This window comes from Pithys albifrons, chromosome 10 (genome assembly GCF_047495875.1).
Source record: "Pithys albifrons albifrons isolate INPA30051 chromosome 10, PitAlb_v1, whole genome shotgun sequence".
NCBI lineage: Eukaryota > Metazoa > Chordata > Aves > Passeriformes > Thamnophilidae > Pithys > Pithys albifrons.
In genome coordinates, this window is record NC_092467.1 from 11,572,296 (window position 1) to 11,716,474 (window position 144,179).

Consider the following 144,179-nt stretch of genomic DNA (forward strand, 5'->3'; position numbering starts at 1 on the left):
CACACTTGGCTAAAACACTAATTTAATTAGGCTGTTGCTCTATCAAATATTTCATTCTCAATATGAGCTCAGGGAAGTGCTTCCTGGCAGTCTTGCTCAAATAAGTGGCAGCAGGCATGGAGGAGTGGGGTTCCCCTTGGCTGCCAGTCCCCTCTCTCTTCAGCTGCAGTTGTGTTAGGTGATACGCTAACAAAGCTGAGGGGGTCACCTGTGGAGGAAAAACTCTAGGGACTAAATGGGAAGATAATCTGTAACACACTGTAGGCCCAAAATCTGTTGCCTAGTTTTAGAAGAACATGTCAAAATCGCAAATTTAGCATTACTTGAAGATCAAAAGGATAAAGAGCCTTGAAAGCAGATTGGATCACTGGCATTCACTTCATGACAGACAACAATCAGTTTGTTTTCCTTCTTTCAAGATCTGGCCACTGTAAAGCCAGTTCTGGTTCAGGTAGTAAAACATAGAGGCAAGTGCTGCTACGCATTGTAAGTGTGGGGAGACAGAGACTAATCATGCTTTTAGGAAGCCCTAAAAATGTTTTCCAAATCAAAAATTACACCAAAATTTTAATTTTGTGGTACATCTGAGGGACTCATACACTTCAATTCCTTGAAAAATGGTTCATGTGGTTTTTAAGCCCAGCACCGGGGCTGTAAAGTTTTAGGGGGTTTTGTTTAGCTTAAATTATTTTCTAGAATAATTTCAATGCTCTTTTGATGACATATTAAAAAAAAGAATGCCAGATTAATTCTTGACTTGTGAATGTATTTAGAAAGAAAAGTCCTGAACTATGCTAAATTTTGCTTCATACTTGTTTTCACTAGTACTCCAATCAGAGACATAGAGCTTTACACTGAAACTGCCTGAACGTGCCTAAATGTGAATAATTTTTGCAGTAAAGTTCCCTCCAGTAACAAGAAGACAAACTGAGCTCTTTGCTTTTATTTTTTTTTCAAATTAAAGAATACTTTGTACAATTAAATCTCATGACAATCTAATGACAATTGAGAGAACCTGCCTTAACATAGCTTAGAATCTCTCAATGTTTCTAGGAGCTCTGTGTGTATATGTGTGTGTGTGTGTGTGTGTGTGTGTGTGTGGGATGGTTTTTTGCCTTCTCTATTGCCTTCGGATTCCAAAAATCCACAAGGTGGTGACAAAGAGCTTGTAGTAGGTGGTCCTTCTGCTGGATGCTCCATAGTCACTTGTTTTATTCACTTGCAGGCTTAATTTCAGATTTCCCAGGAACACAGTGAAGCGTTTTACAGGTGAGACACGAAGCCCCCAGCTAATAAGCTTTGCTAGGACTCTCTCAGGGCAAAACCACATTTTATTGTAGCACATTGGAGACCCGGCATAAGCGTGAAAGTTGAGAAACAAACACTCAATGTAAGATCAAAAATATTTATTTCCTCAAGTAGAGCTAAGCTACACAAAGGCTGCTACCACTGTCTCGACCTCGCTGCTGTTGGAGAGTGGTTTATAATCTCAAGTCCAGGATAAAAATAACTAAGAAACAGATCAGCTGGGAGAAGACTCTGAGCAACAAATGAAGGTAATCAAGTGTTTATGTGACCAAAGGGACTGGATTTCTCCCACAATTTTCTGGGTAGAAGCTGACATAAAAGTGGTTATAGAAAAGTGACTGCTGTGTTAGATGAGTTCAGGGTGGGAAGATGTGGGAGACTACACAAGATTCTGCTCGGTCAGGTAACTGCAGTGGGGAATGGACTCTGTGTTGTTTGCTTTTGCTTAGTCTATTCCTGTTTGTTGTGCTTTATAATGAAAAGGAGATTAAGGATTAAAATCTCCCTTAAAGACTATACATTAATGCAACATAAAAAGCAGGGCCAGCACACAGAGCCGGCTGGTCGGGGATGCCGTTCCGGGAGGTGGCCCAAGCCCTGCCGCTCTCCCACCCCGCTGTTCCCCTGCTGCCTTTGGGCTCCCCGGGGGTATTCTCTGCCCGCTGGTTTGCCCAGCCGTGCGTGCAGCCGGTTTGTCCATGAGCTCACTCTCTCCGCTCGCTGCCGGAGCACGCAGCTCCCGCCCGGGGGCAAGGCACGGCATCCTATCCCTTACTTCGAACTCATCGCCTGGGGCGGAGCTGGTGGCAACACGGAGGAGCCCGAGGGGCTGGACCAGGCCTGGAGGGTCCCACCTCCCACTGTTACCGTGAGGGAGGCGGGCAGATTTGGTGAAGGGGAGCAGGCGCTGAGTTCCGAGCTCTGCTGCAACCCAGGAAACCTGGGTTAAATCTTGGACGAGAGGCACAAGCCGAGCTGGATAGCAAGTCTGAGCCACGTGCAGTGGGAAAGGGAAGCAAAATGCTGTCATCAGGAGCTGTTTGTTTGGGCGAGATAGCTAAGAACGTAGAGAGAGTAATGGCACCAGCCAGGTGTTTCATGACGCTGGAAGTTGTGTCCTTAACATTCCTCAGAAAAACTCTCCAGTAGCAATGCTTATCGCCTTGACAAGGCGTCTTGCTTTTGCAAAGGCCTAGGGGTTTTTTTGACATTGTACATTCTGCAGATTGCCTTTAAAAGAATATCAGAAATTCCCTGAGGGCTCTGCACAGATGTACCACAGCTATTTTTCCATACGTAAAGCAACTGCTTGCCAAGAACCAACGTGCTGTGTTTTAGACTAGGGAAAACTGAAACAGAAGAAAAAAATTTCAGTTACAGAATACAGCACATAGCTATATACATCAGCTCTACTTCAGAAAAAACTTCAGTCTTCTGAAGAATAGAATTCAAATAATTTGAAAGGTACAGCAACAGAGAAAAGTTTTATACAAAAGCTTTCTAAGTAAATCTGTATTTTCAATGCAAAAGAAAGAAAGGTGATGACTACAAAAGTACTAAGCAAGTGAATGCTCAAAGATGTTTCTAGGGATAAAAGAATTATTTAGGAGGGATATTTTGTACACATCATCATAAAATATTAGTCTCCATTGTTTTAATATTAAATAATTATGTCCTCATACTCAGGATTGCCAGCATCAGCAATGTATAATGTCACTGATTTTTAAAAATTAAGATAATAAGGAGGAATAGGCAGATAACTATTTCCAGCTGGGCAGTCTCTTGAATCCCACATGGCTGGCAATGCTAATGCAGTCGTAACTGTGACTGCCTGACAGAGGAAAAAATAAAAGGAAGTTTATTTTGGATCACTTTCAGCACTCAGAATCAAATTTTTGAGTTTGGAGATAAACTCTCATGGTAGCCTAACCTTGCCTGGCAGCCGAGAGCCTGAGCTCGCAGGTATCAATACTTGGGGTGGACCTTTTGTATTTCCAGAGCTTCCCGGCAGGCTGCGCTGAAACGCTTCAAATGCGTTTTGCTCTCTCCTGAGCCTCCTGCAGTGCATCCCTCCAGCTTGCTCCATTTCAGTAACATGGAGCCATTTGAGGTAATGAAAATGGCATTTGTTTATGCAGCACTGCAGGGATTGTGCCTGTGTGTGTGTACGTGCCTCTGTGGCTGTGCGTGCACCCTTCGTAGCCTTACGTGGGAGATCACATTCCGAGCCAGACATCGATGAGCTGTTGAGTTGGCAGCTGCTTGGTTTAATAAAAGAAAAATAGGAGAAACAGGGTTGACGTGGTGGGCCTGTACTAACTTTTTTTGTGGGGCAGTGTAGCTGATGGGCTTTTATAATAATGGTTTTCAGAAATGAATTTGCAAAAAATAAGCAATGGTGAGGTATAGGAAACTGCATGCCTACAGAACACTCATGTTGTCATAGACTAAATTGATGCTGGCATCAGTGGCTACTAAATAAGTATTTGTCAAATCTCCTGATGTTGCAGTAGAAGTCAATGTGCATGTTCTTCAACTGCAGAGAAAAATGGTAAAAAAAATTGATGATAGAAAGTTACCACTGAAAGGTGGTTTTCTTGGCAAGAAGTGTCAATTTTGATTTTTTTTTTCCCTGGAAGAACAGAATAATGAATCATTTGAATCCTATTTTACTAATGTTAATATGTAATTTTGAGAATAACAATATCTTGTTCAAAGTTTAGCACTGTACTTCCTTTTACTCCTGCTATTATCTGAAATACTTAATACTTATTATTTTTAATATATCATTGTGTCACTGAAACCACTTCAAGACTAAAACAGTTCAGTATCATTGTCTCCTTTTTCTATACTGCTTTCTTAATATAATTTCTATTCAGCAATAAAATGAAATTCTGACTTCATATATTGATTTAGCATAAATAAAATTATCACAGAACAGGAATTCAATTTCTTAAATGGCATTAATAAATTATTCCATAAAGAGTTATGTCTCCTTCCAGAGAGAGCAGGCATTTCCACTGTCAAGTAAGGCCTTGCCCTGCTCCAGTCACAATGGAAAGACTCTTCCTGTGGCAGTGGAGAGCAGACAATGCTCACAGCTGGCCCCCTTGCAGACAGACTTCTCCTCAGTCCAATGACTTGAAGTTCTCTGTCTCTGAAGTCTCTATCCTTCTTCAGCTACTAACTCTTGCTTTAGCTACTGAATTGTGACCTCTTATTTAATAATTTTATCAGCTTTCTGGGTTATTTCATATTTGGAAGCCATAGCATTTAATTGACTTGAAGAGTTATCGTTTTCCACAACAGTCTTCTTCTTCTGGCCCAGCCTTATGCCCATCCTCTCTGCCCCTGTCTCACCATCCTGGGTGCCAGGAAGCAACAAGAGCCAGCTGCCCTGCCAGATGAACAGAGTCCAGCTCAAGAGCAAAGCAGGGGAGTGACAGCACCCACATGGGCACAGTCCCACGGTGATCAAAGAGGGTGAGCACAGCAGGGCTGTGGCAGTAACCAGCCTCACACAGCAGTCCACTGCTGCCAGGCAAGTGCAAAATGATGATGCAGCTCTGAGGTCAAGGAGTCGTGGTGGTGAGTCAGGCTCAGCCAAGAGTATGGCCAGGTGCAGGTAGACCTACCGCTCAGCAAGTCTAGGCAGGGCTCCTTGCCTTACGGCCTCTCCCTTCCTGGCCTGGGACAAGATACAACTCCTGTTTTATCTTCTTTTCTCCTGGTCTTGGACTCCACTTTGGACTTGCTGGCTGTGTGAATTGGTCATACCACCTGACCAGACATGGTAGAGGTTGATTGCTTGTCATTGCATGGGATTTGTTGGAGCCTGTGGCATACTGACTCATGACAACCTCATACCAGGTTGGTAAGCTAAGAGATGTCAGCACAGCAACTCAGCAGTGGTGTTGTTGTACCATGGTGCACGATTCCATGGGCCCTGCTCTTTTACTGCTGAAGAGTGCTGATATTTTAGGTCTTGTATATTTAGCTGAGGAGAAGACTATTGATTCTTGTAAAATCAATGCCATGGGTGCCAACTGAATATTAGGACTAAAAGTCAAAACTTCATTGTGAAAAGGTATTAGTTTGTGATTACTTGTTCAGAATTTAGAGTTACGAGTTAAATGTATAGAGGTGAGAAAAGCAAGTTAGCTGAGTTCATTGGCTTACCTGTAGGATGCTCATCTTTATTTTCTTTCAAGGCCTATTTTCATTCTGAGCTACATCTGCATCTTAATTGAATCCTCCCATCATCTGGTCAGCTGAGGGTTTATTTTGAAAGTTCTTCTTAGGCAAGATAGGAAAGAAATAGTGACAAGCCAGATATCTTGTTCTCTGTATTTCCATCTTGCAAGAACAGCTTTATGCTGGTGTTTTGTGAGAGTCACAGCTTCAAGCTGGCTAATTTTAAGTTCCTAATTCAGTATTCCTAAAGTCATGAACTGTGCATTGCTGCACAGAAATGTATTAACAAGCACCTCATCACATTTTCTGGTCTCCTTTTGAAACACAGAGTTGTATAATGTGCTGTATAACTGCTGATGTTTTCTGAAGCTGTTTCCCTCCTCTTTGTTTTTAACAAATGCAAGAGTTAGGATACCAGTTACTCCTTTTTTCCTCACTTGTGTCCAAACAAGGAGGATAAGGTTCCTTGTCCCAACCGATGAGATTTATGTGTCCAGGCAGCATCACAGCTTATGACAGGCTAGAGTAGAAACAGGTGGTTAAGTTTTAGCTACAGTAATTTTTTGGTCTTAAGCTGTTTTGAATTTTAAAGGCCTTGAAGCCTAGGCTGCTGTTCTAGTCCAGTGTGTAGGTGAGAGACACAGCTACGAACTGAGGACATTTGTGAAAGGGTGGGCTCAGTCCTGTTCACACAGGAAGAGTCTGTTCTGCTACTGGGGCAAGTGCTCTGCAAAACAAACTGCTTCCCATACATGCAAATGGGCACAATGAATGTTGCTTGGTTTCAAGGATATCAGGGCCCATTTACTAGGTTTTGTGTACTTGTAAATGTCATCTTTGGCACACACACTCCGTAGCCTTCCAGTACGTGCCTCTTTATTGTGAGGAGCTTCCTCAAGCCTAAACAGTGGTGCCAGCTGCATGGCAGGAGGCAGTGTTGGAGAAGGAGTAAGGCACCTTGAACTGGGATGGCCCCACACACAAAAAAAATGCTCAGGAGTCACCAGACAAATGCTATTAGCAGCCATTTCAATCTCCTCTCCTTTTCTCCTCCAGAATGTTTGGATGGAGCAGGTGGGTGTGGATTTTCTTTTATTTATATATTTTTTTTTGCTTTGGTTCTTTTCTGCATTGTATTTTTTTTAAAATTGCATCTAGCACTTTATTATTTTAAGCTTTTGCTAGTAGCTAAAAATATAAATAAATCAAGAGTTTGTTTAGTTTAATTCCTGGTGCTGTAAGATTTTGCATCCAACTGTCATTATGAATTAGTAATTTCTTTCCTCAAAACCATCAAGTACAACACAATCCAAGGTAAATACTTCAGTAATTCAAGTTTGATAAATTAAATAGTTATAACTTCAAAAATCTAAGATAAATAGAAGGAGAGAATATTTTTATAAGCTTTATTCAGGTTTCCTTGGCAAGAGCTTGATCTACAGTAGACATCCCAGCCAGTACTTTCCCCTGCAACCTGACACTCTTGGCTGAGAGACATCACAAACACAACCAAGTGACCATGTGACGGTAACTACTCTGAACAGCTACAACTGTGTGCTGATGACTCCCTCTGAGGTGGTTCCCAGGCAGAGATCACATGTAAAGGGCTGTTAGAAGGCAGCAAGGGTAACAGCCCAGGAGCTAGAACGGGATATGCTTCCATGGCAGGGAAGTGGGCTCTATGCAAGAAATAAATGCAGGAGTCCAGCTGTTCTGCTGGACTTTTAAAGTGGAAAAAAACACACCAGCTTTAGAGAGGAAGACTTTTTTAGCCAATTATATAAATTTATAGCAGGATTTAAGGGAAAAATTGCAGCATGCACTAATAATTTCTGTGATAAATTAATAAAATCATGTGATAGGAACATATTCACAACCTTTCTCCCTTGTACTGGTTTCCTACTTGCTGTCCTATAAAACTGAAACATGCATACTCTGTAAGGCTGCCCCTGGTCCTCAAATGATCAAAGCAGCCTCCTCACAGAGGACTGAACTATGCAGGGCCAGCAGTACATGCTATAATAAATATCTGAGCATCCATTGTTTATCAAGGATGTAGGAGAGCAGGAGGTTATATTAAAGAAGAAAAGAGCAAATTTTCCTGCTGTGATTACTTTGAGGTAAAGGACAAGCCCGGTATGTCAGAGTTCAGCACTGGAAAGGAGAACTCTGGAAACAGAGTATGTCTTTTTCTGTCCAAAGAAGGGATGCTATGAGTAAGTGTGTCATCTTAGTCCTCTGTTAAAGAGCATTTTTGATGACGTTAACCAGACTTTGGAGGGCAGCTGTTATGAAGTGCAGCTCAAGAAACTGTGCTGCCTTAAGGCCTTGGAGCAGCCTTTTTACTTTTATGTCTTGGCTAATGAATAGACTGCCCTTTGGCAACTGTTATATAAGTGAGAGCTTTTTAAGCTCAATGCATTTCACATTCTCTAGAAAAACAAAATTTTTGACCCAACAGGATAATGCGTAAACAATTCCCTGTGTTACAGCCTTCTCTGTGTTTTCCCAGTGTGGGTTTTTGCTCCACAAAGCACATTGTGAGCATGAGGAAATCAGTTCTATGGATAAACTGCTTTTGCAATATTGTTTAAAAGTGCCCAATGATGTCAATATGATCACACCCTTCTTCTGAGCCAGGACTCTGTCCTACATCAACTGAAATGAGTGGGATTATTTCCAGTGATTTTACTGTGCAGTAAGTTGGGACTGAAATAAGAGAAGCAAGTGTGAATAGATTACATTGAGTATGTTTTTGCCTCTCAGTACAGAGATAGACGCTCACAAATACTGCCTTTATGCAGAAAATTTCCTTCCTATTATAAGCTCTTCCATTTCTCCAAAACCAAGGGGATAACAGAGGTCATCTACATAAAAATGAGCATTTGGAACACTACTGTGCCTTGAAACAGTTCAGTTCTTGGATTCTGCTGCCCTGTAAGTGGACAACAGAACAGGGCACATGTGTGGTAAACTCTGTTAAAATTTGTGTTATGCTTCTTTAAGAAAAAAACAAGGTAAAAATAATCTGTTTTAAGTTTTACCTGGAGCCCAGTGTTAAACTGGTCCTCAGGCAATGACAATCTAAGAATCTGCTTTCCTGCTAATTTGGTTCAGTGGTAAGATCCCTGCCAACAGTACACAGAGGGGAAACTGTATGTGGTTAGCTGTGATTCCTTGGCATATAGGCATGCAATTTAAACAGCCAGTGGGAAATTCCTATTGACCTGGTTATATTGTTTCTCAGTCATACACCTGTTTCTTTTTCAGTGCTCTCTTCCTCTGCATCAGTTGATTCTTGGGATTTTTTTTGTGCATGTAAAAGATCAAAGCAAGAGGCAACTCAAATTTCCTCTTAGAAGTTGCTCCTGTTATATCAAATCCAGTAGACTAAACATTGGCTTGTAATAAAAAAATCCCAAACCCCACCATCACAGATGCAATTTCTGGTACCTCATGGTTTATTTCTGGATAATTACATGAGCATAGTTGGAGGATACACAGGTACCTGTTATTGTGTCAGAGTTAACAGACAAGTAGAATTAATTGCGCTGTTCTGGTGCGCTTGAAACCTATTTGCAATCAAGTGAACCATTGAGTTTTTCAGCAGATTTGGCACTCTCCCATCAGGAGAGGTCCAGTACTGGGACAGCAGCCATGTTTCACTGCCGCTCCTGACTGAGGTACATCGACAGAGACATGTGTGGGAGCTTACACAGGGTCTGCTTGCACCAAACCTTGCTCTGGTCAGGATTAATCTCCCATTTTTATGAACACTAAACTTCACTAACATTGAACCCAAATTAACAAAAAAATCAAGAAAGTATTACTAAAGAAAATAGACTTTGCTTTTTTGCATAAATAAAGTGGAGTCTTATTTAATCTTTGTTGCTGCGGATGAGGAGAATGTAGAGTTTGTGCCAAGCCTTTCATGGCCTCTTGGATGTACCTGATATTAACTCTTTGAGAGGAAAAGGGAAGCTACAAGTCACCCACTGGTTTCTTTTTATCTTCCATATAACTGGGGCAAAACTGCCAAAAGCTTGAATTTTATTAGGAGTCTGAGTACAATGTATGTTCAGTGAAATGCTCTTTGTACAGCTTCATACAGGCACAGGATCTCCCCAGCTAATGCTGAACCAGGGAGCTTGGAGCCCACAAATCAGATGCAGCTTAGCCATGTTCTTCCAGTAGTCTCATCAGAATTAATTAGCCTGGCTGAGAGGCAGGACAGATTTTGCCTGGGCAGACTGTGCAGGCAGAGCAGGTATAGAGCCTGGTACCTGAGCTGATTTATTTGGAGCAACATGGAAGTGCTCTCAGTGCTGAGAAAGTTGTACTGACTTAAATGGTGCCAGATCACACTGTTTATTAGATCAGTTGCCTCAAAAACATATGCAGAAGGTTGGACTAAAACAGTTTTGCTCCTATGCTGTTCCTTTTTGGAACAGGAAGCAATAGTCTGAGCATGCCTGCTGAAAAGACATTCTCTATGAATTCAGGAAAAAAGGTTAAGTTGTAGCAAAGCAGTTCCCTTTCCTGTATAATATGAATGTATGAATATTAAGAATGGAAATAGAAGTAGGAACACATGGATATGTATTAGAGTATCAACGTAGATATCTCTAAGATTGATTTGTACACTCAGTAGTCTATAATAATTCAATCAATAATAATTCAGTCCTTTAAACAAATGGTCAGCAAATAATATGTCTGTATTTTATTTCTGAAGCCTACATAGCTAAGTAATAGATAAGTATATAAATGCATATGTGTTAGCTTCCAGCAGAAAGGAATTTGGGAACATAATCTGATGTTAAGGCCTTTCCAGATAATGTGAGCATTTCATCAGATGGGGTTCTTGTGCATCAGAGCTGTTGTTGCCAGGCATGGGGCATGCAGAGAGATGTCTACCCATCAGGGAACCCTGGTGGAGATTTAGCTCCTTCCTCTGCCCTAGTCTTCCTGTGTGATTCTGGGCAAGTCACTCTGGGAAAGGAGATAAAAAGGCTGTTTGGAAAGTGAGGAATATAATTCTTTGAAATAGGGTGAAGTGTTAAGATAAAAAAAAAAATTGAAAAACTGTGAAATTGTCTTCAGTAACTGGGGGAACAAACAAGCATTTTAAAAAACCCCACACTGTTATATGTCTTTTTTTTTTTTTTGAGAATCAAAGAGGAAGTGGGATAAAAATGTGAGAGAAAGCGTTTTATATTTTATATACACATACATACCTATAACTGATGGGATCAGTAAAGAGACACTGCCCTGGTAGGCTAATCCCTGCCCTTATCCTTCACATTGTTACAGTAATTGCTTGATACTGCAACAGTTTGTGTTTCATAGGTGAGACTTCTGTATAGCTATATATGCCACACAGCTGCTGCTGCATTATAAAGTGCTCAGGGCCAGACGCTACTTTAGTTTCCAGAGTGAGTGCAGAATAGGAATTAGGACTTTCAGAATTATCCACTAAATGTGCATGTCTGTTTCAATTCAGTTAATGGAATAAAAGTCCAAGAATGAAGATCTCAGTCAGGAATCCCTGGAGAAATACAAAGTAAGATTTAGGTAGCTCAGAAGGTAGCAGACACTGTCTGCAGTTTTCTGTGCAAAAATGTGCTGTACAAAGTCTGTAACCAAAAACAAACAAAAACCCAAAAACAAAAAACAAACAAACAAACAAACAAAAAGAACAACCCCCAAAAAGAACAACCGCCCAAAAGAACAACCCAAACACTTTTACGGGAAACAGCGCTAATGGGGAGGGAGACATGTTAACAGGAGTGCTGATTCATATCATTAATGTGGGCAGGCAGGAACTGTGGAAAGAGCTGTTGGAACATGCTTTTCTTGAGAACATACCTAAATTAAGAGGCTGTCAGAGACATGTGTTTCATAGTGTTGGCAACCCAGGTGTAACAAATTTCCAGGATGACTATTAGTGAGTACTAACAGCTAAAAAAGCATTTCTCATTTCTTGTTGAATATGAAGACTTAAGTGGAAGAGGGAACTGTAAGCAGAAATGAAGGTCAGCCTGGACACACGTGCAAAGTAATGGCCATTAGCAAGGAAAACATAAATGACTTCCAGACACTATGGCATTCAAATCAAGTGATTTGATTTAAGAAAAAGAACCAGAACTGGAGAGGGTGGAAAGATCATCTCATACTTCTAGTACTTTATGAAGCTATTTATAATAGTTGAATGTCAGGAGTTTGGGATTAAAAAAAAAAAACAAACAACAAACAAAAAACCACACACACACTAACACTCCCCTCCCCAACCCCAAAGTAATTCTAAAAGTAGCCTTACTTTTCTTCAGTCTTGTGGTTTTGAGTCAGATGGATAACATGGAGTGGTAATATTACTATTTCAAATTGGCATGTTCTATTGAAAAAGAGTCAGGAGCTACCCTGTAATATCTTCTGAATCCAGCAGAGCTAATGCAGATTTACACTAACATTACTGAGAGGAGAAATTGGCCATTTTTGGACATCACCATTTTCTAAGCAAAGAAAGTATGTTGTATCTCCAGTAAGTCTTCATAACCCCTCATTAATGAGATTTATGAAACTTGAAGAGAAAACAGACTGCTGAGCAACAGCTTTATTCTTTGCAATCTGTGCAACCTAGTGGTACATAACATTTTTATTTAATAACAAAATACCTGCCTGAAGCACCTTTTATGCTTGCTTGTATGGACATTGTCTCAGAGTATTCTATTGCTATTTTTATCAGATAACTACACTGTCTGTAATATATGTTATACATGAAGAGTTTCTACAATTCTTAGTAAGGCTCTGAGTCTGTAAAATTGGATTTTGAATTTCTCATAGGGCATTCTCTGCAAAAACTTTCCATCCTCCTGTCCAACATTCTTTGTCTCTTTTGAAAATCATGGCTGATTAAAAGTCTAATGCAACAGCTGTTTGTGATCATATGATTGATATGTTTTCTAGACAGATGCCTAGTATTAGATGCAGAAACATTCTGAATTCCTTACAGTGCTCTAAAAATTTGGAATTGATATTTTTTAAAGTCACAGTAAGACAGAGCTGCTAGGCAATGCAGGTTCTTTATGTAATTAAGAATTGGTGTAACTCAAAAGATTGATCACATCACACACAAACCCCAGCCCCCCTAGTCATGGCATCAGGAGGTAAAATTCTTGGCCTGCATGAATCAGAAAGTACTATGAAAACTTTTAACAACTCACTATATACCGACTACTATTGTACTACTAATGTATTTTGGTTTTTGCTGTTTAATATCAGAAATGAAGTCTCTTGTGAAAAGGTTTACTCATTAGCTCACATTAGCTGATATGGGGTGAGACCAGCAGGAGCACAGGTGGGAATATGGCAGTTAAACAGTTTGCAATATAGGAGACATTAGGCTTTATAACTGTCTTTAAAATATAATAATAAAAAAATTATGGTCAGTCCAGGGCTGCTGTCCCGACTGCTCCAGGCTGAAGAGGAATCTCAGAGAATGGATCCTCATCTACACCCATGCAGAGATCAAAGCCTCAGAGAGTGCCCATCAGCCGCCATCAGGCACACCTGCTGCAGCTCAGGTAGTAACTTTGCCAGCCCTTCTGCCTGTCTAAGGAAGCTGGAGAAGTAGTTTTAGCAGAGCTAAAGGCAGCATGGCCCTGAGGGGGAGGCTGCCAGGGCTGAGCTGCTCTGCACCTGGGTTGGGGGGAGAGGCTACACCTGGGCTAAGTGGCTGCAACTGGGGAGGGGGGGGGGGGGGGTGGGTGGGTACACCTGGGTTAAGTGGCTGCACCTGGGCTGAGGGGCCCAGCCCACCCCCAGGCACTTGCAGAAGATATATAGGAGTAGTCTCCAGCCACTCTTAAACCTTGTGTGGAGTGTGTCCTGGTAGTGCCTTGGAAAGAGCTGGTGTGTTCAGGTGCGTTGTTCCTGTTACCACCCCTCCCAGCCCTGCCCTGCTGCTGCTGGAGCTGTGCAGGTGGTGGGAGCAGGGGAGGGGAAGGGAGGGTTTCCTCTCGTCTGGAGGTGTCTCAGAGTCTGAGGCTTTAAAGGCTCTGGCTTCACATGCAGAGTAAGGCAGTGTGTGTGTTTGGGAGACCCTCCCTGGGTGAGCCCGGTCCCTGTTCTCTTGGTGCTGCCTCTTTGCTTCACTAAGCTGCCCTTGCAGTCTGGAGACACTGTGGCCATACACGTGTGCAACAGAGAGTGGTGTGGATATGGGAACGTGGGAAAGGTTGTGGTGGAACTGTGCTCTAATTGTGGTGTGAGGTGATTCCTAACAGGTGATCATGAGGGAAGTTTGAATGGTGCCCTTGGTATCACTGGTTGTCTCACAAGGTTTTGTTTTTCTGGTGCTGTCACAGATCATGAGCTTGGGTAAGGTATTCTTGTACCAAATTTTCCTCAGAAATCAGTTGAAGGTGTTTAATTCTGTTTAAGAGGGAGAAATCTTCAGTAGTGTGTCTTTTCTTCTGGAAAGTGTCTACTATTGAAAGTCCAATTGTATATACTGTTTTTCTTTCTTGGTATTGAGAACCTTTTCATTTCTTCTTCTTTTCCTTACCAGTTGGATTCCAAAATTGTTATCACTTGCCTCTATAGTATGCACAAAAAAATAAAACATGAACGTGCATTTACTTTACTGAGAGCCTCACCTGAAAGCAGTTATTGGCCGTTGCTTGGATTAAGGGGGTGGGGAGGGGTCACAAATTTATTCCAATTTGTGGGGTTAAGTTCTAGCTATAGAATTTTTATATACCATGACTAAGGTCAAAATCAAATGCAGTTTGAGAAGCTAAACTTGAAATAATTCAAAGCTTAAATAAGGTGGGGTTTATCGACATCTAGTTATTTTTTTAGGAAGATCACTTTTTACTGATGTAAGAATTCAGTCATAAAATGATTGTTATATAAATTAGAGAAGTAAAAGTAGCATAGTCATTAGCTGGGATAATCAGGTAGCTTTGATTCTAAGAATACTGCAATAAGTTATGTTCTTGGCTATCCAACATTGTTGTGTATGTTATGGGAACAGTGAAAAAACTAAACCAAACAAACAGCCACACCAAAAACAAAACCAAAAAACCAACATATGAAATAGACATTAAAAACCCCCTTATTCTCTGTAATATGCAAGACACATAACCTGTGTGTGTTAAACCTGTGGCTCTTTAATAGTGAGCTGGGAAGAAAATTTCTCCTTCTTTTACTTAGTGTTGAGTCCAATTGGGCAGTTATGATTTTAGAGACTTTTAAAGACATAAATGCAAAAAAAAATATTGTTTTTTCTGCGTAGGAGAAATTGAAGGGATAGAACAGGATTTGGTACCTAAGGAGGGACAGAAAAGGGGTTTGAAAATATAGGGGCAAGAGTAAAAGAAATCAAATATGCAACCTGAGTATTTCTGTATTTGTGAAAGCATACTTTTGGGACAGAAAGAGCTATGTTTCTTCCATAGCTATTGCAAGTTTCCCTTCAACTAGAAACTAATTATAAACACAGACATACAAAACCTCTGTAGATGAAATGGTACCCATTTAGTTTGTGTGAGCATTCTGGCCCTTTATAGTAAATGGGGGTCAAAAAACTTTAACCAGAAAGTCGAACCCATGTATCAACACACACAAAAATATCTTAAACCAAATACCACCTAAATATCACATATTGTTGTTTTCTATGAAGGTGATAGATTTAATCAGTTCAGATGGTCTCAAATACAAGGTAGCAAATGTGTATGAACTGCAAGTACCCATAAATCAACTGGCTCTTGATATATTTGTTTTTGAGTTGCCTACTTCACCGTACAGGGTTGCAAACACTTGTACAGATTCCTAAGGTACAAAATATTCTCAAACTTCAGACTAAGTGACGCTTTAATTGAAATACTTAGTAGTAAACCTAAGCATATGCATCTAAGATTTGCTTAGCTGATTGGTCTTGTTTTAATTTTCTTTAGGTATTTCTGCTCACATTAGTAATGTGCCACAGTTCTCTCTCCATTATATCACACACTTATTTTGCCTTTAATACCAGGAACAAAGAAAATGGGCAGCTATGTAACCTGAATGATGTCACTGAGTTTGGGCTGTGTGACTAGAATAGCATAATGGCAGTCTCTGTAAAGCCAACAGAGCAGTGCCTGTCGTTAACTTGAGAATCCCCTTTGGAAAAAAAAGGAGGCCAAGCTGTACAGTAACTTATGGAAGGCATGGCTTCCTTGAAGAAATTTTGACAGCTTTACTTCAGTCTGGACATTTTCATGCTCTGTCAGGATAATTTCTTTTAAGCATGGATGCAACTGTAATTTTTACAACTTTATGGGACTACTGTGGGTAGATGGAATACAGTAAGTTTAGGGTTGTTTTCTATGTGGAATATCCACTAATTGTGAAATTCTCATAACACAATCAGGGTTGATTAGCTGGTTGATTAGTTGTCTGCTAAAGGAGCATGTAAACATCTGGACAAACAGGTGGTGCCTCTCCTAGATGCATCTGCCAATGGAAAGCTGCAATGAATATCTGCCCTGCTTGAATCCAGGCTCTTAGTCTTTGACTGCCCATTAGTCTTTTCCTGTAGCTGATCTCAGCTTCTGCCTCAAGCGGGATGGTGTCTGTATCTGGTATTGTAACTACTTAATATGCCGCCCATGTTCCTGGTGCCAGGGTAAGAGCTCCAATAAGGCTTGAGAGGCCTCTTCCTAAGAGCTTTCTTAACCTCTGTTGGGTTAAATACAAAGTGATTTAAAGCAGGTATCAGATTTAGAATGTGGATGGACAAAGCTCTAGAGAAATAAGAGATCCTCAACTAGTTCTCTATAGGGGAGATGGCTAAATAGGTAGGAAAACATTATATCACAAGGTTTGTGAATATGCATTTAAAGTAGTCTCCAATTTATACATGTATATTCTGGTTTTAAGCATGTAATTGTACTCTGCAACACAGTTTTCTTTATTAAGCAAATGTGGTTTTTTAGGGAGATCTGACGCTGTGTTCATAAGGACAGCTTTGTTATAAAGCTGACTCTTGGAATTTAGGGTATATGTTTGTCTATTAATAGTGTACTTTGTGTTATGTATATAAAGAAAGTTCATCAAAAAGTCCATTTCTGATTTGTAGCTTGAAATGCAGATATCTACTAAAGTTTGTTTATGTTCCAAATATCTGCTCATAAAGATCTATGGGTTTGTGTGCAGCTTAGATATTCTGAGATTAAACTCTGAGGCAAGCTTGGTTGCTTTGTTTATTAATGGGCTAAAGCACTCTCTGAAAATTTTACAATAGAAGAGTGGTTGTAGACAGACAGCAAGGCACCACTGGGGGAGCTGATTGCTCGTTATGTTTATAGATAAGCATAGAAGCAATGTGTGAAAGATTGCTTTAAGGGGTGAAGTTTTCTGGTGTATGATATGAAGTACCAGTTCCTGTTTTTGAGAGCTGTCGAGAATATAGATTTAGAAATGGGATCCTGTCTTTAACAGCTGCTTAAAGATACCAAGTGAGAATTCTTTCCTTTTAAAGACTCTTTTTTTTTGAAATTGTAACAGTTCTTGTTGTGTCAGTGACTACTTTCTTAATTAGCACCTAACTCAGCATGCCTGATGAGAGATGAGGAACCAGCAAGCCCTGAAATAAAGGTCTATTGGAATGTTGCCTAATCTAATATCTGGGGTTGACAATAATTAGCAGTACTTTGACAACATTTTTTTTTACTCTAAATCATGTCCATTTGAAGCCTGGTGGGCAATTTGATAAAGAGCTGACATCCCACTTGACCAGTTCAATGCACCACGTATTTAGATAATTCTTGAAAGCTGTGTTTTAACAGGGTCATTTTCTATGCTTGGGAAATTCTTAGACTTATCAAAGAGTGTTATTTATTTTTTAAGAAGAAGTCTTAGGTAGCATTAATATTATTTGAAGCTTCAGACTTTAATTTCCATACCCTGTTGAACCTAATATGATTAATTCAACTTAAAAATTGAAGTTCTTTTTCCTGAGTCTTCCAAAGCATTAAAATTGGTGTTAGCTGACACTTAAAAAGAACTTTACTGTATTTTCTCTTTTCAGCTTTGTTTACTGAATGCATTTTTCATTTACCTCTGTAGGAAAAGACTGCTGGGGACTATTTTTCTCCTTCAATAACATTAAAATAAAATACAGATTTAAGAATAATGTATGGCCCAATTACTCTATTTCCAGAATTAACATTCAGAATTTGAAATTTGCTCTTTTTTTCAGTAGGTCTGTTACTTGTTTGGAGTTGATAATAATATCTACATTACACAATTGTGTGGTTTGTCCTTAAAAAGCTTTGGAGATTCTCTGATCCAGAGTGCAAGCTGCCAGCTTCATCCCCCACTGTGGTTTGAGAGCTGACTGGAGTGTCAGCAAAGCCAAGTGTGGTGAAGCACTAGTGGTAGCACTGTTGGACTGGAACAGAGGCCTTCCAGCAGTGGGTCTGCACAACCCTTTCCTGTTTGGTGTGGGAGTGTGACAGATATAGCAAAAGGATGCCAGTTAGCAACATTCTGTGTCAGGTTCTTTCAGTCTCTGCTTTCATGAGGTCACTGTTTGCTGTGGTTCCACAGGGATGACTTTTTTTTCTTTTGCAAGTTAAATAGTGTGGCTTACACTCCAAACTTATGTCCTTAACTCCCCTGGACATCCAGGGTGCTTGGGTGCCAGCCTGGTCTGTGAGGGTGAACTCAAATCCTGTAGCTGACTATGAAACCAGTACCTCATACCTAGGGCCAATCTTAAGTCTCAGCAATGAAGAAAATCAGTGTTTTAAGATTAAAGATCTTACCCCATTTAAGTTTTGAGAACTTTACAGGTGATTTAATGACAATATGCAATAATTATGCATGATAAATTCTTTGTTGCAACTCAGGTTCATGTCTGACTTCTGTCAGTTTTTGCATATCTTATTTTCAGAATATCTTAAGGAACTAAGAAATTGCAAAAGACTTGTTCTACTAAGTAAATGTTTTTTTCTTAATTCATTATTTTATTGAGGGGGGATGGAACAGGGCAGAGAAGTCCAGTAGAACTAAATGCTTGCACTTTATTGCATGTTTAGCTACTGTTATATGATATGTTTCTCAGGATAGAGGATCTGAGAGAAGAATGATTTCTAAACTTCAGTTGCATTAAATGTCAGGTCTGTCCATATGATACAATACAAAAAATGAACCTGTTTTACAGCCTTATTTTAATTTTCTCCAATATCTCATTGGTGGGAATTGAATTTTTTGGCTCAATATTCTTGTAAAAAATTTATTGAGATACCAAATTACTGTCTTTCCTACACTGTGTGCAGTAACACTAGATTTGGAACCATTAATTTTTTATTTCAAGTAGAATTTTTTTATGAGAAAAGAGATGTTAAATCTCTCAGATCAGCAGAAATACCCACTGTAATTCTAATTGTGGAGTCTCAGTTATATGATAAAGGCAATATTCACACATACTAGTTGGTAGAGCTATTTTGATCCTAGTCATAAAAAAACCTCCATAGACTGATGCTATCTAAGACTCTAGTTATCCAGAGGATGATGTGCATGGACAGTTGAAAAAGTTAGTGTTGTGGTTATATACTGAATTTTGTATAGAGTCTTCGAATATGGGTGTAAAAAAGCTACACAGGTTGTTTCAAATAGCGATGAATACTCTGGGTTTGGCTCAACACGTTTATGCCTTTTTAGATGAAAGTAGAACATAAGTTTGCTAGAAGCCAGAAGATTTTTTATGAACTCTTAACAGACTGGAGAAAAAAGAAAATTGGCTTAAAGAAAAGAGAAATGAGATGAAAAAAATTAACTCATGGAAAACAGTTTTTGCTACATATAAGAACATCACTAATGACTTTATTGTTGATGTATTTCTATGTTTTTTGCTAGGTTTTGAGGCAGAAAGCAGAAGTAGTCTGACTACTAATGTCTTAGGACAAAGCGATTTGAAGAGGATGAAAGAATTGAGTCAGGCACTGCTGTGCTTTGTTGTCTAAAACCAACAGGGTTTCACAGGGAATGCTTCCTTGGGTAAGCCCCATTTTCTTGTGCATCCAAAAACATCCCAAAGTAAAGAGCTGTTATAGGGGAATTCTAACTTGTGAAAATCTCTTAAAAGAAAAAAAAGGAGAAAATCTTGATTAATCAAATCAAGGAACAAAAATGTGATTGTTTTGCTGTGGCAGCGCAGGCAACTGGGGATCAGTTATGCAATGGGCATAACTGTCTGAGCATCCTGACAGGAATGGGATGTTCCCCCTCAAAAAATCCACTCGGAAAGAAAACATTTCAATAAATAAATAGAGCACTGAAAAGTCTAAGAATTTGATCTTGGATCTGGCTACAAAAGGACAAATACTGATTTGCCAGAATTCACAATGCATTTTTTCAGTTGTTATTTTATTTCCAAATGGCTGACTTCTTCAATTTGGAAAATGCCCACAAGTAGGGGAAGAAAACTGGGTAGTTGTACAAGCAAACTGAATTTGCATTTTTAATCCTTCTAACTCTGAGTTCCTATTGCAATACTAGAAATAGGAAAGCTTATTTTGAAAGTGAGCAAGCAAAGATTCTCCTAATGTGGTACCTCACTAATATCTTCTCTGGGGAGCAGGGGGAGTAGGACAGACCACTTTAGTTGTGTGTAAGGCAAAAAAGCCAATGATGTGCTACATATTGCCAGTCTCTGACCCTGTATAAACTTACCTTTTGGAGTGGACTGCAATCCAGTGCCTGACTTAGAGTCACAGCAAGACAACTGTGCCTGACTGCTTAGAAAATGGGGTGGTCTGCACAAAGGTGGATACCTGGGTTTGTAGAGCTCTGACTGTAGAGGTAAGCCCAGCTGTATGTTCCTATGTCATCTGTTTCTAAACTGCCCAAGGGATTAATGATTGCAAAGGGCTGTTATCAAATATGGAAGTGAGCAAGAGGGCTACAACAGCTGCATGCCATTTACTGAATGTCCCTTTGTGCTCCTTTTCCTGAGACATTTGTTGACTTGCTTTCTGCATTCCTGCAAAATGTCTCACCTCCTTTTGTACGATTATATTTTTTAGTCTCTTCAGAGGCACCATCTGATGCTTCTGTATTTTTTCTCCTATGACTTTTTTCAAGTTTTCATTTCACGTGACTTTCCTAACCTTTATTTACTGGAGTCTGAAGAACTTTTTTCTTACCTATCAGTACTATGCTTCCTTCATCCTGACTGTGCCTTCTCCTCCTCTTCACATTCTTACCTGACCTAATCTGCACGACCAGCCACCTGCGTGATCAGTGCCCACAGTGCCCAAGTCACTCAGGCATCCCCTTGCTGTCCTAAAGCAAGTCTAGGCCCAGCAAAGATGCCTACAGAATTGCACCATGCTAAATGTCACTTGTTCCGTTTCACTATTGCTATGTAGTGCGAAAGTGGGTCATGTATTTTTGTCTACAAGTCTTTCTTCAGTTCTGCTATACTTCTGCTCAAGTAATTTTTCTTTTTTACTGCCAAGTGCCCTGTGCCTACAGTGTCAATCATCTGTAAAGCTCTCTAGTTTCTCTCCCAATATTTTTTATGAAAAAATGCCTGAAAGATGTGCTTCCAAGGAAAGATTGAAAATCTTAGTGGAGGACCAATGATGCCTAGAAAGAAAAATTATCTTTTGCATCTTTGAGAATTGGCAACATGGTAAGAGGAGTCACAGAATTGTCTGTCTGCTGGCTGCATTTAAATTCCTTGAATTAATACTGGAAAAAATGGTCTAACTTTTAAAAGTCTCGAAGAGTGTGGAGAATGACTCATCATGGTTTTGCAAGGAGAAAACTGTGAAATTTTCATTAAAATGGGACAATAGGTCTTGTAGAAAACACAGAAGTAATAACAGAGTCTTGTACTAGTGAGGTTCAAGGTAGTTGTTACTTGTTTGCTCTCAAAATGAAAAGCTATTCAGTGGTGGTGTGCAAGGTTCTGTCCCTAGCCCAGGACTCTTTGGCAGCTTCTCTGAAAACCTGATGCTGAATCTGAACATCTTGGCCAGCTTTAGACTTAAGAATTAAATTGGGAAAAGGGAGCTGCAACTATGTTGGTGGAAATCGAGGAATTAGTTGGAGAGTGTATCTACTGTAGTCAGCAGTAGTTAAGCATTATCTACATTACTTAATAAAATCTTGAATGTTCCACTTCCATAAATGTTGAGATCCTAAAAAGATCATTGAAAATTTTCACATATCTACACTGGAAGTATCTGAGCACCTTGCACAAGATGGAAAAACTGAGGTGAATGTCTTAAGATAGAAAAAACAACTTCTATATAAGAAGAAGAAGAATTACTCTTAGAAGGATATTAGGATCTTAATCATAGTGTGAAAATGAGATGAACTTGATGAGTCTTCTCAAATTCCTTTATGGTTTCAAAATGCCATATGCTGTTAAAAGTGTTGGGTAAAGAAGAGTTGTAGGTGAAAATATACATTCAATATGTACTGAATGAAGGGGGGAATTGTTACTACAGTTATTGTAGCTGGTATAATTGTTGTACTGGACAATAGCTCATCAACACTATTGAACCCCTGCTGAATGAGGAGTGTAGGTGGGCATACCTGCAGCAGTTGGTGATCTGCAGCTGAGAGATCTACTGCCTTAGATTTAGGCAGCGGAATTAATGTTTTAAGCACACGCACAGTTTGATCTTCTCAGGTAGCATCTCTGTGGATCTGAAAGGAGAGTTCAACTGTTTAGTCACAGCCTCTCTTCTCCTCACTGAAAGAAGATATGCATCCATATTCTAAACAAGGCAAATTAGTCCAAATCTATAGCCTGACTACCTCTAAAGTTTGAAGTGGAAAACCAAACCCATATGGTTTAGGTTTTTTCCCCCCAAATGTTTCATGGAGTAATATTAAAGCCTTTATAATTTTGAATACATAATTAAAGTTCTAATTTTATCTTGGGACAGTCCTATGCAATTAAGGATCAGAAACTTAGTACTGCTGAGATATATTGTAAAATTATTTCATTTTTCATTAAACTGGATACATCTCGAAATGTTTGTCTTCAAATGGGACACATAAAGAACTAGTAAATTTAATTATCCCAAACCAATATTATCTTAAGGTGCTTTTTTTTCCCCCCTTCAAATAAAAAGCCTAAAAAGTGTTTAGATGGTCGTTAAAGAGATAGCATAAGAAGAAATGATACTAGTGATTGTCCCAATAGGAGAACATTTCACATCAGTTATTTATGATGTGAAGTGCCCCTGGGGACAGATAAAGTAACTATGTACATAGTAATACCTTTAATTAGACTAACAGAATAAATACTGCACACAGGCTTTAGGGATCTCATAAAAGCTTTACCCATGATAAAGAGGAAATTGGTGCAACTGGAGAGTGATAACTCCAACAGAAACTGTAAACTGGGAAGATCGGTGTCTTCCAACTTGTTGTGCATTGATTCTTCCAGGTTCCTCTATGACCTTTCAGACAAAACCTTCTTGTGAACTTGGAAAGCTTAAGCATAAAATTTACTTGTCAGTCAAATTGGTGCGCCTATATCAAATTTTACTTTTTAAAAAAAATAAAATCTGTCTTATAACTACCACAGAGCAGAGGTTTTTGGAGCAGAAAAATATCTTTACCTGAGACCATGGTGTATCTCTTCTGAGCTGCACTGTCTGAGGTACAGAGCTGAAGCCTGGGGTATGAAGGCTTTGAAGTCAAAGCATAACAGCCTCTTTGTTTTCTCTGTTTTCCTTGCCATAAAGAGCACACAACTGGAGTGACAGAGTTCAGTGAATAGGCGCTTTACAGGGCTGCCCATTGCAACACCTGCCAGCAGCTGAGTGTGACACTGCTGCAAACCTCTCCCCATGGCACAGCGAGGGACACAGAAACCCCTTGTTCAGGCTCATGTTTTATAATAGTCAGAAGTATGCATGTAGTGGGCTGCATTTTCCTCCTTGAAGCCACTTTTTCCATGTGTTTCAGCCAAAGCAATACCTGCAAACATTAAGACTAATTTTCCAGCTCAGTACTTTTGAAGTAACTGTGGCAATGCTACAGCTGGATTGTGCCCTCTTTAGTTTATCGGGCTGGCTTCAGTGTTCTTAGTGATCTGCAGGCAGTGTTAGATGGACAGGGTATTTTAATAGTCTGTGGTGGTCGACTGTGCCTTGTAGTTTGTGTCTATCTTGAAATAAAAGGCCAATGGGTCAGTCTCCAGAAGACAAACAGGTATTTTAAAATTGGGCCTTTTTCACAGTTGTCACAAATGAGGACTTTGTATGAATGCTTATTGTGGGCAAGGAGGTAAGGGAACTGAGCTAACAAAAACTGAATTGAATCTTGTGGATGGGCTGATAAGTGTACACCCAAAACAGTGGAATCCCAATAGCCTCTGCTATTGTGGAGGAGTGAGACCACTTGCATGAATTGCCGAAATTTGCCTTGAACTTGTGTTCTTTCTGTGCTCTTATCATTTGCATGCGTTGGTCCGTTAATATGACTCCTTGAACACACAAAAAAAAGAAAGCCAAATTATCTTTTTATGGTTTGTCTCTAAATTGCTGTGTGTCTGGTTTGATTTGGTGTAGCTTTTGTTTAATTTTTAAATGTATCTTTGTCCCTCGAAGACTTATGAGAACCATTCTTACAAAGAACATATTTTATAGCACCTATCAGATCTTTTTCTAAATTTCCCAATTCAAGGCTTGAAAAAGTAGCACTAGATAACTCCGAGACATGTTTGATATGAAATAGTTTTTAAAATTCTAATTTTACATCTTTATCCAAAAAAATTCCATATAAAGTTAAAATTAGTGTCTCTATTTTGCTGTTTAAAGTTTTATCTGAAACAGCACTAGTGGCTATTTGCCTGAGATGCAGGCTAAAACCTTATTGAAAGCTGAGCACCTACTGCAGTATTTCATTCTTTATTTAGTTTTATTAATAGTTGAGAGCTTTCTTGGTGGGAGATATTATTTTATTAACCATAACGTAAGAAAAAATTCTATACATGAATAAATAAAACTTCATGACGAAAAGTAGGTCAGTCCTCCAGTATGGCTTTTAGCTACATCTTAAAGATTTTTCTCTGCAGTGATTTGCTGATCCAGTTATTCTTAATATCATAATCCTTAAATTTATAATCCTCAGTGATAGTTAATGATTGCTAACATGCATAATTTTCCTCATCCAGTGTCAACACTGCCTGTGATACATTTAGTCATGTGTTTGGAAGTGGCTGTCTGTTTCAGAATCTGGTTATTTAAAGTGTATCTAATTTAATTACCGAACAGCAAATACACTGCCTGCAAAAGTCACTGACCTAGAATGTTGCCTCTAAGCTTTTGAGCATGGCTGATAGTGGAATGATGTAAAATGACATGAAAGCTGAAGACATAATTGCTCATTGTGAATCTTTTTTCCAGTAGCTAACATTATTCTAAAGATGAAAAGTGACAGTTATATATTTTTGGCAATGTTTCCCTGTAGGAAAGGAGCAGGCAACCTACTTATTTTTGCTACTGTTAGGGCTGACTCAAAATTATATTCATAAGAAGTTTATTTACTGACATTATAGGCTGAATTTTTGAGCAGTCTGTACCCAAGTACTAATTTAGGGCTCTTATAGTCTAGGTATGCAGTCATGAAAAATGAGCTGTTGGAGGTTTAGCCACAAAATATCATAAGATTTTTTCTAGGACCAAATGCTGTGTTTTGGAAGCAAAAGAAAAAAAAGCATTCAAAATTCAGAGGCTGCTTCTGAATATCTGGCTGTATAAAACTTAAAAATGCCATCTGGTGACAGCTTTACCTTCTCCACGGATTCCATCAGACTCTGTGTGTTTGTTCCCATTGCTTGCAAATTTACATTTGTAGCTGATGAAAATGGTACATATGTGAAAACTTGGAAAGCAGTTAGTGAGCAGCCTTCTTTTAAAAAGATCTGATAAAACATAGCAGCCAACAATCTTGAAGTGAGCATGGAGCCTTAGCACATATTGCATTGTTCTGTGCAGGTCTGTGTCCACTTGAACAGTGAATGTTATAGTTTCTGATGATGATAAAGGTACATAAACTGTAGTCAGCTCAGGAACCTACTGGGCTTGTCTGGGTGCAATGCAGAGATACCAACTGGATTTCTCAACAAGTTTGAAGGTCCTACCTGTTCAACTCTGGCCCTTCTTGTTTGAGGAGGACACTGGCACCAGCACCCTGTGAGCTCGAGCACAGCAAGCTGTTAATGCCACCTTATTGATTTCAGTATTCAAGTCAAAATTTCTTTGTAGACTTAGCCTGTAACAATTGATTTGTGGTAGAAAGGTGGTGGCAAAACAATCTAGTCTAATTGGTTTTAATCTGACTACAAAAAGTCCTTAAAACATGATCTATTGTTTTTAGGCATCTTGATTAAATCACCTGCAAATTTCAGTTCAGCAGAGGCTGCTGTGCCCGCCTGATGGATCATTCCATTATGAGTGTCCTGAGCTGATCTGTTGGTGTCCTCATGGAAATGAATAAGCCAGGAAGACTTCTGTTCCAGAAAAACGTATCTCTGGTACCTCATCTAAGCAGAGAGGAGCCTCTAGTGCTAGACATTAAAACTGGAAAGGTATGCATTGAAAGCCCTGGGTGCAGGTATGTGTGTCTCAGACTTGGATTGCTTCTGAGCAGTGCGCCTGACTAACTAGCAATAGATGCAGTCATGCCCTCAGAATCTCAGTGCAATGTTCCATGCAGAAGTTATGTTCCCAAACAGGTAACAGTCTCTATAAGGAGGAAGGAAACAATGTTTTTGGTGCTTTGTTTTTTCTGTTTGATTTTGTTTTTTCTCCTGTTAGTATGAAGTGTCTTAGGTGCCTCTCTGCACCCACAAAAGCATTGATGGATGAGTGATGTAGCAATTGAGAGATAAAAGGAAGGGCTTTTCTGGAAGTTTTTTGTTTCTTTTTTTTGTTTGTTTTGGTTTGGAGTTTTTTTGTTACTGTTTATTTTTAGAATTCATTCTTAACAGTCAGTTTGTGGTATTCATTTTGAACAGACCTGTGGTTTGGTTATCTTGCTCTTGATGCATATCAACTGGTTCCAGAAGGCACTTCCAGTTGGCAGTTATAAGCATTTGTACATGTACCTGCAATACCTAAAATTTTGCAGAATGTAAATCATCTCTTGTCAAGGTTGATACAAATTTGAAGTCACTATGTAGCTTTAGGCTAGTGAGGGACACCAATAGGCACCTAAAATTAAGAAGATCCTGGATATTGTGACAGAAGATATTTTAAGAGATGTGATAATGTTTTGCTTGGATTTTTTTTTTCTCAAATGCAACCAATGGATGGCTTAGTTTCCCTAGCTCCGTATGAAAATAATGGGAACTGATGGAAAGTGCACAGTGTGAAGGGAGAGAGGGGAAACGATGCCATTGCTTCAAGTACATACACTTGTGCTGTGGGAGCCATCGTCAGACAAAAATAAGCTTTGAGCTCTTTCCCACCCACATACCTCAAGCTTCATGAAGCAAATGAGACTGTCATATGGTAGCAAAGGCCAGATTATCATAATGTGGGTGTGATGTTTCTGCCCAAAAATACCCTCCTGCCTGTTGTGTTCCAAAGCTCCTTATTTGTACCTGCAAAGCAGCAATCTGCACAAATAGAGTAGTTCAGTGTCCAAGTGCTGTGTGTCCAGGGCCACCCACAGTTTGTCTGTGGGCAGAAATGCTCTCGCTGTAGGTGGAAACATGTTTTTCAAGTACATTTCTTTTGTTTCTCTCTTCCCCCTCCCCCAAGAGTGACATCTACCTCTGCATTTTCCCCTTAGTGTAGGATGTGTGGGACCATACTTCTTTTACAGTTCTCTTGTGTGTTGACTTACCAAATCCTCAGCTTGTACAAACTGGTATAATTCCACTGATACCAATAAAAGTATGTTGATTCCAAAACCAGCAGAGAATCTGAATTCATTAGTTAGCAGACCAAGATCCATGTGAACTTCTGGAACAATGTGCTCCAATGTGGGGAGGTACAGAGATCTTCCTGGAGAGTCTACAAAGACTTTGTTTAAGGTATTCTGAAGGCCACATCTAGCTGCCCTCTTTAAAGTGGTGTCTTTTTTTTCTTTTCCTCTAGTGTCTTCTACAATTACATCCTGACTGTCCCTTCAAGTTCCTCTAGCAGTTTACGGCTTTCCTAGAGTGCACACTGTCCCTGTCTGAGGGAGAGCATACACACGAATTTCCTCATGTCTGTCAGTCTGGAAACCTGCAGCATATTGATACTGAGTGAATGGATGGCGTTAAAATGGAAATCCTTTGTCATGAACTCAAGGCTTATCATGGCTCATTATTTTGAGGCAAACACAGTAATCAGCTAAGGGTATACTTTGTGATAATTAGGAATGTTTTACACATCAGTTGACTTTTTGAGGGCAACCACCTGGACTCAACTCTCCCTGGCTAAAACAAATATTTTAGTATTTTGTTATATTTCAGACTTTCAAAATGCTTATGATAAAGTACTTTGTTTACCACTGAACAATAGATCCATGCAATCAATTAGCTTAAGAGTACGATTATTGGTATAATTTGCTGGTACCCATAGGTGATATTGTGCGTCAGATACATAGTTTATGTATGTGGGTAGTTTATCTTGACTGCAAGGTGAAAATTCCACTGTCTTGATGGACCGATCTCTGTTACTTTCCAGCTATTTCTCCTTTTTACCTGACCTGGTATCTGAACCTTTTGAACTCTGGAATTATAGATTTGTGGTATCTGGTCCATTTTAGATTTATTTTTCATCATAAAGGTTTAATGTGACATTTCTAATGGTGAAAAAGATTACTTAAAAGAAAAAAACACCCAGAAAAACCCCCAAACAAAACATAACCCAGCAACTTACATCACCAGGTCTCATGATAATTTATTTGTGAGCTTGTTAGAATAAAGTGGATTTGTTAAAACATGGCAACTTTTAGGGCTGGCTGGGAAGCAGCTGTATCTCATGAACTAAAATCAGGAAAGATCAGAATATCTATCACAGGCATATATGCTGTCTGCAGAGCTAGGGAGCTCAGTTGCTCTAAGTGCTATATTTGGAAGCTATGTAATTTGAACACTTGCCCTGTTTCATCCTCAGATCAATAATTCCTAAGCTCAGTCATAAACCTTCTCTAACATGTATTTGTCAGACATATTTGTGTTCACTTTGTGATTACTGGTTGTTATGAAGTGAAGGCTCTAACATGGCAATGTAAAATACTCAGCTGGGTGCAGACAGCAGGGAGGTAAGTTAAGTATTATGCTTCTGTTGCCTCTTGCAGTTTGCAATATTGAAATTAAAATAATATGGGGGAAATGAAGTCCAATGGCAAGTTTAAATATTTTTTAAATTAAATCATGATAGGCTTCTGCTTGTATTCAAAGTTCATTCCTACTACTGTATGCTACAGTGTAATTTCTGCCACAAAGTTTCAAAACCTTAATGATGTTTTTGAGGGAAGGAGGAGTTATATTTTGAAAAAGCCCTCCAAGTTCAAAAAATTGCAAGCCTTGCATTTCAAGGGGATGAAATAATCTATTTTAAACTAAGAAGGAACTTGTCGACACTGGTCTGTCTATCTATGGAATAATGTTAAATAAATTTAAGTGTGTTAACTGTGTGGTGCCGTCACAAATGCTATTTTTTGGCTCAAAAGGATCAGTGATTGCTTGTAAAATAGAAAGACATCAGATTATTTCAGCTAGCCTTGGCTGAACTGTTTGGAATGTGGTCTGCATTTCTGGCCCTCATGTTTAAGGGGAATGCACATGAAGAAAAAAAAAGAAGGAAAATTAAAACAAAATTACACAATGAAAGGGCAAGATGTAAAAATGATTCTGCAGTGGGTGTTAGAAGGCAAGTGCTTAAAAAGTAATTGGTTTCCATTGTAACTTTGGCAAGTAACAGATATATACATCAAGAGAAAAAAAAGTAGTCAGCAAGAAAAGGATGGTGTTTACATGAGGTAAAAGTCAGGATTGCAGGATCATTCTTTTTTTTTTTTCCCCAAAAAATACAGGATTGGAGTCCAAGATTCCCTAAATACTATAAACTACTTCTATATTTAACTCTTTAGCTTAGTGTAACTTTGCCATCTGTAAAGCAAGAGATGTTAGTGTGGTGGTGTCAGCTGTGCCAAAAATCAAGTCTATCATGTTCATCCTGTCATGGTTGTGAATATCATAGGCTATTTCTATCACAGGAATTCTCTAACTTGTGCTTTTAGAGGTAAAACCAGGTGTGTCTCAGTACTTGCTAAATAGAAGTTAGAGACTTAATGGAGAAGCTGCTGAATTAGATGTTTTGATCCATTTTATGCCAGAAGCAAGGGGAAAAAATGTACTTAGAGGTAATTTAAATTACCCAACAACTCCAAACCTAACAAGCCCTTAGTAGCTCCTCTGCTGTCTTCAAGAACAGTAATGTATATACTGGGGAAGAGCAACTGATCTGTCATGTATGGGAAGTAATTCTCTCTCCTCTTCCTCCCCTGCTGTAAAACTAGTGCTCCTATTATGTCAAGGTCCATCGCATTTACTGCAACTTTGATATGCTTGACCTAAAAATATTGCTGTGAGTGAATTATTTACAATGACACTGCGGAGCAATTTTCTAGAATGTTTCTATGGCCTGTGGGCATTGTACTGAGTACATATGTATCATATTAACAAAACACATGAAAATTACCATGAAACCTTCTCACAGTATTTCATAGCTATCATTACCAAATTGGGATTGTTCTCTGGCTTTACAGCATAAAGAAAGATGAGTGCAAGCCAGAATTTCTTGTGGGGTGTGGAATAAGGATATTGTTTCCCAATGAATATTATTAAATAACTAGCGTGTAGATGTTGACTTTCATTTGTGTGAAATACTATATATCTCTACACTAAAAAGACATTTTTCTATTTCTATATGAAAACATGATGTAACTAAATCACCGATAAATTTCATGCTAGGCACCATTAACAAAGACCATTGCTGCAGAGTCTCCTCTTGAGAAACCAGTAAAAATTTGCACTCAAGGTGGAAATATTTGGTTTTATGTGTAATGGGTATGGACTGATTATTTGTGCCCATGTCAGTGCTGGCTGAGGTTTCTGCACCCAGTTCTAATAGGGTATGAACTATTGGTCTTCACTTAGTAATGTATGGAACAAAATTGATAGAAATCAGGGGAAATGTGCTTTGAGGAAAAATACTGCCTTGGAAAAGGATATAATGTTGTCTTGCACTGGAGTCTGTCCCTCGTCAATGCTAATAATTCAGACGTTATCAGCAGAGAAAACACATACAGCACTCGTGTTCCAGGACACTGGTTCTTTCCAGTGTTGAGAAACTCCAGAATCTTCTTTTAAAAATACATAATGTGGCTATAACTGGCATTAATAAATGTATTGCAAAACAAAGACCTGGTTTTTTAGGTTCCAGCAAGGAACTTCGATTCATACTGTAGCAAAAACAAAGCAGCTACATTTAATTTGAACATTTCTTCTTCTAGACAGAATATATACATTTGAGTCTTGCTTTTAATATGATCTTTATCTACTGCAATATGTAAGTCTGCAGTAATTCAAATTCCTATTTTTGTAGAAATGGGTAAACCTGAAGATACAGACTTATCTCTGAGCAACGTTGCTGAGAAATCATTCATCCATAGCAACCCTTCCTTTTAATACTTTACTCTTTTGTCTCTGACCATGATAGTATTCAGTGAGCAACAGACCCTGTGGGTTCTTCTCTAGTAAATATTGGAATAAGGAAAGATAATCTTCCCAAACATCAATTTTAAATAATGTTCAAATAATTTCAGGTTTTATTTTGCTAGTGTGGTTATGCCCTTAAGGACTTGATTTTTTTTCTATAAATATTAGTTTTGCATATGATAAAGGTCTGTTCTCTTTCAGGATTGACATGTGTTTTTACTATTTAATTAGACTGATAACACAAAGTTTAAGTAGCAACTCTAGGTGTACTCTCCCATGACAGCTTTGATACTTGTATGCTGTTCAGTTGCTCCAGGGTGAAACACGCATAAAACAAGCACGTACAGTACACAAGATAACTGTGTTGTGTAACTGATTTGCTGAGGAAAGTTTGTAAATAACCAAAGTATTATTTATAAACACCTCCCAAATAAGGAAGAACGATGTGACTGCTGTGAGATTACCTAACCTTTGTAATCAATTTCTACAGCAGAATATTTGAGCTGCACTGTGTCTACAGACTGAACTTACCTTGGATGACTGTGTGATGTGAGAAATGTAGACTGGTCCTTCTGTGTGTCTGACCAGGTTAATAAGGGGTTGTAAGGAAATAAGGACAAAAATGTGAGCTTATTTACACTTTTATTTTCTTATTTGCATCTGCAGTACTGAGAGTGTTACATAGATACTCAGTTTACAGTAATTTTACAGTTTAACTACTTTTCCATTATTATTTTTGGATATATATTTCTGTCATCTTCTAGATCCCTAAAAAAGGCAAGTGCAATTGTATGTGTTGCCTAATGGCATTTGTGCTCAGAAACAATTTCCTTGATCCATAACTTTGAAATCCCATTTGTATTTGTCATGACAAGTACAGAAAAAAATTCCACAATGTCTAGTTAAAAAGACATTTTAAATATTCTTTCCTCCTATGTCGGTGTCCTTAGGAGTGGATAAACAAAGTTTCCTGTACCTTTATTATTTCTGCAAACATACTAAATAAGAGTTTTATGGTTTCAATGATGCTGAACACTGTAAGGACAATATTCCAGAAAAAGGCAGTGTTGAGTTGGTTTTTTTTTCCTAGTTGGCTAAGTTAAACACACTTAAAAACAAGCAAGCAAAAATTGCATACTCCCAACCATTTTTCTGACCAGAAAAATGTAGCTTGTAAGAAGTGTTTGTTTGTCACTACTGCTTTCAGAGCTGCTGTTCCTCTCAGCGGCATCTGTACAATGTGGGGCCACAGTTGCATTCATTGTTCAGTGAGCTTGTCCACAAAGTTAAACCCACCGACAGCAATGAATGTTGATTGTGACCTTTTTTGTAAAGCTTGGCAGGGTGAGGGAGAAACATCCTATGATGGTTAGGTTGCTATCTTCGGTGTTAAGGCCTGAAAGCATGAAGTAAGGAGGAGGATGGTTAGCTGGAGGGTACAATCAACGGTCGATGGTTTTCACTTTAATTCCAAACTCACCGACAGCGTTGAATGTTCACTGAAGCAACCACTACAACAGAACTCCATTGACTTGACTGCATCCTCAAATGTCTGAAAGGAGGGGGGAAAAATCAAAATTCACACAATGATTTTAATCATACAGATGATGCAACTTCAGTCATTTTTCTCTTACCAACACCCTTCTCTGCCCATCATATTTCAGTCTCTGTACAAGGAGCTGGCAATTTTCCAAACTTCTTTCTATGAAAAGAAAAGATATTTCACTTATTCAGGCTTTAACAATAAAAGCTGGGGATCCAGGCACAAGTGGATTTTAATGGTGTCTGTTATTGCCTGAGACTAAATGTCATAGCAAAACAAAACAAGATCCCATATATGAACAGAACTGTGTAAGAGTTTTTTACAAATCAGTGTTGCCTGTTAGAGATTACCCAACTTAGCAAAATTCCTTTTGCTGACATGGTTGAATTGGATTTAAACTTTCTTAGTATTGATGAAAAATAATTTTTCTTTAAAGAAGGCTTAATTTTTTCATAAACTTCCTAGACAGGAAGGAAGCCTTTCTTCCTTGCAAATTGTCACACATGCAGAACCTGTTGTAGTTTTCAAGAGGGGGCGGGAGGGAGATGAGGTATATCAAGGCTTGCTGTAATATATTTTCATGTATGTTTTAAGATGCCAGCATGTTGTGCATATTCAGTACTGCTCATTACAGCGTGATGTCCATGTTCTTAAAATTTTCATAGTAACATAACACTTTGTCCCCGTCTTCTGAGCTCTTCAACTCAATTGTCTTAAAACAAAACCAAACCAAAGCAAACAAAAAACAAAACAGGGTGTAGTTTTTATCAGCGTGTAGTTTTTATGTTGTAAAAGAGTTTCAGAGGTTGGATCAGAAGGCAAAACAAGGTAATCTAGAAATTTTTACCTTCTTTGCATTTGGGAGTGGAGTTCTTCTGCAGAAGGTGTTCTCGATACTCAGCTGGTCAGAGTTCTTTATTGGTAGGTCCATTCTTGCTGTGCTGAAATTGTGACTGGTTCATTGACTTCTCTGAATTGTTCTTTGTTTACTTTATCCTTTGATAAAAGATGTTTTATATTCTCTTTCATCTATCTCTGAGTATTTATACATCTTTATGAATGTTGGGGAGTTGTTTGTACTTGTGTAAAAGGAACCTGCCCCAAAAGGCTGGAGCTCATAGGTGTGCCTTTGTCCCAGCTGTTTCTTTCAATTAATTGTTCTGCATGTCGAGGTACTTATTACATCATTTAACTGTATTTTTTAATCTAATATAACTAAAGGACAAAGTCATTAATATAGTCTGTTGAAGAACTAGACAAGAATGGAATCAACTAATTTTCTCCTTTTTTGGTAAATTAGATGTATGTCATTTAGGAAGGCCGCTGTGATTAGGAATATATCTGAACTCAAATGTGGCAGTCCACCTTTCTTTTCCTATATAACTATACAGGATATTTGCTGCCAATGATTTAGCTTTGAAGTTTGATTATTTTTTTTCTCCATTTCTTTGTAGTGGCTTTTCAAAGGTTTAATTCCATGGATATTACAAGAAGAATTTTTACACTGGCACAAGTGATGAGAGAATAAGGTTCTCCAACTCAATCTTTTGTGCATCTGCATCTGTTCAATGTTGTTCTATCCAAATGAATTGACTTTATGGTTTAGGGTCCCTTGCATTTAAGATCTGCCCTGTTATAAGTTTGCTTTTTGTATGCCATGTCTTTCAGGACTGACTCATTCCTTTGCTCTTATTCCCTGCTTCCATCTGTAACTCCACACTTCGACTGCGATCTTGCCTGGCTGGTGTATGGCAAACGGGATAGAGGGTAGGGGGAAAAGGGTAGTGCTGTAGAGCTTGTGGCTGGGTGGATTGCATCTTAGAATGAATTACTTTCACAGGTTATTAATGCTTCTCCACCCTCTCTAATGGAAAAAAAAATCAAGAATTCGTTGGTTATCTAGTCTCTGAAATGGACATAAACTTGTTAGTACAAAAGGTATTCCAGGGTTCCAGCCCTGATTCCTGATGTGTGCAGGTTATGCAGGGTAAATATGCTTTCATCTTCTCTCATCTGGTTTTCATTTCTCTTAAATCCCTTACTGGGCTTACCTAGGTGTTACAAATGCCAGCTTTATTTTAAATTTTATTTCAGATCTGCAGGCTTATGTGAACATTCAGATTGGATGTGTTTTTTTTTTTATTTAAGGTTAGTAGGTCATAAATAAACCAAAGCACTTTCCTTGCTATGAGCAATAGGGTCATGATGTACATGAAATATCGCTTTAAAAAAATTGGAACCTAACGTGAATTGACAGAAGTACATGAGGAAGTAGTTCATTGTGTTGCTGCAAAGGCCATAGGGATTTGGACTGCTAGAGCTGCCTGTCTTAGGAGTAGATTAGATATCTTGTCTGATGACCTGTGCTTAATTTAAGTGACTGCCTTTGCAAGTCCTTCCAGAGGGCAACTGTGTGAAGTAGAGCATCTCATCTTCAATGTTCAACCCTCTTCTTCCTCTTCATGGCCTGACCTAAATTGAAGATATGGGTGTTGTGCTGCACAAACAGACAATTACTTCAATTCTATATGATCTGCATCTTGGGTGCCAATTAGTTACCTTTTCCATGTTGACATTGCTATCTTGCATTAAAAGACCTATGCTCTGTCACTGGTTAAGACTGGATGCTGTAGTACAGTGCACTGATGTTTAACAACTGCCTTACAGAAAACAGAAGAAGCAGCTCACTCTCTCTACTTAGAAATGGTGGAGCTATCACATATTACTCTCCCCTGCTTATTGCTCCACCTTTCCTTTCTTCTAGCTCTCTCCCCCACATTTCAATGCTAGATGAAATATGAATGATTAATGTCAGCCAGATAGAAGTCTGGCTTGCAGGATATTTCAAACAGCTGTCTTAGAACTCACTGCTTGTACAGCAGGGAGTTTTCCTGGGAACAAATACCCTGCTGAACACACAAATCTCAGGCTTGGGGCTCTTACACTTTTAGATACTTTTTCTAATGATACATTAAAACAGTCTATCCAAATTGTATACTAGTTAAAATAGTATGTTAACATACGTAGGGTAGATACTTTGCATGGTTTACAGAATAATTTTTGTTTTGCTAACATTTGAATACTTACAGGAAGGTGGAGTTTCAGACTTTTTGAAGCCAAATTGCATTTTTTAAAAGGCAACAGAACCATGCTAACACTGATATTGCAGAGTTATCTCATGGATACAGTTGGTGGCTACTTCCATCTCCCTCTCACCCTCTTCCACAGTCTGTCAACAGATTTCCAATTATATACTTGGGGACAGGAAGAAATGCAATAAGTGGATGCATTTTTTAGAATTGTCTTGCAAAAGTGAATTCCAGTGGCAGAATCTAAAAATGGCAATTGGGATCAGATTCTCAGCTTCTGTAAACTGACACAACTCCATTGACGTCAGTGGCATCTGCATTTGCTACAGCTGACACCTGGATGCTCATCTGGAAAAATCTGAGGTAGAATGATCAGTTACCCATTCTTATCATCTCTGTATTTTGTGTCATGTTCATCTTTTTTTATTAAACCTTTCAAAAATGACAAATTTTCATGTTGTATTGACATTTTACTTGCAATAAATTACCAGTAATAGTAAATCTCAGTAAGTATTGACACTGCTGTGCTTCCACCAAAAGGAATTAAATCTAGCTGACTGCAGTTATTAGAAATTCAATTTATTGTTAGGTGACTTTGACTTATATGCTGAAAGTAAAAAAAAAAATCTGTGCAGCTATCAAGAGAAGTCCTTTTTCTGACAAAATGAAAAGTGTATGTTTCTTTTATGGTCTTAAAACTTGCAAGAACAGAATGGAATAACTATCATTGTAATCTAAAACTCTCACTGTACTCTACAGATATTAAGTGCAGTTGTTTCTGCAGTGTGTTGGAGTATGGCATCAGCTCCTAATTACTGATGCAATAAATCTAAGGCTAATGTTTTTCAAGAAGTCTAACTAGATAATCACCATGTTTTCATGTTGCCTTAAACCTATGGAAACATCTTTGTTAACGACTACAGGGGGGAGGGGAGAAGCTGTTTTAGGGAGTATTTCACCATTTACTGGAGTACAGCCATCTCTGGGGAAAAGTAGCAGCTGCATAACATCTTGAAGCACCAGTGCATGCCAGCCCAAGAGAGGAGGAAAAATTGCGATTGCCTTGTTTAAAGTCTGTATTCTACAGGGCTGCTTTTTTGTATGTTATGATATGAAGAAATCTAAAGATCTATCGAACCGTCCTGGTTCTTGCTCATAGTATAAGAGGGCAGAAAGTAACTTGGCCCACCAGAAGACACTTTGATGTGAAATAATATGCACAGGATGTTCTTTAAACTAAATCAAAACTTGTTTGACATGCATTCTCATCACAGAGCAATCGGAAGTTCAGAGTCCTATCAGAGTTCTGCTGGACCAAAACCCATGACACTTCTAAAGGTGCTGCTTCATGTGTTTGTCGCCTTTGACTAAGTTTTTAAGTATTGCTTTCCAAAAATTGACTGTGCTCTTGAAATGAAACCCATCAGCTAATATTACATGTCCACAACACTGGCTATGAGGTGGGATACTGATTAGCCAAGCTAATTTAGGAACAGAACAAATGTGAGGAGCAGCAATGTTATTAGTTCAATCAAATATTTGATTGCACTTCCAGAAATAATTTAATTGCAGAGCTGAAAACTGTAGTTTGCCCATTAGACTTTTACCTGATTATTATTTTGTTAAATCTTGATATTAAAGACTCTTTCAACGTCAAATTTAATGTAAAAATTCTGAAGGCAGTATTGGTTTTTTGCTTACTACTTTAGATTTATTGTGCCTCAGTCAATATAAATTGTTACTCTTATTTAACAAATCATAGTTACACTTGTGTTCTAAACAGACATATATCTGACCTATTGATCCTGACTGCAATTTATTACTTCATGTTGTTAGTCCTCTTTGAAATTGTAAGAGCTTTTTCAACATACAGGATTGAGGCCCTGGCTCTATAAGCTTCTCTTTTTATTTGAAGCCAAGAAATTGGTAAATAAATTGTAATACTGGCTGCATTTTTTCAGCCTTTTGGATCACAATTCTCTACTTTTTGTTACTGGAACACATTACTGTTTATGGAAGATATGCACATATTTCACTGTCCATAAATCATATGCAAACATCTGTTCTTTAGATCAGTAGATGCAGTATAGTAACTGTTTCTTACATTAATATCCATGAAGTAATGTGCATCTACTGATGTTATACTTAAATTTTAATATTTTAGAAAATATTTTGGTTATTTAACTTTCAAGGCAATGTAAGTCAAGAGTAGAAACTGCAAGCAGTCTGGCAGAGAGTTCTGTGTGGCCTGTACCTGAAAAATGTCAAGGGACAGAGTAGGTAAACATCAATAGCAACATGAACAACCTGGCTAAAATACAAGAGGTTCTGTGAGGAATTCTCTGTGCTCATTACTGCCTTTGAAGGGAGTTTCTTTTCCTCCCTCTTCCTATGATAGCTTCAAATGGAATCCTTTTCTTATTTGATGAATCTGGATTGTGTGTACTGGTCTACATTTTTGTCTAGTGGGATCTATTTCCCATGTGATTCTGCAGGCAAGATTCTAAGGCCAGTCATTGTGAAGCTGGACCCTGAAAACACCTGGCATGTTTGGAATACAAGACCCGAGGCAAGGTAAAATCTAACAGGTGGGAAAGACAATATTGTAAGATATGCTGGGCACTGGATGGAAAAGAAGAGGGTAAGAGTTTTCTTATTCCTTCTTCAATCTCAGTGTTAGGATTTTTATATAAAATGTTTTCAGCTGTAAAGAGAAGATTCTTCAGGATGTATCCTGTTTAGCATTTATGTTAAACCTTTATTTGGTTGTCATATATACTGTGGATTCATTGGTTGATTTTTCAACATCTCCTTTATATTTTTTTTATGAGAACAGAGAGCTGATTCTTTGAGGTTAGAGTTATAAATGTCAGCATAGATACTGAATTTTCATAGGAAGGATGTATAAAGAGTAAAAATATATTTCTAAAAGTTAGAGTCCTTCTGTAGTCAAGTGTAAAAAAATAGATTGTATTTCTTTACCTGCAGAAGATGGACTGGTTTCTTTTAAGTTGCCTACTAATCCTCTTGTTTTAAAACCCCCCAAGCTTCTTCAGAATTAATTTGGAAGAATATTTTAGGATTTCCAGAGTATATCAGTGCTGTTTGCATGTTGTCTTTCAAGTTCTTCACAGTGCATATATGAAATAGATACATTCAGAAAAATATGCTTGGGAGCCTTTAAAATCCTTTGTTTAGTTTTGCTCTTTACTTTTATTTTTTCTTAATCAAAAGGTGCTGAGTGCAGGTTTGCTTAAGAGATCCTCCATGTGTCTATATCTCATTGCCAGAGCAGAGTGCAATAGCAAATGGCTTCGATATCCCTTCCCTCTCTTCATTCTGTGTTGCCATAGGAATGGGCTGTGAGAATTACCAAATTCAAATAATTATGGTCCTGCAGCACAAAGTTTCTTTTGATCAAGAGCAAGCAATTTGAACCCTGATGTTTAGTGGGTAATACTTAGACTCATAAAAGTGTGGTGATGGCTGATATCTCATAGTGCTTTGAACATGTGAAGTGCTATATAAACAATATAGGGCTATTGCACACAACTCAAGCTATTAGCATGTGAGGCACAGTGCCCCAGGCCCTTGGAGGGGAAGTCTTGTCTTCACTGCAAAAGAGGCACCTCTCTGAGTTGTCTGCTTCCAGATTAGGTATCAGGAGCTCTCTAGGTAGCATATAGATATGAAAAAGCACTTTTTTTTTCAAATACTGTTTCTCTTACACTGCACTGGGTACTAAATAATGGCAGGCAACATTCAGTTAGAACTGTGATTCTGAAAATGTGAGGATGGGAAATCTTTGCCTGTTTGCATTATTTCCTTTGCTCTAATTATTTTGTAGCATTCCTCCATTTTTTCCTTTATGAAGTTTCTGTACACAAATCTATTTGTTGCTAACATATTTGGTCTTTTTCATGTGTAATTTGAAACAGATGAGAGATTATGCTTCATCTTTGTTCCTGAAAGTATCACCCTACTTCACAGAATTTAGAACACAAATGCCATTCCAGGAGTATGTCAAACACTCCATGAGTGTCTGTGTGTAAATATTGGTGAAATCTTAAGAAAACAGTAAAGGGGCACTTGCTAAACAGCTGATGTAACATCTGTCTATTAGAACTGAAGGTACTGCTCAGATGAGAATAAAGCTTTCACAGGACTAATGGAATTGCCCGATTTGCTTTGTTTTGACTCTTTCACATATTTTACATGCTCTGATAAGTAAGGGCTACTGCTCAGGGCCCAGTGTGAAGTCTAGGGTATCAGAAAGGCTCATGGCTATCTTAAGGGAGAAGAGGAAATTCCCTGAAATCTTTTTATGCCAGTCATTGCTCCAGTTTAAAAACAAAACAATTCTTGGTCCAGAGTTAGCAAAACAGTCTTTTTACTTTTTGGTGGTGTAACTTCTTTTGAACAGCAGAGACTATTCTAAATAATTGTATTTTTCTGCTTGCTTGTTGTGTGGGGTTTTTTAATGTCTCCAGCTAAGCTTTTAGGCATGTTAAATGATGTAAACAAGTTTTGGATTTTTGTTACTGTTATCTAGGAACAGCCATTCAAAACAAATATGCTATTGACTCAGCTCTGAAAAGCTCTGAACACAGAATAAGCTCAGACTTTGAAGGACTGGGCACACAGTTTAAATATTTAGCATAGCAAAACCCATTGCAGTACAATTACTTGTACAGTACCCAGTGCTTTACAACACAAATGTGAAGCATAATCCCATGTTTTCAGGGAGCAAATGCCTAGTTTGTTTGTTTTCTGGTGGCTTTTTTATTTTTTTTAATCAAGACCAACACACACAAACTACTTATTTTCTGCTCTGGCAAAGGTATTTTTAAGTAATACTTGTAGTCCTAAAGAAAAACAACCCATAATAAATAGATGCAAGGTTACCAGACCTGTTCTAAAGGCCTTATCTTTATTACTGAAAAATGGTGGAGCCTTTAACAGTTTGTAATCTGCCTGTGTTTTTGTGGCTTCCTCAACATCCTCCTCCTTGTCCTTGTTGAACTCAGCTGCTCTTTGAAAAGCTTTTTGTGCTTCAGTGACCACTTTAAACTTTCTATTGAAAAAATAAAGCTGGGCTCCTCATTTATTCTTCCAACAGAAGGTGTGAGTTGAAAGTGGTCATGGGCCCAAAAACCTATGGTGTCAGCAATGGTGATTTTACTGGGAAGAGGGAGTGATGTCTGGTCTTTTCTCTGTCCTTCAATCTCCTTCTCCTGCTCATTTCTTGTAATGCTCTTGCTTCCTCCTACCTCCCAGAGTCCCAAGTGAACTGCAACACCTACATCTCTTCCTGAAGTTTCCTTTTTCCAACCCCTCAGCAGCAAGATTTGCTTTTTGCAACCATTTGCTGCAGTAATGAGGGGTAGGCCAGGAAATCATATTTGGGACCTCAAACGAAACTGATTTGTGAATCCAAATTCTTTCTGTTATAACCATGAGAAGACTGACTGGACAATTGGCAATGAAGCAGATGAGTGAATGGGATGATAGAAGGCATGTGTAGCCAAATAGCGAGTTTATGTAGTTTAAAAATACAGGGTCTTGCTTTTCTTTAGTACTTAATACATTTTAATACAGAGTCTGTAATGAATTTGTAGTTTTTAGAGTAAGTGGAAAGCATTTTATGCAGTCAGCACCTTCTCTAAAAATCTCCAGGTCCCCTAGTACCATCTCAGTAACCTCTCCTAATTAACAAATCATAATCTGAGCATACATAGGTGATGTTTTTTATTCCAGGAAGTTTCGTTTTGGCTTCAATACCTCCTTGGATTTATAAAACCTTTCTTGTACCTATCTCTTCTCTTGTTAAAGTTCATAAAACACCTTGGGGCTCACAGATGAAATTTTCTATGCTGCTCAAAGATGTTATATTTGTATTTTGATTTAAAAGAAGCTGGAAGAAATTGCATTTGATGGGGAGGCTCCATTTCTTAAATCCTGTAGTAATGCTATACTCCAAACACCTAGCACAGAGACATTATGCTGGCTCTCGGCAAATAGGGTGAATTTCCTTCTCACTGAATATGACCCAGGTGCTAAAAAGCTATAGCTGAAAGTGCTAGGTTAAAAGCACAAGTCAGCTAGGTACATAAATATTACATAGCTATATCTTTAATGGGTTCCTGTCGCAGACTTGCTTTGTTTAAAGATTTCCATAACCCTGCTGATTTATTGCATCTTTTCTAGAAGTGTGCTGTTAGCAGGAAACTCAGTTGAAGCACTTTCAATCATGTTGGAGGATCATTATACTTTCACTTGAATAACTAATTAGTTGCAAGAAATTAACCACTGCTGTTTAGCACAAAAACACTTCCAACAAGGGCTTTCATTTTTGTTGTGGAAAATGACCTTAGGCACTTGAGTAGGTGGGGCAGAAAGGAGAAATAATGATCCTGCTGTCTTGTAATATAACTTTTGTTTTCAATTCAACCCAATAACTAGCAGCCAGCATAGCTGTCTGAATAGGGCACTTGGACTTTGGATAAATGTGTTCTGATCTTTCTGGTCCCATGGATCTGATGGCTGTCCTCATCCCATTGATTGAGACTGGCTTAAGATTCCAAATACTGTCACTGAAGGCTGTGGGGGATGGAACACAAGACTGAGTAAAAAATACATTAGTGAATAGGATAGAAGGCTGTAATATGGCCAAAGAAAGGATATAACCAGTCTCTTATGTCTCTGAAACTTAATTTTGTTGTGAAATGTGAATCTTATTTAATTGGCACGTGAGGATCTTGTCTTGAGGTTCTTGCATAAAAGCTCAGTAGTTTGGTTTTTTTATATGGTGTTCAGAGCACTGCTAATATAATATAAAACACTGGCTAAGAAGAACAAACACCTAAAATACTTAGTGATTTGCCCCACTTCTAGGGCAAAAACTGAAAGGAATTTGAAGAAAAATAGTTTTTGAGCTCTAGATTCTTCCCTAATATAAAATCCATTTAACAAGTCAATAAAAGTGACAAATCCTAGATACTTTTTCTCTGGAACTGCAATTTTGCACCCATTATTAGAGAAATATACATATATATAATAGATTTTTAAATTATAAAATGAAAACATAATGATGGACATTACAAATCAGTTATCTCGGTCTTCTCCTTTTATTGCAGAGTAGGAGAATTCCTCAGGTATTTGGGAAAAAAAAAGAGATGTACTGGCCAGTAATGTGAGGGCAGAGGGGAGGGGAAGCTTTTTGGTGTATTTTACTCTTCCTTCTCTTTAACCACACTTGCAAGATTAGAAAGTTGTCTTCAATATGTGTATTTCAGATGTGATATAGAAATGCTGGCAATTATTCAGCATAAAGAGGGAGTGGTTTACTCATTACAAACTCCTCCTGAATATCAAATAGAAAGGGTCCTATAATGTTTTTTGCACTTCTCTCTCCTCTCTTCTTGCCTTCTTTGCAATACTTATTCTTAAGCACCTACTCTGGGTACCTGAATTTTTAGATCGGAATCTCATTCAGCTCTTTGATTATACTTGATTACCTGCATAGTACATGTCTTATGAAAATATTCACATAAACACAGTACATTTTTTGGCTAAGTTTGCCACTTATTGGTACATGAGAATGCAGGAAGGTCATATCTGGCTGGTTTTGACAGGGAGATAGCATATGTGCATGCCAGGAAATGTAACTTTGTGTGGAAGACAACAGTAAAGCTGCTTTGTAGAAAGAGGCCATGCACAATGCCACAACACTTCCAATTAAACCATGAGAGCGTTTTCCCTGAGAAGTTATGGGGCAGATGATTTCAGATTGGTCATGCTGCCACTAAAGCATGTTGGCACGAAGACAGCCAAGAGTTTGTGTATGTACAAGTCACTCTGCTTTGGGATAGCTGGCTGTAACAGCCCTTTAGGCAAAAGGAAGTGGAGAGAAGAGCTTTGTGCAAGTTCTTTACTACTTTCTAGAAATTTATGTACCAGACTTTAAACAGCATGTTACCTGAAACTGCATGCAGAGAATTTCAAAAGGATTTTAAAAAATTCTCTTCTCTTGACAGTTAGAGGAATTTCTGGTAAAAATCCCAATGGTTTCCTTTGAGCACCAGTTAAGATTAAAATCTGGGTGCAAGAATATCACAGGAATACGTTAAATTCATTGCAATGTTTGTTTCAGGTGAACACTGTGTAATAAGCTAAGATTCTTTAGTTCTAGAACTGGTGGCTCATCCAAGCTATGTAAACACCCAAACTTTCTAGTAAATACGACTGAATAGCATGTAACAATATAAAAGCAATAACACATCCAAGTTCTATGTTGTTGTTGTTCACAGGTGTCTCAATTTTCCTTTTCCCTTTATGGACATGTTCTCTACTTTGCTTCCATACCTAATTTTGCTTCGCTTGCCCTTTCATTTTGATCTGTAACTGTTCAATGAGCATAATGTGTCTTCAAATAACATGTGCTGACTTTGAGAGTAGTTTCAAACTTCAGTTTGGACTTCAGCGAGTGGTTCAGATTGGGTTCATTTGAGTTCTTCCTGAGATTTAAATCTTGAAACTTCTTCCCACTTGCATATTCTTGTTCATGCCACACCAAATACTGGGTTGCTAATGTTCAGGCATCACCTGTCCCTACATCATGGAAAATATATGGTCCTTCATGGTCTTATATAATCAAAAGTAGTGGAAAATCTGCAGTCTAAAACACCTGTATATTTAGGGAGAAGATAATATAAGACTCCTCTTTATAGGAAAACTTTTGAAATACATTAAAATAAATAGGCATCACTGCCTCCCTTGCATTTACACTTCAGTTATTAGATGATATCACAAAACGCAAAGCTGATCATGAATGAATCAACAGCAGAATAACCCTAGACCTCTTTACTGAGAAACTGCCTGTACAGACTGAATAAGTCAAGACCCTGAGGAAGAGAAACGTTGCCTTAAGTGGATTATAGGAAAAAGCATGTAACTGTGTTCCATTCTTTCCATTAGAAACCCCCTATGTATTACTTGTGTGTAAATGTAGCTAATTTTCTATTTTGATAGGTGTGAATGTGTGTAGTTGAAAAGACAAAGTAAGTGAGAAAGTGGGTTGGGTTGGTGATGCATTTGAGAATCCTTGCTTTTATTGGTCCTATGCCAAGTAAACCATATGTGAAGGGATTAGCTCCTAAAGCACATTACAGGTGATTTGAAGCAAATGGAAAGAAAGTTTCACTGTGGGAACTGGAAAAAGGTTCTGCATTTTAGAGACTATGATTGCTTGTCTGGTAAAGTCCAGAAAGATTTTTGGGGTTTTTTCCCTCTCCTCTTTCTCTGCCATTTCCTCCTCTACCGAGGATATAAACCCACTTTGTCTTCTTTTCTGGTTTACCAAATTGAAAGTCTGTAAACGTGTTTAGGCTGACAAGTAAATATGTTTCTGCAGAATTTTACAGTGCACAAACATTCAAAGGTTGTACATCTCATCAATTAATGTATTTTGACATTCAACAACAAATCATAGCTGCTTTTCCCAAATGGTCAGCAGTTTTCCCTAAGGAGCTGACAGTGAGCTTCAAGAATTCAAAACTCCTTACAAGTGTAGTGAATGAGCATAAATAGTTACAAAGACTTATTGGAATTTTATAGTTCTTGAGTGGAATTGGGAATAGTTTTATCAGTCAAAGCAAATCTGTACTTTTTAGATTATACCATGTCTCATGAAAGTAAACAACTAATAGTCCTTCTTGCCTTATGGCTTCTTTGTGCTTAATGCTTTCATGTATTTTATAGATGTTTGGCAGAGATGCAGAGTCAGAAGCTGAATAATGAACAGAGTGTGAATTATCTAGGCTTTGGTATTCTGCCCAGGATTTTCTCCTCACTATCTTTATTAGGAAAAAAAAAATAAAGTAGTCTTGGGGCTTAGGACCTACTCTTTTTATTCTTTGTTGTGCTGTCTTGAGCCTTTGTATAGCACTAGTATCAACTATTTAATCAGTGTCTTTGAAAAGCAGCTACCAGGCTGCCAGATTCCTGTTGCAGAGGAAGCTAGATGGTGCCAGAAACCAGTCACTCTGTGCTAAATATTGCTGCTGGCTCCATTCCCTGTCTCTCAGAGTCTGTAGAAATTGAATCTTCTGTTCTTCAGTGAAAAGATGGCAGGATTTAAAAATGCCATCCGAAGTTGCTGTTATGTAACAAATGTCTTGACATCCTGAATGGTTAAGGAGTTGAACTGGTCTCTGGTTTCAAATGGAGGCAAGGTATCTTATATTACATGAAGTGCTTTTATGTTCAGCTGCTGTGGTATTTGTCATTTAGTTCTCTGTTTGCCAAAACTTAAGTTTTGTGAAGTTAGAAATTCCTCTTTCAAACAAAGTGGTTTGCTTCCAGTCGTGTCTAAGTGTCGGTATCGTGCTGCCTTACACATGCACAGAACGCCAACCAGCAGAGTCCTTATAAAGCAGTTCAGCTGCCCCCAGCTTTCACCACCCAGATGATGTTTGTGCAGTGTTGGCATACTGAGAATTAAAATGGTGTAATATTAAAACTGAACTCAGAAGGAGTAATATTGAAACTAAATGTGCAAACAAATCCGTTCATACCTGTAAATGTATCTTCCTGGCATTTCCTGTTTTTATAGAATCCAGGGACCTTTCTAAAAATACTGATAACAATTTGATTGTATAAGAAAGAATAGAAATAATTTTTCAATCACACTAACAATATGCAGATATTTTTTAGTAGGCATTTAAAACAACCATTACAAAATTAGCCCACTATAATACTGATCAAGCTGCATTATGTTTGTTAAATGTGTTCCACAGCTGGCTTAGGTGCTTAATTAGTGCACAGTACTGAGATTCAAAATCTAAATTCTCAAAACACCCCATTCAGTGCTTGTCTCACCATGGAGGAGCCCAAAGCCACTGGTCACCAAAATATCTACTAGATGCCTTACTTCCCTGTTGCCTGGGCTGGTGCTGAGCCCTCACTTTCTGAGTGCCCCTGGTCTCGCTTCAGGAAGTCTTTCCCTGCAGGCTGAAGGAGGGTACAATTCCCTTCCCCTCTGCTTTCTGCTGCTATGAGCAGTCAGCAAAGCAAACCCTAAAGACCAGGGAACATGATGTCTCAATCACAAAGCTGTAGCCAGGCATGTCCTCTATCGCCCACCAACTATGTAGTTGCTCCTTGCAATTTGCAAAAGCTAATTAAGGAATCCTTTGAGAGCATCTCTCAGTTACAGTATCTGGTTGTAGCTGGGGATGGATTTATGTTTGAAATCCCTGGTCTTCTGTGTCCTGAGTGGGCAAGCTGCCTCTTGAGAGGGAAGCAGTAGAAGTGCCTGCTCCTTTGTCAGTTGGGAGATAAGTGCCAAATTCCAGGAGACAATTCCTGGCCAAATTGCTGTTAGGCCAGCAGCATTAAATCCAGATTTTCAAGGATGCAGTTTTAGGCCTGTGACTCATTATTCCTCCATATAATTTAGGAGGACTATCTTTAACCTGCAGACTTCTAAGGGCCTTTTTATGTGTGTAGTTCTTTAGACAGCTATCTCTATTGCTTAGATATAAATCTCTATGGATATTTTGGGTATAGATGGTTTGAAGATAGCTGCAACTTTTATTATTTCTCTAAGTTCAGTCCTTTGATTGCTCTAACCTATTTTCAGGACTCTTCCCCTCAAATTAGGAAATAGATCTAAGGATTGTGGGTTATGGTTGACTCTTCTTGTCCTTAACTGAGAGGCTAATGTATTCTTTGCTGGATGTGCTGCTTTCTTCATAGGCCTAAGCTGATACCGCTCCTTCTGCTGAAGTGACAGCTCCTGGGTGATGTGTGACACTGCGCAGCCAAGAAATCTGTATGCAGGATGTGTTTTCTCCAGCTCAATAGTTTTCTGGGAAGAGATTTAGCAGGTAAACCAGAGCCCCAAAGTCTGTGTCTGTTATCAAAAGGCTTAACTTCAGCTACTAATTCTAGAAATATAATGTATGAACCCAGTATTTATGAATATGATTTTGATAGCTGAAAATGTTAGCATATGAATTTGAGAGTCTGAAAAGGATTTTTAGAATGCAAATTAGCTTTTAGCTAAGTCACACAGAAAGTAAACCTGAGAATATAAAAGAAAATAATACTCATATGTAGCAAACTGCAGAGTTTATTTATTACTCTGTCAGCAAGCAGTTGGATGGCCCAGATGAAAACAGAAGGCTCATTATATCTTACAAGCTCTTTTCTGGAGATAAAATGTTGGAAAACAGCTCTGGCATAAATTTCTTGTTTAAAAATTATTAATATGAAGAATTACTATTTGGAGCAACCTATATCCATTAAGGCAGTTTTTCTCCTTTAATAACCTTTATTTTGATGCTATGATTTATCCTCAGTGTGAGAGATCTTGAAGCCTTTCCTATCTGCCAAGTTCAACCTTTAAGGCTGCTCTGCAGTTTTCTTCTACTTTGAATGTGCCAACTCCAGTCAGTTGTATAAAGGGGTACTTTCCTTTTAGGTGGGGATTTTCTAAGCAGGGATTTTTCCTTTTTAATTGACTTTGGAAAAAGTTTACTGAGTTTTGAGCTTTCTTCCATGTTTGACTGCTTGAGTATGTTGCTGCACTGCTTTATTACTTAAGCTTTATGCTAATATTTTTTTGTTTATTATTCAGAAGATCAGGTAATTGAAATTAATATAGTTACTCATCTCTAGATGCCTTTGGGGATATTTGGAAAAACTACTTGTAAAAATGTGCTATAGTATGAATCTTGCTGCCTTTAATTTGATTTTTCATTCGTTAACTTGAGACAATGAAGAACAAAGGTTGCTTATGTAAAATGAGACTGAGGGTGCCGAAACATGGAAAACGTGCCTATTCTTGTGAGAGGTGTGGTATGTAATAGCTTATGATGAGGTGCAGTTGAGGAGATACTATGACTAAGAAAGATGCTGCCTAATACAGGTCTGGTAGAGCTGCTTGTGTTTCTTCCCTGCTTCTCCCACTACTGCCCCACTGTTCTACATTGCCCTGCTGTGGGAGGAAGAGTCTGTAGGGGAATACTAGCTGGCAGCAGAAACATGCTTCCAACCCAACTGTAGTGATAAAACTCAGACATATACTGCAAAAATGCACCACAAGAAGGGAAAAAGGGAAATAATAGCTTTGGGAGCTCTCCTTTTGTTGTGGGTTGTGGCAACTGGGCCATTGCATTGCAAGGGACTATGTGTCTGTGGCTTATGACTAGTTGGTAATTGTGAATTGAAGAGAATCCAGTGCACTATTTATATATTTTCTTGTTAAAATTGTCATGGATATTTACTTCTGATTCACTTAGGATTGGCATTTTCATCATACTCTATTCATGTAGCTTGCTACTTTTGCAGTGTTTGAGAAAATTATGGTTAGAAAGCTTTTCCTTCATCAGGCAATAGAGATATTTTTTCAGGATGAGAGTCCAGGCATGGATGTTACTATAGGTTTGAGAGTTCTTTTTCCATTTGGTGTTGGTTTTGGCTTCTTTTCTTTTTGAGTACATTTTTCTGTATTTCCTCAAATTAAACAGAGGTACTTAATAATGAAAACTGATAATGTTTCAACTGTCATTTGTGTGCTTAAAAATGTGTCCAAAACTGCAGCTTAAAAAGTGGTGTCTGGATGAGCTCAGCAAAATAGTTCACAGATTATGCTAATTCATGTTGACTCTAGAGAGTATCTATGGGAAATTGTCTTATTATAAAAGTAATTATAGAACTGATATTCAAATTCTCTCTAGTGAGGTAGCTTAAATTTTACTGATATTGATTTGATTTTCATCTCATTAAATCTATAACAGTATGTAAAATTTATAGATGTAGCCCTGCTACAAGATTCTCTACAGCCCTATGCCATGGAAGGTGTGCAGCAGACAGGTAGTTTCTACTTCCCTGTGTTTCCTTCAGTCCCATCTCGTGTCCATGAACACACTGCTTGCTACTTGACTGTGCAAGCAAATGATCACATATGTGTGGCTGGATTTTTGACTAGAGAAATTACTACAAACAATTGTGCTACCATTGTATGCAAGCTGAAAAATGGAGGAAGGCAAGGAATTTATCTGACGAAAACAGGCAAATATCTGAAATATTTAATACTAATGAATACATAGAAATAGTTTATCAGGAAGTTTAAAATTTGGTCACTGAGAACATGACTGAGTGGAAACAGGTCTGAATAAAAGGGGTTCTTTGAGACACAAATTCTAATAGATTTCTGTGATGGTAAAGAGTGAAAAAGGATTTTGCTGTGTCAGATATTTTGGTCTGTTTGATGGACTTCCGGAGCAAAAATTTTTTATGTAATTAAGAAGAAAATCAAAGTATTTTAGCATTTTTTGTAAATGTTTACTTCCATTAGCACTCCATAAAAAATATCTCTCTGAAAATGTACTGAATTAAGAATTTAATTATGTTTCTTTCTATACAAGTATTGAAGAATGCGTGTATTGAAAAAGTTGTACATTCATTTCTTTTTTGATACATCCTAAATTGAATAACAAATGGTGTTTTCTTTGGATTGTAAAGGAAAAAGATGAGAATATATGGCAAGGTATAAAATGAAATGTATTTAATCATTAGTATCCCTGACAATCTTGGAAATACATGGTCTAACGTCAGAGTTGTGATTTGTAAGATGGAATACAGAGGGTACTACTCCTTCTCAGTATTGGTTTTTGTTCAGATGCAGTCCCCTTCCTATGCTGTCACTGAAGTCCATGTTGACCTCATCAATAGGACATAGCAGTAAGTTTAAAAATGGACCTGATTTCCCAGTTGGGAGCAGGAGTAGAGTAAAACATATGTGACTTTTTCCCCAGGAAGCTCTTTCATTTTATACCTGAAACACAAGTTACACCCAGCTGGTAGTCAAGCATGAATTAAATGTTTGTAAGGTAATACCACGTCTTTACAAGAAGATGTCTGAAGAGAATAGCTGCTATTTTAACCCTTATCTAAAGGCCAGAGATCAAGTTTATTGAATGAACTAAAGGAGGCAAACTCTATGCAGAAGATCTCTGTGTCTTAAGTATTCAAACTTAGCATCTTTCAATAGATACTTTTTGTGGGATTGTCATATTCACTTATAAACAGTGAGTTGTTCCAGAGATAGTTCTGGGCTAAGGAATATGTTTTCAGAGTAGGTTGTCTAAAGGGTCTGATATTACTTTACTTTGCTCTCAGTGAGCTTAAGTGAAGGTTTGGTTTGGTTTTGGGTTTTTTTTGTTTTTTTTTGGGGGGGGGGGGAGGTTGCTGACTTTTAAGTTGGATTTAGAAAAAGCTGATTTATTTCTGTACAAGGAGAGTTTTCAGATTGAATAGTCAGAACAAACCATCGGTACTTAGTATGAATCCAGTCCAGGCTGACTCCATCATCTTCTGGAGAGCCTTTGAGGCAGTTCTAGTGAATGACATCAATTTTAAGGAAATTAAATATGAGTAAAGCATTGGTGAATGCCTTTCATGAATGGTCAGATTAAAACATTCAAAACATAGAAGTATCTTCAAAGGATCGTTCATATCAGGATTCATTGATCATTATCAAGTCATCTCATATACCATTGCCTGGTGGTCTAGACTAAATTGAGTGCATTTAGCAATAGTTACCGTGGGGTAGTATATGATATACCACAGCTGTTTCTTTCTACAAAGAGGATGCTGAGTTTTCTGTTCTAAAGTTCAGGAATAATAAAAATATCCTTTTAAACTGTTAACACTTAAAAAAATACATTTATGGTCTTCTTATGTATGCATAACTTTCTCCAATGCCTATAGTGTGGTGGGCTTTTGTTGTAGCCTGTTTGACTCTGGTAAGGAGTGAGTAAATAGCTGGGTGGAGTTTTGTTATGCTTTCATACTCTGCTATTCAATGCCAAGTCATTGTGACTTGGAAGATGTTGAAAATGGAGTGCAGGGGGAAAATGAACCATACTGCATTGGAGGGGAAACTGAAAGAAATAAATGTCACTATTAAGATATAAAATACTCTTTCCATTTAGAAAAAAAGTAAAATTATTTCAAAAGAAAATAGAAGGCTGATTTTTTCTCTTCCCTCTGCTCAGTGGAAAAATTTCTAAAGTTTAGTTGAACTGTTGAATATATTTAGTTGCCCTTGATAGTCTTTGCAAGTTCAGAACATCCACAGATGATTTCATGGGTTCCTGATATTTAGCTTTTGTGAGACTATGGCTTTAAAAGCAAAAATCACTGCTATTTTGCATATGGCATTAGAAATAAGTAATAAGCCAATTCAGAATAAAATGAACTGACTAGTTTAATAAAGTGATTATTTTTTCCTTATTGTGAATGATTTGAAACACTAACTTCATGAAGAATTGCATATACTTTGCACTGCAGAAAGTAGGAAATCATGGAATCTTGAAGATTCTTCGTATATAAATAAATCCTTTCATCTTAAGTGAAGCTGCCTGTTAGAGTTACAAGCAGCAGACCAGCTCAAAGGAGCAGACATCCCCCCCCCCCAACAGTTTTGTAACATTGAAACAGCTTCTTCAGGCTTTTGAGATGAAAAAAATTTGCATGCTGGCTGGTGCCCAGTGCTATAGTCACTTGATATGAGTAGTTTAGCTCTTTAGGTAGGATAATTTAGTAAAAGAAATATCTCGGATTTTGTCATGCAATTGTTTAGAGATTTCAATGTATTCCCTTTAAAAAAAAATCTGGAAAATCTGGAATATTTTACTGAAAGTGGAAACAAAAAGCATGTAATACTTAAAATCACAAAAGAAACAAAAAAAAATCACATCTGATCTAATTTAGAAATTGGTCTGCTTTAAAGCATATTAATTGTATCTGACTCCATAACCACATCCTATATTTTCATTTTAAATTTTCCATGAATGTTTGTTTATCTGCTTCTTTACTATTTGTACCTCTAAAAATTTCATTGATATAAAAGAGACTTGCATATGTGATGAATGAAGTATTGCAGCTGCCTGAGTAAGACATTTCAGTGGAGCTAAAGATAGACTTGTCTCTTCTATCTAGTCTTTGGCAGAGAAAAAGGGTGATTGAAGAGAAGTACAGTATATGAAAGCACAGCTAAAACACAGACACACTGACATTATAATACAGTGTCTCATCGGGTGATGTGGTGTTTTGACTACATGGCTGCAGCAGGACTATAATTTAAATGCCATTAATGGCACAAAAAACAATGGCATGGAGACAGGAATACTGTACAATCTCTGGGTCTGTACTTACAATGCAGATGAACTAGCCCTTTGAACTTGTGGTGCCCAATGTTGTCCAAAGTTACCATTCTTCCACGAGGAAAGCAGTTTTTGGGTTTGTGGCATTTTATGCCTTCCCCTTGTAGCACAGACAGACATTTTCTGTTTAGATTCCTTGGCTTGTGTCACGACAAAGATCCCAGGCAAAGGGGCACTGCTTGTGTTTTGCCTCACCCATGTCCTGTTCACACATTCAGCACAGAATTCGCCATTGTGAATAGTCATGACTATGTTTTCTTTGTGCTCATTGGCTTTTGAATATGCTTCTTTATACTTTCACTCAAGTCACACACAGAACTAATTTCACCAGAAGCTCTTGGTGTTCAGCTGTAACAGAGTTACACATAGTCCTGTGACTGCACCCCGGTTATAATATCTCATTTGTTTCCCCTTGGCTGTTGTAATGTTTTCTGCCTGTTAGATTTCTTGTTCTTTCCCTTGCTTTTCCTTTTCCCTTTTTTTTAACCACCATTTAAAAGAATTGACTTAATTTTGATTATTGAACTTAACTGTGGGTAAGCAAGAAGCACATGTTTCTGTGTCCTCACAGATGCCAAACATTTAATGCACCTATACTGTAATGTGTGCTCTAATTGTATGCCAGTTGGAGTGAGTCTGTGCAGAAACAGTTCCTGATCTTTGAAAACCTTGTAAAATGTGTACAATATGTTATTTGTGAAGCTTTTTTTAAGGATATTTCAAAGGAGGAGGAGAAATGCTGTATAAGTGAAACTTATTTAAAGTGCTCCACCATTTCTAGCAGGCCACTGTTATAATAGTTGCATTATTTCTTTATACTGTTTGAATGCCTGTGTGAACGTCAGGCCTTTTTAAAATTCTTTTCTTCTCTTCGTCCTTTTTCTCCTCTCCTTTAAACTGGTTTACTGTGTGTAAGTGTGGCACTATACCAGGTAACTACTATCTGTTTCCAATTTTGAGTGGATGGACTCTCTTCAAAATATTCATGCAGTGTTAACAAAAATTACAGTCAATTTATATTATGTGAATAAGTAACTAAATAGTAAAAGTTGCTAAAGGGATAGGAAGGGAGTTTCAGAAAAGTTATCTTTATAATAAGAGCCTTACATTCGAAGTGTGGTAAAGGTGTACATGGTAGGTGTGTCTTTCTTTTCTCACTTTAAAAAGAAATCATTCCTAAAATTCAAAGCATATGGAGTAGACTTATGGATATACTTTATGCTGAAGGTAAATACAACTGAAGAAAGATAAAGCCTCTGCATTAATTTAGAAACTTTGGATCTCAGCAGAAATAATTTATTCAGAATTTTCTGGTATCTGTCAAGTGTAGTTACCTCTTTGAAACGGGGTCTTTCAAATCTGTGATCATGAAAATAGCTCTTTGCTGATCCTGTGCATTCATATAACAACTCAAGCTCTTCCAAAATACAGTACTAATACATGCAAAAAGAAATCTTTGGAATGTTTTGATCTTGGGAGGAATCTTGATCAAAACACTTACTGAATGCAAAATGGTACATTTGCCAACTGAAAACAATTAGCCGTGTTTACTTCCTTCTCAGTATTAGTAAACAAAGATTTTATTTAAACATCTATGCATGGCTATTTCAATGAGTACTTTTTCCCTTTTGTCTGAAGAGAAATGAATAATTTGTCTTGCACTTGTTGCCACAAACTCTGAGGAGTAACATGAAACCAAACCACAATTTGAGAGACTGGCTAGTGTTTACCCAGACTGCTGGTTTTAATTAAATCAGATTATAAGTGAAAAAACTCTTCTTAGTGGCAGATTTGGTAAAATTGGTCTTAGTTATAAGACTATTTTTATACTTAGGAAATAAGTTCTGAAATGAAAGAGAACTATTCTTAACATTCAATGGCATTTTAAATATAAAGTGAACCTGCACAATTTCCCTGTGCTAAAAAAAGCATACTACGCACTTAAACATTTTTTTCCTACTAAATGCCTTGTACACAAGTAATTTCTTCAGTAACCAGAATAGTTGTTACTTTTCAGTGAAAATCCCCAAGTATATTTTATAACAATTAAAACCCTGAGCACAGTTCATTTCCTGATGTAGTGGTGCAGTCCCAGCTGCCCTCATGCAAGTGGAATTCCAGATGTTCCTGTTTTGCTGTATGGAGTGGTGCTGGAACTGTTGGACAGCAGGGATACAGTCTGGCTATTTGAAAATGTTGTATCTGTTGAAATACTTTTACTGTGGCCATAGTAATGTATATATTGTACATTATGAAGGAAACTATATTATGGATTGCAGTCAGGTGAGTGCAAGAAGTGGTTGAATTTGAGGATATAACCATATCTCAAATACCATGTAAAGGGGGAATTAGTATCTACAGCAGCATATACAGTAACATAGTCAATTATTTGAACCTGTAATTCATATAATGGTTTAGGTTGGGAAACTTAAGATTGTCGTGTCCAACAGTGCACCTGACACTGCCAAGTCCTAAATCATGTCCCTGGGCACCATGTCTACATAGCTTTTAGTGGCCTCTGGGGATAATGATTCCACTGCTTCCCTGGGCAGCCTTTTTCCAAAGCTTGACACCAGTTTGGTGAAGAATTTCTTTTTCTTAATATCAAACTTCCTAATATTAGATTCTCTAATATCAAATGGAAACCTCCCTCTATGCAACTTGAGGCCATTTCCTCTCCTATTACTTGTGACTTGGAGGAAAAAAACACTTAGACATACTCCTCTACAACCTCCTTTCAGGTAGTTGTAGGGAGTGATAAGTGTTCCCTGAGCATCCTGGCTTAACCTCAGTTCCCTCAGTTTTTCCTGAATGGACTCAGGCTCTGGACTCTCCACCTTTATCATGCTGCTTCTTGCTCTAGTCATGGTAATAGTGTATATATAAACCGATGTGAGAGTTTCTAGATGTTCTGCTTCAGTGTTTCTCCTGTGTTTCATGGGCCTGTTTTTATAGGACACTAAGAGCTTAATAAAGCCTGGATTCAGTAAAAACAAAGCATGTGAGAACAATAAATTGTGGTTGTCCCATATATATGGTATTATTTCAGAATGTGTTCTACTATGGTTAAAACTTCATATGTTCAAATTTCTTGAACATGTTAATAACTGAGTTGAGGGCTGATCCTGGATTCCTTCCACCATCCATTCCATTAAATACTGTGGATATTCTGGTTGTGGATTACCCCATTTTAAATCATCATTATGGATCATTTAAATGATTTTAAATGCTCAAGTGAGCAGTTGATCAGGGCAGAAAGCTTCTCAGGTACTTGCTATTACAGCCACTTATGGTAGAAAAGATCAAATGTGAATTTCTTTTCTGTTCTGAAACTCTGTGGCAGTTTCTGTTTTCCTAATTGTCTCAGGCTGAAAATGGCTTTTTTAACAAGATGTAGCAAGACAGGTTCTTAATTTCAGGTGATGAGACTGGTGTATTATTGTAAGAGAAATTTGTAATCAAGATTATAGGAACTGTTAACAGTGTACAGTTCTGCCTTCAGGATAAAAAAAATGGAGATGATTCCTGGAATCCTACTTTGTTGGTGAAAGATTGGAGGGCCTAACATGGGCTTAGGAGTATGTAGAAAAGGATCTTCTCTCCCTTCTGGGCATGTGGAGTTGAATATTCACTTTGCCTTGTGGTCTACCTTTATTGCTAAACACTCAAGTGAGCCTGGAGGCATTTTCTAAATGAGGTTGCAGCTGTATAGCTTTTAAACTCAGTTAGCTCTCTTCTGGTTTTTTTGGTCCTTTTTTTAGTTTGTTGGTTGGTTGGGGTTTTTTTGTTTGGTTGGTTTTTTTTTTACGGTATGTCAGTTCTACTGGAGTTTACTGGGCTACGTGAGAAAGAGAAGGTGTGGGGATCTCCAGAACCAGCCTCTTCTTCCCTCACACTGCAGTGAAAAGGCCACATCTCATGACCCTTTGACAGCAGCGATTTAAAGGTTCTCCGGAGTCTTAAAATGTAAAATCATTCAACAGGAAAGAATTAGTAAGTTAGCTTTCACTACCTGATATCACATTGCTTCAGAATGGAAAGACCACCAAACTGCTCTGTGCTCTGTGTGAGATGGACAGGAATGTTTGGCCCATTGTGTTTCGTCCACACAGGGATCTTCTGAGGCTTGGAGTCTGTAAAATGCAAACTTGAGAGAAAGAAATCCTATCACAACTAATAGCAAAAACAGTGCCTTAAGAAAATTGCTATTCACAGGAATACCAAATGGTAGAAATTATATCTTACCATTTAAAAAAAAAAAGTAACAAAAACTAAAGACAAAACACTTAATTGCCTTGAGGAAAAACTCCTTTGTTAGTCTTCAAGCACAAGAAAATACTTGACCTGTTTTGAGCAGTAGTGTTTTTATAACATGCTTTTGTTGGATCACAATCTTTTCTCTCTTGTCTGTTTGATCTAAAAGTCCAACTGTGTTAATTAAAAAAATAATGTAATGCATTAAGCTTGTAATACGATTAAAGGTATTACTGTAGCTCTATAGGAAGAATGTTTTTTTCCTCATTCTGTTAGTTTTCCCCTGCAATTCAAGTTCTATACAAAACTACAACTACATCTGATTGAAAACTTAAATTTTGGGGTGGGGGTGGGGGGGGGTGTTCCCCCCGTGGGAAAAAATGCAAGATGTTTTGTAGAAATATACTTTTCAGTAGAGGGTTTTCTGGGAAGGCTTTTTTCATGGGGAGAAATAAAAAAAAGACCCGTGCTGCCCCCAAAGGGTTGATAGCCTGGTGGTTTTGGTGGCCTCTGAAATGTCAGAGTGATGTTCTTGGAGAAGGGCCTGGAAACCTGGGATTCTTATACTTTGTATGGAGGTCTTAATGATAAGACAACTATCTATCTGGAAAGTGATCATGCTGTGTAGTTTTTCTCTTCCTCTTTCTTTTATAATAAGCTTCTCTTTGAAAAAGAAAATTAAAATAACTTAGATATACCTATCTAATTCTAAAAAAAAAAAAAAGAAGAGATATTTGAATTTTTTTCTCTCTGAGAAAGGAATATTATTTTCTGATCAGTCTTAACAGTAACACAGATTGTTTGTTGTCCAGTAAAGAAAAAAATTATAATAATATAATTTGCCCTCAGTAATAAAGTTGAAGCAACTGTACATATATTTTACAGGAAGGTGCTGTGGCTGAAGTGTTCAGACGTGATGAATAATTACTGTCTCTATTCCACTGAGTCTGTGCACTTGTACGTAGTATTTTACTTAATTTATACATAATGAAAAACAGAACCAATGTTGACAGTGTGAGGGCTCCTTTAAAAAAATACAAAACCAAACAGAAGTAAACAAGTATGAGGAAAAAAATCTTGTTCATACAGACAAAATGGCTTTCTATGGAAGAATATAAAATGATCAGTCTGATATATCTGAATCTCTCTCATTAATACAAAATCGAAAAACCGAGGCGGCTTTGACTATTACATCATCTCTTTTGAAGTATAAATGTTAATTGAAAGCAGTAAAGTGTGTTTCTGAAAGTTCAGCGTGTGTGCTAAGGTTTTACAGATATTTTTTTATGTACTTGAACACAGGTATGTCTGATTTTTATTTAAATCTTCTGTCAGTGGGGGAAGAAAGGTGGTGCTTGGATCATGTTCCCATAGGATGTATCTCATTTTTTAATGTTTATCTCTTAAATCTGTTTTTGAATGTGCTTCTGAATCATTACTTTGCAAAAAGAAAGACATTGCTGTCCATCTCCAGCTGAGTTTCCACCTTGTTTAAAGATTGGTGCTTTTCTCCTTTATTCTTTACAAAAGATAATTTTTAATTAGATTCTGCTTTCCAGATAAGCTGCTCTTCACTTTTAATTCAAGGGAACAAGAGGAGGTAGCATTGGGTATATTTGATCTCTTTGAAATATTTCAGTCTGTCCTCACAAAGCTGTAACTTTCTCTTGAAAGGCTGCTGCGACATTCAGATGTTTGTTGGATAGACTTTAAAGTATGCTTTGGATGCTGTTTAGAAAAATCTAGTGCCCCATAAGTGCAACACAAGATAAAAGGGAGTAATGCTCAGGACCTATTGTTGTGGATCGCTGCCAACTGCTGTTTTCCTTAGTGCTTTTAGTTTGCTGACCTGGAGATAAGGTTGCTTCTGTGTTTTATTCCTATTATCGATGGGAAATTCTTCATTTCAGGTACTTTTTCGGTTTTTGCTTTGTCCTGTTTTTACAGTTTTTAGTGCTGCCTGTTTACCACGTGCAGCAGAGAGCTGCACTCCTGAGTCCCTGCAGATGTTGGGAGCCTGTAACTCCCTCTAACTGCCTCTAAGATGCCTCTAAGATGTTCAGTCATGGAAGCCTTGAGTTAGGAAGAAGAAATCATGTTCTGTCATAGATGTCTTCAAATGTCCTGACCTAGACCTAGAAAAAAAACACTGTGGCATTTTCTTGCACTGTCTATGTACTGAGCTGTCTGAGATGGTTTACTTTTGTGGCTCTAAACACATTAGGTAAAGTTTGGGGCCATCCAGTAATTGCATGTTACAAGTTGCAATCCTGTTAATGTTACCTCTTTTAAAATTCTTTGTTAGTAGCTATCAGATAAAAGGCTTTTGTAGTCATTTGTACTGCTCTGAAAAAGCCACTGAAGCAAACACAGTATTACCAGCTGACTAAGGGTAGGTTTGCTGGGTGTTTTAGAGGGCTGTTAACAACTACAGGTATGGCTTTTTTGACTTCCTCATTTGGGGGGAATTTTACTTATCAGAGAACATCTGTTTTCCTGATTCCTTTGTGTATAAACTTGCCCTAAAGGCCATCTCCAAGTTTTGTTTATTATGATTTTAAGCTACCTACTAATCTAGAAATAATTTTAGAATGTGCTGTTGAAATAGTGACCATGACACTACTCGTTTTTATCTGTACTTTCGTATAATGAGTTTGTATATTTAAAATTCATAATTGAGTTTCTTTTCAAAATATATTTGATAAAGACAAACCTTAAACAGACCTGTATCAGTGTGTTTACCTGGGATTAAAGTCAGACATCAGGGTTGTATCAGTGAGTGTGTACTTGTACCTGGAGGTGGGAGTTAAACTGTAGGGGCAATCTTTCTTCATCTGGGTGCTACACACAGAAATAAACACCTTCCTTTCTATATGTTTCAGCTGGGTTTTTTCTCCTCACTCTGGAAAAATAAAGTGGGTTTTTGTGATGTATCCTAGACCTTTCTAGTTTCACCCATCTCTACCATCAAATCACCATATCATAGACTTCTCTGTCTTTTTATGGCAGTTGCTAAATAAGGCTGCCAAGCTTGTCAAGTCAGGTATGCAATCAAAACTGTACACAGCATTTTTTAGAAACTGAAATTCAAAGGGAAATAATTAAATCAGCACTGCTGCTCCAGTGTTGCAATGAGGTCTTTTCCTGGGGAAAGAATTCTAACAGTAAAGCCAGGACTTGCTGGTCCTGTTCTCTGCTGGTGTATGGCATTTTCTTTGTCCCTTTAAGTCCCACCAGAACCCTTGGCTACAGACTCCTCCAGTTTGGGGGGAAATTAGAAATATAAAGATTTAGTATTCACTCTTTAATACTAATATCCTATCTCTTTTCCTTGTTACACTAGAATGCAAGCCATAAACTATTGGTAAATGTCAACTAACCGCTAGACTTGAAAGAACCAGCAGCTGCCTTGTGCTTATGAAGCAGAGAAACTGCGTGGGTGGAGATGTAAAGAACCTCCTCAAATACCCACTGTAGCAGAGGGGTGGGGGAGAGACTGTACGGAATATGGGCTTTAACCTTTCGAATTCTTTCTCTGCTCTCACATGCTCTTAGACTTGTATGAAAATGCAAAATGGCAATTGATTTATTTCAGGTAAAGGCATCAGACAAAGGCCTCATGCCACCTAAATCTAATTTCTGGTAAAAAATGGAGTATTCAACTGCCTGTATCAATTTTGTGTCTGTTAAGGATTTACAGTATGATTCTCATAAGCAGTTTTCAAATGCATTTAATGAATAATTGTTTGCAAAGAGCTTGAGTGTGCCTCAAATCAGATGCAATGTCTCAGTGCAGCAACATTATTAACAACATCATTAGAGTAGTCCTGAAATGGCAACACTTAAAAATGCATCTCCCACAAATCTGAAATGGTGACTTCGTCTTGAATGCAAATAAACATAGAGGAAATAGATTGAAAGGTATTAATTCATGATGTATAAACTGAGATAAAAAAACCCCACAGGTTTATGTTAATATAAAGTGAGACAAATTCTAGGTTGGCAACACTGACCTAAAAGTTGTCTAAGCAAAGCAACACTTTTATTCTGCTTCGAAAAGTAAGTCCATACCTGCTGTCAAGAAAAGACAAAGGGTTATTCTGGGATGTGTTCATTGCTGTGTTTTTTTTTTGTTTTGGAGTTTTTTAAAGAAACATATTTTTACAGTAATTCATAGATCCTCAGAAGTTTTTGATATGGAAAAATATATACAGCCTCCTTAGGTCATGGTACAATTATTTTTAACCATTTAAAATATTTGGGAAAACAGACTAGAAAATGAGGAAAGATTTTTTTATTATTTTTTTCCCCTGAAAATAGTCAATTACAGGACACTTAATCAATGTCTCTGGAAAATGTGATTGGCAAGCTGTCTGTTTCTTAATTGGAAACCTTTCTGTACTTAGATACTGGGCAGATGAAACAGCTCTCAAGGAATTACTAAAAAAAAAAAGAAAAAATAGAATTGCAACTCTGTTATTTCACCTGCTCTTCTTTTAGACATGTCCTTTCTTGTTTGCTGACAACTCCCACTATGGAGCACTTGTCCACAGTCCCAGGAATTACTATTAACTCCCCAAGATGGGAGTGGGGAACTAGAACTGGTGAGCAGGGGCTGGAAGGGTACCAGCTGGAGGATATTTGTGACAGATCAGAATAACAGGAAGAGAGAGGAAAAAAGAAATGGTCAGCACTTTTGGCTTTTTAAAAGTGGGGTGTAGATGACTTGCTGTTATGTTTTTGCAATGTCTTGTTTCCAGACTGCTGGCTTAGTCAGCCACATCTTTAATTTGCCCAGTTCATAACAGCTGCTTCTGCTACTACCACAGAAAGAGAAATTATAATTTCCAAGCCTTCATTTCATCCCTCTTACCTATAATCCTCAAGTTCCAGTCTGTCTGACCACTTGACTAGGCTTTTTAATTAGCAGATGTTCTTGGGGGCCTTTAAATGCATTTTGCATATACAGGAACACTAAACAGCCTTGGAAACTCTTGATGAGATGAAAAACATCCTGCTGGGAATATAAAATGGCACATAGTGCCTAGAATAATGATTTCCATAATTGAGATTTTCACGTGCTGTATTAAAAAGCATAATTTACCTGGGGTTCTGTTCTTATGAAAAGAAAAATATTTAGTTTCAAAACCTTGTCTAACTCTGTCTCTACATGGTTTTGTTGATTTCTCAGAAGAAGGCTTATGGGTTTGGCACAAAAGGCACAAAATGCTGGAGATGAAAACTAGCATTCAAATATTTCTGTGCAGTCCCTGATTCAAATGTACTTGATTTACTCAAATGAGGCAGGTGGAGTTTTGTAATGATCTTTACTTTGTCCTCGAGATCACTGTACTGCCTGATCATTTGGCTGAGGTGGCACATTGTTAATGATGTGCTAATAAACTACATAATTTGGGAAGGTAGACTTTGGTAGAGGGTAATAGCTCTCTCTGCTGCAAGTATCTGAATGCAATCAAAGAAAACAGCTTGTTTTAATCATTTACTAATTGTATGGCACAGCAACTAATCTCTGGGACGTACCTTGGAGACCTGATGACAAGTTTCATCGACTTCTGGAGAACCGACACTGATGATGTTGGTCAAATTGCCCAGTTCCCTCCGTTGCTGATCTGCACCTCTGTGGTGATTTGCCTGGAAGACAAAGAAATAAAGGATTGGTTTAAGCTATGCCAAATAAATCAGCCAATAGTTGGTCTTGATGTTCCCCAAGCAAAAATCACTAGTGTCACTATAAAGAGCTTAATGGGTTTACACTATTTGTACTTTTTTTTCAAATTTTCAGATAGTGTTTTGCTTCAAGGTGACTCTAAATGGACTAAGATTATTCAGGATATTAAACTGACACAACATTGTCAATAAATTAAATTTAAATAATTTAAATATCATAAATGCATACATCTGTGGTATTTTGTTCCATGCTGTTCTGCCTCGATTTTCATGTGAGATCATTCAGATATATAAAGCAATAAAATACTAAAAAATTGCTAGAAAACCACCTCTAGGTTACAGGTAACTGTTGGCAAGATCTGTTTCTTAAAACTCAAATACTAGGCCTGTGTGCACTGGTCTTTATCCAGAGTGTAATTTTGAATTTATTTTCTCTTACAGAAAATTAATCCTGCTTAACTCCTCAAATACAGGTCTAGGTAATATTCTGATCTTTACTGGTGACATGCACCAATCCTGATGAAACCTGCAACTCTCCCATAGTTTTTCAGTAGCTCTGAAAATGCTTCCAACCTTAGCCTATGATCTTCAAAGACACACAAGGAAGTACTTAAATGACTCTTCCCCCATCCCTGAAGTGCAGTGGGTTAGGTGAAGGAATTCTTAGAGCCTTCTAAATTCTTGGCAGTCAGAAAAGAAAATGCCAGGGCTCAAGTAACAAATATTTGAATTGCTTGTCAAAGCACTTTGTTAAATTGGACTCCTTAAATATGTTTAGTACCAAGTATGATAAATTAAATCTAAATATATTTCTTTTTCAAATCTATACTTTTCAATGGTCTAATGGTTACTTTTTAAACAGTTTGTGGCCTGCAAAATACTGTAATTATACAGCATATTCTCAAAATACTGATCTCTAGCATTAACGTCCCTGCGGTTATGGAAGACATTTTGAGAATTTCGAATCCATCTTGCCTAGCTATGCCTTCTCCATATGATTAATGGGGGAACATGCAAGTTTGAATTCTTCTAATAGCTTTGAAAAAATCTCACATTTTTTATTTGTCTACTTTAGAGGACATGAAATAAACCCCATCACCCCTCAGGGAATTAAAGCACAGTGCTTTAATTACACAATGCCCATTAATGCTAATAAATTTTATGCTAAAGACCTATGCTGTACCAGTGCCAACTAAAACATAAGTCTCCTTCCTTTTCAAAGCCTGTGTCACATACTGGACATGCGATCATTAAAATGAACTCAATTGCAATGACAGACATTAGACAAAGATGGAAGATTTCATTTTGACTTTCAACAGTTTCTATAGGTTGAAATAATGATAGAATTTGATTTTCAAGTAATCTTTAAAAGTATTCAAATAGGAATAATGTTAGTCTAGTGAGGGAACATATGTAGAGTCAAGTGATTATATTTTTCAGCTGCTGCACTCCTTCTATAATCTGACATAACCTGAGTTTTCTCTCTAAAGATTCCTTTGTCATGGTAGTCTGAAGAATGAATTTATCACTTGTAAAAGATAAAGTATGTTTGTAAGCACTCAGTATTCATAAATCTTACTTCCTATTTCATTTGCTGCTATTTCTCTTACCTAGTCATCAACTGCAGCCTATTTTTCCTTTTTATTTTTCCTTTAATATAGCTCTGCTGTTAGCAGTTCTTCTAGAATATGACTTCAGAACTAATTCTCCTTTTCTCTTGCAATATTCCTAGAGATCAGGCAAACATTTCAGTCTTGATCTATGTGTTGAAGTGCATCAGTTTTATTGGGTGGGGTAGAGGAAGAATTTGGGATTCAGTTGATGAGAATTGGAAGTGAGGGGCATGTGTAAGATCATCAGACTCATAGATGCAGACTTTTTCCACATGTCTGCAGTGAGGTGACATATAGCATCTGTTTGTACTAAAAAAAGGTGAAAATATGATGGTGGTTTGATCTGGTTGAGAATGAAGACCAAAATAGGAATAGCTACACATGAGGAGAATGGCTTTAGCTGAGCAATGGTTCGATGGTAAAATGTGTAAAAAGAACGAAAAGCTTTTAGAGCCTGTCTGGCTATGAAGAACTAGGAAATGCCCAGACTTAGCAAGTGGGCCAACAGTGGGATCAGCCAAAGGAATGCTAGGAAATTTAATGAAGAACAAATTTAATGAAAATAAATGTAAATTTGTAACTGTTCACCTCAGATGTAACCAGGAGAATAGGGCTGATTTTCATCAGAATTTGTGGTGGTTGTTTTTCAGTTGTGGTGGGTTTTTTGGGTTTTGTTTATTTAGGTTTTTTTTATAAATTACTCTTGACTATTTCCATCCCTGCTCAACAACCAACACTGATGTCCTGAAGTGTTTTATTAGTTAAGAAAGAAAGGACTGTAATCCTTAGAGTAACTATTGTCAGAGGAGTCTCCAGGAGCAGACGAAGGGGAAGAAGAGCAAGGCCCATGAGGCGTCCCGTGGGTTCGGGATGAGAGCTGGGCCACATCCTCGCGGCCTGAACCTGGGTGGGCAGGGGAGAGGCCACAGTGCTTGACTGAAGGAAGGGGAAGGTGAGGATGAGAGGCTGAGCCCAGCAGTGAGCTGTGTTCCCCACAAGGCAGAGGGAGCCTGGGAGTCCTCTTGGAGAGCTCTCAGCAGTTTTATTTTATCCTTAAGCTCAAACCTGTCAGTTCAAGGCATTAATCACATTTTTAGAATTTTATTATGTGATGTTTTCTATGTTCTGTTTATAGTTAATCAGTGTTTCTGCTAAGAGACTGGAAGACTTTGGCCGAATTTGGGTGCCTCTGACACAGGGTATGTAGAAGCAGTCTCACATAGGAGGAAAAAAGTATATAATGAGCAGAGGGTTTGTAAGAATGCTGAATGTTGACAAGCACTAATTATCTGAGCTGGAAGCCTTTCACAAACCTTTCTGATGACTAAGTCTTCATTTTACCCCTCCACTTCCCAAATTCCCAGTCTGGTGGGAGCTCCTTTTATTTTTAACAGTGGCTTCTTTTGCCTCTGAGCCCAAATGGATTGGAATCATGCTTTAAATGATAGTTTCTAATTTTATATGCTGTTCTGAATATCCTTTTTATTTTTAAGTTAGTGAGAATCTTGAATCATCCCAAATCTTCCCACTATCAATTGGACTTTTTCCCAACTTTCTGACTAGTTTCAAAGAGGAATCATGTTCTTGCTTTTCCTCCTGCTCTGTTTGCTTCATTCTCCCCAGTGTCCCAGCTCAGTGCTGAGTGCCAGTCATGGCAGCCTAACAAGCCAAAAGTAGTAAACTTGCTATGAAAAGCTTGAAAACTTGGACGTGCATAGGTGCCAGGGTTTGAAACTCATTTCAACTTTATTAATGACGTTCTGGGGAATAATCTTTTAATAGTAAACATATTCAAACAAATTGGAGCTAAAAAAGCTGGATTTACTTTGTTTTGGTTGCATGTATGCTACAGAATTATTGGGAGATGATTTAGAGCAAGTGTCATGAACTCTTAGCTTGGATCATGTTAAAGTGAGGGTTCTCCATGACTGAAAATGTTTTTCCAGCTTTATGGGAGCTTTCCCTCTCCCACCCCCTGTAGCACTTTGCAGTTTTAAAAGGGCTGTGTGTTAAACAGCATGTGTTGAGCTTACTGAATAAGAAAATATGATTTCTGGTTGGTTTTTTTTTCATCATTCGTTCCTGCTCTGCGTTTGAAATGACACACGTGCCAGTGTGCTATTCTTCTCCCTAGCAGTTTCTACATGAAATCTATTTTCTCTGAGAAAATGGAATCTTTGTGTCTTTGTCTCCTCCCTAGCTTTCAGGCATGTTTTGGCAAGGGCTCTGACTGTCGAGGCACTGGAGAGGAGGGGCCTTGCACTCATTTGTCAGCTTTTCTTGCATCTGTAATTTTTGCCCACTCAGCAGTATTGGAGAGGCTTAAAAAAGGGGGAGAACTTGTAGCTGTTGAAAGTCAAACTCATGAAATAATTGCTGTACTGTAACAGTTCAGGAAAGTTGTGTGTATGGGGGAAACAACAAATGCTAAAACCAGCTTTAGGTTTAAGGTTTTAGCAAGTCTCCATTTCACATAATTGCATGCCTTTCCCTATGTATCTTTACAGGCAATGGTACTATGTTTTATATAGATTTGGTCATTGTGTGCTGATAAACTGCCTTTTTTTTTTTAATGATGGTGAAAATCATTTCACTGGTTTTCAAGACTTAGTTGTTTTCAACCCAAAGCTTAATCTAAAGTACTGAAGTCTTCTCTAAATTTTGTTCTAACCCTTCACTGCAATCTCCCTTTGCAAGCCAGGTGCTTTCATCTCCTTGTGTAATGTAACTAAACAGAAATTAGTTAATTTCTGTTAAGATCCCTTCATACTAAAGAAAGTATTTTTCCTCTTCAGTTTTTTATGGAATATTAACATTGATCTCTCCTCCTCATTTCAGTAGCCTTTTTAAGCTCAGGGCTCATACTGTGAGCTGTTAATTAATCAGTGTGACAGATGAAGAAAGTATCCAACTATGAAAGGAAACCTTACTTCAGTGACTAACAATAAGGATGTGAGCCCAAGTGATTTAAAGGAGATTTTTTTTTTTTTTGGGGGGGGGGGGGGTGGGAGTGTGTGATAAGGAGTTCTTAAGCTGTTTGAGGTAAGGATGGGGAATTTTTGCTCAGATTGTGTCTCTGCACAAACATGAAAGGGTTCATCAATATTTTGTCTTGAAAAGTCTAGACAGGAGTTAAAAGAGCCTCTCCTGCAGTTTGAAGAGATCCTGTTTCCCATAATTAATAACAGGAAGCAAGTAAATAAGACTTTACTGACATGAAACTGTGACAGTAACATGTACCCAGAAACGTTAGCTCCTAGCTGAGAAATGTAGCTGAGGTCTGTTGAGTTTAGAGTACAGGACAAGATTGCTCTGGAAGCACATTAGAGCTTTGCTCAAGTCTTATTCAGTTACGTCGTAGCAGACTAAAAGTCCAAAAGTAATTATAATGCACTTTAGTTATTAAGAGTGATTAGTGACCTTTGTTTACATCTGTGTTACCATCCAAGAACTGTTCCCCCATCATTATTTGAAATTCTTTGAACTTGAAAGATTTTCGTGTTTGTTTAAAAGCTACCAGAAGGCATTTCAGACATTTCCTGGAACAAACTGTATATATGTATTTTAGGAAGATAAGAAATGAAACTTGAGGAAAAGCTTTCAGTTTTCTTTTTGAAGATTATATTTTCCCTTCCAAGATATCTTCTCAGAAAGTAGTTGGAAAACCTTCCCTCTCCCTCCCCAATTCCTCTTGTTAAAATCAGTTAAACAACAAAAGGGGAGTTAGATCCTCATCTCTTCTCTATCAGTGTAAAAACAGAACAGTGCTGTTTATCTCACTGTGCTGTTGAGTTCATTTCAGTAACATCAAGTTGCACAGACAAAAATTGTCTGGCCCTTGCCTGCCATACTTCTGAGTTCTTTGGTTTTTTGGGTTACACTGGAGGGGAAGAAAAAGGAGGAGGTTTCTGTGCATGTGGCTGGTGGGGGTGTTTGTTTTCCTAGGAAGCAGCAATGACTGAATGCAATATTCAGAAGTACTGGAAAGCACATTTAACTCTGTGTTTGTGCTGGACCTTAAGTCTGAGCTTGTTGAATTATGGGTTCGTCGTCTGGCATGCTGACTATATGATACAACTGTGTAATACATACTGTCATCTTGGTGCTGACCTTGAAAAGAGAAGAAAAGTGAATTTGTTTCACTGATTCTTAGATACACTAGACAGTAAATTCCTGCTATAGCTATTTAATTTACAGTTAACTGCTAACATTTTTTTCTTCTTAGATGAACTGTAGGGCTTTCTACTAAAAATTACAATGTAGGACAAAATAAACTTGTTTGTAGAGCTAATGTTTTCCCCTTTTCTGTATGTTTTAGAAGATTAACAGCCGTTGCTGTGGAGAAGCATGGTGATGAATACTAAATAGTCCACCATAAGGCATTTTGGAAGGAATTCAGTGAATTCAAAGAAGGTACCCCAACATTGTGTCCTATAACCTGATTTTTTTCCACTGACTGTAGCTTATACTGTGAAAGCAACAGACTATATCCAAAAAGACCACCTTATTTACAATACCTTGTCAGGTTAAAATATTTGCTGGCAGATATTCTTTTGTTGTTGACTGATTGAGAGATTTGAGCACACGTATCTAACCTTAAGCAGAGGTTTCTCCCATTCCACTCAATGAGCTTTTATATTTCCAGACTTCATAATTGAACTTCTGTTATTTTCTAAATGCATTTCCCTGCACTGCTAAGTACTGAGTTCTGTCACCTTGAATCATGCATGCCAGTATCCAGCTAGACATACAGCTTTTAAATGAGACAGCCTGTGGAATGTGGTGCTACTTGACACAAGTGCTTTGGTTCTTACTGAAAATAAATAGCTCAGATGTCACTTCAAATACCTATTGTAACAGGAAAAAGTCACAGACAACTGCTGAAGGTGCATTTCCAGGGTAACTATAAGGTATTATGTCAAGGGTTTTTCCCTAGCTCAGAACTGTAATAGTCAGTTCCTGAGGGAAGTATATTGTAGAAAAGGTGTATTTTCTTTATAGCAAAAAAGTTGCCCTATATAGCAAAGCTTTGAATAAAATGGCACTTTTTTCATTTATTTGGATATTAGGGATCTTTGAAAATCATATATTTCGATCTATTAATGTGCAGCATATAGGGTTAGAAAATTTTCTAATTAAAAAGAAAAGAATGCACAAGCCTTTAAATAACAAATGTGAGTACCTTCCACATGACATCCCAGAAAGCATTCTTATATCAAGCCTGATCTTTGTATTCAGCTTTCGATGTGTTTTGCATAATTAGGGTGGGAATTTCCATGTTTGGGGTGCTTCTTTTGGAAAGAAAGGTGATCCATCTGTGAACAGTTTGAATTCTTTGAATTGTCAGATTATGTATTACCAGTGCTGTGTGCACTGGGACATGTAGATTGTGTAAATGCATATTTCAGAGAGATTAATGACTGTAGTAAATAGCAGAATAATGTAAAATAAGGTTCCTGATATAGCCCCAGTTTAATCTAAAAGGCGCTGATATGAGAAACTACAGTCCTAACAGGACTAGGTATCGGCAACAAAGTTCTGCTATCTTTAATTTTCTATAGGTACATAGTTTCCAAGTGAAACTCTTGCTAACTAGAAATTTCCAGGATATTATCTAGATTTCCTGTGTATTTTCTGTGGTGGTGTATCATTTTGTGCCTTTTTCCAAAAGGATGAAGGCTGTTCTGAATAATGTGATATCCAAAGCCCACTCTGTTAAAGTTGCAAGGTTCAAAGTAACTGTAAGGCCCCTGATTATACCAGACTTTTAATATAATATTTCTTCTTGTCCTCTGGGATAACTTTTAGCATCCTTTGTCTGTGTGCTTGGAATTGGACCTGATGCATCCCTTCCCCATCACTTTTAAATATTGTCTAACTTAATGGTAAAGATTTTTTTCTGATTCAGTAGGAGGCTTCTTATGAGAAACCTAACTAGAAGAAAACAAAGGAAAAGGAATTTGTATTCAACTTGAAATATTAAATTTTCTATTTATATTCAGTACTATTATTTAGGGTTTATTTTTATAATAGTTCATATTTTGGGTAGGAACTCTTTTGCAAATCCATTTAATTAACAAAGTTTGGGAAGCTAACTTCTTTCAAGCAATAAACTTAGTTTGGCATACAATTTAAAGATGATGTTCCTATTCAACCTTCTTTTAGATTAAATACTGATTGCATAGGTAAAAATACTGTAAATTGCTGTGAAAGACTTAAAGAACTTGCCCCAGATGTTACTTTTAACATGACTACTGTTGGTTGCCTCTTGGAAAGTTCACCTACTGTGTGAAGAAGCTCTCCAGGATGTCAGTGAGCACTGGGAGAAAATTTTTTTTAAATCTTTGAAAGGCACAGATACTTATTGCAGCATTTATTTCAGCAGAAAGAGTTGACTTGATGCTGTGGAAGTGGAGAAGGCTTCTGGCTCTCCAAACTCTTTCTGTCATACATCCGAGCAGGAGTTCAGAAAGAGGGACAGTGCCCTGGGAGTCCTCACTGTGTTCTCTCTGCCATGGCAGTCAGTACTAGGCTTAAAAATGGCAATAAATTCCAATACTCCAAATTCAGATTTCGGAAGTTTAAAGTTTTCCTTTACACACAACAGTAATCAAAAAAGAAAACAGAAGTAGAATTTCTTGTTATGCAATGCCCTTTTCAACCCTTAGAAACTTGAATTGACATGCAGTACTGTCAGTCAGAGGAAGAAGCAGTAGAGTTCCATCTTTTTTGGCAACAGAGGAGTAAGGGAATACCTGCTCCTATTAGTTCTCTATGGCCTAGTTTAAGTTCAGGCCCATCAAATGATGTGTATCATGATCTTACTCCTTTAAACACAGCTACCTGTATTTTTTTTAAAAGCCAGGAGAGAGGAATATGTGAGGATGAAACTGAACTTTTGTTTGTTTACTTAAATGTTTTCATAAAGGTTTTTATAACTACCTAGGGCTGGTGTTTTCCAGAAGCATTATTTCTTCCAGATAACATAAATATAATGTGACCAGTTAAATAAGTTTTCATATAGGGTCATAGAATAAAGGTCAAGAATACTTTTCCTTCCACTGCTTTTTTTCCCTGAAAGGAGATAATTTTCCATTCTCACAAAAAACAATTACTGTTCCCTTTTATAAGTACCCAATGCCTTTCCTTGTTTTCTTTTCTACAGTTCTTATTATATTATTATTATATCTTATTATTGACATAGGTGTAGTAGAAGCCTTCATTCATGGTACAGAAAGGGAGTTTTGTTAAATATTAAAACCAGAAATTCACACTTTTTTCCAAGTTTTGTACAGTACTTTTTCCCCAAACAAAGTTGTTATAGGAAGTAGGACAGATATGGCAAACTTGTTTCAGGAGTATATAAATCATACTATTTAGCAAGAATTTTTTTGTAAATCATTTTCTTCACAGCATGTCAAATAATATTTTGGTGCATGCAGTGAGTCCTGCTTGTAAGTAATATGGCATATAATACCTCATTTTACTAATTAAATTAACACATATGAACATTAACATTGAAATGCTTTTTGTCTTCAAGTTAGGACATGTAATATTTTCCAATATTTTTTCTCCATCTCATTTTACTTCCAGAATTTCACACTGCTCTTCACCTGCATTAAAGTTACAGTTGGGATGGTAACAAAAATCTATGGGGTACATATTGCTGCCCACTGAGTTCTGGTTGGTCAAAAGAATTTGGCCTTTGGTTCTGTTTCTCCATCACAAGTGTCTCTGGTGCAGGTGCAGAACATGGTCAGTGTTACTGCTGCAGCAAACACTGCAGCCCTCTGTAGCAATCAATGCTGGCTCACTCAAGGGGTTTTAACAGTTCATTTTAATTCTTTTACAACTAGGAGGAAAAGTTTTAAATAATTCTGTATCCAGCAAAACCATTTTACCTCATGACACTGAGTTCTGACATGGCAGAGGAGTGCTTTGACTCTGCATTTTTAATGCTTCCAGGCAAAATTTATCTCTCCAAAGACAAGTGGTACTTAGTGAACTGAGATGTCTTTTGTGTTCCTTCTGCTACTTTATTTGATTGACTGTTAACATTTTTCCTCTTAATCACTAAAAGATGCAGAATTACATATTTTTTTCTTTAAAAAATGTTACACTGATCCTTCTGTCTTAAAATGTGTAGAAAACCTTCTGTAAAAAATCATGTCAAAAGAATCTGTGAGAAGTCCCATACACAAATAATACACTTCTGTAGCTTGGAAAATGGCAGCCTGCAATAATTTTGAAAAAGACTGAAGATGTTTTTCAAGAAGAGTGGCATCTCTATTACTATGATGAAGGTGTCAAAGACTTGGCAAAAGAGTGCCAGGTGCCTTTGGTCAGCTGTGCATTGCTTAGCTCTGGTCTTAAGGCTGAGATCATCTTTATCCTCTCTGGCTTGTTACAGGTATTTTGTGATGGCAGGATCTTCTGGCAGCACCAGAATTATTTTAAATACAGGGCTGACTCTCTCATTTATTTTCCTCTTCCCCCCAGATTACACTAATCAAAGTCCATAAGTCATCCTTCTCCTTCCCAGGATAAATTTGCATAACTTGTAGCAATTGGAATTTTTCTTTTAAAGCGCCTAACAAGTAGATTTGCATCTGGGATTATGATAGTTCTGCTTTATTTGGAGGACTGGTCTTAGGCCATTTTTATGTTATATTAAATTGTTTTACTGGATATTTTATTAGGAAATTTGGCATAAGTAGTGGTACTCATCCAAAATGGACTAAAAACTTTTTTTAACTAGGAATTCTTTAGGTAGGTATTGTTACACATAAGATTTCTCACAAAACTTCCTCACAAATTATGCATTTAGTTCTATCTTGTGTTCTTAATTATGCCAAGTAACTTTAAGGCACTTCTGGCCCATTACATTAAACACTAAATAACCTAGTGGGAGGCTGCTTTATTATGCTTGTATGAGGGTGAGGTAAAGTAACTACTCAGTGTGTTGAGGACATGTGACCACTGAATGCTAGATTGCTAATTTATATGAAGTCCTTCACCTAAAGAAATGAATGACTGTATACCATTCATTGCTATTTTTTTAACTGGCAAACTGATAAATATTTCATGACCACAGGTAAGCAGAAAACTCACTTTTTCCAGCCCACAAAACTTTGAGTTCAAAACTAGTTCTGTTCTCCTTTAAATTTCAGGGAAATTTAGGAAGAATGAACAGATCTGTTTAAATTGTTGATTTGCCGCTAAATGCGAAATAGTTATTTTGGAGTCAGTGTGTTTGTTTTTGACTATAAATTCCCATTTAATCCCTAGAAATGTTTTCTGAAAGAGTTTTCTTTAAAAATGGTCTAACTCCATGCAAATTTTAACTTAATGAATCACCATCTTCCAGCTTGACAGAAATGCCGATATTCAAAGGCTGCAGTACTTGTGAATTAGGAGTCAAACATGAAGTGAAATCTTCTTAAGTTTTTGGTGAGAAGTGGCACTTGATCCTTGAGGCAAAGAAATTCACTTCAACCTACATGACACATCACATCATATTACAAACAAGTGCACTGGCAGGGCTCTAAGATGAAATGCCATTTTCTGTTAAGTTAAAAGTAGGACGCATTTTTTCCATTTCTGAGAGTTCTATCGCTTCATATAGTTGCTTTTGGAAATGAAAAATGGCAACAGTCCTGTACAGAAGTGGTCTATGAATTTCAGAAAAGCAGCTTATGCTGAGTAGTGTGGCACAGGAAGATGCCAAGAATTTCATGAGAGAATGCAACACAGTCATATAGAGATTATGGAGCCCACAAAATTTAGTTCTGTTGTCTCTAATTCTTAAATAAAGAGGAGAATGAATAAAATATGATTAGTTTAGATGGGGGTTTTTTTGTTTGTTTTTGTTTTAGCAGGTTCAATAAATATTGTGATCTTATAGATGATCAAGATACTTACAGTACCTGTACAGTAAATACAAATAAAGAACATATGGAGGTTTTCAGTTTTGTTATCTTCCTATGTTTTAATCAGTATCCTGATCTAAATTACTGCTGTTAGGTTTTGAGGGTGATATACAGCTCTGTGTACAATATTACAGAGATACCATACACAATTACCTAGATTTCTTTGTTACTGTACAGAAGTGTCCAAAAGAGTTAGATAAAGAAAGGAAGTGATGTGTCTTCTCATAGCCTGAGAGTCAGGGAACAAACAAAGAGGAGTTTCTCATATTACATCATTCTGAATCTAGAACAGGAGCCCAGATGAGCCTGGGTATCCTGCTGGCTTCATCAGTAGCTTGGTTTTTCCCTTCCCTGTGAAGGGGGAAAGAAAGCTTATAGAAATTTTTCAGCCTATACTAGAATGGGTTTTTTTAATAGATGTGGAATTGTGTTCTACATATGGCTAAAAGCAACTAACAGGCCATAGAGGTGATGGAATGAATGAAGATGATTTTATTCTTTGTACTAAACTTTGATAAATTACCTGGGGATTTTGTTGTTGTTTTAATAGCTTTGACACAATTTTATTTTCAAGAGTTTGAATCAGTGGAAAAAGAAGAACAAAGACTTAAAAACAAGAAATGTGCTGCAGAGAGGACTGTAACCCTAGCTCACAAAAGCTTTTGCTTATAATAATAAAGACTGGAGTTGCAATTAGCTCTTTTGGAGTGTTTTTCACTCCAGCTGCACTAGACAATACTGTGACTTGCAGTTAATGCATACAGACATATCTACTTATTTTCCTTTGCATTGCAGCGTGTGTACTGCCCTAATTGGCAGCTCGCCATTTATATGTAGACAACAAGACTGTATTAGCAAGAGGCAGAGACTGAGATATCAAATGTCTGTAGTGCACAAATATCTTAGTTACATTAATGAAAGGAGAATATACTTAACTTTGAATTTAGTTATTTGGGTCATAATGCACTTAGATCCTCCATAGGGCTAAATATTAGATACAAATAATCAAAATCCAAGTTGAAACTCAGACTGCTATTTCAAGACTTCACAATAGGACCACCTGTTAGTTTCATTTAATGTAGAATCTATGTAGATATCCAGCAAGAGTAGACAGATTGACGAAAGCCACTTTTGTTTTCTCTTAATACTGAAATTTCTATCAAACTGCTGAGGTAGTCCTCCCCTAATGAAAGAATTGCAATGGCATTCTATTTTTTTTTTTGTGAAGTTAAACATCAGAGGTAGAAACAAGATGACTGGATACAATGTTCTGGAAATGCTCTTTTACCCGTACAAGAACTGAAAAATTGTCATTAATATCCCACCCATCAGAGAACGGATGTAGTAACAAGAACTGTATCAGGCACTATAGTACTGCCCTTTTAAATGGATGTATTGCTAATCTTACTGAGGATCATTTGGCACCAGGCTCTCGTCTAGCTGGGCCAGCATAGTCAAACTGGTAGTAAAGCATTTGAATAAATTCTGTCTCCTTTGGAAAGTCCTATGTCTTCAAATTTCTTTTGCTACATCTATAGTGAAATTGAGTAGAACCAACTTTAGTTCTGAGTCTTGTTTGAGAAGTAAAACATTTCCACTATGAAAACGTCAAGTTGGGCAAAATGCTTATATAGAACCAAAAAGTATTAATGAACTACCTAAATTCCAGAAGACAGGATTTTAGTTCTTTTAAAGCATGGATCTTGCATCTTTTTCATGAATTAACGTCACAGAAATCTAGTATTTTAATAATGCTTCCAGGGAGACTCAGATTAGGACTTAAGTTTCCTGAAGTTCCTTTTTTCACTGTTCCTTCTTCTATTTAGTGTATGACAAGTCCTTGTAGTAATTCAGGTGTTGCAGATTATTAGAAACTGAAAAGTATCATGTATTTTGTCCCTGACAACATAAGGAACTGAATGAATAGGGTTTGAGTAATCAAAAGCAATACCTTTCTAGACAGAGTACTTGAATTAGACAAGAGACTCTGAAGACTTTCTGACACAGGCTGTCTGCTATAGCTTGCATAAATCTGTGCTGATTGAGCTTTCAACCAGAATTACTTGAAAGGAGTTGATAGATGTATTGCCAAATGAAACAGTTTTCTTAGTTCTGTGGTTATCCAGGAGTGTATTCACTACTGTATTAATGATTTAGCTGTTGGAAGTAATAGGAATAGCAGAACACTGTTAAAACCAGAGAAGTTTGATCATCTCTATTCCAATCTTGCATTTTACAGTCCTTATCACATGAATCAGGGAGTTCAGTAGTGTCCCTGATGCAGTCAGCTGGGGGTGACTGTGTTCAGTGCTTATGGTCCACTGTCTCAACAGTCTGTATGATCTCCATAGACTTAAAAATTTTCCAAGTGACACAGCAGACCTTCAACCCAGCTTTGCTGTGAACTTACCCAGTTTGTCACACACAGAATTAACTCGTTTACATAAATTTGAGAACATTTTGACTTCCCTTGCCTGTTCTGTGTATTAAAAACTGTAGTCCTGATCCTCTGGATAGGTTTTGCCAACTGAAACACAGCAGGTAAAGAATTTTTACAGACAACACAAAGTGATCTTTCATCATCATCAGTAGCCTCTTAAATACTTTTGATTTAGATGTTTGTGTGTAAATCCTGATGTCGCGTGATCCACACGTCTAACTTACTTCAGCCTTTGAGCTGGCTGGTACTTATGGTGATACTAAAGAAGGGATACATTTCAACAGAGTTTAGAAAGGTTCAATGATGTAATTTAATTGCCTTTATCAATCTTCACTGAATTCTTTGTCTTTTCTCATCAGTCAAATCTGTGTTGTTACACAGCTCTGACTCTGGCTTCGCAGTTTTGAAAGTAAACTAGTCATTCTTCCTGATCCAGTTCCAGGGATTAAAAGCATGTTAGCCCTGCTTTATTCCACATTTCCCTCCAAAATACTTGTATTTATTTCTCCATCTTCTCACCCAAGCAGGTAAAATCCATTCACTTTCCCAAGTGCTCTAATGGAGTGATATAATTTTATTAGTTGGCTTAAAGGACAGCTGGCAAATACTTAAATACCTGCTTGCACTTGAAGTTTCTATAACTCTCTTGCAGTCTGAAATCAGTTTTTATTAACTTTTCATAAGAAGCCACTTCTTGAATATTTGCTCCTACTAGGGATCATTTAAGAAATACAGAAAATACCTGTTAAGATCAGTGTTACAGGGCCATGGGTCAATCACCTTTATGAAGAGATAAATATGAAAGAAGTGTTTGAGTAAGAAATGTTATTACTGAAATTTGAATTTTTATTCAAGAGTATATAGACAAATAAGACCTTCTTTCAGCATCACTGAGATGAGTGCTGGTCTGTTGAAAAAAGCAGTTACTGTTTAGTTTGGAGAGACTTTCTAGATTTTGTTTATGTCAGTGAAAGGTAGAGTAACCAGCTCTGGAAGGCAAATGTGCCCAACTTCCATTTGCCTCATAGCAAACTTCTGCTTTTGTTTTTAACCAATCTGGAAGTAATTTGAGTATGAAAATAATGAGTATTCTCATGAAATATGTGTCTTAATGCTGCTTTTAACTGTCATGTTTAGGAAATGTGTTTGTGATTTATCAAGATATAGGTATTATGCTAGGTAACAATAGGAATGGCAGTATATGAGGGAGACATTGTCTCCTTGTTCTTAGAACAGGGTAAAGTGTGAGGCTTCTGAGGCTATGGGAAATGAGTTTTCAGTACATGAAATATTTTGACTTTTAACTAAAAGATTGAGTTCTACAGTGCCACCTCTTCTAAAGATTAAATCCACATGGCACTATATGGAATACAATATCCATTGTTCATACTTCTTGAATGACTTGGAATCATGTGTTAACATGATGAAACCAGATGGGATGTTCAAACACTAAACTCCATTCAGTGCTAGCCAGATGTCTTTCCTGGAGGAAGGGGGAGGGATCCTCCAAGTAGAAATTTCAGAAAAGATAGCAACTGTCAGATTTTAAGCAATTGATTCAAGTGATAAATGTTATACTGGTTATTCAGTAATTGCTTATCTGTTTTTTGGTAACTTGATCTGATTTTATCCTTGCTCCTGGCTTCAGATGTGGATGGATCATCTGATCCGAAATGGTTCCACCTCTCCCCACCCCTACTCCCCCCTGCATGAGGAAGTAAAACTAAAATTGGCACATATGCTGGGAGATATACAGGGTTTACTTGTGTCGCTCAACTAGCATCTTACCAAGAAAAAATGGAAAAAGAGGGCAGCAGAGAACAAAGTTTGTAAGTCAAAAGCAATCTGCAGAATGTAGCACTAAATTAAAAAGAAAGCTTATCAAGTGGTTATCAGTCACTCAGAAAGTTTGTATCTCTAAATTAGATTAACAGATGTTGCTGTTATGAACCAGCTTTATGTGTAGCTACATTTGCAGAAAATGCATGGATATCATCTTGTGTCTTAAAAAACTAACCAAAACAAAACCTCTTCAGTTATGCTACCTTTGACCCTTACAAGAATTCCACTACAGTGAGCTTGCAGCAGTGAGGAGAGACTGTAAATATGTTTAGACAGGTGGTACAGTCTGAGGCCTTCTTTAAGGAAATGGAGAACAATACAGAAGGTCTTCATTTAGAATGTTCTCATACAATGAAACATGCCCCATATATTTCACTGCAGAATTCCTTTTCCAGTGAATCTCTGTGCTTGTCGTGAAATAAAGTATGAGTTTTCAAACAGAACAATTGAGAAGTAGTCTCCCCCACATTTCTCTTTCATGCTATGTTAACTTCACTTATTTTACATTTGTGCAGCAAAAGAAATGACAGCCAAGTCAAGTTTCTAAATTTAAAACTACTGGATGACAAATCTTTGGCAAGGAGGGAAGCACAACTCTAGTCTTCGTTATGCTTTCCACCTCCTGTTGCAGAGAGCTAAGGGAAAAAGGAGCAGGAAGCTCATTAAGAACTTGTAGCCAAAGGCCACAAACCCCTCTACCATAAAAGTCTCAACTTTTCTTGACTGTCTGCTCTCCCTTTGCAATGTCCAAACCACTCGGTGAATCCTGAGGGCAGCCAGCAGGAAATAATTGCTGTCTGTTCTGTGTAAATCCCAAAGGAGTGAAAAAAGGACAGGACACGGGCACCACATAGTGAGTTACCCAGCAGACAGGTGTCAGAGCAGGACAGCAGAGACCTAGTTCATAGTACAATAAAAAGTTGGGAATTCAGCCACGTCCCACTGGTCCTTTCAGTGGCCTTGATGGTCCCATAACCTGAGTGTGCGAGGCATCAGCCTCCTTTCACCAGGAGCATGTTGGAAACACACAATGGAGGCCTAACCCATGGGAACCTACTGGGATGATGGTAAATGGGGTTCCCTGTGCCAGCTTCTACAAATGACCCACAGAGGTGCTGCTGTGGCACCAGCTCCTTGGAGAACCAACTCAGTTACACCTCTAAGAAATAGATTCATGAATTTGATACACATTCAGTGTTAGTACCTGTTCCCTTTGAACTATTTATTAAAGTTCAGAATTCTCTTGGTACAAATTTAAGTCAGTATTTCAGCAAAAAACCATCTCAATTCCGCTTTGAAAAGGACAGGAACTCCATCAGCTTTTTAAGTAACTCAGGCTTTGCTTCCTTCATTAATGTGATGATAGATTGTAATTTTCTTTCATTGAAAAAATCTTAAGTTACCCCAAATTTAACACTGAGTCTGCAAATTTCAGCTAGGATAGTGCTACTGAAACCGTAGTCCTGATGAATGATTCTCTAAACTGAATTATGTAAAATTTATGCCCTCAGTATAAGTACAAAACTGGCATAGGACAGTGGTTAGAGGGATATTTTCTCCTTTAAAAAAAAATACAACAAAAATCAACAAAAAACTCCCAAAACAGAAACCCAAATCACAAAACTTAAAAACAAAAGCGCAAAACCAATGTGTTTTGTAGAACTGAAGTATGGATTTGACCATAAAATAAAAGAGTAAATTTTGATCGTTGCAAACAAATACAACTAAATATCAAGTTGCCAGTGAGGTGAGGAAACAGGAAGCTTGGATTTAGAAACAAAATGTCAGGTGAATCCCACAGATTGAAATATCCATGTACCGTATTTTGACTTACTGAAATTTCATGAAACTCTCCTTGCTTTACTGTACTATTTTGTGTTTTGAGGAAATTACAAGAAAAACGAAGTAGATTGCAACCTGGTTATTTTTTGAGGTTTCCACTCACTAATAATGAAAATGTACAGTTGAAGTCCTTACCTTTCCTACATCAATTTAATAAAACTATTTATATATATTCAGACTGCATCACAAAAGGCACTATTTAGCCTGCATTTATGATTTTAAGTAAAATTTTAAAGAACCTCATCATATCTGGAGTCACTTTTTGTATTTATGGCACCAGTTCCAGTGTTTACATCTTTATATTTTGCTGTTTGAAGAGGAATACAGTGATTCAGGGCAGAGTGGTTTAAAGAAGCAGATTGGATGGGTGTAGAGGATACGGGTAAGAAGCTGCTAATCAGCAAATAGATTTCACAAGAGGAATCAGAATTTTGTGAACTGATGCTCTGAAGAAAACCTGAGCTCTGCTCCTGACTGTGCAGAGCATCTGTAAGGAAAGATGATTTCTCTTCCTTGTCTCTCTTATATTAGGAAGTTATTTAGTTGAAGAAAATTGGGGGTTTAAGTGTTATGCAAGACTGAAGTATTATATAAGACTTACAGAAGGAGACACCTGGTAGTTTGGGGGTTTTCTGTTGTTATGGCTTTTTTCAACTGACATGAAAAAGAATTTTAAAATGAAGCACAATTCAAAGACATTTCGCTTCAATTTATTTTCTTCAGGTAAAACATGTAGTGAAGGCATTAGAAAGATTGTAATCAGAGAATGGGGGAAATATGTAGTCACAGAGAAGGAAAGTTCAGTGGATAACTTTCTGTATTTTTGGTGCACATACTGCATGTAGGAGAGACTGACAATTCATAAGACTAAATGAATCAAGGTGCAAGAATAGTGTCCTATTTCTACCGTGCTATTTTTTTCTGCAGATTTACTGCGCTGTGTGGCATTTGTAACAAATCAGTTTAGAATTTGCAGACTCTAAGCTTCATATGAGCCTTCTCTGAAAGATGATTTTGATGTTCCAGAATAGCAGAAAATGAAATGAATTTGTATTTGTGGTAGTCTAGTTTTTCTCTACTTGATTTAGAAGCTTGACTAATTTCAGCTTTATTCCTTTTTATACTTGCAAATCACTGTAACATCAGTCATTTACAAACACTGCAAGAACTTCACCTTAGCTTGTAGTCCTGAAAAAAATTATAGTAGCCACCTAAAGCAAGAAACCACTTTTCCAGACTAAGGATTCTGAAGTTCTAGAAGTGAAGGACACAAATTGCTGCATCCACTGATATACAGCAGCCTCAAAAGTGATGATCTTGATAAGAGAGTAGGAGAAAACAGTGAAGATTTACTTTGTTATGTTTATTTCAAGTCCAGCTTTTCAGTGCGATATGTTTCCTTCACAGAAATAATATCTGTTTTCAGTCTGCACAAGTAGTTGAATTCTCAACTGTGCAAAAAAATACAATTATGACAAGTACACTTGACCTTCAGTGAAATTAAGGAGAGTACCACCTGCACTAAATATGTCTTGTAAACAGTGTCAGGAGCAAAAGGATACAGTCTGGCTAGAAATCAAATCCAGTTGCGTAGCTTACTGCAATAGTAACATTTCAGATTTCTTCAAAGTTTTGGCTTCTAATTGTACCCTACCCTTAAACAAGGAGTGATGATGAGTTGTTAGCAGCTGTGCTGTGAACAGGAGCACTCTTTGTGCTGAGATAAAGCTGCCCAGCTCTAGAAATGGTCTGTCATGCAATAAACAACTTCCCCCCCCCCCCGCTCCTTGATTCTCCTGTAGTTTAAACGTTTCAACAGAATTTGAAGAGCATAAGAAAACTGTTTCAGGACACTCTTCCCAGAATATTTTTGACCTCTTAACTCCTGGAATAAACTACTGCAGTAAGATCCATGTTTTGTTTTATAGAAAAAATCTCCCTAAAATCAAACCACTTAAAACTATCTAGCTAATGAAGATAGCCTAAATTAAGTTTTATTAGCAATGGCACAGGAATACAAAAAAATATTCTTTTAGAAAGACGCAGTATCCTGCAGGCTGCTTAACATATCCAAAAGACAACCCAGTAAAATAAATGCTGTACTTTAGATACAAACACATCTGTCATAGGCATTCCCTAAATGTAAACACTCATCAGAACTCTTTTTATGCAAGTCTCACCTTCACGTAAAGCCATACAGAGAAGCTGTGTTATCCTGGGTTATTTTGGCTAGGCAGTTCTGACTAGTAGGGTTTTCCATAAAAACTACCTGCTGCTATTCACCTCTTTTAAACCAATGCTTTTCATCCTTTCTTTACCCTAATGAACATTTCTCAGCATAGCTCAGTGAGGAAGGAATGTGGGGAAGTTGGTTAGTTCTTTAAAAGTCTTAAATGCCTAAATCAGAATTTTAAAAATTTTTTAGGCATAGTTAGTTACTATAGATCACAAAGGGCAGGAAACACATATTGGACAGCCTTAAATTTCCAATAAGTTTTATATTGATGTAAGGTGAATTTTAGTACATGGTCTTATGTACTAATAGCAAAAAATATCTTCAGTGTCAGGTCCAATCCAAAGATGTCAGTGGCTTAGTACAAGTGGGCAAAATGGGTTCCTTGCCCATAGTGCCAGGAAATGCCCATGGTGGCCTTTCCAGAAACAACACAAAATCTCAAGTACTCTTGAATATGATGGTAATCCAGCCGATACTTTCTCCTTAGCAAAGTTACATCACAGACCTCAAAAATCTTAGAAACCACCTACTAAATATAAAGCATAGATGAATAAACATTATATTATGTGTGTGCTGTCTTTTACATTATTTGCATTGCTGACAACTGTACAACTTATGTAATCTCATATTTAATATATATTTACTGCACTCCTTATTTTTGTAAATCAAAATAGAAATTGTAAAGACTTTATGTAGTTTAGCTGTTTATTATTAGCCTGTAGAAAGGCTATTTTCCTTTAAAATTTAAATTGGTCCTGATATAATTAATAACTCTACAAGAAATCAATTTTTTTTCTTTTTTTTTCTGAGGAAAATGAGCTGTAGTGGCTTGGCTGTTTGGTAGCAATGGTTCTGGTTTTGTCTTCCATTTCCATAGCAAAGAGAATTAATTTAAGGGAGATCAATAGCATTGTCGGCATCCATTGCATCCTCCTGCTATAACTCACAGTGCTGGGGAGTGTGTGACACGAGTGTGTACTTAATCTTGTATCTTGTATAGAATTATGCAAATTAAATACCCATTGAAAGAAGCTGCTGTTTTTATTAATTTAATGCAGTAATACTAATAAGGGCAAATGTGTAAAACAAATCGTTGTGTGTACTTAGGATAAAAAAATGTGCTAGCCCTTGATATTGGGTGGGCATAATGGATGTTGTGTAAAGCACTCTGTGCACTTTGCGGCGTGTGAAACCTGCACAAACTTTCCAATAATGCTAAAGCACTTGCAAATATGTTGCACCTGGAGCAGGGAGGAGTGAAGGGGGCAAAGGGTCAGCATTAGGCATTAAGACAGTGACTAAACAGACTTTACACTCGGTGAAAAGTCCAGACAACCCCTGCAGTGTCATCTTACAACTCTGGTTTTCTTCTTTTCAGGACATAGTAATCCATAAATACACTCAAGTCACCAGCAGCTTAGCTCTTCCCCCACTTCTCCCCCTTTTTAACTCTCCTTTCATTTTTGATTCTTACATAAAGATCTGAATTTTTAACCCTTTCCACGTCTTTAAATCAACCTTGAGAACTGCTTTTCTTCACTGTTGTCATTTAACTAGACATCATTTTATATCCTCATTTTTGCAAATTATTTTCTTAAAAAAGTGGTTTCAAATAAACTAAAACCAATAATGCTTGAAAACAGAAGCACAAACTGTAGGACATTCTGGGAAATTATCAGATTTTTATTTCTAAAAAAGGCAGTTATCAAACTCTGTAGGAGTCTTTGTTTCTGAAGCTTCTTAACCAGAGACTTTATGTAAAAGTATCTCATGGGGTGTAGTATTAAAATTTGTTTCTACAGCTACTTTTGAGCTTATTTGTTTGGATAGAAAGAAACACTTTCAGCTGGGATGCTGGAAGAAAAGAATCATCTCTCTTGCCATTGGTTTTTTTTTTCTAAACTGGAGAAATGCAGAGGTAAAACAAAGAGACGTTTGTACTTTTATCATACAATTAAGTCTTTCAGTTTTGCATCTATTACACTTAGTAGCTGAAATCATGAGACCAAACTGATTTTAATCATTTTATCTGATCCCGTTATCCACATCCCATGGCTTAAGAGACTGTATAGAGTCCTAATATAGTCTGGAGCCTTGACAGTAAAAATAGGCTGGTGAGATACAGCCCATCAGTTGCATGTAACTGTGTGCATTTTGCCGACTTCCTCTCCTTGTTCTGAGCACTGCACGAGGCTGGACTTCCACACAGGATAATTTCCTCTCACCCACTTTGCACTACTCCACCCCTTCTGCAAACCTGCCGAGATGTTCAGCAGGTCTGTCGCAGCCCTTTTTCATTAATTTTTTACATCTTATGAGCAGCACTGACAGACGATATCTGAAAGTCTGTATAGTTCTTTCATACTATGCACTAATATTGATTCATAGAAACATTAATCAGAAAATTGTTTCTTTCTTTCGCAGAGAGATCCCTCATATTTACTCAGGGAGGAAAAACAGAGTTTTCAGTTACATGTTTGTGACATGGTCATTTCAGTTAGTCACAAAATGGTGGCCTGAGAGCATCTCCTGTCAAATCTCTAGGTCCATGCAGGCTCTCACTTGCATGGTGACTTTTAGCATTGCTACCCATGGTTTTCTAACTTGGTATGTTTAATGGTGGGAATCAAAGAATCATTGGTAGAAACAGAAGGGTGAAACTGGGATTTAATGGGAGCAGAACTAGCAAAGGTATTTACTTCTCATTGCAACATGCTCTGTAGAAATTTCATCATGATGCTTTAAGCACATGCTGAACTTTTAGCATGGAAGTGATTTGCTGGATCACCTACAGGCTTTAGAAGTAAGAGTACACTCAACACCATTACCATGGTGTAAATACTAGAGGTAGTCGGTGTCTGGGGCTCAGGTTTGGTGCTCCTGCTGATGTAGTGCCGCATTTTAACCTGCAGTCTCACTGGTACCATGGGACAGTCCACTAATAAGCCATTACAGGAGTCAGCATTTTAGTGTTAGGCCTGCGTGAATGTTGAATCCAGAGCATCATTGCAGGTGGAGGAGTATCTTCCATTCATCCTATATTCTGATGTTTTGTTACAGGTTATCAAAAAGTAAGACATGAATGTTCAAGTACATGGAGAACATAAAAAAATTAAGCTAGAACTCAATAACATTAATCTCTAGAGAAACCGGCTTTGTATCTTGTCTAGTTATAGGAATACCACACCAAAAAATGACCTAAATTAATAGCAGCAACAAGAGACCATTGTTCTGTCTAGTATTTTATGTTCTTTTCAAGCATCTGAGGTGTCTCCAGTACCCTTTGCTGTGGTATCTCAATGCTGACCTTGTAATAATAATCACATATTCAAAACTTCAATGCTGCTAATATGACGTAGATGAGAAGCCAGGGAGTTGGATGATTTGCCCAAGGCTATGAAACATCTTGCTGGAGAGCTGAAATCAGACCTTTTACCATGTCTGCCTGGCCAGACACAAGGTCTGTGTTTTGTTTTATGTTCTCAGGCATGTTTCTTCATGCAAATGTTATTTGGGCTGCATGCTTGACATATAGTAAAGGCTATGCTGCCACAGCATTTTCTTCTGTATTGTTTTTCACCTTAAACTTAAAAAATTATTGGAATTTTAATGAAAACCTGATTGAACTGAAGAAGAGCATCTTATTGAAACCATTTTCATAATTATTTTTCAGAGATTATATTCTACAGGTGTTTAGTTGTTTCTTGATTCAAGCTTATAGTGCTTGAAATATATGAAACCAGCATCCACTCAAGCATAATGTCAAACTAAACTCTGAAGAGTAATTTGTGTGGAATAGCACAACAATATCTGCTGCAATTTTTTTTTAACCAAACAAATTTGCTCTGTATTCCTTTCAGTTGGTCTTTTCCCCCTCTGCTCTTTTCTTCTGAAGGATTCATTTTAACCACTTACCTTATCCATGGGCTACGTAAATCTATGGGTAGAACTTTGTGCATCCTTCGCATACTCTACTTGCTAAATCTCCAATATTGTTGTATTACTTCCCATGTACCTCACTAAATCCAAATAGAATAGTAAGACAGTAGTGATGTTATCTGTATGCATATTTCTGTAGATAATGTTTTTGTGTGATACGTACAGTATTTACAATCTGTGCTTTGCATGTAGATTGCAGTACAAGTGACTCTGATCAGCAATGAATGTAGTGTGGGTTGGATGTATGTGCCTAAAATCTATGTAGGCAAATTAATAGCAATTGAAGATTTTAGATCTTTTAAGGGTGAACATTTTGAACAGTGGAAAAATATATTTTTCTGACACTTCTAAAATGTACTTTCTAAAAATTTTATTAAGTCCTATATCCTTCAAATGTTCTGCCTTCATTAGAAAAGGCAAAGTATTTCATGCTTTAGTTCATCCACACCTTTCAGTCTTTTTGGACACTCTTTGCTTGAATTTGTTTTGGCTGTTTTGTTTCTTCTTTTATGAGGTTTTTTGTGTCTTTAGCTATTTGGCCACCAAATGATGTCGAGTACCTGTTTGGCTGGTGTCTGATAGACATACGTATTCCTGTTACACGCATTTCTAAAAGAGGAATTTGCGATGAGTTTTGCCTGAATGCTATTAGATTTGCCACTGTACAAATAATATAAATTATTCTTAATTATTTCAGCTCATACTAGAAAAGATTCAGGACAAAGGAGAGATTGATGCAGTGTGCCTTACAATGGTCCTACTGATTTCTCTACTGGCCTTTCTTCTGCACATGGTCAATTAGAATTGAAAATCCTGTGCTGATTTCATTCGCTGGAATTTTTAAGCAGGTCAGGAAGAAAGATGTTATTGAAAGGAAAAGTCTCATCTAAATAAGAAAAGAACACGTGGCCATCTAGTCTAACTGTACCATGCTGAAAATCATTTTGACTCTGCTGTAGTTTGAGCTTTGCAACAGTTTGCTAAAATATCAACCAGAAATCTGTTTACATTAAAACACTCTGTACTTTTTATCTATAGAAATGCAGTGTGCAGTTCTCTTCCTATCTGTAATGAGTGAGCTCATATGACCCCATTACCGTATTGGGGCTGTCTGTGTTTCTGGTAGGTTCTCAAGTTACTTCAGCTCTGTAAAGGTATAAGTGAAACTACCAATCTTTTGAAAGTTTTGGAGGTAATCCTGAGTGCTTTATTCCTATGACTGCAACTCACACTTCTGCTTGAACTAGGAAAAGCTCAAATAAGCAGATGCAACAGGAAACATGGGGCGAAAAGGGGAGAGACTAGTTTAAAAAAGGAAATTAGAGCTTGAAATCTGTGTGAGTAGCACCATGTAGTTTGCACAATCAACTGTAGGCCACAGGCTAAGAGACAAGCTGTAATAGATATCAAATTTTTAAGGAATGGAGTCATAAATATGCATGAGCTTCCATGATTGCATTGTTTCAACATCAGCTATTAAAAATTTTACAGAAGTCAGCAAAAAAACAGAGGTCAGAATTTTTCACATTAGGTAAATGAACTCTTTGGGTAAAAAGCTAAAACATACAGCTCCAAATCTCAGGTGCCTGGACACCAACAGCAGGAGGATAATGCCATACTTATGGAAACACGGGTCGCTTTTATCTCCTACCTGCTTTAGTAAAGGCTGTTGAGCACCCAGCACTCATAACACCCAAGAGCCTCTTGGGGAGAAGGGGCGAGTGTTGAACTAAACATGGAGGCAAAGGCCCTGTATTCGTATTCTCAGGTTTAATGCTTAACTCTTACATGATTAGTCATTACTTTTGCATTGAAAAACATTGCATAAATTGCCACGTGAAATATCCTTCTAATACAATGTGGTGTGTAAATCACTTCTGAAGTTTAGAGAAATTGATTTGCATAGGATTTCAGTCTTTAGGAAAGGATAAAAATATGATTGCTTATTGTCATTACCTTAAGAAAAAGAGAGTCAGCACTTAAAAATGTAGCTGCAGGGATTATTTCAAAATACATTTTTGAAGCAAGTGACAAATTTTATTTTAAAGTGTAATATGCCAGGAAAAGTAGAAAGGAAATTATCACCTTAATATGCTGAACACGTGTATATACATGTAGTTACAAGTGTATACTTCTTGTATGACCATTGTGTTAAGTTTGCTTGTGTATTTCATATAAGGTATATAAAATATTCCTTTAGAAAAGCATTGTATCCCTTGCTTTTAAAAAAATAAAAGACAGGAATACAAATTTACCACAGCTCTAAATTCACTTAATTTTTCTGAAATCTCTGTTCTGGAATTTTTTTACCTTGCTGTGCATATTGCTGTGACTACGTGCAACCTTTTGTTTGCATGTCTCTGCTGCTATTTGGAAAGGAAGTTTTTTTAAGACTAAATGAGATACTTATGCTGGGTTCCTTTTCTTGTAGTGTTTATAAGCAATATTAGAGAAAAAAGCCAAGAAAAATTCCTATATTTTCATTAAAATATCTGTAACTGCGACTAAAACATAGTTTAAGCTTTATCAGGGAGTATGTTAAAAGCAGTGTATGTTGTCTGCTTAAAAATATATTTTCTTCTAAGTCTTTTTCATACAAAGTTCATATTGAAAAGCAAATCCTAGTCATCATGTGTATCACATCATAATTTGTACCATAAGACAGTGAAATTCCAAAGAATTCAGAATATAAGTCCACATGGTGTACACTTAAAAATTAAATAGAATAAATGCTTTGAATCTTTCTTTCCTCTGTATGTCTCTGCTAACCCCACCCACAGCCACACCAAACGTAGAATAACTATTTTGGGGAGTCCTGCATTCCCCAGACCAACTTTCTGGCACGATGACACTGGGCCAGGCGGCCTCTCTGTGTTCTGTGGCAGCAGGAAGGCCAGGGATTGCAAGGCCAGCTAACCAGTCCCCTGCCACGCTCCCCTTCTTCATTTGAAGACAACATACTTACAAAGCATTTTGCTACTGCCTTGTTTAAAACTACCATAAAACTGTCTAGGAGCTCTTGCTAATCTCTCTAAACCCAAATATTTTCAAATATTTCAGTTTGATAGGCATTCAGGAGTGGGTATCTAGACAGTAGCCATTTGCCTTTATGCAATATATCATAGACATACACAAAATCTTTACATAGTATTTGAGAGCTACACGGCAATTATGTAAGTGATGCATGAACTTAATAAAAAATACTGCATTGACTGTAAAGCTAGAGTAGAAATCACAGTAAAATGGGAAACATTGGATGCCCCGAGTTACACTGTGTTGGAAAGTGTGTGTTCATGTGCGTACGTTTTGTTAAATAATGTGTATATATGTTTACAAAGTTTCTTATTTTGTATCTTTTGCGAATCGCAGCAAAGTTGAAACCGAGCCTGCCCAACATAAGGAGGAAAGGCTTGTGTTTTGTCTTTAATCTTTCTACAGCACGGTTCAGACTTCTGTCTGATCTGCACATAGCAGAGCAAGGGGCTTGCCGTGCATTGCGTGCAGGCTCCTTGATTGTGGAGGGGGAAAAAAAATCTGGCTGGAATCCAGACAGGCAGTGCTCTGTTGATCATTGTGTCTAGCCTTCAGGTGTCTCAGCTCACAGTGGGCGGCGGTGGGGGAGGGGGAGATAACAGGAGGGCAGACAAAGAATAAAATGGTGTATTTTTTTTTTTCAAATCATATGTATAAAATTCACGTAAAATCCTGTTTTAAAAAAAAATGCTTCTTTTAACGTTCCTGTCCCTGCAGTGGGAGCAAGCAAACATCTGTCCAGGAAGATTTATTTAAGCCGTAATTAGTAGCGTCTGGAGTCTTTCAACAATTTCTCCTTATTGCACTTAATTTTTTTTTTAAAGAAGTCTGCTCATCTTTCACTTAGAAACTGTTTTCATTTCATGCATTATTAGAGATCCAGCCCAGCTAGGACTGAGTCAGATTTCTATTGTCTTTGCTTTTTTTCTTCTGGTTGTAGTTTTCAGAATCTAACTTTTGGTAGGGAAGGGGGGGTGGGAAGGATCGTGCAGGCAGGGGGGAATGATCTTATTAAAGATCTTATGAGCATGTATGGGAGAGAAAAAAGCAAAAATACAATTCAGTGCTGTTTATTGTACAGTGATTCGTTTGGGTTCAATTTCTTTCCGGGGAAGAAGAAGAAAAAAAAAAAGCGCTGCTTTGTCTGTTGCTTCTGTTTGAGAACTCTCATAAATCTTGCCCAGAAAGCAACTTGGGCTTTAGGAGATCTGGCCAGTAAAGCTCTGGGAGGCAATTTCGATGTCTCTTGCTATGGATATTCTCTTCTTTTTGCCCCCTCTGTCTCCGCTGCCCCCTCCACCCCGACCTTCTGACGTTATGCCATGAAGAGCCCCACACCCTTTCCCACTCCACCAGGAATCTGAGTGAATGCAAGCTGCAATCCAGAGGTAAAGTTACTTATCAAAAAGCCTCTCCTCATGCTGAGTGAGTCCAGATATTATACTAGTTGTCTTTTTTCAGTCCAGCCATAACCCTTTCTTACACTCCCCCCGCTGGCTCGCCTCTCCCCCTCCCCCCGTGGAAGGGGTGGGATGGGAACCTTGCTCGACTTCATTGTTCCAAATGTAAGAGCTATTTGCCCCAAAGTGTCTTCGCTGTCTTTCATAGCTAATTATAATAACTGTCAGATGTCTGGAAAGTCTGGGCTGCCCTTGCTGGCGGAGTTAAAGTTTGCCTTTATGTTTTCCCCTTGGGGACAGATCAGGCCTGATTAGACACAGAGTACAAATAAAAGTGAACAACATACGTGTGTAGGGCTTTTTGTCTTTGTTTTTCTTTATGAACAAAGCAGCACGCTGGCTATGTCAGGAAGCAGTGTGTCATGCAGCGTGCATGCAGGCACTGCCCTGGAGAATAACTCGCTTTTTCTTTTTCCTTTTTTTCCTTTCTTTTATTGAAGCATGCAAGAAATATTTCTGAATTTGAATATCACTTTAGATACTTGTTCATCTCATAAGAAAAGTAATCACTGATTTAGTGGATGTAACGTTTTGACATTTTTAAGATATTTGCTTTTCTGGGTGAAAATAAAAATAAATAGACCCCGTACTCACAGTTTTGTTGTGCTGTGCAGGTCGCTGTCTCCTTCTGCAGAGGCAAGGAGGGTTGGAGGGTGTCAAGGGTGCAGAATCCCAGTTTAATTCGGGAGAAATGTACAAATGTGCTTCCTGAAGTCTCCTGGAAGTCAGCCACTTGTGCTCAGACATCCCATTGCTGCTCTGCACGCTATACTATCTGCAGTTCTGAATTGAACTAAATACTGCCCATGTGAAAGACAGAGGAAACACAGTCATGTGGGACACACAAATCCACTCTATTGGCTCTGAAGGCACAACTTCAGCATTCTTGCATTTCCACCATTGGTTAACAGTTCGAGCTGAAAGAGTCTAGGTCCTCCTAGTGAGTCCGTTTTCCCTTTATGTGTGGAAGAATGACTGTAGGATTTTACAGTGACAGGATTAGTTAAGAAAGGGACTGAAGTCATCCCTTTGACTGAAGCTGGTGGGTGGGGATTGGAAGCTGTGCTTTTCTCAAGTCGACGTTTTTCGTTTTGCTGCCTGCATTCCCAGTGTCAGGAAATGCTTGCAGTTAACTCGGGCAGCAGAGAGAAACTGAAGTGACTTTTTCAGGTTCAGGAATAGGTACCTGACTTTTAGAGCAACACAGTGTTACAGAAGATTTTTACAGGAATTACTAATCTGTTTTACTGAAGTGTGATTGTTCTCTTCTGCAGTTTTTTGTTGTTGTTTTTTTTTTATTTTTTTTATTTGTTTGTTTTATGCTCGGAAAGGGCTGTTTCAGGATCATTTATCTTGAACTTTTGCATCACATAAGGCAGATAACTGAGACTGGCAGTTCCAAAGCCTAGGCTAATAATTCAACAACACTAGAAAGATTTTACAGAACTGTTGGGTCTCTGGGGAATATTATGATATGCTCATAATAATATTTTTAAAGAAGCAACAAATTCCATAAAATCTATAATTGCTGATATTTGAGAATAATGAAGCTATAAAGATTAAATAGGAGGGGAGAAGGTTGACTATTCCCTATTTTGGTGTTCTGTCATTTGTCTGATTTAGTTATGCCAGCGTGAGCAGTAATTTGAAACGGTACTCAGTCATGTGTGACATACTTCTCCAATTAACCCTTATTAAAAAGACCTTTCCCAAATCCCACATGCATGTTTTCCTAGAACTACAGAAAATAGAGGTATGATGGATTTGTCAGGGTTTGTGTCCATCCTTTTCCCTGGGCAGATTTACTTCCTCTTTTGTGTTTCCAGGACTATGTCTAGTGTAGCTCTGAATACACCCAATGTGTGGCTCCTCTTGGTGGACTGTTGAACTTGGAGCCTAATTTAGCAGTTGAAGTGCTTAAATATGCATGGAAATTTACCAGAATAATTAATCTGGAATAGTAAATTCATTATATGTCTTTGGTGCCTGCAAGGCCAAGCACAGGCTGCTCTGCTGGCAATTGTACCATGTACAAGAATCTTACTCAGCAGCTTATGCCTGGCCCTGGGTGTCAGGACATCTTTTTGTTTCTACCAGTCCAGCTTGCTCAGTCCACCTTAAAACAATGCTTCTTCCACTTCACAGCTCACCCTTTGGAGCTATTTATAGACTTTTATCATCACCTCACTGACCACCCTTGTCGTCGCTTAGCTGAACACCATATTCCAGGTGTAGCTGCATAAGATATGGAAACATTCCTCTGGAGCTTGGGACCTGCTATGGCTGCGGCAAATCAATATGTGTTTGCTCGATAGGCGAGCGGGAAAATATATATCTTAAACATAGACTGACACACCTGACAAACAGGATTTCAAAGAAGATGAATACACTATGTGTTCTACTCTGAGTTAGGAAGAAGGCCTTGTAAAGACCACCTTTGCTTCTAAGTGCTGAGAAGATGTAGAGTGTTTACTTTTCTTTATCAAGCTCACTTAAAAATAACTTTTAGTAACAATATACAAAAGGTGGGGGTTGTTATTGTTGCTTGGCTTTTTAATCTTCATGAAGAAAGATAACTGTCTGGTTTGGATAAAATAAGGCTACAGCAGTAGCATCAAAACTTTCTCTCCATTCTCCAAAAAAAAATGTTTTCAGCTGCACTGGGCTTTCCACATCTGGACTCCAGAACAGTGAGGGAAGAGAACTGAAAACCCTGGGAGACATTTTCTTTTTTTTTACAGTGCTGGTGGTCTTCATAATTTTGGTTGCCTTTTTTTGTTGTTGTTTAACTCAATTAAAGAGGGAAGAAATACTAATAAAAAAACCTCTTACTCCAGAGAGCAGTAAACTTTGGTTTTAAGACCAGTGCATGGTCTTGTCTTAAATGCATCTTTTTCATGAATGTCACTTTTGGATTTTAAAATGCTGAAAAGCTATTTAAAGAGAGGGAATAAACATCTGAATTAGTTTAGTATTGTTTAGCTCTTTCCTCTAACAACTCATGAGTGAATTTCATGAAAACTTAGGGAATCTGGAGCAGTGATTATTTTGCTGCATTTCTTGAGCCATGAATCAAAGAGATGACACAAGCAGATGTTTCTGACTCCTAATGTTTTGGAGACCAAATTAATACTTTGCCTCATTGTTGTCTCCAGGGAGGGGAGAGAAATGCATCTTTACATGTATTTGTGTATTTAAATGGGCATTTTATTCTTCATATGATGTCTATTGGAAAGCAAACAAGATGAAGACTTAGGCTACATCTTGTTCACTCTTAAATAATAAACTGTTTGTTTCTCCATTATTGTTACCAAAGAAGAGTTCACAGCTGCAAGATACAAAGACTAAGAATGTCATAAAGTTACCACAGTGTGGAAAATAACATTGCTTTGGAAATTCTGTCATTATGATGATGCTTAACATGTGAGATAAGATGGTGTTATAGTAAGAACTGTTACTGCTGTGTGGTCCTCTGTGACCATCCTTTGACAGAGCAGATTTCTGTTTCTAGGGTTTGGGTTAGAGGTTTTTTGGATTTGCAGCTTTTTTTCCCTGATCTAGCAAATACTGGTAGAGACACGTAATTCCTGTCTAATGCAGGTCCTGTTCCTAAGAATTTTTAATGTCCCCTGGGCATAGAAAAGAAAAGAAATAACTGAAGTTAGAAGTGGTAGTTACTAACACAGCTTTTTCATTCTTTGGAAGCATTAGAGAGCATATGGTTTGGGTGAGGGTGTGGAAAAGTAGGATGGCCTTGAACATCTTGTGTAGGGTGCGTTCCCAAACAACTTTGCAAAACAGCTAGTGATTTTTTTCCTTGTGTAAATGTAAGCTCCATGACTACTTGGGAGGAGGAGCAGATTTGTCCTTGGCTGCTTCTTATAAATGCATAGTACATTTAGAAGGGCAAAATTCAAAAATTCAGATAAATTTCTCTCAGAGACACTTAAGAGTAAAGGCACTTAAGCAGTTTGCGTGTTATGTTGTATTATATGAATTGTTACTTCTGAAAACATTTTAGCTGTTTCCTTAGAAATTAAAATGCAGTTCTATTGTGTTCATGATGCAGATTTCATGTTGCCAAACCTTTCTAAGCCTTTCCATTTTTCTTTCAGTGGAAAATAATTGAACTTTATAGACTGTATTTGCTTACAAGTTTGCTAGAGAATTCTTGCTGTTCCATACACCTTTGCTTTTTCATAATTCAGCAGTAGCTGGTATTTGCTGAAGTTTCAATCCTATATTAGCTAGTAAAATCCCTTGGTGGTGGTAATATATAAGCAAAGAAGAAATCAGTCTTAAAAGAAAAATCCCAGGAGATATTTGAGAAACTGGAAAAAGGCAGAGAAGAAGCAAACTCTTTGAAGACCATTGAGGTGGAGGGCAAATGCAACCAAAAGCCATTTCATGGTGAGGAATTCCCAAAGCCTGGCAACATGCACATCACCTGCAGTGCGCACACACGTTCTGGAAATGATTGTATACCGTAGTAAAGGACAGCCCCAAGCTAACAGGCTGAGTGTTTTCTAATGCATCTGGTACAAGGGGGTTGTGAATAAAGGTTTGTTCTCATCTCCTGCACTGGGAGAGGTGAAACAAGCTGAAATGTTGTCTGAGCAAGCCATCTCTGCTGTGTATGAACCAGCTGGCCAGGTTGCAGTATCGACCATTTACATAAAGAAAAATCACCAGCTAAGCTGTTAATATCACAGCTAATTTTGTGGGGCTTTGAGGGGGATTTATGTTTTGTTTGTGGTTTTTTCCAACTGAGTCTTTTCTCATTCCTCTTTCTCCTGTAACTGTTCATGTAGAAAAAGTGAATGAAACCACATGAGATACTGGGAAAATTTTCAGCAGTCAGAGAGGAAGCTGCTATCCTACTAATAGTGAAAGTCAGACAAACTTACTCCTGTTTTCTCTGTAGGTCTTTTCTCCATTTAGGGACAACTTTTGATGGGTAGCTTAGATCATATGGCTGCAATTTAACCACTACAAACAACCATCTCAGACTCAGTAGGTTCTTGATCTATGTACTGAAATTCATGTATGTGTTGAGCTATTCATTGTTTTGTATTTATAAACCTATTTTGGTTACAGGATTGTTGGTGAGGAATTCAAATCTCATCAATATCTCACTCAGATGAACTTAAAATATTAGGGAAAAAAATCCAGGATTTTCAGTTAATCCTAAAATTTTAAAAAATTATGCAAGTGAAAATTAAAATAATATGTTATCAACTGTGTTTGTAGGAGAAATGTCTAGATAAAACAGAATGTTATGTAAACAGTGGACTGGTAACTGCCATATAGTTCAGATGAAATTGAGTGATACGATGTTCTAAAGCTTGGCTATATTTAGATCACCATCGAATTACAATATCTAGAAAGATTTGATCAACCAATCTAGAACAAACCATACTTTTGATCTCAAATTCAAAATACATAAAATGTATTGAAACCCTTAAGAACCATTAAAATGACAGTTACTTAAATGATTTCTGTATTACACCTGTGTTTTCCAGAAAACCTGGTGATTTAAATGATCCTTTTTTTTCCTGGGTAATTTCTTAAAAATATTTTTTTAATCCTTCCATTTTATCCCTTTTGTTTGGTCACTTGTCCCCTTAAGTCCTTGCAGTATAAACAAATTATTTTCCCAAAAAGACACATGGCTGAAACTCAGCTGACTCAGTTTTCACACAAAAAATTAAGGCTTTGTAGGGGCAGTTGTAACAGGTCTTTTTCCCTCAGACTCCTCTTACAGGGTTATGCAGCTTTTTCTGATTTCAGATACAAGTTCTTTCCTCCCCCATTAACCCATAATAATATATAAGCATATATTTTTCATAAATTTTCAAACTTCCATTATATTTCCATATAGGAGTCTACAACTGGCATTTTAATTTCCTTCTCGTGTAACATTTGGTGCAAAATCTAACAATTTACAAAATTTTGTCCAATCCACTATTTGATGAAAAATGGTACTATTTAACAGTTCATGTTTTAAATGTAGAAATCTTTTGATTGAAAAAATCCTATGTGGTCTAATTTTGAATATTTTTTTTACTGCATCTGTCATTCCCTGGAATAAATCATCTCTCTCTTCACAGAGGAAACAGATGAATGTTTAAGTATTTCCCACTATACCTATTTCACACTAAACTAAATAGAGTATTCCTCCATTGTCCCACCCCTACAGCACTGTCTGCAACACAAGGGCAGTATTTTAGATGAGATTAAAGCATCACTAGGAAACATGCCAATAGCAGTTGCAAAATCTTGTTCAGTAAAAATATATTAGAGTAAAAATATATTCCAAATTTTTCAAAGTAGAATTGTTTGCGGATCAGTATAATAAATTTTGGAGGTGATTTGTCTTGTTTTTCAATAATTTTGACCTAATGAAATCTCCCATTTTTTGATTCATAATTTTTGTCTGATATCTCTAATCTTTAGGGATTGAGATAGCAGATAGTTAGCCCAAATTTTGTGCCAATTTTGGGTGGTCCTAAACCAAGACAGTTTCAAAAGAATTTTTTTTTTTAAACCATCTGCCCTCCATATTTTACTCCTTAATGAAATAATTTATTTTGTTATTTTCCTAAGGGATGTTAATACTGCATAAACCCCATAGTTTTCCTTGCAAGAAGCCAGACCTGTTACTTTAAGGATGCACATTTTTCCTCTGGTAGCTTATGAAAATTTAAATTAAAACGATTTAATAATTTAAGCAGCATACTTTAGTGACTGAATGTTGAAGAAAAGAAGAGTTTGAAATTGCTAGCAAAACACTAGGCATTTCAGAGAATATAGTTCAATACTGCCTTTAGGCTCTGATCCTTGCTAGGTGCATGAAGGGTAGAAGTGCTTTCAGAAATAGATTATTATATAGTTGAACAGAGCTACTACTCCAGTAATGACATTTTATCTTTAATTATATATTAAATTATATATTTGGTATTGATTAATGAATTTCTTATACACTAAAGACCAAAGAATTCATTTACCAAGAGGGTTTTGATCTTGGTTAACGAACAAGGTGTGGGCAGAGGGGAGGAAAGTGTGGCGGGGGGGCAGAGGGAGGAAGTCAATGCAAACTGCACTTGTTCAAATAATTGCAGTCGCAAAAGTATATTCACATATTTGTCTGATCCTTGTGGGGGAATAAAATCCTACCCTGAGCCCTCCTGAATGTCATCCTTGTTTAAATAATCTCTATTGCATTTTTTTACCTTTTTTTTTTTAATAGAGCTATTGTGATGATATCTAAATATCCTATTACTCCATCCTTTGCTCTGTATCTTTTGTACCTTCCCATTATTTAATTAGGGACCTCATTTGTGGTATATCACAATCTAGACTGGAGGTTTTTTTACTTGAGAGACCTTGACTGAGATCCTGACCTTAGTGAAATCAAGGAGAAGAGTGGGTTTCAGTGTCTTAAGTGGCACCAGGATTTCACCCTGCCTTTATTCGGGACACCTCTGGACAAAAGGGGCAAGTAAGAATGAAGTGCTTGGGTATTAAGCCAATTATCTCTTTTAATTAGAACATGTATAGAGAACTCTTAAACTGAAGAAAGGGTGAAATCTGCTGAATAAATTATTCACAGTAAATAGTCCACTCAGCTCTAGTTCTGACAGAGATAAAGCTGCAGTGGCATCAAAGTGTCTGCTCTTACAGAGTGTTGCTCTGACACAGATGTCAAATGACAAATCAACATGAGGTGAACAGATGAGTCTTATTCCCTGCCTTGCTCAGCTGGGGAGATCGCAAAGGGTGGTCGAAGAGGCTCCAACAATGCTCTTACAGCCTCTCTTAACTGCAAAAGATAAATAAAACTGGCCAGGAGGTAACTTGTGTAATTCCTCAAATCTGCTTTGCAGATATTACAAAGCAAATAGCTTGAGAGATTTTTACCACAGCTAAAGGGAGGGAAATCAGTAAGACCTTGTGATCACCTCCTCTAAGACTGAAAAGGGACCTGAAAATTTAAGACAGAAAATTTTTTTGTTACACTGGTAAAATAGGTTTTGCTAGAAATGATTTTATCTGTGGTTCATTTCTCCAGTACTGAATTTACCTCCATATTCTTTGCTGGTCCCTAGTGAGGTATCTTTGAGACTAGGTAATAGTGATGGAAATTACTGAAGCTGTTGTGAATAAAAGTTATTCAAGCCTTGTTCTGGGTGCAGTGTTCTGACTGTCCATGTTTTTGAAAAATGCCTTGAAAATCATGGTCTCCTTTGGGCTTCCATTACCCTGCTGAGTGTGGTACAGGTACTTTTAGCCCATTTCCATAAAACTGAGTGCTTATTCAGGGAAAATCAAAAGTATGTTGGACAAAAGGTAGTTTAAGTACTTTCTCAGGACAGACATATAGGGAAGGGCCTCATTGACAATATTGGTGGTTGTTGTAGGCCCTGGGTGGGACTGTGAGCGTGTGCTGCAGAGCAGCGCTGTGTACGTGCAGGACCTGCCGTGGCAGCGCGGGCACATGGAGCCGGGAGCAGCCCCAGCTCTGCAGCCACACACGGCAGAGCAGCGAACTCAGATCAGATGCCTCTCCAGACATCAAGCTGTCATTCATGCATATTAAATGGCATAACTGATAAAGTTTGGGTTTTGGCTGAAATAATCTTTACACCACCAGATTTTACTTTGGGTGATAAAACAGACTGTTATAAGAAAATTGGATTATTTAACTAATTTCTTAAAAAAAAAGAAAGAAGAAGAAGAGAAGTACCACGTACTTCTTCCTGCTTTTTGTCCCTCCTTCGCAGAGGCAACAGTATCTTTATTCACAGAGTCTATCCTGAATGTAGCATTTCAAGCCATAATTTAAAATAAGTGTAATTTTGTAGGAGATGTTGGCATTTTTAAAATACTCTCTGTGCGATTAAGTTAAAATACAGTTTTAGAGTGTTTTAAAATAGTGAAAATCCTTATTTTGAAGTGTTGTATCTTCACAGGGTAAAGATGATAATTGATGTATCCTGGTTAAACTTCAGAATGCTAGCATTTCTACAAACTCATCTCTTTCACAAAAATAAAATTATACTGAAGATTAATTTTTTCATAATGCTAAAAACTGTACATCATAGGCAAACAATCCATGTAGAAATATGTGCTTGTTCCTTTGAGAGAGGTGAATAGATAAACTGTCCAAGGTACAGGGAAATAGAGCATGGATAATGCGGGTTTGAGATATTCTGTTGCTTAAGTGATGCATTAAATCAATATTCCGCAAAGCTTTTTCTTGTTAAGTTATTTACTTGGCTGCTGTCACAATTCACCATTTAGGTCATCATCTTTTTTAAAAAATATATTTTTTTGTGCCCTAATTTAACTTTATCTAGATACTTCAATTCCTCAAATAATGAAACTGCTTCAAATGCTGAAATTATAGCACTGTTTTAATGTCAATATTTATGCACAAATTCCTTACCTGGTTCATATGTTATGGAGAGAATGGACTTTCAAGTGAATTATTACCTTATATGCATGAACATCTATTACTACAAATTAACAGCATAATGAATAAAAAGTGGTCTTAATAATTTAGTAAAAAGGGGAAATTATTAAATAAATTTTCAGAAAGAGACTACTGAAAAGAAAGACAAGTGTTCTTTCTTCAGCTATTTTCACTTTGACATGTATAGGCATAAATGAAATCTCAGAAGTTGCTTCATCTCAACAGTTGAAACTATTAAAAAAAATTAAGAAGATAATCAGTGCCTGGTTGTAACAGGAGCTGAAGGTCTGCCCTCAGTGGGGGCACCTCAGGGACACCTCCATCCTCCCACCCTTCAGACGGCTGAGAAAGAACCACACAACTTCAGCACTATGGAGGGATTCTGTTTGCCAAAAAAAAATAAAATAAAATAGGCACATCCTGGATCCTGAATCGCCTCTGTTGTGCTGAAACTTTACTGAGCTTCAGATCACAAAATTATTTTAAGCCAAGCAACCTATAGAATAATTTTTTTCTTTAATCAGGATTTAAAAGGGTAAGATCACTCACTTCCCTTTGTAAACTGTCCTAATGGTCTATCACCTATACCATGCTGTCTGTGAGATAATGTTTACATAACATGTAATTACTCAGTGTCTACGCAGGCATGTCACTAAGTCTGCAATTCAGTCTAGATGGTTTTGTATATTTTTAAAAAATTTTTGGAAAAATTTTCATTAAAGTTATATAGTGGTGGTTTTCTTTTTCTTTCTGAGGAGTTACTTTTAAGCTAGACTAAGAAATAGTGTTTCCAAAGAGAATTCCTCATCTGTTTTAGGGTATTTTAGAAATATCAGTTGTTCAAATAGTGATGAGAACTGTTAAGTAAATGCAGGTGGGTTTTTTTGGTGAAGGCAACTGAAAAGATTATGATAGATTGTTTGAGAAAGAGAATTAAAATGGGTCATGAGGGAAAACAGTTGCAAAATACTGAAGCTTGTAGAGTAGAGATTGGGAATGCCTGTGCTCCCTCTGTCTCTCAGAAGGGATGATTCAGCTTGATCTGAAGAGATTAGAAATAGAGTAGATTCATTTGCTACAAAAGGAATGCTTTTTCATAAAATGCGTCATAAAATAGTGGAATTCACTGGCAAGGTTACTAAGGCTAGACCTGTTTCTTAATTACTGTAGGGATATGGACTGTTTTGGTACCCTTTCCATTTTTTTTCTTCATAGTCTCTGCCAAACCCATCAAGTTTTATTAAACTGTTTCTATGGTGCAGTTTATTTAAATGTAAAACAAAACATCTACTGTCTTGCTATCTACTTTTCTTCAAGTTGCAGAACATTTTAAGAACAGATAGGGCAGCATAGTTGTATTTCAGTACTCTGAGACGTTATTATGTGGTACTTCAGAAAAAAGCACGATTCACAGGCATGCTGTGAAAAAATAAGGTGGATCTTGTTAATGTTGCTTAGATAAGAATGTTTTTGGCTTGTAGCATTTCCCTAAATCAAGTTACCATTCTTCAATTCTTGATATCAGGTGAAAAAATAACAAATCAGTTCTTGACATCTGATTAATAGAATTTCAACTATGTAAACCATTGGGCTCAGTGACAGTAACAGTGCAAAAAGGTAAAATTATCTCGAATTAATTAAGCAACTTTTCAGATTAATAAGAGAACAAAGAAATAATACATATATAATAAATACTTATTGAATAAATAGCAGCAGCAAGACTATCTTCAATTTTTTTCCATCAATAGGAATTGGGTTTTATGCCTTTTATAACATTTTAATAATCTTTTAAAAGTAGAATATTATTTTTATAAACATGTAGTATGACTATCAAAAGCAGTGGAAACTCCATCTCCTGTCTAGAGAAACCACTTAAACTGCATGAAGCAACAGTTCCTGTAATCAAAGTAGTTGCAGAGTAGAAAAATACATACAAACCAAATCTCATGTCAAACCAGAAGCTCTTGGCATGTTTTTTCCTGGGCTAAGATGCCAAGAGGATTCTGTTACTGACATGGATCAAAATATACTGAGAAAATATTACAGAATACCTGAACTGATGACAAGAAGAAATTCCAATGAACGAAAAATTCACCAAATCCAGAAATGTAAAGTTCTGACCCTCATTGACCTCAACAAGTTGTTAATTAGCAGAGGATTAAAACCCTTTTCATGTGGTGGCAATCACTAGAAAATAATGTGCGTGCATCAAAGAACTTTCAGGATCTTCTAACAAAAGATTAAACACAAAGATTCTGTGGATTATGAAAGTGGAATCTGAAAGGGGCACTACACTGCCCAGTTTGTGATTTTGAAAAAGATATCAATACCTTTGAAAATAAAATATTTGGGGAACGAGACTTGAAATAGAAATAATTTCCTTTAAAAAAATTCTTTGTTGTATTCATTTCTGACTTCTGTCTTTAACACTTATAGCAAGACTTACTAGAGAAAAATCTGGTCACATTTTAAAATATTGCCAGTTTCTTATAAAATAGGCAATAAGGATATTTTTTAATCCCTTTCTCAAAAGGGCTTTAGAAATTTTCATTCCAATTATTAATGACTATGGGCAGCAGGTCATTCAGTACTCTCCACAGACCCATGACCTAGGATGAATACTGTAAAACAAGCAAACAAACAAAACCAGAGCCCTTTGATTCTTTCTGTTCTGGGCAAGTTTTGGACTGGCAAAGGCTGTGAGCGTTGAACTGTGTTCTGTATCAGAGCACACAGAGGAGTCCTACAGGCTGTTGGGGTGCCCTGGGAATGCTGAGCGGGGAAGGAGTAGCAGAGTGAGGGAGGGAGAAAGCCCCTGGCCCAGCACTACCCACAGCCAGGTAGGCACAGCCCCTGCAGGTCCCACTGCTGCCCAGACCCCATGGGTGTCAGGGAGCGCTCGGGAGCCCCTCAGTGCAGCTGTGACGTGGGAGAGAGCAAACTGAGGGGCCAGTCAGGATTATCTGGGTCATCGAATGGAACCCAGAAGCCCAAAGCTTGAATTACAACACAGTTCTGTTTTGACTGACAAGGATCAAAACCGTACCAGCAAACGTAAGCAGAAGTAAGGCCTTTCTGAGATTTTAGTGTTGACCACTGCTATATAAGTGTTTCTAATATTTTTGAATACAATGAGATTTCAGTGAAAAGTGTATTGCTTTTTTTCAAATGATTGGTCGATTGTAAATTCCAAAAATGTGGCTAATATTCTGAATATACTTGCTGCAAAATAGAACTAATTTCCTTTCATGATGCATACAATACTTGATAGTTTACTTCTGTAACAGGTTTGTAACTTTTGTTCCGATTTGGGCCCCTGAGACCATGTTGAGTATTGGAGTGTTGCCTGCACGTGCTGCTGGTTTGCAGGTGACCAAGAGGGTGCAGAGGGAGGGCTGTGTCCCTTCTGGGTTGTTCTGCATCCCAACCTGTGCAGCAGTGAAGCTCAGCCAAGTGGAGAATGTGAGGAAACTGAATCCCTGTAGATTTAGCAAAGAAGCGTGTGGCTTTCATTGCTCTTACAATGGCCAGTGTCAGAAACTTGTGCAAGTCAGCTGTCCATGGGGAAATTTATGCACAGCCCTGCCCTCATCCAAGCTTGTGATTTACAGCAGGAAGCAGTGGCTTGATAAGCACTTTCCTCTTGTTGTAAAGACTCTCTTTAGTTTCAATATCCAGACAAATATCTCGAGCCATTAAACAAATGAAACTCTTGATTTGTCTAATCACTTGTAGGTAGTGAGTTCTGCAGGTTAGTTTTGCTGTAAAAATGTCTCTCTCTCTCTTTCTAACCTAAAGATGTAACTTTAGTAACTTCAGTTTTATCAAAAGTAGAGTATTTCTGCTTTTACAGGATGATAAATTCCAATTTGAGCACTTTTGCTGTTTATTTTTACTTCACCCATGTCTAGTTTCATCTTACTTGGGTCTTTTTTCTTTTGTTCTTTCTGTGTTATGAATTTGGCATGTTTAAGAATTCACAATGGGCAGGTTATAGAGTAAATTGTATCATGAAAAGGGAGCAATGGCAATTTCAGCTGTGATTTTCAGTGGTGTTAATAGCTGCACTCATCAGGAGGAGCCCACGCTTTGACTCATACTGAGGTTAGTCTCACAGGGCTGACAGCTGAGAAAAGTGCTTTTCAGATAAATTGAGTGAACTGGACTTGGACGTTTCTGAAAGATAATAAACAGGAAGCTGTGCAACTTTTTAGCCTCACTTTTTAACAGAGCCGCGACTGAAGCACAAAGGCATTCTCTCCATTGTGAATTCCATCTCCTAATACCTGTGGTAGAGTCTGTATTTTTAAGGGGATTTTTCATTCTTAATTGTACTCTGATGCTGACTGGGACATGTTCTATTGGTATGTTTGGTTTGCATCTCTCACCTGTTCAACTAATGAATAAACTGAAGCCTCTTGTCAATGCATTGGTTTGCAAAAATGCACGATGTTGCTCAGTTAGTTCCCTGATTTTTGAAACATAACTTTTTTCAGCTTCAGACTTTATAGGTTAATAGTTAAAAGAAAATTAAAAGATCAAATCTTCTTAGGAGAGATTAGCGTAATGGGCTGTAATCATATCTAGCTGTATGAGACAGGTTATTGGTAGCCTAAGTAATGAATACATAGATAGGAACTAACTTAACTCTTCTGTTTTCAGGTAAGTAGAAAGTTAATAAGGGAAGGGGTTGTATATGTCAACCAATGGCATGACTGTCTTTCATTCTCTATTATGCTTACTTCAGAATTCTGATTAAATACTGCCTGTCAGCTATCTCTCTTCCTAATTAGATAAAAATTTCAACCGAAATTCTTGGAGGGCCAGACTTAAATTCTGTTTCCAGAAAAGCTCACATAAGCAACTTTGACATTTGCTTTCTGCAAAGTGTTCATGCCAGCAGTTGATTATTTGAATACTGTTGGAAAGCAAGCAAATTCAAATGAGTATTCATGAAAAGTGTTCCTCTCTCAGATTTAGGAGCAGAGAGTACAGAGATATATTTTGTTGGAGTTTTAGCTCCACAATAGTGAGTGTTTCCAACAAAATCTGTATTAGTCTATACTGGATTAAATCTCCCTAAGACAATGGTTCTGTAAATACCTCAAACTACTCGTCATGCCTCACTGAAGGGCAGTAGTGCCCTTTCCAGTTGAAATATGTAGCTGGGGCTGAGAGAGGTGGGGCTATTCCTTTCCTTTTGCTAGCATTGTTTTAGAGTGATCTAAGTCAACCAGGATCTCCACTCTAAAGTATGATAGAAAAAGAAAGAACAAAATCAGGTGAATTCTTTTTCATATGATTTCCTACCACTTCAAATCTGAATGAATATTTCTTCAGAGTTTTTATTTTTCTCAAGACTTGATAAAATTAGATTCTTTTCATTCTTCAAAGGTAACAAGCAGCATCTTTTGTTGACAATAGTTAAAACTCAGAAGTGCTATCTAAAAATACTTAAAATCAATACATGATTTTTTGAGATTCACTTTCTTGCAAGTAATTCCCTATTTCAGTACTTACTGTTTGTTTTAAATCCCTTCTGCTAGCAAACATGAATGCCATTTGCTGCAATAACTAAAATCCACAGGCACTGAGGAATTGCTTAAAATAAGATGGTGGCCACAAAAATACTCATGGATTCCATTGGCTTCCCTTTTTCCTTGGCCACTACCTCAAATATGTCTGAAACCACGTATGCTGAAGAGAGGTGAAATGCTTTCCATATCCAATAAGAATATGGAGGAACAGCATTAATCTATCTATGCGAAACAATTCTATGAAATCCCGATCCTCTCTTGTAAAACAGTTGTGCGGAATTCAATATTGAAGTTACTGTGAAATGTAGATTCAGTTCATTTGTGGAACTGTGAATCAATTCTAGGCCTTTTTCTTGAGGTTTTCCCAATTTTGCATTCTCTTTCACTGCAAAGGACTTTGTGGGGAATGAAGGAGCTACTTCACCATTTTTCAGAAGTTGAGTCATGGAAAGCTTAATGGATCAACAGAAATAAAAGAGAGGGGAAGATGGTAATGCATAACAATTCTACTCTTCTACTGCTTCTAATTCCAAACTTACCCCCTGCTTATCACTGGTGGGAGCTTTTCTCATTATTATTTTCCTTAATGCTGTTCATGTTCAAAGTTAAGTTAGCACTGCACATCCCATTTATCACAAACTCAGTATGGAAAAGCCATATGGTGATCAAGGCTGAGAATTATGCCCCAAGTTTCACACTAAATGCACTTATATGGTCTTATGGCTACTTCCACTTGGTGCCCATCTGTTGGGATGGCACGGGGCCCACTGCTACGCTGGCCAGACATTGCCCTTGAGGAGAGTTGCCAGACAATGTTTGAGCTTCAGTGGACAACCTAGCAATGGAAAACCCATCATTTTTTGTAAAATTGTCTCCTTATACCAACAATGGCAACTTACACATGGTTGTAGTTTCTACTTTGCACAGAAAATACATGAAATAAAAACGTGGAAATGATGGTTTATGTCCCTTGAAGAGTTACAGGTTATACTGCAGTGAGCAGATGTAAAAATCATCAAGGAGAAATGTTTCAAGTCAGAATGCAGTAGACTAAAATTACAAATGTACAATATGCAAGAGATTTCACATCAAGCAGGAAACTAGAAAACAGGCTGATGTAACATCTGTGACAAAACTAAAGATGGAAGTTCTAAATATGCTTGAGGAATTTAGCACTCATTTTCAGAGAGAGAAGATTGTATGATTCAGGTTGGTGTTTACCATGAGGAAGGGAGAATTATCTTTGCTAATTTCAAACAAGCAAACATATTTTGCTTCATAATAAAGCTCAGGAATGGAAGTATTATTTTGGGGAAAAAAAATTCTTAAATCTTTGCAACTGAAAACAAATTTGGACTTTGAAGACAGTGCATGAAAATAAATGTAGGGAAAGAAAGAAAGTAAGGAATAAAGGTATGCATGACATAGCAACCAACTTTTGCAGGATATAGAAGTTAAGCTTAGAAAAGAGGAGGAAGGAATTGGGCAGGATTAAGAAGGTATTGGAAGCAGGGAGAAGTGAAGAAAGAAGGCAGGTTTGCCTTCAATCTGAAAGGGGATACCATCCCCTGTCCCACTAGGTGGCTAAGAATAGGCTTGAAAGAGAATTCTTCTTAGTGAATCTGGTCACTTTTATGCCTGTTTCTGCCATTCATTTAATAAATGCATATTTTCTAAAATAATCATGCAAGATGTTTGCTAGAGTGTTTTCTGGGAGATTAAGGGAAAAAATGTAAATGATAATGGAACCACTGAATTAAAACAGTAGGGATTTTAGAATACTACTTTTGTAAGACACCTTCACCCTGTAAATAAGTTTGTTTGTGTTGTGTTGGCTTTATGGCATTTTGTAGCAATAATAAGATTGAGAGGCTAAAAATGAGATTCTGTAATTTTTAATGTGTCTTTTGGCTGTGTAACATTCATAAAGAGAAGTTGTCTGGGTTCAGGCTGACTTTCTAGGTTTTTTAGATGTGAGCATCTATGATCAAACACAATAACCCAGTTATGCAGTTCATTCTGGACCTGAACTGTGGCAAAAATTGTCTTTTAATGTTCCCTGAAATAATTGAAACACAGTACCTGTTAGTAACCAGATGAAATTTAAACAAAATACTTTCCGTTTTAACAGATGGGCCTCTCAAAACCAACTACGTGAAACTAGTATGTTTTGAGTGGTTTGTTCCTGGAGGGACAGCATTTTATTTAACCATCATAGCTCTTATTTGCATATTGTGTTTCATTTGTTTCATGACCACATTAATTAGAAGAAAATACTATCTTGCTGTACATGACATTTCAGTTCCTGAGTGAACAAGGACATGAGCTTTAGGCAAGTTGCATTAATATGGTCTGTACAGAAATTAAGAAGAACTTTCCCTACAAAAATTATCATTTGAATATTTATGCATAAGAAAAGGCCATTCCTGACCTGTGGCCAAGAGATTATTTTATTGGCTTATCCAAAAGAAAATATTTTATGTTGATAATCTGTTACATGAGTGATTTTGGAAACAGAAACAGAGCACACTGTTCTTACAATGCCTTGGTAACAAATTTGTTTCCTAGATATTTGATTATGATCTGAGAGGCTACTCTTGATCTTGGAAAGGAAATGTCAAATATTCATTTCTAGAGAAGTTCTAGATATCTAAAGCATACTCTCTAATGAAAATCCCAAATGTTGGATTGTGGATCATGTAATGACCAAAGGAGAAGAAGATAAGGAGGAACATTGTTGTAATATCATTAATATGTGAAGCCAGAAGAGATTATATAAAATTTAATCCAGTATATTGCTATTGAAATGCCCTCCAAAATTACTTTTTGAATGGATGTTCAATCTTGAAGAGAGAATGTCACTACAGTCTGCCTCTTAGGGTTACTGCATTAGAAAAGTGCAACTTTTTATAGATGTTCTGACACTATCAGTGCACTGACACTTTAAAGCCATCCTTGAAGCAGACATTCAGATGGGTTGTGCTCAGAACTGGGAATTTCATCATGTATACCTCACATCTGGAATGTGGAGTTGTGAGTCTCAGGAGTTTTATTAGGCATTATTGATAAGCAAAGCATGTTCAGAGAGCACAGCTTCAGCAAGAAGCCTCAGAAAGGCTCTAGAGCTGTGTTGACACAAATATTTTTCTTTGAAGATATTGTGGTCTTGTGCTTTCTATTGGAGACAAAAAAATCCTGTTTCCACCCCACTCTTTCTGAAGTGCTTTATATTTGCAGACTGCATACCTTTAATGTCAAGGAGAACTATAGTTCTCCTTTTATCTGTGGCTTTCAGATTGTTTGGCTGGACCAAGGACTAAACATCCTGTTCTAAACTTTACAAGGTTGTTCATTCTTATGCACTTTAAAAAAAAATCTTTAAAGTCATTGTGATTAGTGCATATAAATAATTGAGTTTAGAAACTGTTTTTTTATCATAGGTCTGACATTGAAATTTTGTAGCATCTCTTGTTTATAATATCTTATTTCTGCCATTCATTTTTACAAGTATTTAAGAAATTTAGTTATATTCCTACAATGATTATGTCATTCTCAGAACCATCTTCATAAAGATAGATTTCATTTTAATTTTGATTTTTCTCTTTGTATTTTCTCCTTTTCCCCCATTTTTGTCTTTAACCATATTTTCCTGGCAGTTCAGTAATTCAAGTCCTATTTCCAGCTGAACCTGAACACTTTGGCTTTCAGAAGCATTGCAAGGGACTCTCAAAGTCTTAGATTCTCAAAGATGGAACTGAGGTACAACAAACAACAGCTTTTTTACACTCCTTGGAGTACCTTCTCCTTGTCTTAATCTGAAGACAGAATGTCTAAAATTGGATTATGATAATAATAATTTAAAAAGCCACGTCACCTTTCATGTTCTTTGCCACAATAATTTCTCTTAAATAAACGAGATAAACAATCATCCAAAGTTCGAGGGGTTAGGTTGATTTGGCAATGATCCATCTTTTGCACTTGATGTTACCTCCACAATCAGTAAGAAGGGCTTTGGGTTATGACAGCTCACACAGGACAAAGTGGGATCTGTGACTGGAAATAGTTCCTGGGCAGCCCAAGGAGAAGGTGAAGACACTCACAGCCATCTGCTTCAGCACTGAAAGAAATGATACTGTATCTGCTTGTGCAAGAGTTGCATGAATTCCACTCACTTTACCTATATGTATTCTTTAGTTTTTTTATCCATTCCAGGTTTCCTGTACTTTTCTTGCAGATTTTAAACAACTAATGACTCCAGTGTATAAAAACAATTGTATCAGGTTTTGCACCCAGTCTGTCTAGGTCACTGTTTAATCTTAGAAAATGAACTATATTGCAGTAGCCATTATGTTGTTAAAGCAAGCAAATGATGTTTAAGGGAGCTGGGCTACTCCAGCCAATCTTTTATTCTGCGGCTCTTTTCTTACTTGTGTTTTGTTAATTTTTGAGTGCTGCTCGTGAAGCCAGAAAAGCAGTAAAGCCTTTGAAAAGCATGAAATAAATTCTGTTCAGTGAGTGGGTAATTGTTCAAGGTCATCTGTTCGTTGTCTTTGTCTTGATTGTTTGAATTAGTAGCTAATAATGGGGCTGAACCAGGAATGAATTATTATCCATAGGGCATATTTTGGGGAGTGTCAGGAAATATTACAGGGTAATTAAGGTTATCCAATAGCAAGGCTGTGTTACCAGCAGATGTCTAGTAATTACTGTGTTTAAAAAGTGTGGGGATTAAACTAAGATTATAGCTTTTATATTGTCTGCCTTTACAAGTCAGATTTGGAATTTATTCAGTTTATTCTGCTGCTCTTTTCCTTTTGTTCTGATTCTGTCACTTAAATTCCAACTTAAACACAGGCCTTTCCTGGTGTATTAAAATAAACATCAGCAGATGGTATGCAGTGCATGTGTATACAAAATAGCAGTGTGGTTATTGAGAACTGGAACGATAACTGCATTGATAAATACTTACTGTTACTACTTATTTGTTAACAAGTTCTGATTCCATTCCAGGGCTTCAACGTTTGGCCTTTTAGGTCCTCAAATAGTGCAAAGAGGAGATTTTCTAAATAGTTTTCAACATTGTAACAGTGTTTAATATGACAGGAAAGCTCAACTGTTCATTTAAATTTAATTTGTTGAGTTGGACATCTTCACGCAAAACCAAAAGTCCTGAGTTCACAAAGTTTTGTTGTTATTACTGACTCTAAGCTGGTTTAGTGCTACCAGAGGCCAGGGAAGGGGAAGCATTTGTTTAGTTCCCGATGTAGCAAATTTGATTTTAGCAGATGGGCTGGAGGGAGATAATGTAATGGACAAGTATCTGTGGCATCTGGAATGTCTGGATTTAGCACAGCTGACGGGTGCTGGGCTGGGGGGATGCCGTGGACGCTGGCAGGGCATAGTGAGCCTTAGAGACAGTGAGAAACCTCTCAGTAGAAAAGGGTCATGCCTGGGATGAAAACTAGGAAGAAAACAGAAAAAGTGGGAGGTCTGAAAAATGGAGGAGAGGTACAAAATGAATGTGACAGGAAAGGGAAATCTGGACAACAGTGAGTAAAGGCTTTTCAGCAAGAGTTTATGTGCTTTCTGGGACAAGCTCCTCTTCAAAGAGGAGCACACCGGCTGATTGGGTTTTTTCCCTAACAATAATTTTAAACCACAATGGAATAAAAAACTTCACTTTTCAAATTATAGGTAACATCCCAAAGTCTAAAACTCTTTGATTCTGCCCTTCCTCTCCTTTGAATATTTTTTTCACCTGACCAGCATTAAGCTTGGTAAGCTATTTATTTATTTATTTTGCTTTTTGCTGGCCATGCCAAGGGGGTTACACAGAAGCACTTATGGATCTGAAAGTCCAGCCTCAGAGATTTTTATTACTATGTGGGTAGCAGCAGGTGAATTAGCCCATGGCAAAGGTTGTCACAGTCCAAGCCTGTGCCCACTCTGGCTGTGCCAACAGTGTGATTTGTCCCAATCCCAGGGATACCCACTGAAGCACAATCCATAATTTCAGATGTTATTTTAGCCACACTACAAGGGATGCCTTAATATTGCATTGACAGCTTCTTTGCCTTTAAAATACGTGTGGTAAATGTTACCTGCTTATGAGTAAAGAGTGTGCTAACTTGAAAATACTAATTATGTACTTACATGCCTCAGCAAACTAAAATAACCAACAGTAACCTGACATGCCAACATGGGTGAGTGGCTTACTGAGGACATACAGTACTAGGATGAAACTTTGTGATGAACTGTCTAGAAAGTACATTAATTGTCTTAATTGCATGTGGAATCTTATTATAGTCAAAAGCTTTTTTTATTATCTAAAATTAAGGTTTTTTACTTGGATGAAACATTCTTATGGAATTCTCACTTGAAGAAATTAAAAATTAAGGCTAAAACATGTTCAAAATTGAATCTTAAATCTTCTAATATTGAAAAATTGACTATAATTCAAAATGGTTTTCTTTGGTATTAATTTTCAAAAAAACCCCCAAATTAGGACTTTTCACTTGTTGGAAATTTCACTGTTGGAATTGATGCTTGATTGGTGGAGAATAAAAGCTGAGAACATGGAAGGTGAGGGACAGGGAAAGGTAGAAACCACCAGCAAAACATTTGGGATTTCTGCAGTGAAAGGTGAAATACGAGGCACCGATCAATATTTCTCTTTGTTGTTATTCAGAGTTTAAGTCAATACTGATACATATGCATTATTACAGGATTTTCACCTGTTTAGGTTTCCTGAGATTAAAAAATGCACGCCCCTCATCAAATCAATTAAGAACTTCAATAGCTATTAGTCCCTTCAATGCAATACTGTAATGCCTCTTGTTTGTATTCCAAGTCATTGATATCCAGATATTAACATTATAAATGGCAAAAGCTGATGTAAAATGCTCCTCACTTTATGAAAGACATCCATCTTTCCTAGTTATCTGGTTATTAGCGTACAGATGACCAAGCCAGAGCCTGTTTAAACTTAATGAAAGTATTTTTACTGACTTTGTTGTATAAAACTATTCAGCAATGTTTTTACTTTTTTTTTTTAGCTAGTTATAAGTATTAGTTAAAGAAAGTACGGCTGACATTTTGTTTGATGGAATTAATTAAAATACAGCAGTGGGGGAAAGAGAAAGTTCAAACACCTAATCATACCTTTTGATCTGATTGTAAATTAACAACCACTGAATTAGTAAAAGCCACTGCAGTTTTTATAGCATTTTGTATAGTTGAAAAAGGAGTTTAATGGAAAAGCGATATTTTACCCTAAAGGTTTTCTTTCACTTTGTAAGGAAAAGAAACACCAAAGATGAAGTTTTCCTGTGCGGAGTTGACTGTTGCAGCAATAATGCTTTTACTGAAATCTCAACACTACCAAGCAGAAGCAACAGCAGTAAGTACACAGTATTACTCCCTTGAGTGTGCTAAGAATGACCTTGGTTACCTCAGAGAAGGAAAGCAGACTCTGCAAGTTCATGAGACTCTCTATACAAGCAAGGGAATAAAATCAAAGTGTTCATTAATAATGAAGGAATAGCCAATGTAATGCAGCTCTGTCATGTGTGAGACCTAGACAGAACCAGTAAAGGTTTAATTTGAGGACATTCACAGATTTCCTTACCCTTAATCAACATGTGGCATAGCCATGTTTTTGCTTACTTTTCAAAAATTGTCTGTGTGCTTCTCTGAAACAGGGAATCTTCCACACTGAGAGTAATGTTCAATAATGTTCAGCTAATGTAAGAAAAAAATCCATTCTTTTGTTGGAAGACCTTGTTGGAGACTACAGAAACTGATCAAAACACTAACTTAATAGCAAAAGTTGGCTGAGCTAATGAGGTACATTAAGGACTGTGCAGAACATCCCCGTTTTCAAATGTATACATGTCTTTGTATTGGCATGTGTCATTTTACTTTTCACATTGATGCTGTTATGCTAAAGTAGATTGTAGAGGGGTTTTGAACTTTTATTGTCCTTTTCACCAAAAAGAGAATAAAGGGTACAGATGGAGATATGCAGAGTCAATACTTTGCTGTATGATTTAGAGAAGGAAGAAAACCCATTTGTTTTAGTCCCACTGCCACATTTGAGTCTCAACTGTAGTGAAAGCTTGTTATAAAACAAATGTAAAATAATGAAGTTAAGAAATTAAGGAATGCTAATAGACAAAAAAAAGGGCTTTTAAATATTTTTTTTCCAGCATTGGTTAGATTTAAGAAATGGGAGAACTTTGAACACTCTGTGCTTTCATTTTAACCTCAGAACAAGTATTTTAAAGCTGTAATTTTGGGTGCATGATTACTAATGACTTTCTTTGATTTAAACCTTCAGGTACTTCTAAAATTATCTTGACATACATAAAATTAACTGTGTATGGAAATCAGTGAAACATGTGCTTAACTTTGGAAATAAACAGAATTGCTCACATTTAAGAGGCCAAACATGTATTGGTGTGTCCAGAGTTGCAGAGAAAGGGAAGTGGCTCTGAAGTTCTCAGTTTTCCATGCCAAAGTTTTTAGGATAGTATGTCTCTTCTGTCTGCAACCCATTTTTCAGACTTTGATTCTTAATATCATTGCATGGAATCTGTGGCTGTAACTTTTCCTCTGCAATGAGAACTGTGCAAACAGTACAGCACATGTGGCAATTCCTCATCTAAAACATTGTGAACTCCAAAGCAAAACACTGTGGTGTGAAACTCTGCAACTTCAAATGCATTTAATTTCAACACCTTTCAGATTAGTAAAGCTTCAACCTAAGGAATATTAAACATTTTTGTGTACATTTGATTTTTATCAATCTAGAATGCACGCTCCAACATAAAATCTTAAAAGTTGAGGAAATAGTTTGCTCTGATTTCTTCAGATCTCTTGTCTACTTTGCTAAACATCTCAAAAAATATCCAGCCTAAGGATTGCTTTCCTTTTTGGATTCCAAATGTAAGTTATTCTAGCTGGGAGAAGAAATAATTTGATGTTTATTTTTGATCTACAGTACCCTCATCTGGCTCTGGACTTCTCAAGTACGGCTGATGTTTATTTTTAACATGTAAAATCAGAAAGGAAGTAAAAATGGTCATTTCTTGAAACATGATTTGCTGAACTCTTAAAAAGAAAAGGGTAATTTAGAAGGGTATCCTGTGACAGGAAATGACAAGCTACCTTCACCCTGCTATATTGATTTAGGAGAGAGATGCTTGTGCAGAAAAAGCAATACTTTGTTCAAGTCACTGGACAGTCTGAGGATTTGAGGAGAAGGCAGGGAGGGGCCGAGGGTTTACACTAAAAGGGCTGGAGTCATCAGACTTTAAAATAGCATGTGTGGCCTTTTTCAGTGAAAATAGAGAGTAATCTGGCTATAAAAAGCAAAGTAAACTACCAGTTGACTGCCTCTTTTATGCCATACACATCTTTGAAGGTTAGATTTGTTATTTTAGGAAAACATATGGTAGGTCTGAAAAGAAAACCCAGGTTGTCTGGCTTCAGGTTTTTATTATGTGAATAAAAAAGTCATCTCACATTGAAGAAGCAAAAATACTTACCTTTAATGTCATTACATTAATGAACTCAAGTGTGCTATCTTTTAAAATTCCATTAATAACATTATGTAGTATTTAATATTTAAGCACTGTTTGTAAACATGAATGTGACTGTCATATTAACTTGCAACTATAAAAAGGAAGTTCACTGGTTCACAAAAGAAGTAAATGTCCATACTGCAAAACTTTCTAGTTGTTAAAACTTTTTCTTATATATCCAGTTTTCAGATGGGTGGGTTTTTCAATGTTAATGTTTGTCAGATAAAAGCAATGGGCAAAATCTCTAGTGACTTTTTGCTTTTATTGGGATTATTGAAAGAAAATGACAGAAAAAAGATGTAAAGATTTGAATAGAAAAAATGAAAGTAGGCATCTTACTCTCAACATGTAATACTTGTAAGGAAAGGCAAGTTTCATGAAAGTTGAGACACCTCTGAATTTCCTGAAATAGTAATGCTTTAAATGTTATCTCATTTTGTTAACCTTGTTTTGAATTTTCCGCTTCTAATGCTTTATCCAAATATTACCTAATGTAAGGAGGATCTTTTTGTTTGCTTCCTGTCATGGCAGCAGTGGAGTTCAGATGTGTAAAGCCAGAATTGTTAAAATATTAGTATATGCTAAAAATCAGACTTGGAAATGTGCAAAAATGCAGGAAATTTTCAAGCATTTTAGAAGATCTAAGTTTATTCATCTAATGCTGAAAGCACACTGGTTGCTCTATTTTATTTCAACCCAAATCTGTTAAGTTTTTTGGAAGTATGAGGACTTCAGCTCTTTCAAAAACTCTCTTCTCTCACTGACTGATCTGGCAAGTGTCTGTCTTTGCAAGTACCATTATTTGGGTTCTTTAGACATTCCAGCTGTTTGTTTGGATCTCTAATAAGATTTCACAGTTAGACCTAGTAATGAATTTTCTTTAAGCTACGCAATATATTTACCCTTGATTTCATTTAGAACAGGGGCCAACTATTAGAGACATCATTATTTTTTACATATGATTTTTTTTTCAGTTAAAATCATTAATGATAATTGCAGGTCAAAGCAATTTGTTACTCTTGTAGGATTTTCCCCTTTTCATGCCTCTGTACCAGTTCTTAAACACAGTGAAAATGACACTTCCAGGTATTCCTGTTCTTTATCTTTTTTTCCCACTATAGCCAAACTGCCACCTCCTCTCCATTCCTCTCCCTACTGAAAGTGTTTTCTAATGCTCAGAAAATGACTCACCAAAATATAACGATTATTTGGGCAGCACGAGAGCTGTTGGGGAGCAATATCTTGTCTGTCTGAGTTAAGCATCAGGTTTCTGTGCCAGCAATTGGCGTGTGCTGTTGGAATTAGGATGGTTAACTAATTTTTGGTGCTTCTGTTCTTCAAGTGGATAAGTACTCAGATTGCAAATATTTTTGCCTGAACCTGACTACTTTCTCTGAATGCTCACATGTGTGCCTTTGAACTCACACTTTAACCATTTACACTTATATAACTTGCAGACTCTTTCACCCAACAGCGTGCTGAGGGACATGGATGCAGTCTAGGAACATTATTTTTAAAAAAAAATATGCATCTACTGGGTTATTGAGAACTCTCAACTGACTTTGTTCCTCTTGAATAGGCACATCTAAAGTGAGAATTTGGAAAGGGCGATTAAATTTAATTTATAGAGTTGAGATAACACTGTAGGGTGTACTGTTTGTTTTTCTTTGTATCTGTATAATTTTCTGGCTACTCTAAATGTCTCCTTGCCTCCTCTTCTAAAGAAACTTGCTTTTATATCTCAGGCACTTTTTTGTTTTATATGTGTATATATATATATATTTGTAAAACAATTTTTCTAAGAACTGACAGCTCTTAATGATTTAATGAATACACACTGTTAAAAGGCAACAGAGTCATAGTCCTGGTATGAAGTATTTGGGTGATCTTACACTTTTAACTTAAGTAGCTCATCAGTTCATTCACAAATTAGAAATGTTTCTCTTTTGTGGGGTTTCTTTTTTTCCCCCCTGCAAAATATTTTTAATCACAGTATGGTCACAGTTTATTCAGAATATGTTATTCTGTGGTTTCTATTTCAATGAAAACATAACATTTGCAGAAACGCTTATTGAAGTGAATGTAAGATAACTTGCACAAACATGTTCACCTGAAGAATGTAGCTGAAAAAGGAGTACCACGCTACAAAAATGTAGAAATGAGAAATATTGCTTCTTTTGGGTGCTGTGGCACTGGGAAGTTTCTCACTGCTAAGATTATATCATGAGATGGTGTTTGAATATTGGTTTGATGCACTGTGATAACCTGAGCAGTTCATGTCTGAAGGAAGGTTATACATCTGTTAACTAGTTTACTGGATCTGACTTATGGCATCAAATCAATTCAGCTGGAAAGTCTCATGCAGGGAGCTGGTAAATCAACATAGAGGTGTTCCTTCCAGGATGCAGATTTATAAAAAAAAGAAAATAATTTATTTTTGAAAGTCTACTTCTAGTGTCTTTGTTCTTGACATAAGATAAAGTGAGTCATATCTAGAGCCTGCAGGTCTGAGGGCTTTTTCCACCAGTGTTCCCAAGTGGAGAGCATTGCCCTGTGATTGTTCCTGGAGCAGGAGGCAGGGGAGAGCTGTGTGTGCACAAGGTGCTGAGCCAAAGGGACAATGTCACTGAGTGTGGACATGGTGAAAGTGGAAAAGCAGCAGTCCTTGAGTTGGGCAGACAGAACGGGAGAAAGAGGGAGGAGATGCCCAAGGGACAGAATAATATCAACTATTTCGTATTGGGTTAGGTACAATGACAGAATGACTGTGCCTTGCTGATTGTCAGGCCAATATGAGCATAATCCAGCATTTAATAGATGATGAAGATCATCTCCATCTGTGCCTACACATTTTCACAAAAATGAAATAGAATATCTTATTTTCTCATGTAAGTGATCTATGATAACCTTTTTCTCTCTTTTCCCTTTATTGTTAAAAAAACAGAAGAGAGAAATTTTTAGAGATCTGTAGGTTAATAAACCTCTGGTTATTGAAAGCTGGAAGAGTATAACAGAAAAGCTGACATTGTGTGACTGCTTGGTACTCACACACTTCACTGGCACCTGTTGCTGGCCAATACCTGAGCCCACAACACACTGATACCACCCCTCCAGCAGGGGCATTTTACCTGCTCATTATCACACCTGTCCAAACTAAAGTGAGATGGGTGGTACGTTAGGGACGTTGTTTTCTCCAGCTTAGTACGAGAAGGAATCTTCCAGGTCATAACATTTAGCCAGATGCTGTTCTGTGTGTAGAGGTCTGGGAAAGGTGAAATTTTGTGATAGCTGGAAAAGAGGACAAGAAGCTGGGTCCTTTTGGGAGTTTCCCCCAGCAAAACAGAAAACTCAAGATGAGAGAAAAAGATGATGACTTCTAGGGCTGGGCATGCAAGCAAATGAAGCAAGAGGAAGAAAAAACCACCACCACCAAAAGCTAGAGTACCTTCCCTATTTCAATAAATAATGTGAAAAGATTTCTACCCTTCTGGGGGTCATTCCCCTTGCAGCATATTGAAACAAGGCACTGTGTATTGCAACACCTTTTTTTTTTTTTTTTTTTTGCCTTGGGCCAGTGTCCTTTCTGTTTTGGGACCCTTTCTGGGAGGCCTGTCCATCTCTGCTTATATGATTTCATGTACTTAAAGAGGTCTCACTAAACCAAATAGCCCACAGTACTAGAGCACTAGAAGTTTTGCTTTGTACCTGCCAAATGTTGAAGTACCACACTGTGGGTAGTGTGCCAGACTTCTCTGGGAGTGTGCCAGAACAGAGAAGAAAGAGGCAGCTGCCTGGCGACAGCAAATGGAGGTCAGGAGAATATGGAGTGACAGAAAGGGACCCAAGTTGTTTAGTGCCCCATGGTGACTTCTCTGTTAGGGTTGGATAAGAAGAGAAAAACCCTTGGGTTTTGTCAGACAAGGTGGGATCTGTGGTTCACCAAATGTTACTCAAAAAATTGGTGAATCATGGACGATGTGTGTATTTTGACATTTTACCAGCTCTAAATACTGTTCTTACCTCATAGGACACAAACTTTGTTGTAGTCTTAACACTAGAGGGTCCTTTCTGGCTTTATGATCTGTCTTACAGACTTGATAAACTCTCCCTCAAGACCCTGTAAGAAGATATTAGCCAACAGTGCTAACATCAAAGGTGCTTTCTTGAATATGATCAAGGAACTCTAATGTCAATACAAGGGGTGTTTGTTTTGCAGCTGGTTGGCAGCCAGCCAGTGCCATACAGTTATGGAGCTCCTGAATGGTGAAGTGGCTTTAAAAGTGTGCTGAAAAACACTGATGGAAGGCCTACAGTTCTAGACTGTGCAGGAAAGGGATTGCTTGTGTATTACAAAGGTAATATTTTTTGGTTTATGTTTAAAAGAGAAGGAAAGGGGGGAAAAAAAAAGGGAAGGAAAGAAAAAACTATTTTGTCAGCTGTATATGCCAACCTGGCGACCAGTGAGATTTAGTGAAATGTTGCCAGTGATCTTTTTCTCATCAAAGAAGAATAAATCGAGGTAGAAAAATTTAACTTTAAATATACAGTAACATAGCAGAAAGTCTTGTGACCTTCCTTATTAGAAATTTCATGTCTCTGGATTTGAGTCCTTCTTGCGGTGGCCACACAGAGACACTTCAGTCCCAACTTGATTCACAAAGTGAGGGCTAAAAGCAGCAGCTGCTTATGTGAATGACCAAGGGTTGAATTCTTCAGCTGTAAGTTATGCATTCAAAGGAAGCTTAACAGCAGGTTATTTTGTAATTTGTCACATTTACAGCCTGGTGGAGACTAGGCTTAGGAGGTGTAGCAGCACCTGTACCTTGGGCGGTCGCACACTCTGTTTTTATGGATGTTTCTTCTGGTACCATTCAGAGAAATCACCTTAAAACTGCAGTGATATCATCAGTGATATCTTCTAGTGGTGTTGAAGGTACGGAGCTGTCTGAAGACTGTTTTGATGAGACAGCTGAAAAACAAGCAGTAAGGTTTTCTCTCTGCTGTGAGATTTTAGAGCAGTGCTTCAGGAGCTGGTCTATATAAAGACATACAGATGGAGACAAAGAATACCTGCATTATGGACAGATTATTATTACTCAGTTTCCTGTGTGAATGAATGCCATTCAAGTGATTTTGTTGTCTCCTTGGATTACGTATGTTATTTTTTTTAATGTTCAAGAAAATGTATGTATCAAACTCTGCTAATTCTCTATCACCTATAAACAATAAAGTAAAATTCAGCCTTCCCTTCACCTTATTTTCTTAGTCCAAAACCAAAAAAACACCAGTTAAAGCTACACTGACATGAATGAATTAAAACTCCATTGGTTTGGCATGTTATCAGCTGATGGTATTACCCGTAAAATCATAAATTGTGAATAACTCAGTGCATGGGAGCAGAAAGGAGTGTCAGTGAAAGCTCCTCATCCTATTGCTGGCACAGAAGTGAGAAAACTTTGGTTTAGGCTGTTATAATCCTTATGCTTTTATATTAATAATGTTTACAAAATCTAATATTGCAAACTGAGTTTACACAAAGTCTGGAAGTGCAGATGAGAGCTGGATTCTCTGCTCTGACAGTGTGTTGTGGCCTGTCAGTGGCAACTTGAGGAAAGGGGAGGTTTGTTTCTGTGCACATTTTCTTGTGGATGGAGAGTTGACAAGTGGTGTTTAGTGTTCACAGTGACAAATAGATGCATATCTATGTATGAGAAATTTTCAAACAAGCTCTTAGTGATGTATAAAAATAATCAAATGTTTATGGTCTGGTAAGGGTATATATTTACTTCTGATTTTAAATGTGTGTGTTGAAATCTGATTCTCATTTTCTTACATCAAAATGATGAGCTATTCCTAATTTTATTGGTTTACACATTCACTGTTTTAAAAATGAAACTAAAATTTATAAAATGGCTGTTTCTTTACAAGGCTATTTACACGTACAGTTTAGTTGAAATGTGCTAGTTTTAAGATTGTTTCAAGAAAAACAGTCTTTATGATCTTTACAGTCTTTTAAAAGTGGAAAATGTACTCATTGACTGAAAAAGATTATGAAATAAAATTTCTAATTAAAATAACATGTTTAAATAAGTTCTTAATGTCTAAATGAAAACTTTAAATTGAAGTTAGGTCTTATCCATAGCTTAATTTGATGTGAAAGTATAAAACTGGCAAACATTAAATAAGTAACTGCTTTTTTGAGTGTAGTAAATGCAGAAAATCAGACATTTTTTCAGTGGAAAAATTCTGTGGTGGTTCTACATCTGAATGTTTATCTCATTTGAATTTCTTGCATGAAAAAAATAGAAGTTTCATGAATTAGAAAAGTGAAAAGAAAACATAAATCATAGGATGAACTTTTCTGATGTTTAAACGCAAACATTAAATAGCTGAACAGTCTTGACATAGTACTAAAAAACTTATAATTACTTACGCATTGAAAGTAGAAGTAAAGCTATTTTCACTAAATGCTCTAAAAACATTGCTGATAATAATCTTCTGATTTTTACAGAATAAAAAAGCTAATGAAGAAATAGAAACATGGGATTTCAGAATTTTTCTTTGATATGCTCTCCTAAATAAGTAGAGGAAATAAATATAGCCAGTCACCTTCTCAGGTTATTGTCTTTGTTGCATGTTTTTTGTGAAAGGTTCTGGGTACTGGTCTTTTTTAATTCCTACAGTAAGTTCTTCAGTCTTTTCTCCCTTACTGGTTCTCCAAATCAGCACCCAAAGCACCTTTTTGAACTGCTGTAGCAGTCAAGTAAGCCCAAGTGGTTCTCACCTTTAGACCCTAAAAAGCTTTCTAATAATGAAATTGATTGTGAATTACAACTTAGAGTTTAACTGTTCACCTAACTTTTGGCATTGTCCTCTTTACAAATTCTGTTTTTTATTTTTCCTCTATTCCTGTAATATGGAACCTATTATAGAAATGAAATTATTATATTTGAATCCATGCTCTAGCAATATTAGCAGCATAACAACAGTGTTTTCAATCTTCTTATATTCATGCAATTGTAATGCTTTTTGTTGGAGGGAGAGGCGATATTGGCTGTTGTTTATGCAGTGGCACATCCATTCCATAATCAAGTGATGTTAATAAACATGATTAGAATGCCCTTTTTCCCCTCTGAGTCTGTCAGAGCCACAGAGCCCAACCTTGCCAGTGCTACCACACAAACTGTTGCTGAGGCTTTGGGCTGGACATGGATTTTAGCACCAGAGCACTGGACTGTTTGGATGTAGATTCTTGGATCAGCTGATTCTCTGTAAACCCTGATCGTTCATTTTGCTGTCTTTGTTCAGAAATGCCTATGAGCTAACCTTTCTGGATGAAAAGAATTTCTTTTTAATCTAAATTGAATCCACTCCTCTCTGTGATTAATTTGACTATTTTCAGATGGAAAAACAGTTTTAAAATAGATATGTTACTGTTTCTTTTCCCTTTGATTGCAGACAGTATGCCTACAACTCAGTAAATACTTCTGTAGCACTTACCAACTTCAGTCCTTACAGGCCACCTACTTATCATTCTTCTAGGGATGTTAACAACTCGTGCTTTATTAGGTCAGAGGATATCAGCAATTACTTTATATTATATTATTTATATTATATTTTATACCAGTGATTGACTGGTATAAAGGCGTTTCTGTGACAATTTGTCTTCAGTCTTGATCTGCATGATTTGATTTAAGTAGGAGCACTTCTCTTTTTTCAGGGGCGGGGGGGGCAATCTTTAGCATCCTAGATGGAAACTGGTCTGTATTTTTGTTAGAGACAGGTCTAAAAACAGGTGACAGTTTAGAATTTTCGAATCATGTAATTGTCTTTTACCCCAGGTTGAGTTTGGGCATGTTCCATGTAACAGTGGTCTGTGTGACTACCAGACTGTGTTGTGTGCAGGTGGTTCTGCTGCAGTTGTACTCCTGCTTTCCTTTATAACAAATAAGTAAACTAGATGACAATGCATAGTATTTGTAATAATTTAGAGCATATGTCAGTATTAACACACACTGATTTTATGGGCTGTTATGATACTCTTAGTTACTATCTAAGGAAACACCAGTTTTACTGTGATTTTAAATAATTGCGTAGGTGAATAATTACCCTAAAAAGGTTAAAATATATTGTTGTTAGTGCAGTGTAAGTTTAAGTCATCAACTGGGTAGATGACCAGAGTCCTCTGGAAAATGAGCAAACACTAAGTTTCCCAGAAAAGTCAGTAGATAATGGCTCTTGGAAAAACCAGAGCTTTCATGTGTTTTTAAGAAATGTTTACTTTTTTAACTTTCTTGTAATTCAACAGAACATGGGCTGATTCAGAAAAATGGACTGTATATATCTGTATTAGGTATTCTTATTATAACAGTTACATTGCATGGAAAAAAATCACTTTTGCTTTTCTTGCTGTGAAGTTTTCAGTAAAGACCCGTATAGTCTTAGCATGGGAAAGAGCATACATTGACCTTTTTGGTCACATCTGCTGCTGCCACATATTCAGGATGGTTTGGTTTTTTTTCTCTAGGGAAGAATTGTACACCTAATTTTAAGTTCTTTGAGATATTATCTCCTTCAACAGCCTGGTGAGCAGATATTTGTAAACCTGCTCCTGAATGAGTATTTTTTCTTTTATCTTTTTTCTTTTTTTTTTTTTTTCCGGAAAGGTGGAAGTGGTAAGAAACCGTTAACCCAGTGGTTAAGGAGGTAGGTGTCTGTGGGTACTGATGGGAAATAGTCGTTAGAGGAAAGCTGCATCACCACACAGGAAGAAGCATAAAAGTCTTGAAAGCATTTTCTCCAGCTGTTGCGGAAGAGCAATTCAGACAGTAGAACTTGAAAGCCACAGAACTTCTACCTCAGTGCTAGCTGAGAGAGTCCTTCCAGAAAAAGGACTGATTAGCTGCAGTCTTTTAACAGCGCTCTCTCAAAGGCTTAGCAGTTTCGCAGAAAAGATGAGTTTGAGAGTAGGGAAAAAATAACTTGCAAATATGTAATTAAATTTATACAGTGGATCTTTGATTTTTCAAACAGAATATGGCTCCATAACTTATTGTAAACCTGTCTGCCAATAAATAACAGCCAGTGAAACTTCTGCAAAAATTACATTTAAAACCATTTATGAGTGTAACTAACTCCCCCTCCCCCAGTCACACAGTTTCTTTACTCTCAGCTATTACATTTTGCATTAAGGCCTGGGCAAATTTCCCTGTGACTTGCAGTCAGTCAGTTATCTGCAGGAGCTGCGAGCTGACAGCTCCGTGTTCCTCTTTCTTCTCCCACTTCCCCTAGTCTGTCTCAAAATAGACAGAGTATTTTTCCCATATAAATGTCCAGTGCTCTGCCATCAAGCAACTTCAACACTTATTTCTCATGACATATTGTTGGTGGCTATTCTGCTTCTAAGAGATTGCCCACTAGCACCCTTGGAATAAATATTTGCAACCTTTCTTTGAAGTATGTATTTGGAGACAAAGCAGACCAGCATGTGTTTTAAGCCAATATTTTTCATTCAAGTGAGATTTAAGGGAAGCAATATTATAGTTTATAAGAGTAGTATATGATTCACTTTACTGATGGCACATTTTATAGTCCCACTTCTGTTACTGACCTGTTACATTATCATAGGCAAGATATTTCATCTCTGCTTTTGTCCTCTCCAAAGCAATGGTGGTCACCATTTTTTCGGTCTGTATATTTTGAAGCAACATTTAGTATATTCTGCCTTTTGTAATGAATGTGTGTTCATGTATGATGTCGAGTCTTGCAGTTCTATCTTTGGTAATAGTTTTTAAAAAAAAATTATTTTTTTTTGTCAACAACAGCTTAGAATGGAAGTCATCTATAAAAAGCAGCCTGCAAGCAGCAGCTCTGTCCTGTTGTTCTCAGGGACATCCAAACCAAGATGTCTCTCAGGCACAGGGGAGCTCCCCTTCATTCGTGACAGCAAAACCGAGCTCTACTTGCAGTAGTATGTTCTCAGAGACATTCTGAAGCAAAAGGAAGTTGAAAAAATATTCTCCAAAAAGTCAATATCCTCTAAGTTTATAGCAGTCTCAAATATGGAATTATTTTTTATGCTCCCTCTATAGTGCAAACTTGATGTTTCTCTATGCATTGTGTATTTCAATAACTTAATTTAAATCGTTGGGTTTGAGATACTTGTGACATCCTATATGGATAAGTGTTTCTAATTTAAGAGGTATAGATTTTTATCTAGAAGCAGTCTGCCTAATTCTGTATGCTAAAGGATGAAAAAGAAGGTAGAGAGAAATATGAGAGTTCACACATATTTAGAGGTGCAAAGTAGCAAACTGTGCTAAAGTGAGAAGTTGGAGGGTGTAACTGAGGAAGGGAAACCTAATGATGCCAGACAGGATTGTTTTAATCATATTTGGAATTCAGGATCTCAAGACAGTAATAGACAGGAGACTTACAGGTAATTCTGTTTGGAAAAAATCTGTAGCTTTACTGTAGATTATTTTGGTCATTCCCAGCTATGGTCATAAGAAGTGAGGCACAGGTGGACTTTAGACAACATTGTTTTGTCATCGGTCTTTGGGGAGAGGGAGAGACCATTGTAAAATTGTTTAGAGAAAACCTCCTGAATGTTAATGGTGATCCCAAAAGCTTTGTTACAACTAGACAAAACTGATCACCTGTATGTGAGCTAAAGAGAAGGACCCCAGGATAAGAGAAGACACAGTACAGTCTATGGTTCTCTGTGATATTTAGCCTCAGCAAGAATAATCTTAGGAAAAGCAATTTTTCCAAGACGTAGGCAACCCCAGAACTGTAAAAATACATCGATGAAGATGCATTTGGTATGCATTAGCTTGACTTTAATGTCCTGACCCAGAAACACTCTCATACTGACAATCTGATTTTAAGTGAAGGAGAAAAGTAATAGGGCTAGTATATACCTACCATAGTGCAGATGTTGCCATTTGACACCAAGAACCAAATCCACTAGGCTGTCTTTACTGGAAATCCTAGTTAATGTTTAGCTTGTGTTAATATTTCCATGTGCTGATCCTCCTGGGCAACACCTCAAAGTACTTGTATTTCATCACTAAAAAATTTTAGTCTTGTTGTAAAATCATTGGGATTTGAATTTTTGAGGTTGGTTGTTATGTTTTGGTTCAAGTTTCACCAATTACTACATCAGAGCAATACATAAAACAAGGGATTTAACTTCTTTGGGCAGATATCCAAAAGGTATGTGGTCTGAAATATGGGAAACAAGGCATGACTCTCTTCTGTGCCACAGATATCAATGTAATTTTGAACAAGCCACTTAATATTTCTGTTTCTTACATCTCCACTAAGGAAAGGAAAATTGTGGTATTTCTTTGCCTGGAAATACCACCTTACAGAGGCTACTGTATTTATGGTTGTCTGTAAAATATCTTTGGTTGCCTTGTTTCCAGACACTCTGTTCCCACATGTTGAATTACTATTATAACTTTGGGGAACAGAGTCCTACTAAGATCAACACCTATGTGGGTACAACAGGTGCTACTGCTGTTCTCAAAAGGAGAAATATTTTAAAGGCAATGCCATTCTATGTCATTGATGTTTTAACTCTTCTAATTCAACCACTGAAAGAAAACCAGTGCCAAGATTTTTGTCACTTCCGCAGTGGGGATGGGAGTAAAGATGATGCCCTTCTGTGTCTATATTCTTCATACATAAGCGTGAGGATGCACTAGAGCTGTATATTCTTATAAGAACAGATGGTATCTGTCCATAGTCCGGGCAGCCTGTGAAAGCCAAAAAACTTCTGAAACTCTTCCAAGAATAATTACTTGTTCCCCAAGACAAACTTATTCAGGATGCAGTTACCAGACAGAATTCAACATTGTCTGTTAAAAGAAGCTGTTTGAGCAAAGGCAGTTATTGCATGCCATGACATTTTGCAAATGAAATGGATGGATTTTTCTCCCGTCTGGAGCAGACCCTCATGGAAACGGGTGTGAGTGTGCTGAGGCTGTTTGAGAGCCGAGTGCTGAGATAGCCCAGCCGAGCCAAGCCAGGCCACCAGCTCCTGTTCTGTGACTGCTGGGGCAGGACTCCTCCTCCCCACCACCCTTCAAGGGTAGCCAACATGGAGTGAAAAAAAAAATGGTGCAGGTTATTTAAACAATTTTTCAGGTTTTGAAAAAAGCCTCCATTTTTATGGAAGTTTGCTTCTAAAGCCCTTTCTTTGAAGAAGCTAGTGGAAATTTAGTGTCAGGGGTAACAAGCTTAAGTGACCAACGATATCAGAAGGGTTGTGAAACACTCATATTCCTTTGGCTACCATTATTTCTATAAATTCTCTTTGAAAAATTGCTCAGGGGGGTAGACAGACAAAATTTGATTTGTTAAAACAAGCAAAAGAAAGAGCTGTATACTTTTGCTCTCTGTCTTTGCTAACTCCTTGAGCCCAACTTAAAACAAAATTGAGATACTCGTCTGCTGGGAGTTCAAATAAACCATCTGGCTAACTAATGTGATAATTAAGTGTCTTGAATTCCGTCCCACTAATTTGTCATTTAAAACAACAATAACAACACTTTAGTAGTTGAAGCTTTTTTAATTTTATTTTTTGTTAATTCTATGCAGGTCATGTTTAAATCTCAAAGCCTAAATAGCTAGGCTGTCAGACAGACTTCTTTTTGAACTGCTGATACTCATTCTTTAAACTCACTCAAATATTATAAAGAACTGGTTAATTAGTCTTCAAACAGCAACAATAACAACAACAAAACCACAACCATATAAAAAAAACAACAAAAACAGAAAAACCCAACACCACCAAAAACAAACAAAAAACCCAACAAAAAACCAACAAACCAAAAAACCCACAAAATCTTCAAATGGCCTGCTTGGGAAAGGAATTTTATGTGTGCACATGTATTTATTATTCCTGAATTTCACTGAATGGATAGGATAAGAGTTTTCTTGTATTTGCAAACTCTTCATAAACTCTGTGCAGTTACATTTGGTTTGTGGTTGTTCCCTGTTCACACTTGGATCTGTTTGAAAAATAGCTACAATTCTGAATGTTTCCAGTACAAGAGGTGAAATTTTTAAGATATGAATGTATTTTAATGCTATATAATTATTGTGGAGTGATAATGTGGAACACTTACCAAAAGTTGGGCCGCTCTGTTCTAGAAGATGAGAGCAGCTGAGGCCAATTCCCCCAGTGTTTGATCCTCACATAGACCCCTTTGAACACAGTACCCTCTCATGGAGCAGTTGGTGAGTGTCTTGAGTGACTGAAAAGTGCTGGCTTACACCAATAATTCTAATAAACTTGGGAAGGAAACTTGTGATATAGTGTTACTGGAAAAATGATCTTTTCACATCTTCTACTGATTTTTTTGCCGGTACAAAGTGTTTCATTTTTGTGGAAGTCACATAAGTTATACATGATCTTAGTAGTACTGTGTATGTTTCTGTGTCTAAGATCTATAGACTGTTTTCTTTTAGCTGGCATATTTTAGAGATTCAAGTGAAATAGGTAATTGATATAAAAATGAGAATTACACAGATGCTGGCATAAAATTGTTTACTGTCAGCCACTGGGTTATTCCTGCTTGAGCAGGGAGGTTGGACTAGATGACCTCCAGTAGTGCCTTCCAGCCTTCCCCATTCTGTGATTCTGTGATTTCTGATCATGACAATTGTGAGGAGGTGTACACAGTTATAGAACTCAGCTAAGGATGGGAAGAGTCTCTAAAAATGTTATCAGCATCTTTATTTAATCATATGGCCAACTGCTGTTTTGAGCAGAGAGTTGGACTGGGTGATCTTCAGAGCTCCTTTCCAAATTAAACCATTCTGTGTCAGATGTATTTTAACTAAAAATTACCCTGACCACTAGTCTTGGTTACTTGAAAACAGAACTGTGTGTGGGGAAGCTCTTGACTTTGGTGAGTTATGCTGGAATTCAGGAGAGTGGGAACAGAGGATCCCAGAAGAGCCAGGTATTTGGGTTAATTATCCAACATGTGGTAATGCAAGTTGAGGTCTGAACTTTCATCCAGAAAATAAGTGGACCACTTCTCTTAATCTTCCTCTATTTTTAATTGATTGTGAAAGGTCTGTTGATTTTGATATGTAAAAAAAACAAATTATGGAACATCAAAAAAGGCTGCAAATGTGGCAATTTCTGGTTTCTTGCCAGCCATACTCAACTGGACCTAATTAGATGAAAACAGACCTTATGTAGTCCTATTGTTTCCCTTTCTCTCCTCAGTGTAACAGTGAATTGCTTAATAATATTTCTTTCAAATTATGTCATTCTAATTAGGAATGTGTACTAGTTACTTCAACATACATTCTCAAGAGATACATATGTATGTATGGTTTCACAACTGTTTTAAGAAAATTAGTTCTTATATTGCACTCAAAAGAGGACTGAGGAGGAAGTGGTCTGAAGAGCTTGTAAGGACTAATATAGTGATATATGTAGTTTAAAGTCTGAACCAAAAATATGAGAAGGTATCACAATTTCAACAAGGATAAATATTTTTTTCTGTAGGTGGATAGACTTAAAGTAAGAAAAGGTAGGAAAATCTCATATGTTTAATTCTTCACCTGTAGTAAAGTAGAGGGGCAGATATACAGGGCAAAGGAAATTTAAAACAAAATTTGTAGGGAAGAGGCAAATATTTAAACCTTCCACATCCCAACTGAATGCCCAAACCAAAGGTGTCTATAGAAACCACTTCTTCTGTAGCCCAATGAATTTTTGAGGTCAAGAGACTAAGTAGCTCACTGCATGACTCTCAACAAATAAGAACTCTGATCTCACTCAGCACTTGATAAAAGGAAGGAGCAGCAGGTTGTTGCCAGAAAAATAGCTGCACTGCTCACTGGTGCAGTGAAAGTAGCTTTGAATAAATGACGAGACAGTGTCTCTCAGAAGATGGAACCAAATTAGGACCCATTATTAGAAAAAACACCGTGTTGCATTTTACAGTCTAGTTCTAAACTGAATAGTTCTCATATGGTGGGTAATACTCATTTTACTCTTCTGTGTAGCAGGTCTGGGATTTAACATCTTGAGGTTGGCTTAATCTAAAACATATGTGTTTTCTTTTATTTCACATATGTGTTCTGCATTTCCCTCTTTCCAAGAGCTAGGATCAGCATGATAATATGCTGTGATGAGAGAAATACAGAAATCATTGTTGTGATATAGCTATAAAAACAATATGGGACCTACAATAAAATACGTATGTTCTCTTTTATGGGTTTATTTTGTGGTGCAGGCCAGTGTTTGTTAGGATCAGAAAGCAAGAATACCCTGTTGGTTATGGGAAGTGTGTGTGTGTGTGTGTGTGTGTGTGTGTGTGTGTGTGTGTGTGTGTTCCATCCCCCAAAAAAGCTTTAATAACTTAATTGAATATTTACTAAAATTTGCAGCAAATTTTGGAGGAGCCTGAAATGATAAACCGTCAGCATGTGTCTATCTTTTACCATGGGGATGCTGTGAAGGAGGATTCTGTCACAAAGCTTGGGATCACTAAGATTTTTGTGGGTCTTTGTGTCTGGATCTATTTAAATTTTAAGACAAAGGGCAGAAAGATTTCTTCAAATAAAAGATGATTTATAGCATTAGTTTATCAAAGTGGAATAAAAAATGTATATAACTTGAAAAGCATTTCATGTAAAGATGTCATTTCCTTTCAGTACTAAAATATAAGTATATCCCATAATATTTCTATTGTTATGTAGAGCTACACTACAGTATAGTACAAAATAAATTAAATTCTCTGTCATAACAATGTAGTATATGCAATTCTAGCAGAATTGTTTGTCCAACATGATTTTCTTTCTAGTCAGAAAACCCCTAACTGCCATGATGAAACTGTCTTTTCTGGCGAAAGAAGCTCCCTTGATCAGTGCTACATACCCACAAGGGATTTTCTTTTGTCTTGTTTGGTCATAAGGTTGTCTTACATCGTGAAACTAGTTCAGTATGGTAAATGAAGTCTCAGCTGAAAACTGATTATGTAGCACAGTGCCCCTTCCCAATGCACTGTTTCCTTCTGCTAGAACCTGTGCTTTTAAAGAAGAGAATATGGAAAGTACATTTGAATTATAAATACACTGTAAATAAAAATCCAGGAAAGAAAAGACTTACTGTCTGTTCTAAAAGGCATCAAACCTCTGTCATGTGAAGCATTGCATTTGCATGGAAACTCCTCTTTACCCTAGTGAGAATTCAAGGGAATTTATTGGATGTATTTGAACATGCTCAGTGATGCTAAGAAGTAACAACAGAGGTTATCTAAAGCAACCCTTCTATTTCATCTAATGTAGTTTTCTTCAGTCTTCACAAGACTGCAAAGATAAAATTCTCTTTTATTATAACAGGCATATAACAAGTCTGGGAAGGGCATTAAATTCTGCTGTATAGTTAATACTGGGCAGACAACCTCTGCAGTGCTACTCTAAGTGGAACAGTGAAGAGTTGGAAAAAAAATTAATTAAGCCCCTTGTATCATCCTGTGTAAATTGAATGAAGGAGAAGTTTCTACACGTGGATACAGAAAAAGAAGGGTATAGGAAGGCACTAGATGGTTACCTGCTATACTGCCTGAGAGAGCGAGCCTTGTACTTTTCTGTGTGTTGATCAAACACACAGTGAGGCAGAGGGACAGCCTTGCAGCCTGACCTTCACCAGAATATGAAATATATAATGGGAGAAATGTTTAACACTGCCAGGTCTTCTCTCGTTCTTTATTTTCCAGGTTTTACAGGGTCTCGAGTCAGGGTTTTGACTCTAGCTTGTACAGGCTAGAGATTGGCCTCGAGAACACTATTTTATGAAACTTTTCAGCATCTAAAATGGAAATTCTTATGCAGTCTGCACTGCTGTGCAGCAGACATGTCCTCTCCTGAAAGAATTATACATAAAGTGTACATTGTTTATCAGTAGTATATGTAAGAGCACAAACCTAAATGCTATTGCCACGTAAAAGTGACTTGCATTTTATTCTTAGACTGTTATATCTTAACCAGAGCCACTGGTTCTTTACAGCACAGTTTCAAAACCTGCAGTCAGAAACTTTACAAAAACAGTCTTAATATACAAAATTTCATAATTAATCTTTTGTAAGGGTGCTACCCAAATTAAACTTCTTTGGCCACTGTGTTACATGAAGTATGAACATTCAGTGATGGATGACTAACACTGTGTTGTTACATACACAAATATGTTTGTCAACCTCTTTGTCTCCAGAATTAAGGAAACAGGAAACTGCATGTCAAGTCCTCTGATGATGTGTGTCATCTTATCACAATAAGAAAGTCTGCATTCCACTTTGTATTTGTTCCATCTCTTTTGTTCAGGTTCTATGACCAAACTACCCCTCTATTTTTAGAAGTCAGCATAAATCTAGCCCATACAAATATTTCATTTAAATTGTTATGAGAAAAGCAACAAAAATTAGTCTTAGTTATTCAGAGTTAAAACTATATTTTATCAAAAGAAAACAGTCCAAGACAGAAACATAAACATGCTTTCATAACCATATAGTTTATCTTGCTGAGAAGCTGGGGAAAGCTCGATTCCTGACATCCATTTACAAGTAGTTAAAACCTTTCTAACTTCTAAACTTTTTAAACTTGAAAACCTTTTTAACTTTTTAACTATTCAAAACTTACATTGCAGGGAACTGCCTTGGCAACAACTGAATAATTTATGTGATGGGATTCCATGTTCAATTTCTGTGCTTCTGCAAGTTGTATGTGTGATGTTAGGAAATGTAGATTTTTCTTTCAAAGAGGTTGTTTCACATTGGATAGTAAGACATTTTAACCACTATTTTTAAGCCATCTATTTAAATAGAATAAGTTTTTTAGGGCTGGAGATTTTTTTAAGCTTTTGCTTGTGCCTTGTCTCTGGAAAGAACTGCTGTGCAAAGAAAAATATGAAAGTGGATCTATAGAAGGTACTGCCATGACAAAACAGAAAAAGAGATTCAAGGAAAAAAATCAACAAAACATTGAGAATGTGTGGGTTGTTTGTTTGTTTTTTCTGGTAAGTAGGGCATGTTCATGCTTTTCAAGTTGGAAACTCAAGCACAAGAAGGAGCAACTGGGATGTCAAACAGACAACTGCATAACAAGCACTTAATCCAGGAGGGCCTGGGGGACATCATCTGCTCCTCCTCTCGGAGACTGCACAGCACTTCTAATACCCTGCAACAAGCTTAAAGCCATGATAAGGGATCTGTGGTCACAATAACAGCGTGCCACAGGAAGAAGGCAGGAGACCTCAGAAGAAGCTTTATCAGTATCACAGGGCATGGCAGTCGCAGGGACTTGCTAAGTGAAATTTTCAGGTGAGCCTCCAGTGCAAGGCACGGTTGGTGTGAGCAGGGCAGACCCAGAGCCCAGGCACTTCTGCCAGGCAGCCCCATTGGGAAATGCCTTCCTGGCTGCTGTCTGGCAATCTGGGAGTGCTTGAGCCAAGCATCACACAAGCTTCAGGGATTTTTATATCAGCCAAAGTGATCTGTTCCTATTTCTAGCTACAGCTACGTTTCCTCAGAGAAATACCCAGAACTTAGTTCATATGTCACCTTGGGGAAAGTGGTGGGGGAGAATAGGGGATGGAAAGAAAAGCTGCTAGTTCTGCAGCAATCAGTGAGAGTGCTGAAGCATGGGGGAAATCAAGCTTAATGCAAAGGTACTTTGGAACCATTTTGTCACCACCCTCATAAGGTACAATAACAAACTGTGTGGGTTTAGAGAAATGCTATCTGCAGAGTCACCTCATGTGCTTTGTACCCCTCCCCACCAAGCAGTAGGTCAGACACATGAGGCTCTCTGGATTTTGGTCTCTGTGGCCATAAGGTGTGGGACCAGAAAGAAAAGTAGAAAGGTGATTTTCCACATTTTGCTGAAGATCAAAGCCAGTCCACTTCTAATGATAGCAGCTGGCTTCTGTTATTCTTGAATGAAACAGAATTCAAGAACACTTGTGTCATTAGGACAATCTACTCCTTGAAAACTTCCCAACTTCCCCTTAGTGTAATAAAAAGCTAAAAGTAAATGTTAACTGCACATTTGAGATATCTAGGTATTAAACATTTTTCTTTGTGAATATTTCTGAGTGGCCTATTTATTTTGGAATAAATAGTGCTTGACCAAATCAGTTTTCGAGGTATGTTAAAAATATTGCCTTGTTTTAATTGATATTCTGCCTATTTGTAACTAGTGCATATTAGCCTGGCTGTGGTCTTTGAAAGCTGCTTTGAACTTTAGGGAAACATGATAAAGGCCTTTATTAAGAACACCTTGGTAGCATTAACCCTGAAGATGAGTACATTTTTATACCTGACACTTTTTATTCCTAGTTCTCTGTTACATGTGGTCATGAGAATAAGGCAGGGCTGCACAGCCCAGCTCTCCACACAAGAGCCTGTTTTTCTCATACCGTTACCTGCACAGGCCTGGACAAAACAAAAGCATGTTACCTTTTACTCTTTTCTCATCAAAACACTGGTAATTTTACTTAACTTTAAAAAGTTGGATGCATCTTTGATTGTTACATTCAAACCTGTTTATTAACTGATGTGTGTTTGATACATATCTGTCTCTAGATGCCTGGGTCTCATTAACTTGAATGGTCGGTCAATTCCCATGAATGATTTAAAGAATTTGATATAAGCTCAAATAAGTTAAATGCCTAATTTTAAGCATAGATAATTGAGTGACCCAGTTCCTTTCTGCTTAAGATATTCAAAGAGGCTTAATTTCATTTTCTGATGGATGTGTTGCTGTTTTATCCAACTCTCTTAATCCCAACCTTATATAAACCTCACATTGGTGTATTTTTAAGCAGAGACTGAGCCGGGAGTTTCTATGTGTGTATACTGAGAGAGAGTGAATGTTATTTGGCAGCCTGAAAACTTTGAATCAGACTTAGGTAGTAATGTCCCTTAGGCCTGAAGGGGGTACAACATCCTGCAGCAAGATGAAGGGGAAGCATTCCTAAGTGCACTGTATGACAGAGGGTGATGGAGTTGCTCTATTACTCGAGTCCATTCAGGTCTATGTTTCAGTGTGGCAGTTTTCAGGCCTTAATCCTCTTGGCTCTCATATGAATTGCTATATAAGTCAGTGATTTTACATTCAGACAGGAATTTTTTTTATCACTCTCTTAAGAAATTAACCTTTCAGTGGTGCTGGAAAAGAACAGTAGTACTGTGATCCTTGTCTTAGTGTTATGTCCTCTTCACATCAGCTCAAAAACTATGTAAGCCCAAGACCCCAGAAGGTCAGCTCTGAATCCAGACCTTCCCAGTGTGATAAACTCTCTCCATTTTGGATTTCAGCTCATCCACTATAGAAATAAAGGCCAAATTGATAAGATTTGAAGGGAGTTGGATTTGTGCAACTGAATTTGGTTGATACATAATAGTCTGTGACTGCTTCCCAGTTCAAAAGATAGTGATTCTCGAGCTTTGACAGGAGTAACTTTGGAGCACAATTATAACCAGCATGAATGGAGTGCGGCTCGGTACATTTTACAGGATTTATCCATGTTGCATTATTGGAAGCTCTGCCATCCGGTATGTGGCTGACCCAAATAAGTGAACACCAGAGTCCAGGGCTTTATGGACCCTGTAAATCCAATGGATTCACACTCTACATCACAAACTCCTTCTGCCCTTATCTTCTATGCTCTTTCATTTTGTGCTTCTTAGTCCCCGATCCCTTTGTTGTGCTGTCAGGTATCCCCACATCTCTTCAACTTGCTGGGCTGAGAAATTAATAATATATTTGGTACCTATAAGCATAAGGTGGATGATAGTATAGGTTTACATTGTAAATAATTTAAAAGCATGTAAATACCATGAAATTTTTGTAAGGTTTTCAATAGCATTTTACCCACAAACTTTGAGGGCGGCTGCAGTGCATCCAGATCTTAAATTGTAGTGGCTCTGAGTAAATGCATCAGAGTTGTGAAAGCTGAGAATTTTGGCAAATTAAGTGGCATATAGTTCTCTCCAGCACCTAATAGCAATGGCTGATTTAAAAAAAAATGTCTGTCTCCTTGCTTGAGGGTGGTATTAAAGCATACAACTTCTTTTATTAAGGAATGAGAAAGCTTGTTAGGTCTGAAGTTGTCTCAGGGAAGGTTTAAGTTGGATATTAGGAAAAGGTTCTTCACCCACAGGGTGACTGAGCACTGGAACAGGCTCCCCAGGGGATGGTCACAGCACCAAGGCTGACAGAGCTCAGAGGTGTTTGGACAATGCTCTCGGGCACAGCATGTGACTCTTGGGGATGGTGCTGTGCAGGAGTTGGACTAAATGATCCTTGTGGATCCCTTCCAACTAGGCATATTCTGTGATATAAAAGTGCTGATACTTTTTCAGCATCAACATTCTACAAAGCTTTTGTGAGCTTTAATACAGCCATAAAACTATGGAAATTTATGTCATATCTTAAGTTTTTATACTGTATCTCAGGTTCAAGTGATATTCTGGAAACCCTCAAGATTTCTTCAGAGAGTTTACTTGGATTTTCTGTGCATGAGCACTTTTCCAAACTGCCTTACAGTAAATTTTTTGATCACTGAGTTTTTTGTCTAACATGACTAAAACCATGTACGTTATTTTTTTCTCTTCCCTGTCTAAGCCTATTCATTTCATGTCTGAACTAAGATGCCAATTTTTTTTAAAAGCAGTAGATGCAATGTCATGTAAGACTAAAGGGGCAGCCAGAATGAGATCAGTTGAATAATATTAGAAATAAATTTGGTCATAGACTTTTACAACAACAGCAAAAAAGACATTATCTTTATATGGAAAGGTTCCTCACTACCACTGCATTAAGAGCAAAATTGCTTTATTCTTGTGTTCTCTTTTCCCCTTAAGGCTTTGTGATTATAATTTTATTCTCTGGCACTGAAATTCAGTTTTGAATCAAGTACAGTAGCTCAATAGAACACCACACATTAAGATCCACACTGAATTTCACATGACAGGCTTTACATTTGCTGAAGGCTTGGGGGCTATAGTTTTAACAGTCATCTCACATTTTGGTTGAACACAGTTTGATGCACGTCTATGAAATTTGTGTTTTGCTCACACAGGGGATGATTCAAGTTTACAGCTGTCGCAAACAGTATGCAGGACCTAATTCATGAATAAGCTGTCAGTTACTATGATCCCAAAATAAAAACAAACTAGAATCATGAGAGGAAATTGGCATGAAACATGAGAGGAAAAAATTTAATCACATTATTATTAAATTTGGACACAGATTCATCTTGAAAAATTGAGGTACCTGTGCCTGCCTCATCTTGTACTGTTGCAGTTGTACCTTTGTAAAGCACATCTCACCTATGAATGTAGACTTATACACACAAATAGTATTATTTGACCTTAAAAATACAACTCATCTGCAATGCTGTGAAAATAGGTATAATGATAAAAAATATGTATTCACCTGATTATCCTGTTGTCCCAGTATTTGTCATCAATGTACCATGTAACAAAAGTACTAAAAAATACCTTGTAAGGAATTTAGCCTTTCATAGTGAAGATTAAAGTTCCTCAGGAACTTGAGAAGAAGTCCAACAAACCTTTCTGAAAGCATCTGGCTTTATGTCCTCAGGCTGGGATAGAAACATTGCATACAGGATGTACTTTATAGCAGATTTAATTATGTGTCACCCTTCTGTGTGCAGAACTCTGCCCATTTGGCCATAATAGAATATTATTCATTTTTTTACAAAAGTTTACTGACATAACATTTCAGATGATCAAGTGACGTTTGTAGTCTTTTTCTAAGTGTGAAAATAAGCATGAAGTCCCTATTGGTATGGAAGTGCTGATGCACTAAAGTATTTCAAAGGCTATTTTTGATTCAATTGTATATGTTAATACCCAGACAGTAGAAAAACATTATATATATTATTCAGATAAGTAAGAACCCAAGTTAGATATATATGTGTAATATATAACTAAGGCAGTACCTGCTGAAAAGTAAGAATTGGAAATTATTTGTCACCAGAAAAATATTGTTTGGACTCGTAACCCATTATTTTTACTGACATAAGTAAACTATAGAAAATACCGGAAGAAGTGCATGTATTCAGTATTAATATTTATGACTGTGTGTTTTGTAGCTCTCATATTGAAAAGTTGTCCTCTAAAAGACCATTTCTATTCATCTGATCTTGTATGTTCATTTTAGCTTGTGCTTATCTGGCATGGTACTTTTGGCTGCTTATGTGAATGTCATAATGCTCTATTTCTAAATCTTAATTTCTAATCTAGATTCAGCCTATCAACATGAATGAAATTCCCCCATTCTCCTTCCTTGTGTCACTTGAGTAAAAATCTCCACCCTTTGCTTGCTCTTTGGGAAAACACTTTCCCTGAAAGCCTCTTTAGCCACAGCATCAGAGATACCAAGATGGTTCCTCATTATATGAGCATACCTTTCTCTTTTATGCTCAAAGTTTGTTTGACAACCCAGTGGAACTAAAAGTATGGATATGGTAACACATGTGCTGAGGTTGCTGCTGGCTCAAAATCTCAAGGGATGTATGGGCTCCAGTTTATACCAACTGTTGGGTGAGAACAGTTAAATATTAATCTGATAATTATTAGTGCAGTATGAGAGTTATGTTGTAAGATCATGTGGCTGGTGGAAACAGGTGCAGTTCATAATCATTTATTTTTTCGTACAGGAAAGCTCCATCCGTAGCCATTCCTGAATACCATATTCAGGGATTATTGTATGCCACAGTTATTTAAAAATCATAAATTACTGGATTTAAAATTAAACTAAATTTGAAGGAACTTGCCTATTTCAGAAATATTTATTTCCATGCCATATGTGATGTACTGCTCGTCACATGATCCCACCATACTGTCTGTTGAAGCCCAGTAGAATGCAAGCTGAGTGCCTGGAACACACATGAAGGAAGAACTTTGGTGAATGGAATATCATTGCTACAAACAAGACTGAGAAATTGCTTGGGCAATCAAAGCTCCACCACACAATAGTTCTTTCATGTGTGTAACTTCACTTCCAGTTCAATTGTGTCTCTGTACAGATCACTCAAGTGCTCTTATCTAGTTTTCTCCAAGCTTGTTCTGACAAGTTGGAATAGTGGTAGTTTGTTCTGAAGCAGTCAGTGCTTCTAACAATGCAAAGAATTAATCTTTTGTCAGTGCATACCAAGTGCAACAAAGGCACTGTTCTGCATGGCCTGATTCGGTGGCTGTTTTTCAGCAGAACTGATGACTACACTTCCAAACTGTGAAAATTTAACACTGCTCGCATGCCTGGAGCTTTATTTTTTTTTCTCATGTGCTCACTGCCAAATAAACTCACAGTTTAAGTTGTTGCTGTTTTAGAAGAGCTCATTTTTTTAATTATTGTTGTTGGATTTAAAGACTGAAAGCCTTACTTTATGGATATACATAGTCATAGTTGGGTTTATTTGGCATTTAGTGAAAATGTCATATCATTTTCTAAAATATCTTGAAATATTTAACAAATATTTCTGTTCATAGTTTATTCTTAATTCTCAAAACCTCTCTAATTTATATTTTTGTATTCAAAGTGAAAATCACAGGGAAGTGGCAGTTGATTATAGTAATAATTACTCAGATTTATTTTGGTTTGTTCTATCTTAATCAGCTTAACTTAATACTTATTTAAGTTTTTTAAGTTACTGGTTTACATATTTTATATCTAAAGATAAATAGAGCTTTTGATGCTTTATATTCCTGTTTTTAAAATCATATGTGTTCTTACACCAGAAATTGACCCTACCTTATTTTTATTATATAAATATTGAGTGATTTTACTTACAGATGTATGACATTTTCTCTGCCCCTGGAAGACTCCAACCCTCCTGAAAGATCTTGCTGTAGCTCATGAATGACTATTAACCATAACAATCATATTATGGTCTGTAAAGTGTAACTTGAAGAGATATGAAATAGAATGTAAAACTTTAATTACATGTAATCTATCAGACTCAAGCTGAAAAAGACCAAGCTTTATAAATAATTTGCAGATAGAAACCACCAAGGTACCTGAATGGGTAGATGGACTCTTGAACTCATGACTGTAGGTATAGAGTGGATTCCAGATAGAGAATTATATGCTTGCAGTAAGGATAACACTTTAACTTTAGGTTTTTTATTTTGTTGTGGGTTTTTTTTTAATTTGTTTTGGAGTCAGAGGGTATATCTATTTTTACATTCCCCAGAATTATGTCTCAACTTTGTAGCTGGTGTCACTGGTTCTGCAGTGATGACAGTGTGCTGATATTTGAAAGCTGAACAAGGAGTGTTTGCCTTTCCTTCACACTTAGTGCTTAAAAGACCATTTGTGATCTTCAGTGCCTGCATCCTGTGTGTGGCTCTGAAGAGAGAGTGTGTGCAGTTACCTTTGCACAGTGAACATTTAATAAATTCAATCACTTTTGCTTTGGTACTATAGTTGTCCCCAGAATGGCCTGTGTGAGATCAGTCCTCAAGTGTATTTATTTAGTACATCAGAAGATTATAACAATAAAAATGCATGCAGACCTTTCGAGCAGCATTATCTTTAAGTTTCTTTTTTTCTAGCATCATATTTCAGTTGATCAAATGTATTTGAAGTTAATTCTTCCCTCTAGGGAATGGACAAAATCACTCAGAGGTGTCACTTCCAGTATCTGCTTCTTAGAACACTACCTTTGAAACTTTGATTGTAACCTTAACAGCTGAGAGAATTAGAAACTTCTTTTCTATAACTGAACTTTTGATTTTGGCTCACCAGAAGCTTTTCTATGAAATAGCTCAGTTTAAACTTCTTCCTAAGGGAGATTTCTGCCAAAACTTTCATTCTACTCTCCTATGGTGTTGCATGCACAGTCAAGAAGGACCCTGTGAGCTTAGTGACCTTCATGTGAGTCCAGATGCAGTCCAGAGGTGATTAGTCAGCTTAGCAAAGGTCTCAGTCTCTCCGTTTCATGGCTGTCACATACAGACCCTGGCACAGCCCAGAACTGACGGGACTGAGCACATGCCTGGGAGCACAAACATGGAGATTGGTGTGACAGCTTCTACAGGCTGCAGACATTGAATAGAGATGAAAAAGGAGAGCATAGATGGCCCACGAATGTTCTGAAGCTTGATTTTATACAAATACAAGTTTCCTCTTAAGGACAGGGGTTGAGGAGAGGGTGTGTGCTTAAGCAGTGCTATAGTATCTTTTGCCCAGGCATATGGCAAGTATCTTCCAAATGGATTTAAGAGATCTGCCCTTTCCTTTGATGTGACTTCACTGAACACAAAGCGCAGATAAAAGGCTCCCTAAAATTCATTATAAAATTACTAGGCAAAATTGGAGACCCTCAGGACATACTCATATCCTTTAAAATTTGCCAAGTGTGTTTAACTGTTCCTGACTCCCTTTACAATAGTGTTTGTTACAGGCAAATCTAGGGCCTGTCTTCTCTTAGATGACAAAAGCAGTGCTCTCCAAGTATCATAAAACTGCAGGACAACAGGATTCCATCTTCTGGTTTGTTGTTTTCATGTAAACCCAAAGTATGTTTCTTTTCTGCCAAATTTTGGTTTTATTCTTTGTGCTCTCTCTCTGACTTTCATATCTACTTTACTGAACTGTTTCAGGTCAATACAGAGTTTTCCATCTGGTCAGTTACCAATGGAAAGGTTTGTTTAAACATAATTCTAGAGGGAATTTTTAATGGAAAAAGCTAATATACAGTTACAGAAGGTGGTTTTTGGTGAAACTGGACAAAGAAATTCTTATCATGTCTAGGCCATCAAAAAAATTACCTAAAGAGAGAAGGAAAGTAGACTGCTGATTTTAAATCCTAATTTTAGTATCAAACACCAAGTCCTTCCCTCCAGAAGCTAAAAGGTGATCATTGATTTGCATTTATTCAGTTTAAGCTGTCTTCACATGGTGAACATAATAGACCTTTCTGAAAGATGGTTATCATTAAACAATATTTAGTTAACAGGCTGTATTGTTTGTAATATCAAAAGCAGACATATGTTGTCCCACTTGGAAGTGTATGCACATGTCCTACCATTGTGAATTGTAATTGCATGCTCACGGCATGTGGGGAGTAAAGATGCCTAATGTCCTTTTCATGAGCATGCAGATTTAAGTCATAGTCCTTCATCAACCTGCTGGAAAGCAGCTCTCTGAAGAAGGACACGGGGATCCTGGGGTACAACAAGCTGTCCCTGAGCCAGCAGTGGGCCCTGGAGCCAAAAAGGCCAATCCTGGGGCGCATTACAAAGGGCATTGCCAGCAGTTTGAGGGAGGTGATCCTGCCCCTCCACTCAGCCCCAGTGAGGAACATCTGGAGTGCTGTGTCCAGTTCTGGCCTCCTCAGGACAAGAGAGACATGAAACTCCTGGAGCAACTCCAGCAGAGGGTGGCAAAGGTGATTAAGGGGCTGGAGCATCTCACTTGTCCAAGAAAGGTTGAGAGAGCTGGGACTCCTCAGCCTTGAGAAGAAATGACAGAGGAGACCTCATCAATGTTATAAGTATCTAAAGGGGGGGCATCGAGAGTGGATCCAGGCTCTCCTTAGTGCTGCCAAGCAATAGGACAAGAGGTGATGGGCAGAAACTGATGCACAGGAAGTTACTCGTGAACATGAGGAAGAACTTCTTTACTGGGTGGGTGACTGTACACTGGAACAGATTGCCCAGAGAGGTTGTGGAGTCTTCCTCACAGGAAATATTCAACAACCGTCTGGACACAGTCCTGTGCCATGTGCTCTGGGATGATCCTGCTTGATCAGAGAGGTAGGGCCAAATGGCCCACTGTGGTCCCTTCCAACTATACTCACTCTGTGATTCTTTGTGAATGGATATATGCTGGCAGTGTGTTTCTCTTGAGGTAGCTGTGCACCTAGACAAGGGTCCAAATTTCTGATTTAAAAATGATGAAAACCTACTGAAATTACTGACAAGTGTTATGAAATAAATAAAAAAATGCAGTTCTTTTATTCTTCCAACATGATAATTAATGGAATGTGATGCTGGGACTTCAATTTTTTTTCCTTTTTTTACTCTGATTAACCTTCTATTTAGAATAAGATGAACTGAAATGTTTGACCTATATTGCTCCCCCAGTTTATCAGGTCGCACAACTACTAACAGGGAAGTTAATTTTGAGAGATGATAGA

At 37.4% G+C, this 144,179-nt stretch overlaps 1 long non-coding RNA gene across 3 annotated transcripts; it reads right to left on the minus strand.

Moving 5' to 3' along the window:
* Positions 1–31,873: 31,873 nt before the first annotated feature.
* LOC139676239 (uncharacterized) lies at positions 31,874–92,287 on the minus strand. Of its 3 annotated transcripts, none has more exons than XR_011698623.1 (7): positions 91,977–92,287; positions 62,902–63,012; positions 57,119–57,253; positions 33,631–35,255; positions 32,875–32,942; positions 32,721–32,792; positions 31,874–32,636 (listed from the first exon to the last, which is right to left on the minus strand). It is a non-coding gene; the product is annotated as an uncharacterized lncRNA (long non-coding RNA). The 3 variants fall into 3 exon arrangements; XR_011698624.1 differs by having other exon boundaries at positions 33,631–33,724; positions 91,977–92,281; XR_011698625.1 differs by lacking the exon at positions 33,631–35,255 and having other exon boundaries at positions 91,977–92,276.
* Between the last annotated feature and the right edge of the window lie 51,892 nt (positions 92,288–144,179).